Consider the following 107,219-nt stretch of genomic DNA (forward strand, 5'->3'; position numbering starts at 1 on the left):
GACATTTTTTCAACCGCATAGACGATTCCAAATTTGAGGAATTTTATTCGTAAAAATTCTATGGACAGAATCATTGTTTCGATAAACAGGAGATATAGTTAAAATGGGCATTTTTTCGACCACGTAGACGATTTCGAATTTGATACATGGCACTAAGGCCTTGCATTTGGACGTAAACAAACGAACGTAAACACTAGGAATTCTCATTTGTGCAACTTCTCAAAACTTAACGCGCAAAATAAAAGGATAATTTATACAAAATGTATAAAAGTGTACAAAGGGGTTCTCTAACTGGAGCTACACGTAAGATTTTATTATAAAGAATAGAAGTTTGTGGTACAGAAGGTGGAATGCAGTTCGAACATTTAATTTAATTACCAATTACATGCACCTTTCTAGCATGCGTGTTTTCAGTCCGGTTTTGTCAAAACTTTTCTTTTATTTTGTGTGTTGAGTACTGAAGTTGAATAAATGTTATGCTAATAATAAATCATTCGTAATGTTTTATAATTTCAAATATTGTAGCAATCGATTCATGGCAATTATTCTTTCAATGTCATCTGAATTCGTCTCGACGTCGCCCACAATACTATGAAGTCAAAAGTACCTCCATTTAAAAATGTAACAGTAACCTTAATCTTTCATCGAAAATCAATTTGTTTACAAATTTAAGCAACTGTAATTTCTTGTCGGTTAAATACTGAATAAAAACAAAAAATTGAAATCTACATGAGTATAGCTATAGAAATACGTAGGGGATCTTCGATAAGTTACTTCTAACATTATTTATTGACAAATGATTGCTCCTTTTATTGTACAAAATTGAACTTTCTACTTCAAATGCTCGCCAATCACACAAAAATTAATGTTTCAAGAATCCCCTATGTATTTCTCTAGCTATAGTCATGTAGATTAAGGGAAAATTTTTCCTTTTTTTCCAGATACAAAGTCAGTTACACTGTGTGTCGCAGAGCGCATCAAATTCAAATCAAGCCTCGCGAGAATGGCTCCAGCGCCGTCATTTTGCACTATTTTTGAATAAATATGTTTTTTGTAACACTTAACGACATGGTTAATAACATTCTTGAATATTACATCCATCCAAAAAGAAAAAGAAACGCTTTATCTCAGATTTTTACAGTGGTCTTACCCCTTAACACGTTAACTGCCAGACCAAATCCCTCAAAATGTCTACGAAAAGGATACTCATTTTTGGATAATTGGAAACTAGCATATCCACAATTTGTCATAGAACTTATTTTTACAGCCTCGTTAAAATTTAAGTGTCCTGTCAAGATTTATTTCCATTAACATGTAATCTTGAGAAATCAGTTTTTTAGCTGATCGATGAAAACTCATGTTACCCATGTATGGGTAACGTGGCAGTCAATGTTTTAAACAAACACGTTCCATAGTACGAAACGAACCAAGTGTTGAACGAACTTTATAGTTTGTCGCGCTTTCTATAAGCTTGCAAGAACCAAATTACACGATGGACGCGAGGCAACTGTCCAAATTTCTTGCACCGGTCTCGACGTCTCGCGATTAAATAAACGAACGAGAGAAGGGGGTACAGGTGGACGCGTTTACGGAATAAGAAGGGAAGCGTGAAAAAGTGAAAATCCTAGCAAGAAAAGAAATACGAAGGGAAACGCGAGACGTAAGGGGTAGGGAATGTAAAAATCGTTCGGCGTAGGGTAAATAAAGTTTTAAATTTCCGCAGTTCCTTTCGCGTTTCTCTCCGGTTGGCGCCTCCGCTATCTGCATAATATATCTCTAATGTGACGGAGGGAAAAGAGGGTAGCAAAAGTTGCCTCCGCCCGGTATAATGTAAGAAGAAAGGAGAGAAACGGGCGGTTTCTGGTGGCACCCGGCGGTGGCTGAGGCACCAGGCTACGCGGAGATCCAGCGAGGAATACCGGGTCCTCGCGGGAGACACGGTGCTTAAATAACGCGAGTTTGGATTTATAGTAATACTTTTATGAAATAATGTTAGTGGCGGATATTAAGGCAGACACTGGGAGCGTCGCTGGCTGAGCGCCATCCCGCTCCCGTTGCTCCCTTCCTCGGCGCTCGACTCGCTCCCGATTTTCCTTATTTTCCTTCTGGCGCGCTCGTGAAAAACTTCCGGGCGATCTTTCCGCTTCTATCGGCAACTCCGCCCGCGAATCTGTTCGTTACGACTCGGAGAAACACGCGTCCATGAAAAATACGGGCCCTTCGTATCGAAACTGGAAACGGAAATGAAACGGCAGGGGAGTTTGAAATTAGGGAAAATATTTGGAAGATTACGCGTAGACCTGGCCGATATTTATTTCGAATTGTAATTTTTAAATAATCGGCTCGAACAATGCGAAGTTGACTCTAGAACTGTCGACAATTGTGGCGTATTTATTTATATCGATAAAGTTAAAATGATAGATCTTGTAGAATGGGGCATTTTCACCATTTTGGTAGTTCTAGTGTTAATAGTGTATTTCCATTGATCTTAGGTTCTTTGTTTGGTCAATTAATACTTTGACTGTCACGTTACTCATATATGGGTGACAAGACTATCCCACTATGGAACTAAAACAATTCATTCTGAAATTGAAGTTGAAATCTTAAATAAATTTGAATAGGACGAGGCAAGTTTTAAGTTACGCAGTTTACAATTGTCTAAAATCGAAGTATGGGCTCGTGAAAAATTGTACGGTTCTGGTGTAGCAATCAACGTGTTAATAGCGAATTTAGAAACTCGTTATTTGAAAAGATAACATTACTCAACTTCAACCTATCATTGATATCGACAGACTATAATATTATTTATCGTAAGAGACTAAAACTTCATATTATTTTTAAATAGATTCTTCGAACCACCCAAGTCGAATTTGTAGTACTTAATTGGCGCCATTTATAATGTTTCCACATTCACGAACGAACCGATTTATTTAATAAGAATTTTATGTTTCTGTTAGAACAGGTAGGATTTAATAGACCATTGTTCCACTGTATCGGAGTTAATAACAATCGATAGAGTAGAATGTCGATTATCCGGGCAAGTGATTGGCTCAGACTGAGAAATCGGTAATAGTAATAGTATATTCGATTACTCGAGCAAAATCTGTTTCTCTGTTGCCGCTGCAAGAGTTTCTGATCACTTGTCCGGCTAATCGACAGCCAGGGAAGCGACTTCCAAACAATGGGAGTCCAAATAATCGGTATCCGGCTAACCGTAGATCTGCTACTCGAGGAAGTGTCTGCCAAACGCGAGAAAGAGTCAGAAAATCTCCGTTATCAAAAAAATATGTACTGAATTATTGATCGAACAATTATTCATTAATTTGTTCAATATTCGTTGATTTATAACTATGATATAAATATAAGTATGATTTCGGTCATCACCGCATCATATATGATTGAACTTATAGTTCTTACAATTAATTAATATCATACGAACTAATTTTAAATTCGATGTCACAATATTGTATTTACTGACGCGTGATTGGGAATCCTTCCGCGAGGGGACAAAGTCACGAAGGGAACTCTGATGTCAGCCTTGGCGACAGCCCGACTCACAATCAGAGAAATAACTACATCCAAAGCAACTCTAATAAAATTAAGACAATTTTAGAGCGTTGTGTGCAAGTACGATGGTCCATTCGTAACACAAAACGATTTTTCACTAACGCTATAAAAGAGTTTCACGGAATGAAATCGCCCTTAGAAGAAACGCAGATTCTACATTTTTGAAGTTCTGAAACAAATTTAAATAAAAATTGAATTTTTTCCCATATCTACGAAATTGTTAACGAAGAATTGTCGAAAAATCAATGCTTCTTTAAGTTTATATAAAATTTCAGTCGTTTGGGTCTTTTTAAGAACGGAGTTACGACTTGGACATCGGCGCAAGTAGAAATATCGAGCAATGGTCAGATGCGCCAGACAAATCGTACTTAATTCCACGCGTGTCCGAGAAATATTCAAATTCAATGAATCTAGTATAGTAGTACGTATAACTAGCACAAAAATTCGAAAAACAAAACTTTATTTAACGAGAATCGACCCCACATCAAGAAGTGTGCAAATTAATATTATACTGTTCGTATCTTTAAAACTTGTAAGATTTTAATTGCAGCCAGTGGATGTTGCTTGTGACTTTTGTTATTTAGATTTCAATAAAAAAGATACTTTGACGACTAAACGAAACTTCCAGGTCAAGTGATTAACATAAAAAAGAAATACAATAAATATTGACTAAATATCGATTGCACATCGTCTGCTACGTTAATCAATTATACATGACTATAGATTTATAGTTAAATTTTTCTAAAAAAACTATCAAACAACTGAGCTTAACGTTTCACACGTATCACTAGGAGACTACAAGCTATCAATTTACGTAATCTCAATGAAATCAAAGTCGAACAGTGAGTGTGTATTTTCAGCTTTCGCCTATGCCAATGATGGCAAACTTTTTTAGGAAATGAATCAATTTTTTTTAGTACAAGCTGGTGGATTACTAAATTAGTGGTGTCACTTGGAAAGGGGGAGGGTGGACGGTTAAAAACTACTTTTTTTTGCTTCTCACTTTTAAAATCCTCTAAAAAGTTTACGTTTCCTTTTTGTTTTACAACTTTGTTTCACAACTCTAACCGGACTGATACTCATAGCCAGAGCCTCGTCAGCCGGCAAAACCGTTGCCCAGCGTCCACCGCGTGGAGGTGAGGTTGGCTCATGCTGTGGGGGCCGGTGGTTGGTGCAAACACCTCCCCCACAGCTTTGGACACCATCAGAGTCGAACAGTTATAACAATTATAACTTTTCTTGTAAGGAGGAATCTGGCACGTGCCAGTCGCTATACTGATCAAAATGTCTACCAATACGCGATATCTCGATTATATCACACGATCTATGGGAAAGGTCAAGTCACCATAGATTGTACAAGACTCGACACGATGTGTGATTCGATTGATCTAAGTGCTTATACTTGTAATAGATCGAGTCATACATTACATCGAACACCTGAAGAACACTATCATCTTACTGCTGAGCTTCTCCTCTTGTGGATATAAAAATAGACTAACTACATACGTAAATCAAGATTTACTTAGATTTACTTACTCACTATTTACTTATGTAAACACCATCTACCCACAATTGGGCAAAATTCGAGATTCAGATTGGGACAATTCGCGAACCAAGGGTGGGTTTATATTCTGTCAGATAGGTAACATTTTCGTGCAAAAATTTTGATTGCAAGTGACTTTTCGAGTTATTGTACACCAAAGTCAAAGTGTTACCATTGACCCTGGGGTCTCCCTTACTCGGGCAGCTCTTAACAAGAATTTCACGAGTCCACGTCGAAGCTAAAAACGGTTTCGTCCCATCGGCTGTTGGGAGTCGACGGAGGAGCCACGAAAAAGACGGTCGCGTCGCGGGCAAATGAAATCAACGACGTTCTCCATCGATTTCGCAGCCCGGTGAGGTACGATCGCAAAAAGGAGGGAGGCTGGGTGGTGGATCGGAAGGGAGGCAAACGTCGATGAAGGGTATCGAATGTAATAGAAAGAGCAAGCGTTACGGATAGATGTATATTCGTATATTCGATGCCCGGGGGGCGTTTGCATGTTCCTGGCTCCATGTCCGAGAGAGCATGCTTCCGCCTGATCGCCCGCATACATTTTCGTTAAAACGCGTGTTCCGTTCGTTTCATTAATTTTAATGCCCGCCGAGCATTCTGTTCATTTCTGCGCAACATATGAATATATAGGATTCGCCCGGTGTCCCGTGCGCTCTCTGTCTCCGTCTGTCTCTCGTTCGGCGTGCACGCGCAAAATCTGCGGGATTAGCGTGTCTGCGTGGGCCACGCGTACACAGAGCACACCGGGATATAGGTACAGAGGGGTGGTTGCTGATAGGAGGGGGTGGGGGTTTACGCGTATATCGGCGCGGCTACGTATGAGAGCGGCAACGAGAGAGCTCGCTCATGCGAACACGGCCTCGGGTTGGTTGATATTAATTAATAATCAGAAACAGATGCGGCCTCAACCCGCTACGTTCCCGCGCGAGGCGGCTTCGAAACGATAATTATTTAAGTCTCTCCGCGCTTCCATCGCCCCCGTACACCAACCCCCGCGCGACCCCTTCGCGCCAAATCCCGGCTCCGCGCCCACCCACTGCCGCCCGGCGCGCGCGTCTTCTTCCTTTTCCTTCTCCCTCAACCCCAACAACTTCCATCCCGGTCCCGGGGTTCCACGGCGGCGCCCATTGCGGCGTGCTAATTAAAGAGCATTCGGCTACGAATTTTACGTGGCTCTCGCTTCGTTATGCACGGCCCGTTACCCCCGGCACCCTTTTCCCCAGAACCTGTAAACCCCGCAAGAAAATACCCCGGAGACCTTGTGCCACATTTTATTTTTCGATTTCGCTTCCACCCGTCGCTCGCGGAATCGGTGAGAACGCCGAGCACGGTGACTCTCCCAAGACGCGCGATCCGTTGTCAGGGATTCGACGAACAGGGGTAAACTGTATCCGGTGATTGGCCCTTTAAGGAACAGTTCGCGCTTAAATCGAGATATATTAATTTTAACTTGATCAATTTCTCGTAATAAAATCGACGTGAAAATAAATGTATGACTTTTAAGAAACGGTTCACGCTTAAATCACGAAACATTAATTTCAACTTGGTTTTCTCGTGATAAAATCGACGTGAAATTTAAAAATATATGACAGATTAAAAATTAGAGCCCTTTAAAATCGCGATATATTTGTGGAGTCCTGTGAAAGAGATGGAAAAGGAAAGAAGAAAGGAACGTTTCGTCCCGGGTTTGCTAGTGAACTCGTCGGTAAGGCAACCCTTGCAGGACCTGTTTTAGATGCCAGGACATTGAAAGTCAGTCGAGGAGTGCATGTGTATATGTAGACGGAAGGTCGAGCACTTGTGAGAGGAACGGTCCTCTAGCGGTGAGTATGGGAGGCAATGGACCCCACATATTAATTTTAGCTTAGTAAATTTCGTAATAAGATCAACGTGAAATTTATGAATGTGTGATAGACTAAAAATTGACCCTTTAAGGAACAGTTCATCATGCATAAATCGCGATATATTAATTTTAACTTGATCAATTTCTCGTAATAAAATCGACGTGTATAAATGTATGACGGATTAAAAAGTGGCCCTTTAAGGAACGGTTCACGCTTAAATCACGAAACATTAATTTTAACTTGGTTTTCTCGTAATGAAATAGACGTGAAATTTAAAAATATATGACAGATTAAAAATTAGAGCCCTTTACAGGGAACAGTTCTCTCGCTTAAAATCGCGAGATATTTGTCCTGTGAAAGAGATGGAAAAGGAAAGAAGAGAGGAACGTTTAGGCAACCCTTGCAGGACCTGTTTTAGACGCCAGGCCATAAATCGCGATATATTAATTTTAATTTGGTAAATTTCTCGTAATAAAATCGATGTGAAATTTAGCAATGTATAAGACACTGAAAATTAATAAAATTTGTATATGAAAATAGTAATTTACAATAAAAACAATGAAGTAGTCCTACTGCTTTTGGTCAGATCAATTTTTTATACGATCGTTCTGTTACCATTATGTCACTTGAAAAAAATAAATTTCCCTAGCAATAAAGATACAATTAAAATTATTGAAAAAACTAAGCACGTTTTATGTGTATCTATTCGAATATAATTATTAGACTGCGGATCTTTATGCAAATTCATATCTTTATTAATAGAATTAATAAAATGGGAGCTTTGTAGATGATTGTCTCAACCCTTAAATATAATAATTCGTATCCTACTATAAGTATTTCTTATATTTTTACATATTAAGTGCATTCTGTAGTTTCTTGAGAATTAAAGTTCCCCATAAATGCATAAACATCCGCAGTCTAATAATTATAAAAGATGTTATGGAGTAAGTTGTTTCTCAATATTCTTTCGATTTTAAAGTGGAGCCAAAAAGTGTACCTTCCGGCCCGATAAGGTGAAAAATACTGCCAGCTTAAGGGGCAACCTATCGCTCCGTTTGCGTTCGTTATGAATTACAAGGATTTCAGGTAGAACGTATGCGGGAGCGTTTGAAGCACTTCGAACTGTATCAGAATGGACGCGCGGCAATCATTCGTTACGTCAGATTGATCGAATCGATCCCGTTCGCTGTGGTTTCCGAAACCTAAATTGGTTTTAGGTAGAGTCAACGCTAACGGGAACGTTGGCTACGAGATGAGCTTAATAGTCGATGGGTATTAGCGTCCATTTATTTTTCGATTCTAAGAGTAATATGTATTATTGATCCACCCCCTACACATGCTCAGCTTCAAAATTTATAAATATTTCACGACAGTTCTATTTTCGATCAATGTATAGTTTCTAATCCTCTTTGAATACAAATTTCTTAGAACAGTTAATATTTGGGCAACGCTATTTGAATTGTTTCTTTACGTTTCCCTGTGATGATGAACGTGTTTTTACATAACCCGGTAAAAGAAAGAATCGATAGTTTTAACTACGAATAATAAAATTCGTTTTTAAAAATATAGTCCATGGCCATATCACAGCTCATCGGGGCCATCTTGGAAAATGGTGGGTAAATTGTTTCATTGACTGAACTAAAACGTGGTAATATTAACTAGTAACTTTATTAAGTTACTTGACTAAGTCGCCTTCAGTTTTCCTGATGTAAAAAGATGACTCTGCTTATAACGAGAAAAGGGTAAAATGTAATTTGAGTTGTTAATAATAAATACAACAGCATTTGTTTATCCCTTGCTCGTTGTTTGAAATTTGTATTTAGATAGGGTATTTAGATTTCGTTACAGCTAAATGAAATATCTCTCGAATTATGTCAGCCCATGACTTCAAAATGCCATTTTGCGTTAGGGAGTTCTTAGTGTTACGGATGAAGCAAACGCTGGTAAACTTAACGGGGCTAAAGAATCGGAAGGTTCCTTAATGAAGAAACTTCAAATTGACCAGGGATGAGAATACGGAAAGATCGAAGTACCTACATATATAACTATACACGGGATGACATTTTATCGGTAGAAGGGGGTCGACGGGTATGGCGAACGAATATAAATTTGTCCATTATCCGGTGATTAGTTTACGCAGGGTTGCTTTCGGAGGCATCCGAACCCTTCAAAATATTATTCAGCTGGAATGTAAAATTCATTTGATTATGAAATACTTCTCTGCGTGGATATTTAACATAACTCATCGTGAACAATTTTGCAAACGTTAAAAATTTAGGCAACTACACTTAATGAAATAATATAATATATTATATTATATTATGACTCTAATAAATAGGCCAGACTACTATGCAAAAATAGAAAAAAATTTTGTGTGATTCAATGATCTCTATTATCCTATTACACGACTTTTTTATTCTATGTTTTTCGAACATTTTCAAACAAAAGATAGAACTTCCAGAGAGACTAAACATTAAATAGGAATTGTAAATGATTATTTTGGATGAACTAGAAATGGATGGTCCAACTTATAGGAATTGTTCCTAGCATTAATATAGCATTTGATGTCATGGTTGAGTTTATTTATTTTATGCATAACATCAAACGGAGATTTGAGTCGCATAATTCTAGAGTTCACGAGCACTATTGCCATTATCGATTCCGAATGGAATAAGATTTGAGCGCTATTATCGGCAAGAGTTACAATTATGACCTTTGTCGTACAATCTAAAAATTAAACAGCAGCTTTTATTCAGAAACAGCGGAAATAATAGGAGTTTAACTTCATCGTACTTAGATAACTATTCGTGAATTATGGAAAATTGTACTTTATTTTAATATCTTTTATCGATATACCAACGGCAGATATATTATCGAGACACAGTCGAGGCATAGACGAGGTATACGAGTAGAGCTTTCTCCTTATGAATTTTCGCAGCCAAATCTGACTGCCATACCGACCTGAAAATTTGAAGCTGATGGCGGTCAGTTGAGAAACTATTCACTGAATTAGGATTGATAGGCAAACAGTGTAGTGTTGCGTAAATACATGTGAGTTGACTATGGAAGAGATTAAAATTCATTTCTGAATCTGTTGGTAACGTTGCGAATGACACGAAAATGGTAATGGGGTTTCGAGACCCCTTAAAAATAGGCCGCAAAAATACATTGGATGAAGGATCTAGTTCTGTACCTCATCTGTGACAATACTCTAGAATCTTTGATGAATTAATGAGAATCAAAACTAACCTAGTGAAGAAGCTCTATATTTATGATGACCTATGCAAGGCGGATCGCAGCCAATTTGCTAATATTATTTAGTTTTTAATTAATAATTGCATTACCCTGCTAAAAGTGACACGATTATTAATTAAACGCTAAATAATATTACCCAGGTCTCACCACGTGGAGGTTGCTGCGAATGGAGACCCGCCCTAACCGATTCCCAACCACCCTCCATTAATAAAGATCTCTGACCAACAATCGTTGGTCGAAGAAAAAACAAACGAAAGTGCAACCAACGAAGGAAACAACCAACGAAAGTGTTTTTTAAGAAAGAATTTGCCTCTAAATTCTCATCGACAAAACAGAGAAATAGACCAAAATATCGCCTGCCTGATATAAACATTAATATAGAGAACGAAACTCCTGCCTAACTATAAATCTAAATTTATTTACATCCTACCAATCTAATCATCTAGCAAAATACATAGAAAATATATTCTTCCTTGGTGATCCTTCGACGAAGATTTCCTGAAACATACTGTTACATTCTACCTAACTATAAATCTAAATTATTAAAACATAAACTAAGCAATCTGAAAGAAAATACATGAAATACATTCTTCTTTCTTCTATCTTCTATTTATCCCACGATGATTTCCTGAAACACAAACAAAGCAATATCAAACAAAATTGTAACAATTCTTAATTCTTACTTCTATGATCCTAAAACTTCCATAGGAATATGCTCTGTAACAGAAATTTGTTTAATAGATTAGTAAGAGAATCTGTACAACACTGAATCTGTAAAACTACAAATACTACAACTACAGGCAAGTGCAGTGAGAAAGTAAAAATAGTACATACTATACGAGGTTACTTTGACTCTAAAATGTATTTGTCGCGAAATATCTTCTTGCACGTAAATCTAATCATATATTTTAATAAGTAAAGAAAGACTTTGGGTATCTTTGATATCGAAGATACCCAAAGTCGTCAACTCGATTATGAAACTGAATTTAATTATTGGAGAATGTAAAGAACAATCGGAAGCTACTAATTTGACACTCATTCTAAAATGAATATAATTATAAGTATTATAAAAGATATTAAAATCATGACTCTACTTTCGATCGATATTACGATATTTGTCATATTAAAAATTGCGGCGTGTAAAAACATCGCACGCTTAAATAAAACGCGACGCGACACGTGCTCATAAGCGTGCAGTGAGTGTGGGTATCAGATTGATCCCCCCCGGCCTTGATTATCAGAAAAGCAAGTCGCGCCCCTGACCCACGTCTATCGGGCCTCTCTACGTACAACCGCCGGGTCCTGGAGGACACATGATCACAACAGGACCCGCTTAGTACTCGAGAACGGATATGGGTCAAGAACTCTCACCGGAGGTCATTCTCTTTTCCGTATAAAGAGGAGAATATATGCGCTCGGTGAGGCCCCACTTAAGCTGAACCAAGCTGCACCGGGGTTGAAGCGGTAAGAGCTATCACACCTAATACACAGGTGTCACATGTTTCATTCTATCAAACAGAGGTGATCGAGCAAAAATCTCCGATCCTTTCGGTCGAGACATAATCTCGGAAAGCGAGAACCAGAGAACAAGCGGACGAAAGAAAGTGAACTACTCATATATGTATATGTACTCATTATATATTCATTTTAAAATAAGTGTCAAATTAAAAATGAATCTACTATGACATTTGTCATCTTAAAAATCGCGATGTGCAAGAAGATTATAATTTTAAGCAAAGGATACTAACTACACTTGCCGAAGAAAGCACGTATACAACCAGTTGTTTTACCCCTTTGCCTTACGATTTAATTTCCAACTGTGCGTGCCAAAAGCGTCATCAAGGTTTGGCCCGGTAGACTTATCACTTCTCCGAGACGTCTTGTTCATGTTTGGCCCAGTAGACTCATCATGTTTCTGTAACATCATTAAGCTAAGGGGTTAAAAAGGAGGTTCTTAAACACTTAAAAATGACCTATCACCTAGCTTAAAAATAAAAATTCATGATATTGTATAGAATCAAATATAGTATACGATTGAAAACAATGTTACATTAATATATCCTGCAATATTATACATATCGAAGCAATCACATAAATTCGAAGAACAATATAAAAGTGGAAACACAGAAAAGGAACATTCATAGTAACCAAATAAAATCAGATAGATAAATGAAGTTGAATTCACATCAAACAAACAAATAAAAATAATAAAATATAAATAAGTGGAGTGGACTTACTACTTGTTGTCAGTACATAGGGTAGTTACCACTGGGACAGCTGTAAAGTAAGAAAATATTCATATTATAGCACCATCAGTTAGACAAGCAAGGCAAAATCAGTTCATTGAAACAAAATTAGCATCAAACGATAGAATAGAAGAGGGGAGAGAATTTTTAAACAGTTCTTACCGTTGGTCATCACCGTCCGGCACTGGTCAGTAGTGGTAGGAGCACTAGTCAGAACTGGTCAGTAGTGGTCAGTAGTGGTCAGTACTGGTCAGCCATGGTCAGCCGTGGTCAGCGCTGGCCAGTAGTGGTCAGCAGCGGCCAGCAGAGGTCAGCAGCGGTCCCCGGTTCTCTTCTGGCCATTTGTACACTCCCGAATTCGCGACGCGACTGAAGAATTCTTCGCAGTGACCCTGCTTATCTGTCTAAGGTGATGAACGGGTGGGGAGACCAATCAGAGCCAAAGTTAAAGTTAACAGGTAAGACTGTCTTGTCTAGAAAGAAACTATTTCGATTGGTCCCACCTCTTGACCATTTCTGGATCTTCACTGGACCGCTGACCTTGATGTCAACCTCACTGTTGACCACCAGTGACCATAAGCTAGTCATTGTTGATCATCGACCCATTAAAACCATTACGAAGATTAAAGCCTTCTTACGAGGATCCCTTTACAATTTGGTGCATGATCTTTTTAACATTGTATTCCACTTTGGAAGAGTGTATCTCGTTAATTTTTGTCTTTTTGTACGTCAGTTCGAACAATTGCCATACTGAGCGAAAAATTCGGAGGTGATTTTAGCGTCCGCTTCTCATGGATGGCGGTCAGTTGAGAAACTATTCACTGAATTAGTATTGATAGGCAAACAGCTGTAATTTTGCATAAATCCATGTGAGTTGATTATGGAAGGGATTAAAATTCATTTCTGAATCTGTTGGTAACGTTGCGAGTGACACGAAAATGCTAATGGATCCCGGGACCCCAGAAAAACGGGCCATAAAAATACATTAGGTGAAAGGTCTACTCGTATACCTCGTCTGTGGTGAAAGGTCTACTCGTTTACCTCGTCTATGTATTCACCTTATGGACTTTCGTGGCCCAATCTGGCTGCCATACCGACCTGAATATTCGGAGGTGATTTTAGCGACATCTTCTGATGGATGGCGGTCAGTTGAGAAACTATTCACTGAATTAGATTTATACGGATTAAAAAACGCAATTTTCAAACGACCATAACACCTACAATAGTGAATATATTTCAATAAAACTTTTTTTCTGAAATGGAGCTCATAGGTACCTACAAAGAAGTATTAGACAACTTTTCTGTAGGACGTCAAACAAAACTACTAAAAATCAAAAACGAATTTTTAAGGAAAATCAACAGGAAGTAGGTACCTAAATTTTTCAGCGAAATTGAAAAGTTTTAAATCACTCTGGAACAATTATTTTCGATGACCATCAACCTGTTAACACACAAAAAACAAACAATCAGATTCATACTTCATCGAATGCAGAAACTGGAAGACATTTATTGCTTAACATCGTTGCAAACTGTTACAAGAAATAAGTAACACTTTTTGTTATGCGTATGAATCCATATTGTAACATGTTAAATTAAATATTATCAGTATTGGTTCACAATTATGGTGAAACACAAACACAGATTAACCTACTTTGCAAACCACTACTTCCAAAAATTCATATTCTACTTATTCCAAAAGTACAATATATTTCGATCTATTCATAATATTAATTAACCCGACGTATGTACATAAAACTGTATTTAAGCTAATATTATTACAAACAAAATTATTGTTAAATGTATAACAAAAAAACTCAATAAAAAACTTTTTAGGAAGAAAAAATAGAAAATTACTGTGCATTAACTATTCATTAAATAATATATCGATGTCTGTTTTCAGGGTATAAATAGGTTAGTGAAAAATTAATGACATCAGTTAAAGAATGCACAAAAGAATAAGTGATATATTATATGTTAAATAAACATAAATGTTTATTTATATAATATAAAATAATTGAAATATTTTTACTAAAAAATGAAATTACTTCGTATGACCTTCAATAGCCGTGATCGTCTAGTGGTTAGGACCCTACGTTGTGGCCGTAGTAACCCAGGTTCGAATCCTGGTCACGGCAATGTGAAAACATTGTCACGGGGAAGGTTCATTTTTTTGCATTCTTTTTCAAATTACATAATTATCAATTTATAACATACCATATATTATTTAATACATATATAAATTGCGACTATTTTATGATTAACTTTATGTTCGTTTACTATTTGCTTGGATACTTTTTTAATACGTATATCATAAGACAACGATTTTTAAGAAAACTAACTGTTATTTCAAAAATTATACATTTTATATTTATTCAGCACATATGCATACACATGACCACAATATCTTCTTGCATCAGTTATTTGAGTTCTGATGCAATTCGATGTAGTCGTGCATATCGAAGCAAGCTTTTATATTATGATAAATAAAAACAATGTGGTCATAAATTGTCAGCAAATTTTCGGTCGCAAAGTCCATATATTTCAGCTAAAAATATGTACGACTCCAGTGTCGAATTAATCTTTCAAAGGATTTTAATTGCTCTTGTTTGATTTCTTAAATATTGATCGTTTGATGCAAGCATGAGGCAGAGTAGATTACCCTTTTTAATTTTTATTTTATATTGTATCGAACAGTACAATTGTGGAGTTTCTTGTGCTAAACTAAATAGTGTGAAGTTACCTGCTACAATTAAAAATGGGAATTCTGATACACACAATGAACACAAAGGTAAAAGAACTACATTTCACATTCCATACATTATGGTATGCTCACACTACAAGAAAAGAAAACGTTTCATTCGCCTTAAAAGGTATTCTACGATCTATATAAACTTTCAGGATTAATCTCGATCTTTTACAGATTCTGAATATAAAATACGTTTTGAGAGAGGATTACAAAATACCGATTTTAATACCGACACTAATGACCTAATAAATCATGATCGAACTTCGCGTGGCGTATTAGGATCCAGACGACACCTAAGACTGAGTAAAGAAAATAAAGATGTTAATACAAAATTACATTAATTAACGTACTCCTCTATATTGTTCTGATAATTTTCAGGCGATGCAAATCAAATATCAAATTATTTCCTAACTGGAGGTCTAGAAAAAGGACATGCTCATTTCGTAGGAGCATCAAATTGTGATTCAAACAATGATGAAACTAACATAGTTGGAATGAGTGATCCTACAAATGAAAATGATACAGATACATCTGCAAATGAAGAAAATTTAACAGATACAAATTCGTCTGAACCCATAGTCGGAATTCCACATATTCGCCCATTATTGCCACTGCCAAGAGTTAGTCCTATAGTCAGACCTATTACTGGCGGACTGCGATCTCTTATACGTCCGCCATTGCATACTCTACCTGCCTTACCGCAAATGCCTATGTCGAACATATTACGTTCAGTTCTTCATCCTAATCTCCACTCATATATTGATAAATTACATAGCATGCCTCATACTTTAGCTAAAGCCGCAAGTTTGCCGCTGCAAAATTTACTTCGGGCGCAGTTACAACTTCATCAAATATTGCTACCAACTTTATCTCCAACAGTGAGTACTCTAATATAACATAGTGCATACAGTGATCCCTTGTAAATTGGTCAGAATTTTTCTATGCAAATTGACCGACTGCAACTTTGATTAGTTTGAGTCTCAAACACTGGCCAATATCCAAGGCATTACTATATCCCCATTATTTTTAACATACAATTTCTGTTTCTGTTTTGTTTTCTTAGTCACTGAATAATGCTAAACCAGGCACCATTCCTACAACTGATTTAACACATTTAGTTGGTCACTATTCGCCTGTGGTTGGAGCACCTCCTACTAGCTTCAAAAGTACAGTACGTATTAAATTATTATAAAACCTTAAACCCATACGAATAATATCATATATTAAATTTACAGCCAACAGTTGTTGATTCACCACAGCAAAAAGATCCCACTTCTATGGATAATAATTCAAACACAGAAGAAAACATAGTAGGTTCTGCTAAGGATGAAGAAAAAGATGCAAATAAAAATGAGAAAGACGGAGTACAGAATGAAGAAAATAATTCCAATTAAGTTACAAAAAAAGGAAAGACAGGCTTTGAGAACAACATTTTGAACACGATAAAGTGCTATTAAATATGGTACCAATAAAAAATTAAAGATTCATATTCGCTCCTCCAAGATAAACAGAAACACTGCTTGATTATTTTAAAACAAAATAGTGGTCATGTGTTTACAAAAGGACATATTTGAAGCTTCGAAAGGACAAGTAGCACATTCTGGTGTTAAACATTTAAGAACTGTATTAAATAATAGTGTGGATATACAGTATTGTATACGATTATACAATATTCAGTTTAAAACTGTTAGTTACTTTATACAAAGTGTAATACAATTACTTTTTGTACATGAGAATAATTCTCGTTTCAATATTAAAATATATACGTAAGGAAAAAATATTTGTATACTCTATTGCATTCTCATTTCATTTTATTACCTCCTTCCTTTTCCCTTTCCCTTCTTTGATGAGGAACTTGAAGACTGGGAGGATTGCTCACCCATCGATTGTTTTCCCTGGCGAGTTTTTAATTTGGGAATAGTGGTGCCTAAGTAAACCAAAACAGAATCTCTAGTAGGGAATTCGGATTTCACGGGAGTACCATCGTCGTTCTTTAATTGTACACGAATACGTCCGCGATATAACAGTTCTTTGCTACGTTCCCTTGGATGAAGCTTATTCTCCACACCAACATTGAAACCAGCTGCCACCAAAACGTCACGGATCTCTTGATGTGTAGGGTTTTCCACACATTTATCTTTCGCAAGTTTACGCCCTCCCGCTAACGTTCTTTTACTGTTTATGTAAACTGGATAAATGCAAATCCACCTGTAAAGATGAATATTGCACATCTGTCAGTTTCACGTCAGAGAGGTTATGTGGCAAATGATAATGACGTAAAACATATCTTCAATCAATCTGATCGCGCAAACATTCTTCTTAAGTTAATTTTATAAAAATGTACACAAAAAACGTTAGAGTAAACGTATTTTAATAAACACACCTTTCACGATCGCTGTGTTTCTTTGATGATTTCCACGCGAGCGCCATGTTTGATACCTATATTCGATAGCTCTACGAACTAGTCATTAATTTCAACTTCAACATTTACGTTATAAAATAAAAATATTGCGTTCACTCGTGAATAACAAACGAATTAATAATACTAATAAATAGTAAATAAATAATATTAATGAATGAATTAAATAATAATTTTAAAAATATAAAAGAGAAACAAAAATAATGAAACTTGGGCTCGTCCGGGATTTGAACCCGGGACCTCTCGCACCCGAAGCGAGAATCATACCCCTAGACCAACGAGCCATGTAACAATCATTTTTCAACAGTACTATAATAACGTAACAATATTTAACATTATAACTGAAAAGAAATTGATTCTTCGTAGAAAAATAAATAAAAAATGTAAAATGAATTTTTTTAATGAAATATTTGCTTTTCAAGTTGCATTGAAAAATGAATGTCCATCTAATGAACATAAACACAATCAATTTACACATTCTATGTACCATGATTTCTTGCTTCGATCCTGCCTTGAACTTTGACCTGATCGATTGATTTTCCGGTCTCGATGACGTGTATATAACATGCCAGTTAATCATTCACCTTTTATAAAAGCGATCATACATCTTTGTTCAATATTTGCTAGACATTATTTGTACACATACACATTTGTTGCATATTTACAGGCGTACGGAGCAAATTCCAATTCACTATCTAATGCTGTTAACGTTTCTTTTCTAACGATACGTAAAGGAAGAGCAGCTCATTAAGACCGGTTTGCGTAAGGTGAATAAAAAATTATGGCAGCGAATGGGAATAAATAACATCATATAAGAACATAACAAAACTAATGATTTTTATAGTTCAACTTTAACATACGTATGGAATTTAATTAGAAAGACATACGAAAACTGAAATATTAAAGAACTTGAAATGAAAAAAGTGTGTTTCGTAAACCTGTTTTAACTTTCACTGTAGGAGCTCATTGCGTGGTTAATGAACAATTATCGATATAGAGGTGAAAGTAAACGTGTTGCGTATTTTACTTTCGCTTACTTAGATCGTAACTGTAATAAGATCATGGTGTGCAAAATTTACTAATTAATATGGTTTAACATTTAATATCTCGATAATAACCATAAAAAAAATTTTAATTAAAATCGCATTTTCTGTTTCACGAAATAAATGAATAAATTTTTTATTTTCACAAATTCAGTGTAGATGAACATCGCTGTACCAAATCGATAAACAAAACAGAAATGTCATTCGATGACGAATGTCACATTTGAGGTATTTACGTGTTGCGTGGAACTATGTGAAAATGGAATGTTTTAAGTAAGTTAATTAATTATATTGAAGTCAATTAAACGTTAATCGACCGAATTTTCAGCAGGCTTGGCAATCTAGAGTGTATGAGTTGCCCGAACAATGGCGTGTATCCTAATAAAGAGTGAGTACACGTTCAGAATCTGATTACTCTAATTTCTTCAGACCTGATGTACATTGCAATGTATACAGATTTATAAATAAGGCTTGAGATATCTTTTAAATAAAATTGATCTCTGTTTAAGCAAAAGGATATTGAAAATAGTTTAGTATTAATGCAACATAGGGCTAAAAACATTAAAAATATTAATTTTGTTGCGAAGTATATCATGCTGTACGCGAAAAATACTTATTTTATCAGAAAGAAAAGAGTTACATGTCTCCTCCATTAAAAAAAATAAAATGAAAATGACAATGATAAGAAACGAGTCATTTTTATAATTATTGCAAAATTGAATAAATTTTAATATGTTCCATAGAAGCTTGATAACGAGTAAAAAAAACACAAAATTGTTGCTATGCAAGAGCAACTGCCGACATCCGTTCACTGATCTAAAAATAAATACGCGTATTCAATAATAGTATCGAGTCCAGTTTTATTTTTATCTAACAAGATGAACGTCATTAGTAAGAAGCGCCAATTTCAATGAAAATGATCTAGAAATCCGTAAATACAATGATAGCTAAATGTTTCCACAGAATTTTTTAGAAAAGGAGGGTCAAAATTTGGAAAATTTTACTTGATCGCTGGCGATATTGCGTTGGTTAGTTTAATGAACCGTGAAGTTTGTCATCAAAATATCTCGCAGCAGGTTTATATCTGAGTTTGATATTTAAATTTTTTGGGTTTGGTATAAATGAAAGTGTTTCCAGTTTCTTAAGGTTCCTCCATTCGCCCATTTAAGTGTTGCCATTCAATTTTCCATGCTTTATAGAATTGTTATTTCATTAATATTGTTAATTACTTACACTAACTATGATCAGGCTTTAAATGACACTAAGAATGGAATACCACTACTAGGAAACATAAAAGTCTCTAAAGATTCAAAAAAAGACAAATTTTGTATAATATTTCGATTGGTATCGTAAATATGGTGCCACCTTGTGATAAAATAAGTCTTGAAATTTAATTCATGTATACCTATCTAATCTAATTAATGTTTATTACCTATCATTAATGTTTATTAAATGTTTATTTTAGATACTTCGTATCAACTGATAGTATAAATAGTAAACACTTTAATATCGCGGTAAAACTTCATCTGTATCGCGTGATGTAGAGCATAGTCACTATCATGGGTTGTTTTCTTTTTCCTATTTTTAATCTTAATTGCGTGATCTAGAAATTCGGTACTGCGACTGATGTAACACTACAGATAACATAACGCAAATATGTATCATTGCAAAAACGTTACGATCCCTGAAAATAATGTTTAGTACAGTTATACAACATTTACGAACCACTTGAATCTCTTTGTACGTCGAGCTGATAATTTTTTTAATTTATCACTTTTCAAATATATGGAACAATTCTTTCTTCGCTGTTAATTACTGTTATACATTCAGTTTTACGTATTCGAATTCGAGTAACGAATTTAATTAATCGATTGCTTAATCTTTCTCATGATAATCTCGCACGTTATGTGTTTATTGGTTCGAGCAAACGTTTCTACCGGCGTAATATTCATGTGAAAAGGAATGACTGGACACTTCTAGTAAAAAGAAAGCGAGTGAAAATGACCCTTTAAATTGAAACACTGCCACGTAACGTATGCTTCTAGGAAAACGATTTTTTCAGTTAAGTGTTCAATTTTGAACTGAAAGGAATGTACAGTATGACGACTTGCAATAATATATAGTATTGATTCGGAACGTCAGGTTTTTATAGCGCATACTGAAGTATTGCGCAATTCTGTTAGTTTTCCTTGAGACTGCATTCGCCTTTCTGTCCCAAAAACTTCGATCTTAAGGCCGATTTCTACTACTACGTCGAGGTTGCAAACAAATGGACAGCAGGCATTCACGTTCTTTATCGTACGCACGTCAGTTACGTTTGCGATCTGGTCGAGATCGGAAGGATCGATTTCACTGAACGAAAGCAGTTCCGATAGAAAACGTTCTTGTTTTTATTATTCGCGCAGAAATAACACGGTGTACTTAATCGCCAGATCGAACTTCAACCTACGACGAAATTATGAACAGTTATTTTAATTGAATCGTATCGTTGAATTATAGATTTAGTATAATCATAGTTTTCAATGGGTAGCCCGCAATCGAAGGATACTCGGAACGCACAACGAGCCCACAAAGCGTAAGTCGCGAAATTTTTAAATTGTATTGGCTTTATACTAAAAAGTATTGCGCATTTCAAAACCTCGTTTTGTTTAAATCGAAAAAAAAACTTCGTTTCAAGCGTAATAGTGATCTACGGTCTACCGTCATCGTTCTAAAAATGATCGAAAATACTGGCAGTTTGCTGAATAATATTGCTGAATCTATCATTTTTTTACATGACGTCGCAGTACTTTAATGGCCGTAGAATGTAATCTGATAGTCACGAACAAAATTGATAAGCTAATGTATAATACGTTGTTCCATGCAATCTACGCGACGTAGTTCATTTTATTCGCAACTGAATTCATTTTTCGAGTAAATATCTTCATGAAGGTTTTGTTCTTTTTTTATATCTACGTCCTTTAAAAATAAAAAAGAAATCCAAAGCGGGTTTTAGGAGTTGTGGGGCCCAATTGACACGTTGTTATCGGGCCCGTCAGGTTCACAGTCAAGGTCTGCTTTGACGAAATGATTTATGAAGAATATTACTCTAATAGATACTAAATGACTGTACGTTACCAAACTGTCAGACTACTAAACTTGGATTATGTTTTTTATTTTCAAATCAATATTTGTAAACATTTGTTTCGAAGAAGAAAATTAGATGTCAGAGGTTAAAAAAAAAATCGTCAAAACGATTGATAACCCGACACATTTAATTCCTGTTTTTTTACGCAATTAAAAGTTATTAACTGCGTTCGATGTCTGAATAATTAAGTGAAAGATAACATGATACTGTCTTGAAAATATTAATTTCTATCAATGATTTATCGAAACATAACTCACAGAACAAATTAAAAAGCAACATAATCGCCGATCACGCATGCTTTTAGTTTGATTTGTGCCATTTTTACGTTTATCAGACGACTCGTTTGATTCCCGTACATTAAAACGTACGAACAATCGGGGCCAATTTTAGTAATAAACCAAGGAAGTGAAAATAGGCAAATGCTGATCTATTTACATTTTTGAAATTAAAATAACTAAATTATTACAAAAATTTCAATTCAACTCGAAAAAATAAAAGTAAGCTTAGGAAGAAGTGTCATTATTCAGTGATTCTTAAGGCGTCGTATGCTTTTCAGCCCGCCCCGCGAGCAATTGTATAACTTTTGAAAAAACAAAGGTTCTTTAACGTTGATCAAACAATATCAATAATTTTCTAGACGTTTATCAAGTAACGATTTGCTTGTATCAGTGTTATATCTTTGTTGGGTAATATAATGTATTAGACAGATGACTCATATCAAGTATCATGAGATATTTTTGTGTCTGCAGATTGTTATTGCTTGACAACTTTCAATTTTGCATCGTAGACTGAATATACAAATGTATATTATAATTACATACCGCTATGTAAACATTTATCTAATTATGATTGTTTACATCCTGAATTGTTTATTTACTTGCAATATACTTCAAAGCTTTTTATATTTGACAAGTGAAACGAAAGCCAACATATTTTTGATAGCAGTAAAATTAAGAATTGTATAATACAATTCTTAATTTTAAAACAGAATATTTCCCATTTCATATTGGCAGTAAAGGCTTATTCGAATATACAGCCCTGGGAAAAATTTTAACGGGAGATTTTGGAGGCCAAAATAAGACGAAGATCAACAATATCAATTTGTTCATTGAGGCTTCGTTAAAAAATTATTAAAAAATTACATTAAAAAATTTCGAATCCTTCTGGGAAAATTATTTTCGGTTGCGGAGGTCAATTACAATCATTTTTGGTGAATAGACACACCCCCGAAATCCTACGCACTTCCGAGAAAAAAATTCGAGTAGGTGCTGAAATTTTTTGACAAAATTAAAAAATTTCAAATTGTTCTAAAAAAATTATTTTTGATTGCAGGGGTGAATTACAATCATTTTTGGTGAATAGATATACCCTTGAAATCCTAACCATTTTCGAGAAAAAAATTCAGGAAGGTGGACAACTTTTTCGAGAAAATTAAAAACTTTCAAATCGTTCTGGAAAAATTATTTTTGCCAAAAAATTTTTCCCCGGGGATGGCCGAACACCCTGTATAGAAATTTATCTAAATATTATATGCAGCGTGATTTTAGTTATTTTAACTTTGTACGCCTGATGTCACGTGTACATGTGCGCTGATTATTTACTATGCTGGCTATACTTATCGCCATGACGTGACATAGTCATCCGAGAGTAGCTTAACCCCCATCATAGTTATTGATACTACAGTTTATCGAGAGATGTCATCGAATAAGTGTGGTCGTTTACGGAAATCGCGAATATGACTTCGAAGCGTTTTCTAAAACGGCTAGAGTGTCATTTTACTAGCTTTTTCCATCGGTCGAACCGTTTACATTATGTTGCTAATGATCTTAAGTCTAGCACATGGCAGCACGATCCATGCCATGACAGGTAAAGTAATTGTGTTTTCAAATTATAATTGCCTCTTAATATTGTGCTACCAATATTTCTTCAATAAATAAAAAATAGGTCAGTTTTCTATTCAATCATTAAAACCATAATATTTACGAAGAACATTAAGTTCGTCAATATAATAAATAAAGAACGATAATCGATTTTGACCAAATTCCTTATAACGATTCAACCTTTGAGTTTTGCGTCATCTTCAGAAAATCGACAATAATAATATCTTATGTACAAAACAATGAAATTATAAGTTGAGAAGTCTACTTTTTATAACTCTGGAATAATTGTGGAAGATCGCGCATTCATGACCCATAGTAAACAAAACCATCACGCAATAGTAGCAAACTATTATGCTATAAAAATAAGTCGAACGAATTCATTAAGATTCTGATCCTTTATAAATATTCCTGTCGTTACTTCCATTTAAAAAGAACGTAATTATCTGAATGGTATTGTTAACATCAGTAATGAATTCTTTATTGCATTACTTTAAATTCAGTAGAATATAAAATATCGTTCATGTCTTTTTAAACGACCTATTGTAATTACTGAATATAGATTAATAAAAGCAATTCTGTAAAAAATTATTTTACTCACTACGTACGACATTATTCATGGTCAAACTATAAAATAGAATGATCCCCACTTAATGGGCGAACACATGCGACTGCGCTGTTATATGCTTAGTAACGTAATAAGTTCGCTATGTACCCTCCGCTTTCGTCGCTATCGCTTTCGTGCAAATTCCAACGAAAGTTAACATTTTCATCTACGTATAGGCTGTAAGTTTTTAACTAGTGAGTATTAACACGTAGACTGATATGTTAGCTTTCTTTTATACTTGACATAGTACAAAAAATGCAAATATTAATGTTTCAGCCACCTACTTGTTATTTTATAAAATTCCCAATAACAGTAACACTGTTTAGAGCTTTACAAATATTAGAACTCGTTCACTCTAAGTATTTTAAGGAATCGTAATAACTTCGTAGCTCTAGTCATCAGTGCCTCGAATCGATCGAGTATTCGTCTCTCCATTAAATTGTTTTATCAAAGAATTATTTCTCATTGGCTGCAAAGATTACTCTTTAAATGTAAATGAAACCGCGGTTCCAATCTCGTAGAAAATAAAAAAATGTGACAGAGCGATAGTGCGTCGTATATAATTGATACGTTACCGAAACTTAACCCCACGCCTAACCTCACCTTTGCTCGACATTAGTGCGTCCTACCGTACCGACGTTACGTCTCATCAGCCTTAAAAAGTTTGCTGTTCGTTTCAGGATCCAAATCCGAAGCAGTAGTCAGTCAGTCTGCGACGACAAACCTTCGAGCATGTCGAGTCTCGAGAGAGATCAGCTGGGTAGCCGGGGAAATGGAGATGCTTTGTGTGCCGGCATGTTACGTGGTCTCGACCATCTAAAGAATCCACAGTTAAATAAGGTACGCCCACGTTACGTGTTTCAATATGAAGTACAATTACCATTGTTCGTGACATCGGGAATTGTTCTGACAGTTCGTGGTTTAATATTGTCGTGCTTCGTGCTCGGTAAATTTCGCGTTTTTGAAAATCGTTAACCGTATATTAGTGTATGAACAATGTTCGAACGATATACACGAGAAATGTTATAGCTGGTACTTATTCATTACTCATTATTGTGTTTACTGTCACTGTTTCCATGGTCCGTTCATAAATATCGAGCCGGACGCTTCTATTGAAATCGATAAAAATACTTGGCAAATAAATTGTTTGCATTTTACGAATCAGATGTAAACGACGATTTGGAGAATTGATAGATTAAAACAGATGCTTTGCTAAAATATTTTTGGATGAATTTAATATGGGATAAAGAAACGTGATGGGAAAGTAATATTTAAAATTACTTGAAATCGCGAATATGTTAATAAAACATGTTCATTGATATGCGGTGAAAACGTAGGAGAAATATTTTAAAACAGGATATTCATTGCGTTGCGTTCAATCGGTCACGTAGTTACCGCGTTTCCGAGAAATTCACTTTCACGGAACACAAATTTACGGAATAAAAAGTGGTGGCATGACACCTCGATGATGAAACACGTAGACAATTGATTCGTCTTAAATATGCACTCGACGATCGTTATGTCATGTCTCTCTCACTGTTGAAAGGTCTATGCAAAATCGATCGCCTGACTATCAATTGAAACGCATTACCTGCTATTGAATCGTCACTTTTACTAAAAGTCACGGCAAACTGAATGATATTTTTTTTTGATTCATCCACTTATTTTTGTCATCTGTAAAGATAGCTAGGAATTTTTCCGGAATTTTGGAATTAACGAATGTCCTTTGGATAATTTCTAACATTCCTTTGTGGTTTCTATGAATCAAACATTCCATTGTTCTTAACAAGTACATTGACAGATCCCAACTTGGAAGATCTTATATTCTGTTGAAAACGTGTAAAAATGTATTTTGTGTCGCACAATATTGCACAGCGTTTATTCATCGTTTCTAAAAAATTTTTACCATACACGAGCATCGTTAATGACGGACGGTATAGACAATTTTATGCAACATCGATGTTTAAGTGGATTTTTCATGACTCACTCGCTCCAACGCATACGTTTATGCTTATTCAAGGTGTTGGAACATTCCGCTATTTTTAAAATGTTATATTACTACTTTATTAATCATATCAGGGATAAAAAGAAGTCTTTTGATAGTCCGTTATTATACTTATGAAAAAAGTGAAATTACAGTAAGATAGACCTTGTTACATCATTCAACTGTTTTTTCAAACAATTTATTTCTATCTTTAACCTAGCAGAAGATAGAAACACTTAATTGGGTGACGTACCGTGTATACTATATGATGAAAAGTTTTCCTCTCGAGAGCTATCTGGAATAACAGAAGCTCCAGTCGAACAGGGCTTCTCAAATTGAGGTCTGCAAACTCCCAAGGAAGAACTAAAAAAATAAATAAGAGATAAAATTGATATTAAACAATTAATATCAATATTTATGTCCTAAGTATTGAGTTATCTACGATCTTACATTGTACCATTTATGCACAGAATGACTCAGGAAATTCTATAAAAAAATCAGCAAATTCTATTTAAAATAAAAATAGTGCACTTGCACTTTGCAACTGTCCCCGGATCATCATTGTTTGGGCTATAGTTATAGCTTCCCTCGGCTACTAGATACATACAACCTGTATAAATCTTATCCTTTTGTCGGAAGAATGCAACGGCGTAACAATGTTGTTCTCCAGCTTCACTTCCTGTTACACAATATCTTACGACGCCGCGACAAACCTACGCTATCGCATTCACGAACCCAAGGTTCGTGAAAGAGACGACGAAAATAAACCAAAGCATTCTTCTCTCTCACTCTCTCTTACTTTCGCGTTCCCAAGGACTCAGTCAGATCACGAGCGATACGCAAAGTAACGTTACGGTGCAATGCACTCACGGTTCTCTCGCAGTAGGCCGCGGCTTACTTTGCGCTCAAGAACTCCTAGGGCTTACGTATTGATCGTGGCGAGCGAAGGGTTCCGTTGCTGGAAGTCGAGAACCCTGACAACCGTTTCCAAGGACGATTGTTTGACATGAGGCACAGGATCAGGAGTTGAAAGGAATGATGGACACGGACTGGTGGGACCTTGTACCGGATTTCCACAGAACGCAACGTATCCCCGAGCCTCTGCTCGCTTTGGACGGAAGGGTATTCTTGCTACATTTTCAAACCCACTCTTCTTTTTTATTTCACTCGTTGCACCGCGAGCACCGCTCACCGGTGTTTAGTAAAACCAACTTCGTTGCGTATCGCTGCTCGATATTTAATATTTTTTTAACGGAATGAACTTTTGAATTTTTCTTCTCACGGTTCGTTGTCCTGTAGCAAATTTAAAATGGCGGATCGTTCGTTCCGACGCTTGATAAATTCAGTGGCTGACCATGGCGCACAGGATCTGAAATTAAATCATACGGCAAGGGGTTAAAAAGTATCGACGGAAGTGCTTTGGTATTTTGTTTTGATGAATAATGACCGTGCAGGAAAAAAGGTTTAAGATGTTTCTAGCATAATCATTGATTATTTTTCTGATTACACTTCGCCCAACTCTGCCGTCGAGGGTTTGGAAAAGTCTCGAGACTAGATCGACCTGACAGTAGCGCGTGCATGGTAATTCAATTCGGGCGATAAGTTTCAAGGACGGAGGCTATGCGACTACATCATAAACAGATCACGTTTGCCTTTGAACCGTCTTCTGATGTGTCTGCTTGTTCTTTAACCGCAGAAGTATTGCGGTTATCTGCTTCACGTCGCGACATTAGTCGAATGACATTGGTAATTAACGGTTAATCTCTCTTCTCGAATATTAGGAGCATTTTTTGGACCTCTTCGAAGGACAATTTCTCATTGATCTCTGTGTACTGTCAAAGTAAAACTTCGATAATTGCAAGACAAAAGGGTGTAAAAGTTAAAAAACTAATCCATTAAGGAGGCGTTTTACGTATAAAATATAGCCCCACTATCTGTGACTTGTACTTAACCTTTCGCGTAATCGCGTCTCTTATCAACGAACCACTTTTGTCTCATACAGAAGACTTCCATTGATAATTTCACTTGTTGCTAACTGTCCATCCCTTCCACGTGTTAGCACAATGCAACAAATGAGGCTCGCGTGCAAGTATAGGGGTACAACTGTACTGAGATTTTAACCATTTTAGGGATCCAATCTTTTGCTTGAAATAAATAAAACTGATTTAATTAAAGCATATTTCTGAACCACCTTTTGCACGTTGTAAAATTCATTTATAATTTATTTCTTAGTAATCTTTATTAAATTATTATTGTGGATGATTTCAGATCAGTTATTATCAATATCAGGACACATTGTATTTACTATGAAACTTTATTTGTTCGTAGCCGGCACGATGTGTGTAAAGAAATATTTCGTATAAACCAACTCAATGATATTTGTTATTACGTGATATGATAATGCATAGTCTTTCATTAACCAACTTACGCGATCGACGAAAACCACTTTCTATGCTAGTAGTAGCAAAAAAATATAATAATAACCATGTGTTATTAATATTTATTCCGACAGTATTCAACTGCTCGTAACGTGAATAATTTTAATTTATAATTTCTAAATTTCTTTGAAGGTTATTACGCAAATAAATATTAATAAGAGGCAAGTATAATTAATATTTGTCCCGACAATATTCAACAGCCTATAAAATGGGGAATTTAAATTATTCTCGTGCAAAGAAATATTATTAACATCGTGGTGTTATTCATATTTATTCCAATAAGATTCATCCGTCTACAAAATGAGAAATCGAAATGTTTAATTTTTAGCAATTTTTGATAAGGCTTATTGCGCGAAGAAATATCAATAACGGTAAAATTCCATTGACTTTGTCTTCGTTGAATCATGGCCGCCAAATTTCGAGTTAGAAAACCGTTAGGCGCCCGAAAAACTTGTCTACCCTTGCCCCTATTAGAATTTGTAAAAGTCAATTGCTGTCGACGACGATTGGTCTAGCTGCAGCGTTTGAAGCATTGTCAACGACCCCGGTGGAAAAATACTACTTTCGCTGAGTGCTTTGACCCTTCCACGTAGTTAAATTCAGTTATAAAGGAACACGTTGCCCAATGGAGTCGTTTGTAAAAAGCGCGGCTACTGAAATGGACGCTTTATTATAGAAAATTATTATTAAACTTAATTTACTGAAACGTTTGGACAGTTCAGTTGCATTCAAGCTACCTAATTTCCAATCTCTCTGTGAATTTTGACTATGCTAAACGCTTTAAATACTTTTATTGCTCTCTAAATATCGCTGTGCTTAAATCATATTAATGTCTCGGAGGTCAGACGAAAGTACTGACCGCATGTAAATCGACGCTAAAGAGATTTACATGTTGCAAAAATACCAGGCGCAAAGTCTTCTTGCGGAATGACGTAACTATAATACATTCACGTAGTTCGAATTATAGTTACTTTCACGTTAACTTTGCAGAATCAGAAACGTAAGCAGTCGACTAGAACAGAAATCGTAAATGAATTTGAAGCTATGTCAGATATGTATAATGGCGGTTCAAATCTAGCTGGAAGCATGCTGCAGTAGTACAGAAAAAGCCTTACAATTTTGTATGTTTTTATAGGACGTCCATAGTACTCAAAAGATATAATCTACTTATATTTAATCTAATCAACTGTTATCACTTTCCCAATTTTTATTTTCAAAATTTCTAAAATAATCGATCATGAGCGATTCATTCCACGAAAGGAGGAAAATTTCCATCGCAATAGGAAACGATGCGGACAATTTGAAAATATGTTATTGGACAATTTAATTAATAAATGCACATTCTGTTGCACTTTGAATGCATAATGGTTAAATTCTTTTCATTGCATCGTAGTACGGTTCGTTGACCGTGAATCGATACAGTTCACAGAATAATTGACGCTGCTCGAATAATTGTTTCATTGTATTCTATGGCATATGAATCGTCTGTTTTGTTCGAGCAGAGGGAGTTATCGTGTCTGGATTGATACACGTTAACGACTTGTTTATTCAGCAAATGAAGAATGGCCACAGTTGGCAGTGACAATGCATTCATTGTAGATCTTCAACTGGAAATCATTTTAAACTAATTACTTTCGTATTGCGTTCTTCGATGGATAGTCTGGACTGAACTGTAGGATTTCGACTGTTTAAATTTAAATGATCCATACCCATCCCTCGATGTCTCTTAACGAAACCTAATCTCAGCTGACAAGGAAAGAGTAGATGTGATGGCACACAGTACGTCGAAATTTGGTATTAGAAAGGGCTGCAATGAGAGAAAAAATACTTATGCAGTAAAGAAAATTTCGCAATCGGTAATTTTCATGTTACCTTTATGAAAATAGTATCAGTGGATTGTTGTGGTTCTTTCGATTAAGGCTGCACTGTTTTTCACTTAAGACCAACGAAGAAAAATGTACAATTCTGCAGCAAAAAGTTCCATCTGCATTGGACCTAAAAAAAATACAGATTCAAATGAAAGATATTAATGTTATTTTATTTCATTGTATGTGTATGTTTTATACTCAAAAATATATGTTTTTTATTTTAAAACATAATACTGTATTTTATTTTGAAAAAATTCTCAAAAATGTACACCTTCATCAACCGTACTATCAGGATATCTAATGATGATTGAATTAAAGTTTTCCAGATTCACAGAATTTTTTTTTTTAAATAGATGTTAAATTATTTGTTGAGAAGTTCAATTCTAACGTATAATAGATATATTCTGATTGTAATGTTAAAACGGCTCTGCCTTAGCAAATCAATAACTTCATCGTAATTTCATAAAAATTAATTCTTTTCATTTATTCGTGTCATGTTTACGTCAATACTTTTCTATTACGTTAATAAGAAATTTTAACTTTCAAATCAAGGTTTTACAAATCTTATCTGACCAATATATAAATTATAAACGAGTAATGTTTTTTATACATCGGCGTCATAGCTACATAATCAGACTATGTATTTCAATTTAAATTGAATAAATAATTCAATCTATTTTCGTTAAAATTCTATCTATTTTAACTAATAAACTTTGAGTTTTATTAAATGGAAATTACATAATCTCTGTATAACGACGTAAGCAGAACAAAAATACATACTGTCTTTATTACGAAAGCGATAAAATGGCGACTATATCTATATATTCTGAATATCATTTAGCAGATCAATAGAAGTACTTCTGTTAAATTCACACAACATAACACTGCAAAATAATAAGAACCATATACCTACGTATACATTTGTTTGTTGAACGTTTAATAAAATCTTAATCTGATATATTATCGCGCCGAATGTAACAAACATAAGATAAAAGAAATTTGAGATTGATCAAGTGGCCTTATCTCCAACATATTAAAGTATTACAGAAAGTTAAAAAATATATGAAATGTATATTCAATTAGATACATGTACTATTTTTAATTCATTCGTTAATTTATTCCTTTATACTAATTATAATTTGTAGACGGACTTTCTGGTGACTAGATCAAGCAAACTGATTTATTAAGGACATTGATAGGCATTCGAAAGGTTCTCTTCTTTTTTAATCAAGGTCCCTACATTGTTTTAAGTGCCCCAAGCATCTTGCTCATAAGTAAATTGGTCCTTGAATAAATTGCATGTCGATCATGGAAACTTATTCTCTGGGGGCATTCGTTAATTCGTATGAACGTCGTCATGATGTCTGATCACCATCCCCCAAGCATTAAGAAATTAAAAAAAAAATAGCTATAAACTTGTACAAATAAGTAACTAATATAAACTTGATTATTTAGCTTACTATCACAAATATATTTTTACATATTTCACCCTACATAGAACACATATAAAAAATAAATATGTGCTCTATATAAAGTACTTTTTTAAAATAAATTTAGACATAAGTAAAGAATGCCTCATATTCTTCATGTTGCATTTATGACTCCACCGACACTGAAAAAATGTATTAATTATAATCAAACGTATTGAAAGGTCTGTTCTCTTTATTTTAGGGGATGGCATTTACCATTCAGGAAAGACAAACTCTGGGTATACATGGACTTTTACCAGCAGTTGTGAAAACGCAAGATGAGCAATTAGAACTCTGCCGCTTGAATTTAGATCGTTACCCTGATGATCTCTCAAAATACATCTACCTTATAGGCCTACTTGTACGTATTATATACAAATTATTAAATATTTTTATTCGATACATTTATACTAGAAATATCTTTTTACATTGCGTGGTTTTCACATTTAACGCAAGGTCCTTTTTCTCACTTACGGTGGGAACGCTGCACCTAGAAAAATATAAAATAAATTAGTGTTGGTAAATATAAATTATAAATATTTCATGTTACAGGATAGAAATGAAAAGCTTTTTTACCGCTTACTGGCGGGTGACGTGGGTAAAATGATGCCTCTGGTGTATACACCCACAGTAGGTCTAGCTTGTCAGAAGTTTGGCCTGATATATCGTCGACCACGCGGTATGTTTATAAGTATATACGACAAAGGCCATGTATACGACATTTTGAAAAACTGGCCCGAACACGATGTACGAGCTATCGTGGTCACGGATGGCGAAAGGATACTTGGACTGGGTGATTTGGGCGCCTATGGAATGGGAATACCCGTTGGAAAATTATCTTTGTACACTGCTTTGGCCAGCATTAAGCCTAACCAATGCTTGCCTATTACTTTGGACGTTGGCACAAATACTCAGGTATGATAAATATATTCCAAACTATTGGTAATACTTCCTTGTATGAACAGTTTAAAATATTCTTAACATGCCTCGAAAATTAAATATTATTTTTTGCTTCAGATTTTGTTAGACGATCCTCTGTACATTGGTCACAGACATAAACGCGTCATCGGTGAAGAGTACGATGAATTTTTGGACGAATTTATGACTGCTGTTGTTAAACGATACGGACAGAATACTTTAATTCAGTTCGAGGACTTCGGGAACGCTAATGCGTTCAGATTGTTGAACAGATATCGCGATCATTACTGTACCTTTAACGATGATATCCAAGGAACCGCTGCTGTTGCCGTGGCTGGATTATTGGCATCACTTCGCGTCACAAATACGAAACTCTCTGAAAATAGAATTGTTTTCCAGGGCGCTGGGGAGGTAAGTAATTCTTTGAATGAAGTGTCCAAACAATTTAAAAAATACAATCAGAGTATTATTAACACAAGCTACATTTTCTAGGCTTCGTTAGGTATTGCATGGTTATGCGCAATGGCGATGCAAAAAGAAGGTGTCAGTTTAGAAGAAGCAAAGAGCAAGATCTGGATGGTTGACTCAAGAGGGTTGATAGTGAAAAATCGCCCGTCGGGTGGACTGACAGAGCATAAGATGAAGTTCGCTCGTAATGACCAACCAATAGATACTTTATTGGAAGTGGTGAAGACGGCTAAACCTACTGTCCTCATTGGTGCTGCTGCTGTTGGCGGTGCATTCACGACTGAAATATTGGAAGAAATGGGAAACAATAACGACAGGCCTGTAATCTTTGCTCTTAGCAATCCAACCAGCAAAGCAGAGTGCACAGCTGAGGAAGCATATATTGCTACAAAGGTACAAATAACATTTTTTATATTATCAAAGACCAAGGTCTTGCAAATAGTTGTATTATTTCAGGAAATTAATTTTAAGGTTTAAAGTAGGATTGAGACTATAATATTTGGATATCATTACTATCATATTTATGACTTACACTCCGGATATCTAAAAATTCCCTTGCTCGATTTATTGTTCGTAGGGAAAATGTATATTCGCCAGTGGATCGCCCTTCCCACCAGTGACGTACAACGGTAAAACTTACTATCCTGGCCAAGGAAATAACAGTTACATTTTCCCGGGAGTCGCTTTAGGTGTTATATGCGTTGGTATGCGTACTATTCCTGAAGAAACATTCCTCGTTTCTGCTAAAACATTAGCCGAAATGGTCTCGCAAGAAGACTTGGACCATGGAAACTTGTATCCGCCGTTGCAGGATATTCAAAAGTGTTCGTTGACGATAGCCTGTGAGGTTATGAATTACGCGTATGAAAATAGTAAGAAAATGTGATCTTTATTACCCGATTGACACACGTTGATTATTATTTTACCAACTAAAATTTCTTTTTGCGTAGAGCTTGCATCGGTTCACCCGGAGCCCAAAGACTACAAGGAGTTCATCAAGGCGCAACTATACGATACAAGTTACAAACCATCAATACCTCCAGTATATTGCTGGCCTGAAGTATAAATTTTACTATTACCATTACATACGAAAAACTTCGATAAAATTTAAGTATGTTGGGTACTCACATGTGTCAAACATGTATTTAATGATGTTTTTTTTTTTTGCCTTTATGCTGCCTGTTGAGCAGGCATAAGATGTTCTGTGCAGATGTGTATGAGCATGTATGTGTGTGTGTTTATGTGTAGAAAGCATCTTCTTTTCAGAGGAAAAATGTATTTCAAGATTGTATGAATCACCGTTCACTTTAAATTATTGGGATGAAGTTTAATTTACTGCTTGTAATAATAAATTTGCAACGATTATTTGAAAGAAATGTGTTTTATTGCTACTCGAAACAGCATTTTCTCAGTGCTCAGGCATATTTTCTTCTTTGTACGAGCAGCACGATCGTTTAAATTTCCTTCGTGTCGTATTTATAAGAGTTAAAAAGCAAACAAGACGTACATGAGTGGTAGAGCTTCGTAATTTGAAGATTTCATTCCCTATTAAACAAAATAAAAGCAGATGCACGATCCGTACGTAATTATGTACGTAAGCATACGACTTTTAGAAAGATACGCGATACACGCAGCATACAGTTAATCCGTCGTATATTTGGAAACAAAATAAAGTCGCCTCGCACTTCTACTGATTTTGTAAGGGCTGGTGAAACGGAAAACACACATGATTGTCTGCAACAACACGAGACAATACAACAAAATTTAGGTATACGCCGAACGAAAAACTAATTCACTTCAGCTCCATCCAAATGTCGACAAAGTACATTTGCGTTTCCTAAAATAATCACGTATCCTCTTATGGTTTCTGAGAACATTAACAAGTGTATATTTACGACGATGAATTGGCGTTCCTAGTTTTTCTCACACACTCCCTCTCTTTCTCGCTCTCACTTTCTCCCTTTAGTTATCTTAATTATCTCAACACGTACTCATATATTTACTGTCTTATCACTAATCTGATTCTTACTACTAGACATGTTGTGGTCATCAATCTATAACAAACAAGAGTATAAACTGCGACCATTCTTTCCTCCAAACTTTGTTGCATAGTAACATCCGTAATAAAATTAAAGAATAAAATGTACAGAAGAGCATTTAGAAAATGTATACATTAATTGGGACTCTGTTACGCTACACTGAGCAGACACACTGGCCATATCGCGCCAGTAACAAGGGATCTCGTCAATAATTTAGCTATCTACCAAATTTTGACGTGCGTAAACGGAGATAAGAATATGCCGATGATATACCTTGACACGAAGATCTTAACGATCTCGTCGTATAACATACTCGATTGAGTCCGAGTTCCACAGCACCAATTGCACTACTGCTTTTATTTCACGTTGTGGTAAACAATACGATTATTTGATATTTTAGGTGACATTATTAACATCGAATTTGATCATATTATCTATCCCACAAAAATTTTGAGCATCTTCTTTTATTAGCTCAACATTATTTCATAAGCCTCGACTGACGTCATCGAATCTTGTTTTCGTAGACAAGACACAGTCTTGCGAGACTCAAGTATGCAAGAATAGTGACGTAGAGCAGTAGTGTCGTCGTCGACAGTGGAGTGTCTGTCCAGCACGGAAGTCGGTCCCTTTCCTAGCTTCATCGAGAGAGAGAGTGTGATCGCTCATGAGATTGTTGAGAGTCACCAGCTGCTCGAAGGTCTGGTAATCTTTGATTTACTGGTAACGCGTCAAAGAAAGGATGTACAAGTGCGTCCTTTAGTACTATCCTCTGGGCTGGTTCGTATTCTAACATTTTCTGAATGAGATCAAACAACTGTCGGTGTTCTTCGTCGTCCGTGAGCATACAACGCTGTTGAACACGAAAGAACGAACGCGTTACTTATTACTCTTTCCTACGTTGCAATTAGTAATGCGTAAAGCTTAAGAAAACTTCGAAACTGAACTCGTAAAACATAACAAATATTTCTTTAATCTATAATAAGAGAACTATGTGCCTCTCAATTTTCATTTTAATAGTTATTTCTTCTTATAAAAAAATATATATATATAGAGAGAGAGAGAAATCAGTTTTCGGGCCAAAGTACTAGACTGCCTCCTAAAAGCTGCGTTTTCAACAATTGTATGTAAAAAGATTCGAACCTTGACCCATCTCAATAATATTAATTATAATCATGAAATATCAAAAGGATCACTCACGTGTAAAGGTTTACAATTGTCTCGAACGAATCTGCCGGCTGAGCTCTTCTCATCCCAGTCCAATTTACCGTGATAGAAGTACTTGGTCTTAGTTTTGCGAGCCATACGATGTGGAATCGTGCCAAGTATACGCTCCATCATCGCTAAGTGCTCGCGGTTGTCGTGTGTTTGGAATAAAGTAATACCCAGGTACAGTTCGAAAAGGATGCAGCCAATCGACCAAACGTCGCAAGGCTGGGACCAACCTAATTCTACAAAAATAAAAGCGCCGTGTCAGTGTGCGCTGTGTTGCAACGAACAGACGCGACTCCACACGGTTTCACTTACCTAAAATTACTTCAGGCGCTCTATAATGTCTTGTGCTAACGATCGTGCTATGGTGTTCGTGATCGAACGTGGCACTGCCGAAATCGATCAGCCTTATGTCTGTTCGTTTTATACGCTTGATTTCCTTCCGCTTAAAAAGAAGAAACTTCTTTTGAACACTTAGACCATGATGCCCCACCGTTTGTGTTACTCGAACCCGTTAAATATATATCGCTCTACGTTCAGCTCAGGAACGGGCAAAACGAATTTCAAAAAGTATTCCAAGAATACTGTCGCTTGTTTTAAACATACGATTGATATGTATTCAGCATTTTAAACGTACTTCGGTTATAAAGTTATTCGAGTGTGCCCATCCCTGTGTACAACCAATAAACAGATTCCTCACCTTTTTGTTATTATATACTTTCTCGTAATCAGAGTCTACGAACAATATATTCTCCGGTTTCAAATCGGTGTGCGTGAGTTTGTTATCGTGCAGAAATTTTACGGCGTAGCAAAGCTGATATCCGATGTGTCTAACGTGCTCCAACGGATAGGGCTGATAATGGTTGTCCCTCTGCGAACACGAAACGGTAACGTTACTGACCGACGTCATCCCATCTCGCGTGTGAAGTATACGCACCAGGAAATCGAATACGCTAAGTCCAAGCATTTCGAAGGCGATGCACATGTGCCCGTGATAATTGAACCAGTCAAGCATCTTTACGCACAAGCTGCAATACAAGGGAAACCAACGTTTTAACGATAAAGAACAACAGAAAATTCACCAGCCGTCGAGAATAAAATCAGCCTTGCGTATACTAACTGTTGGCCTTCCGGATCCTTGGTCGCAATTTTCTCTAAGGCGTTTATTTCGAGCTTCGCGGCTTCCCTATACTTCTCTACGTTCTTGATAATTTTCAGAGCCATCACGTGATCCCTGCAAACGTCATTGTACTTTTATTAGACAATCTGCTCTCTTTGCGCCCGCCGAATCGTCGTCCGATATACCACATCGTGGGAAGCGCATCAAGACTCAGAATTGCGTCTGATCGGTCATAAACGAAGGGGAAAATTCTCGGGTCCCTGGGGGTCCATGTTGCCAACTGGGCCGGGTTTTCTCGTGCATGCGTGTTGGAAACAGCATCGATAAAGTATCATGATTTAGTGAAAAATATGGCTGGCTCGGATGTTCAATATTTCTGTAATTAAATATTCGAATATTTTGTGAATATTCGTAGCATTTGAATAGTGCCATCTGGACTATAAAGGATGTTTTTTGAGCACATCCATTCTTGACGAACAAAAGCTAGTTAACGTTCTTCAATTGTGAACAGCTTCTGTTTGCAGCCATTACATTCCCCGCTTCAGAAAAGACTCAGCGGGAGTACATACTGGGGATATGTGAAAAACATTTCCCTAATTTTATCATTGAAGGAAACTTATTAATTCTGTTTCGCTTAAAAAATTATCTAAAAGTTTTATAATTTATTACAGGAATTTTATATTTTATTTCTTTGTAAACTTCCTATTTATAATTCGTTTTATATGATTATGATCGTAGCTCGTTTATATAAAACTGTTACCATTCATTGTTTTCATAAGACATGAATTAATGTAGAAGTAGTCAGCTAGGGTTAGCCATCTTGGAGAACCCACCAAATATATCTGTACAACGTTTCAATTTTTATTTTTCTTATCTTTTCGTTTCAGGTTTTCTACCATATTCTCAATACTCATGCTCCTATAGCCATTACTCTCTTAATTTCATGACTTTATTTGTTTTCTTAACATTGTTATCCGTGTGTCCATGTAATAAACAGTATACGGATTTTAACACGGGTATGTATCTTAACTTTTAGATAACTTTTCACAAATAACAGGGGGTCGTACGACACACCTTCGCACTCGATCGGAGTACTTGAACGACGCCATTATTTTGGAGAGCGCGTGCGTGGAGAACCCGGCCCGTCTTAACAACGCCTAACCCGACGCGAATTTCGCGAGATTTCGAGTCTCTCGCTCGCGTCGGTCGTCGAGGATGCCTGGTCCGTAAAACAAAGTGCAAGGCCATCCTATTATTGCGACTACTCGCGCGTCATTTTGTGACAGTGCGGCCACGGCTATTTCTGACACCGTGCTATGACTCGAGCCGCGCCACGCACCTTTAGGATTTTCCTCGACGCGTGCGTCGGTCATGGAAAAAAAGAAAGAAAAAAAAAAGAAGGGAGAATAAGGCACAGGAGAAAGAAAACGCAGACCCGAGATTGTAGAGTTTACCTACGTAGTAGTTACGTGAGCTGCCACTTACATTTGCAAGTCCTTAACCTTGACAACTTTTCCAAAAGTACCCGCTCCTAGGGTGGCCAGTACTTTATCTGCAATGTAAAAAGGGAGATAAGTGCCCGGTTAGATCGAAGACCTCGCGTCCACGGAAGGTCGTCAGCGTTGCTCCTCGCAGGCAATATACCGACGGGGTGAAACGATGTTTTCCCTCGTCGTTGACGTCGTACTCTCTCCGTACGTCGGTGCATTGTTACCCAAGAACGAAAAAACTTTTGACGGAGGAGCAATGCAGACGTGTTTCCGGGGTATGGACGTTCGGCCGATCGTTCTTGTACGCCATAACGTCGTGAACGGATGTATGATAAAGTGAAAAAAAACGGTATCATAGAGCTTGTTATCGATCGGAACTGCTGCTCTCCTAAAGGCTGAGGTACACCTAACCGTAAAACGGCGGCCGAGGAACACGACATTGACTATCAGTCCCGATGGCGCCCCGATCGGTTTTGGTCAGCCATTTTGGTTCTTTCGCGGAACGAGACGAAAACAAGGATGGACTCGAGCGCAAGAACATCGTCGAGCCTGGCGTCTAGCTATGTTGTGCGGAAAAATCATCGGGATAATGAGAGCGAATGTCGAATGTCCTCGCGCGGCCTATTTAAAGAGAGAGGAGCACGTCATCTCGGAGAAGACGCATCGAGGAGATAGCGCAAGCGTAGTTTCTCTTTATCTCTCCTCCTTCCATCGCCTCTCTGTCTCTCTGGTCCAGCTTCACCTTCGACGATCACGTGTGGCACCGAATACCATGAAGTACGAAGAATAAATTATGTCAACTTCCCTGACCGTAATCGAATTAATGCCCTTGAGTGTCGTGTGTCTAACCTATCGTGTTCTCTCTGTTACTGGAACGAACGACTGTTTTGAGCTTAGAATCCACTGTTGGAGTTCGAACAGGCGCCGAGTACGTTTCCGAGAAACTGACGATATTTTACCTTGTACACGTTTCGCGACAAATGTCCGGACTGTCTGGAGTTTGTGCTACTATTGGTCGCCATTTTTTCTTTGTGAACAAAGAACGCGCGAAAAGATAATAAGAGGGCAAGTATCGTTATCTTTCTTTTTACATGGAATATAATTTTAGGGGAATTCTCGATCAACTTGAAGAGTAAATATACGTGACTTTAGTTTTGTTTTTAATGGAAAGCTATTGGGGGAAGCAGTTTGCCTTAAATTTCAAAGTAAAATGTTTGAAAATCAATTTCCAACTCGATTGCACAAATTCGTTTGTAAATCTTGTAACGAAAGTCATGTTTACAACTTACATCGCGTCCCTATATGATCTCGAAACATTGTTATGCCTCGATAATTACTTCCATGAAGTACACTCTTCAACTTTCCATTAGAAAGGAGGTCGCCTTTGAATTTCAAAATTAATTGCATCTTTTTACGTCCGTATTCCATATAAAAAAAAAAAACTTTTCCCTCTTTCATCTATTTTGCAGCATTCAATTACGAGAAAAATACTGGGTAATAACGATGTGAACACCGTGTGTGTGCGTGCGTGGTCTAGACAATAATGTTTAGTTTGTGTGAGACGCAGAGCACGTTGTTTTTCACGACAAAAAGTCTACGGAATCGAGTAAAAACGAAAAGAACTTTAGCGGAGAGAAATAGTTGGACATGACCGGTTTCGAGGTAGATAGAAAGTGAATTACCAACGTCACTAACTGATCAAAGGGAAGTCTTTATCGATCACCAAAATTAAGTTACCGTTGTACACGTTTAATGCTTGCATATACGACCCTCTGGGATACGTGTGCGCAGCAACTGGAGCCCAACTAAAACAGTAGGTCCGAGGCTAATGAGAAAGTACGAGGACAGAGATTCGCGCCTATCGAATACCGCTGAACTTAAGGTGTATCGTAAAAAAAAAAAAATGTACAAACAACTGAACATAGAAAGCACTGGTTCTCGTCCAGATTACCGAACTGAAATTACGCGGTTGGATAGGGATCGATGCTCTGTGTTCGGTGTGAACAGTCTAAAAAGCTGTCACGTGTCGTCGACGCCCTAGAAACCTGATGGATACTCGATCGTAACGGTAAATGCAAAGAAACAAAAAAACAAGTGCGTGCAGACTGAAAGACCTGAGCAAAAAGAAGGACGAAGGAGAACTAAATCTAGCGAGACAGAGAGAATAAATGATCCGTGGGAAGGAGAACAAGAAACAAAGAGAGACTATGGGCAGATACCGTAGGTAACCGTCCGATCGATCGACCGATCGATCGATCTGAGGCTTGCTTAAATCTACTACAATGAGTGTATTCACGTATTCACGAACATCTATTTTCCAGGATGTCGCCGGATTGGTAAACAAGGTGGCCCTCTTCGTCGTCCTCGACGGAGAGCGGTCGTGGGCTCTACGTATGGGCCGGCGGAATCGGTATCAGCGGCGCGTGCCAACAGAGGACCCAATCAGTGTGGAGAGCACCGTTTGGTGTCCGGTTCATTGCGTCGACGATCGGTCGTCCCACGTGTTTCGGTTTCGTGATGATCGCCGACCAGAGAACGGTTCCCCAACCGGTCGTTGTCGATTCATCGTGTCGTTGGTAGCCACCAGAGAAGGGTCGTCGGGTTGTGATCCATTGGTAGAGAGTTGGTCGGGGTCCGCCATCCAACGGGGTCGTCGCATCAACCGATTGCCACACACCGTCATCCACCACCACCACCACCACCACCGCGAGGGCGGAGACCCGTGTAACACGCGGTAGAGGACGTGTGTAAGCACGGACGAACGTACGAGTGTGTCGGTGGGGAGGAAGAAGGGGCATACATCATCATCGGTCATCATCGAACCACCCGATCCGAGCGCCCAGTCGACCATAGTGACCAATCCGTGTGCCATATCCATTTCCATTCCATTCCATTACAACGGAGATGGTAACCCAACAATCAGAGAGAAAGGGGAGAGGGCAAAATGGTTTGCCAAGTCAGAAAGTTGCGGTTACGAATTTACCATCGGCACAAAGCGAACTTTTTTTATTTTAACTTTTACTCTTTTTTTTTACCTCGTATTTACTTTTTTTTTTTTTAATCGTTCAGATTTCGTTTTTTTTCCTATACTCGTGTTAAAAGTTAGGTTCCGTAATCGCCTCGAAGGAGCCGTCCCGATGCATTTATCCGCGCGATGAATACCGAAGATCAATAATCGATATCTCTAGCGTACACTTAGGCAGGCAAAAGACCAGTAAGATTATGTTATACGTTCGTAAATCGCGAATGGAGCCAATGTACCATTGTAAATTTCATTTTCTTCCAGAAATCAACTAAAAACGGAAATCGTTTCATGTAATACCGTCGCGCGACAGAATACCAAAGTTCATCGTTGGAAAATGCAAACAAGGAAATAAACGTCGGACAGCTTCTTTCGAGTGCTCGTTATATTTGTTTCTAACACGCTCGGAGAGGTCTTTACTTTTTGTTAATTATCAATCGTTTACAGAAACTTCGAGTACTTACGTGATTGCGCCTGGTGGACGGCTCCACGATGATCGATCTGACGATCGATCCTCGTGACGCATCGTCACACCGTGGCAGTGCCGATCGATCGATCGACACTTTTCGAGTCTACCTTATCGATGGAAGGACAAAACGCGAACCGACTTGATATTTTCAATCGTTTATCGCGCAGACTTTTCATGTAATTGTTTTTGGTAGAAAAGGGTTAGGGTAGGACGACGGTACTCTTTCGGTTAGTTTCATCTTTTACCGTACACGACGTTCTTATCGTGTCTCGCCGAAGTAATGAATCGTTCGAACATGAGAAATCTAATAAATTCAATGTAAAAAAGAAATAGAACAAATCGATCGAGGTATTACGTACACGACCGGCACAAAATTTATCCTGACTTGTTACGACTACTAATTGGTAGAATGCCAATCATCGATGTCATTCTACCCACCGGAAGTCTTTGTACCTCCGTGGTGTCAGGATAAGTTTTGTCCACGTACGCATTCTGATTACATTTAATCTTTATATACTTCCATGTATGTATAATATATATATATACTTTCACGTATGCATAATAAAGACATTTAATAATAATAATAGTAATAACTGTCGTTTTACAGTTGATCCCACAATATGTCAATAAAACCAACGTACTACTTATTAAGATTACAACAATGAGCACTGGATTCTCGATAAGATAGCTCCAACGTGAAACATCTCCTGTGACCAAGACGAACTTTCACGACAAGGATGTTGAGGTTTTCAAGGGTACTTTAACATTAGTCGGAGATACGCAAGAGGGGCCACAGACGTAACAATTTATCGTACGATAAATACAACTGTAATACGACCGTTTGACCGAAAATTGTAGTATACTTGGGGTTGTCGTACAGTAGATTCAAATGATTTTCTATCCCTGGTATCACAAATACACCAGTTGAGTCAAGAATACGAAACTATCGTTGCACTTTGTGTAAACGCATCGTATGCTAAATCGTTGGGTCCGCGGCCTCTGCAAAACGGACTTCATAGGTATTGTAGGGAGAAAGAAAGATTAGTTCCGGATAAACACGTTCACTGTCCATGACCCGTATACGGGTCATAGCGCCACGCTTTTGGATACCCCGCTAAAAGACCGGACAGTGAACGCGTTAACAACGTAACCAGGTACCACGAGTGGAACAACTCTTTACCAAGTCTCGTTAAAACGACTTGCAATTTCTTCCACGATTGATCTTTCATTCTCCCTCCAAACGTGTCGTTAGTGAACCTCTTTCGTCGTGACAGCAAAACCACAAGCGTGGAGGCGCACGTGGCCGGGCCTGGGAGAGTAGGTTAAGGTTAACGCGTAAACGCAAAACAGCCACGCGTGAGTAGAAGGCGGGGAAACACAACAGCAACAACGGAAGACTGCTCAACGAAACAACACTGCCACGAATCGGCGGCCGCGGTTAGTCAACGCGCGGTTCGACAACTTACAATCGCGTCCTGGACCGTGTCCGCGTCGCTAACGACACTCGCGACCGAGGTCTGCGCCGCGTCTTTTCGCCCGTTTCGTTGGTAGCTTTTCCTATACTTGCTGGCGATAATGTCCGTGGTGCTTGGTCGCGTTCTACCCTGGCCGCTGGCGGCCAGCTGGCTGAACGTCTCCTCCATCGCGGCGTACTTCAAGATCAGACTCTGTATCTCTTTGCGTTTCGCCGCTCTCTCGGTGATCGTTGGATCGTTGGCGTCATCGTCCGCGGCCTGGAGAGCAGCGTCGACGGCGTTGTCGCTGCCCGTGGGCGTCTTGTCCGGGTCGACGGGGGTCTGCTTGACCGTCTCCATCTTCGTGGGTCGGGCCAGCCTCAACGCCGTCGACTTTGACTCCAGTTGCTCGCTCTTCCCGTTTCTATAAGGCCTCACTTTCAAGGTGCGAGTCTCCGCGTGACCCGACTTGTGCCTACCGTATCGTCGATAGGATTCCGAATTGAGCAAAGTCTGTTTGTCCGATCGATGGTAACCTGGGGTCTTCTCGCGCTTGAACTCCTTCACCGTGCCAGATTTCACGTAAGGGTAAGCTTTCTCGGACAGCACCACGTTGGTGGGACTCTTCACGATGCTGCGTGTCACGGACGGTTCCAAGGTTCTGTCGTCCCGCACGAACGGACTGTCTTCACGACGATAGTAGCTGTGGTCCCGTTCGTGGGTGCGTCTGCGATCCATGGAGTCGCGATCATGACGCTTCTTTCTCGAGTACTTGTCTAGGATCGTGGAGTACTTGTCCTCCAGCCGGGTCCTGGTGCTGTTCAGCTGACTGGCGTTCGGTGAACGCCTCGCGGCGGCCGTCTTGTTGGCCACGTTGTTGTCGCTCAACGCTGACGTTCCGCGTACACGGGTGGTAAGTCGCTGCAGGAGGCTCGAGCAGGAGTCGGTGAGCATCTGCGTCACGCTGGTGGTCGTCGAGGACCGCGCGTAACGACTTCGCCGGCTCGTCGAGCCCTGACGAGACGTCGACATGTTGTCGCGTGGCGCGAATATGAACATCGAGACGGACGCGAAATCTTCCAACTGGCAGGAGCGTTAAGATCGCTCCAACTTTCGGTGACTTTTAAGGGAAGAACGAGGATCGAACGCTTACGATAATCAGAAGTCGCGCACTACGTTCCGAAGGATCGAAAGACTGGCAACTGGCGAACCGAAGTATTGAGATTCGGAGGATCCAGAGATGGTTTCGAAGGTCGAGGAATAATTCCACGGAATCGAAAGCGCTTGATTTTGATCCCGTTTGTTTTCGCTGGTGAGTCAGCCGCTTCCTGGAATTGATTTGGAGCAAGTTATCCGCTCAAGGTCGTCCCGCCAGACCTTGCCTCGCGGTCCGATCGTGACGCATCCGTGTCGTTTCAAACGGAATCGACGATCGGGGGAATCCCGTCGCACCGATTTTTATCCACCGTGTCCACCGGTCGCGAGGAACAACCGTGTTCGCAGGTGCATCACCGCGGAGGCACGTACATGTCGATCGCACGCAATAGGGACGATGCCGCCGAAGGCACTAAACTACACGACCACGACGGCGGTCACGGAGACGACGGCCGACGTCGACCGTTCACGAAGAGGCAAATCGGTGCGCCCCGCCAAATACTCTCGTCGCACTAAAAATACCGAGGAGCGGTGGTGAGCTCCGACGATTCTCGGTCCTCTCTCGAAATGAACACTTCGCGATCGGATGCGAACCGACGGAGACGGAGAAGAGCCACGCGAATAAAGAGCAACGGAGAGAGACGAACGGATAGACGGATAGATAGAAAAAGAAACGACAACGGAGGAGAAAAAAGAGAGGAGGAGAGGACCGATTACGTAAACTTGTCCCTCGTTGGAACGATGAAGTTCGGCACGCTCTAAGGGATCGGGGCTTGGCAACGTTGCGCTTCCTAGTGCACGGAACCCGCCATCCGGGAAGCGTTTTCGCGAACAGTTCGCGCTGTGCACGCGTTAAGAGGAAGATGCCTGGTGCGTTTTCACGAGCCGTATCTCTCCGCACCTTGACACATATAGAAATTACGAAATCGTCGGTGAGCCAGGCGGTTCGAACGAGAGCAAGTTTGGCGGTCCGCGTCCCGCGATGAAATTCCGATCTAACATTGTCGGAGACGCGTCGCATAATTAGAACGGGCCGATATCGAAACCGTACCCCGAATCTAATACACGTGGGCCACCAATGCTGCACATTGTGGCGCGAAACGGGGATACGTCGGTCCAATCGCCGTCGACCTTCGCGCGATTCGAATTTTGTGCGTTTAAAAACGGAATGCCTCTGCGGTTTTTTTATCGTACCAATATTTATGAAACCTTTTAATCTATCTAAAAATAGGCGATCCCGTAAGCAAATTCTCACGTTTTCTAAAAAAAACGAGTGTACATGTAAGTAAAGAAGAAATTTAAGACGGTCGAAAATAACACTTGCCACTGTCGCGTAGATTAATCGTACGAGATTAACTATCTGGTGTCGCCCGAAAGAAATCGCTACAATTATTCATTTTATCTTCTTAGCCTCTTTAGAGATACACTGGACACTACCGTTCAAAAGTATTTCATCGTGCGTGCTGGCGTAATGAAGATTGATTTGTTTTTACTAGATAAATATAGACACTGGTGAAAAATAATTATTAAACTTTCTAGTACGTATACGCGTAGATATTATACAATGAATCGCTAAAACTGTGAGTAAGTATTCATAAATAATCCTTTTTAGGGCCGTTTTATTTCAAAGTCAAGAAACATTGTTCTTTTTAAATGGGCCTAGAAAAAACTTAATAATGTAAACGCATCGTAAAAATCCGTTCTAAAGCTTGCTTCCGGAATACGTACAGAAATAATTTTATTATGGATTAGATTTGAACGGGAGTCCAATGTCGCGCAGTGCGTAGATTGAGAGCATCGCAAGTTGATAGATGTCACGGGTCAATGTTGCTTTGAATTTTTCTTCGTTTAAAACAAAATGATTCGACCCTGAAATTAATTGCCAATGTGCATACAACATCATTGAAAAATAAATGTACTTCCGAACGTTTGCGACTAAAAATAGTAAAACTGATTCACCTTTTTATCAATTATACATTTTACTCGTGCCTGCACCGCGTCATTTCCCATCGAAAACTATAAAAAAGTTGCGTGCAACGCTTGCTTCTAACCACGCTAGTTACCGAGATAGAATCCGAGGGACCAAGTTTTGAAAGTTAATTTCACTCATTAACACGTCGACTGCCACGAAAGTTCGTTTCTATAGACGTCCTCAAGCTTAAACTCCATCAACTAAATTCTTCAAAACCTCGTATCTACAAATCATATTAAGCTCGTATAGATGATTTTTAAGACAGTATACTCGATACCTTTGAATTTCCCGCAATCTCCAGTGTTATGAAATATGAATTATTCTGAGTTAGTCAACTAAACTAGACCAAATGTCCAGCACGAAACTTTTTGAACTATCTTTGTACTGTTCTACCGCTCACAGCGATATCGTAGCAAAACTTTCTTGTTGTTTGCGGAAATAGAAAACCATAACTGCTTCGAAGTACATTTTCAGACCAAGGTCCACATAAAACTAAAATTAACAAACGCGACGATTCCTTAATAATAACGCCAACTAAATATTTTCGATCGCTTCGAATGACATCCGTACGAACCGTCATCGATTCTAAATTTTAAACGGAAGCTCGCTTAGAATATGGTCCGATACCACCGAGTGGTTTCGAATACTCCGTTACTATTAATAAAGCCAAGTCGTCAAGGTCGCGGAGATTCGGCAATATCGACGATTTTCCACAAATTCATGTATCAAGTATAAATACACGGCGTCGAGAAAACAGCGACGCAGTTAGCGCGTCGCTCGCCCACGAAAATACGAAATTTTCTTGGCGTGACAAATTCGTTCCTATCCATCCGTCTGCATCCAAACGTCTATGACCTGCAAGGTTAGCAAGAATATTCTCGCGTAAAAGTCATTCATACGACAGGTCATCGAACAAGATGGTCGCTACATCGCTGATAAGCATGAAGATCGAATATTTTCCCCATCGTTAACGCGTGAACAAAGGAATTAACGAATCTAACGTAGGAGAAAATGCGAAATGACATAACGAATATCGTGACATAATTGAAAACAGTGCGATTTTGGTGAAGAAACATGCCAGAAGATATGGACAAGTATCAGTGATTTCGTGGTAGTAACAAAACAAATAGAAACTATTTGAAGAACTTATGTCACGCTTGATCGTTATATGCCAAATTTTTCTATCCTCTTTTTTCTGTTCTCTCTTTTTGTATACATATAGTCAATTATATAGTTCAATCCTCAATTGCTTCGCCAAAAATAACGGAACAATCTTTTCTCTTTGACGCGAGAACCGTGTCGCGACGCTTCGTTCCGCTTTCGTCGACGCTAGAACCAGCATTGGGAAAGGTTAGTCAATGTGTCGTGTTTCATCGAATGTATTTCGTCCTTCGTTTAACGTGTTTCCAACATTTTTCAAAATCTGACCAAGAATGGATTCGGTGCGTGTCTTGTAAGAAACGTGCTCAATTAAAATGCGGTAACGATACGAATTATATGTGTATTAACTGTTGTTTACATTTAAAGATAATAATAATAATACGTGTTCATTGCACTCAAATTGTATAAATTGAAAAATGCAGTATTTAGTGAAAAAAAGATGAAAGCAAAAAATGAAAATTAATGTACAGAAGTAGACGTTAGTTATATATGTTGTTATGTAAATATAAATATAAGAGAATAAAAATAAACAATGTCTTTTACTTGTCATTTGGTTACTCTATACAGTAGGTAGTATTGGATTAGTTATAGCGAACCTTATGTGTGGATACAAAAAAATTACTCACTGGTTGATAGGATAATTGAGTGTTTTGTATGTAACACTTGCGTGGAATGAAACAAGTGTCGTAAAAACTGATTTATGTAACTCTATATGGCTGGTTATGTCTTTCTAGCGAATTAAGCAGGGACGTCTTACTGGAGAGTAAATCAATAACTTAGGACAAGACCCCAATTTGTAAGCTACGTATTATTCTTTTGCATAATATACCAGACGTGGGTAGGTATAACACAATCTTTTGTTTAACACGCTTCTTTTTATATAATCTGTCAAGTTTTAGAAAAAGTTACTTCCTATTCATAATTTAATTATAAGAAACGTAGTTGAAACGAACACACAGTTATTAACTGAATTCAACAAGTATTAATATCAATTTTTTTGTTCGATAAAAAAGTGTCGATAAAAAACAGGAAAACACGAAAAAATGTATCGTACGTACGTAAATTTTGTTGGTGCAATAATCGATTTTCTGTTCCATTAACACGAGCAACGTTATACTTACTAATATTAGCGTTTAATCATCAGATGTTAGTCTGGCCTCAATGAGACAGTGTCTGTTATATAAAATTCTCTTATTTTCCTCGCTTCCATTTTTGCAATTGTTTTCATATAATTTACTGTCGACGTACGATCGCGCAGCAATTATAAATGCTTAGTCACCGATGACCTTTGCTTGCGCGTAACATTTGACGAATGAAAAGAAGAATATGAAATGTCACGTCTAAAGATTTTCTGGTAATTAGTGGATCGACTAATTGGTTATTTTCACGTAAGAATTATCGCATCTTACGATGAATCTGTAATTTACCGACGTGGTAAACTCTGGGGAAAATTAAATAATGATACTCGAAAGCTAACGGAAGCATAGATGTAAAACGTAGAATGCACGGGAATTCGGTCATCGCGACATCTGTGAACGGAAACTGGACGTTTGCACTCGTTGAATTATGATGCATATGATAACATCATCAAAATAGAATCTTTGTTGGACTTATTTAACCGATCAAATTCTAGTTTTAAGACAGAAATCAACAACGGCAAGCATACGTAACACGTTTGATTTGTTGAATGCAATAAAAAATAAATTTTTCATCTCGGAACAATTCCGAACGTCGAATCGAACAAACAGTCGTTTAAGAAAGCGACTAAACTGATTACAACGGTCAACGATTAAAATTTTGGTACGTTTACAACTATTTGAAGATTATTAACTTAAATCGTACTTAAAATCGTTTTTGAGAGAATTAAAGTTCGAGACAGAATCCAACGAAGAAAAAAGATGGCGAGATATGAGATCAGCGTGTCCATCGGATTCTCCCGACATGCTCCTCACGTGTGTTTATCGTGGTCGCGTACGAGCCTGCCAAATATAACCAAGAAGCGTGAAACGCGTGCGTTCGTAAGACGGAGCGAGCGGGTCGCCATGAGTCGGTTCTGTCGTGTTTAAATGTTAAGGCGAGCACCTAGCTAACTAGCGCTCGCTAGCTGGTGGCTTGCTACTCGCTGGTTTCGCGTCACCATTGCTGCTGTGTGGCAAAGGGCCAACAAAAACAGGTACATGCGTAGGCGAGTTGCGTGTTAAGGTAAGTTCAGGCTTAGGTACATTCTAACCCGGTATTTTGTCAACGGTGTCATCCCTTCTTCGATTGATATACGATCGTTCATTAATTTCAGCTATTGGAACAACCGTGTCTATTGATAAACCTCGACCTTGCAGGCCACTGCTGCTATCTTGCAATTACGATACATGGAAGACTAATCGCGAGTGTATCCAAGACTGGGATTACATAAACGTGATTGGAGCTGAACGTGGAATTATCGGTACACAGAAAGCATAATTGCCGCGGTGTGCATACAGTTGAAGGATTCGCAAGAATTTCTGGTGGTATATCATCGTATGACATTGATTACTGCCGTTTGTGGGGATCTTCTAATGGTCACGCGACTGAAACGCTAGATGGTACTGCGCTCATCGCGCAGTGGCGCGCATCTTACGCTTTCAAATATCTAAATTTCTTTTAATATAATTTATCAAATGACGAGAACGTGAAGCTCAGAATGAAACGTACTCGATCCACGCGACATCAAAAATGGTAAATGACATGTATGCGAATATATCGCACGCGTTTGATCCGCCGGAATATACAACGATAAGTGTTGAACAAATAATTGAACTGATAATTCGTATAAATATTAACTATAAATTTTGTATCGTGGACTCTTGTGTCAGGCATATGTATCATTATTATCGAGATAATCGCGTCGAGATCACGTGTTTTGGAAAGTTTTCAGGATACGTCATCGTATCGATGTAGTATGCCATCTAGCGTTTCAGCCGACAACTAGACGTACCACGCAGAAGGGAGGGTAACTAGATTTGGTGACTTTCCCCTCACGCGGCACGGATCACTGTCACTTGGCGTATTACTTGCTTTTACGGCACCGTTATTGTAACAATAATAATAAGCTTTTAGTCGTCGCGTGACTAAAATGATACGTGGCATATAGTTATAATATTTAAACTCATTTGATAAATTCTATTATAAAAGTTGAATAACGCCATCTACGAGTTTCAATCGCGCGACAACTACAAACTTATGGCTAAGGACAAGGGGGTGGTCAGACTAGGTGACTTTCCCCTAACGCGCCACGGAGCCATCGTCGCCGAGCTAATAAAGACATTCTGTTTCGTTCATGCTACCTCGGAGGCCGATGTGTCGTTAGACTCCGGCGTCACGTCGAGCTTCGCGACGAACTCTCTGGTCGGTTCAGCCGCATTGCGCTGCTGTAGCCAGGGTTCCAAGCCGTGCCGCGGCCACCAGGTGATGCTCCCTGGCATCAGCAAGGCGTTCAGTTCCTGCCCGGCCGACGACGACGTAGCCGAAGGTGGTCCACCGTCGGCCAAGCCGCCGCCGCCGCGCACGCACCAGCCTCCAGGATCCAGGGCGACCGTGCCTGCGTCCACTCCGTGAAGCGATTTCGAGCTCTAGGATACGATTTATCGCAGCCGCATCTCGCCAAGCTCGGCCAGTACGTGTATTTCTAAATCCAGGCTGATCGATTCTGGGTCACCAGATGCACGAAGCTGGGACGCAACACGCGCTATAATTTTCAGCGGAACAACGGCGTCTCGAGAGTTGCCTCGAGCGAACACTTGAAACGAAAACGTTCTCTTCCCCGATCTTCCCGATCCTTACATTCTATTCTTGCGCACTTTATCCGTGAAGAGAGTCGATTCGTGGATCCTGGACGCGGCAAGTCCATCGGTTTCGAATCGTTCGTGACCCCTGCGAGGTGAACGTCACACGGTCGCGATCTTTGACGTGGATCGCAGACTCCTGGGTACTCGAGTGCACTGTTCGCGCGCGCGTCTCAGCTTCCGGCGGACCGGCTTCCCTGCCGGCGCGTTTCCCGACGACGATGCCGGACGGTGTTGCGCTGGCCATCTGGCGCGAACTCGCACTAAAACCGCGGCGAAACCGCGTGACGAGTCCCCCTCGAAAATAGTCGTCGGTCGAAAATAGCCGACGCTGGGTAAGAAAGAAGAATCATCGGCATTTGCTCCGGGGCACGTCGCGCTAGTTGCGTCGAGGTCTTCTCCAGAGACTGATCTTCCCGCGTACCGATCCTCCGCTCTTTCTCTTCGTACCGTTTTTCTTCTTTCCTCTTCTTTCTATCCTCGCTCCTCGATCCGTCTCTGCTTCGTTCCTCGGTCCAACCGCGTATTTATATCGCGACGCGATCCACGGCTCGACAGATAACGGGACGACGGTATTATCAAGGCAAAGTATCCTCGAATTCGTTCATCACGTTGATCGACTTGCTAAATCTGATTTACAGAGTCGTATTCTTCTTGCTTCTGACCTTGATCTTCATCGTCGCTGTTGATGATTCTCGACGCAAAAAATTAATACGTACATTTATTCAAAACTATGACCTTTCACCATCTATCGATTAACTTTTTTGATTCCATGCTCAGAAAGAACTTCAACCCCCTATCGCAAGAATTTGATTTTATGGGGTTAAATCGCCAAGGCTATTGAATGTCCCTAGAGGACATATCATTCACCAATTTCATGAAACTTGCGCAGCAAACTTTACAGAGACTCTCCAAGTGTTCCGCCACGGCCCTTAGGGAGGAAAGGTAGCAGAAATTTGATCACTTCGCGTATTCGTAGAGGACAGTTTTAACCAATGACAGCACCCCATTAACGAGACTTTATCCGAAAATTTACCTTTGTTCTAATATAACATATTTTCATTCCTCGTACAGTCGAAAATTTGAACAGCTAAAATTCAATTCTGGCCCATCGTGCATTCCCGAGAAATCTCGACATCGTCAAGTGGCAAGATGCTTCAGAGATCCCCGGACCCGATCTCAAAAAAAAGTCGTCGGCTTCTCGCGCGCCTCTGGTTAATATACTCGAAAAGTAAATTCCTTGGTTGCAAGGTAAAAATATTGGGGCGTTTCGTCCTCGATCCATAAGAGGACTCTTTAGTAAAGCTTTCCTAGCGGATTCTACCTTAGACCTGACTAAACGTTTGAACGATTTCCTATTTGTAGAAAATTCGGATCAAACGTAGCAGCTATACTTAAAGAACGAGACGTGGAAGTATTTTTACTTTCGTAACCAAAGAATTTATTTCTCATGGATGATTTCAAGAAGATTTTGTTCACGATAGATCAAGTGCTAACTTGTTGCAGATGGAAACGCGTTATAATTTCCATAATTACCGCCACGTTACGTATCGCGGTTTGATAAAAATACATATTAATATCCTGACGGAATAAACACGTCGCTCGAACTCGAGTGACACGGCAGTTAACGCGTTACAGGAGATGATTCACTCGTTCTATATCGGAACCCAGTTTCTCTTTTTTTTTTACCATGAAGCAATAACAGGAACGCGAGAGAAAAAGTATACAACGCTTTCGAACAGCTCGCGAAACGTCTAAAATTATCGGACGAGATGCAACCTGCAAAAAGAGGATCGTCTCTCTGCTTGGCTTCGATCGTCGAGCACCGAAACGATCCTAACCGATAGAGTACCGCTGGCACCTGCCAGTGTGTATGATTATTGCTGGAAACGGGGATTCGGGGGTTAGTGCGAGGGGATAATCCTTCTTATGTTACTCGAGAGTATCGTATAGTCCGAAGCCGTGTAAAAGACGGGTACGGTCGGGTATGCAAACAATTTTAACAAGTCGTCGACACCTTTGGACTCACCTGACTTTTGGAGGACGGCGAACGGTGTCGGTGGCGTTCCTGGCTTGTCGACGACGAGGCATGGTGTCGGTAGATCCTCGGACGCCAGGAGGTCGGATGAGCTACGCGATCGCGGTCGCGATCACGATCACGATGCCCGTGCTGTCGGCCGCTGCTCGGTGATCGTCGGTGGCTTCGCTTGTATCGTCGCTCCTGGCTCGTTCCTCGGTCGTGTTGACGCGACCTCAGCACACGTTCTCCGCTAAAATTCAAAAACAGATTCGACCGTTAACCAGGAAATCCGTAAGAGTTTGGTCACCGTATCGTCGCTGAAAAATAAGCTACCGTGCGTGTTAACGTCAGTGTCCTTTGACCCATTCGTCCTCAAATTATCAACCTTTAGAGGGTCGGTCTTATCTTCCGGAAAATTTACAAATTTCGTACCAGAAACTTCTGTACTGTAAAATCTCAAATACCTACAATTTTAACTCGTTTTAGCCTGTTAAAACGAGGGATGCGTACTCGCGTACGAAACAATGTGTTGTTTTTGAAGTTGAACGAGCACACGTACCAGCTGTCGGGATATCGTTGCTCGTTATTACGATACGACGATCATTTTATCCTCGCATATTGCAGGATAAAGCTAAATGCGCCGTTTGTCGAGTACTGTAAAGGGAATAGCTGAATTTTAATATTTAACTCGTTGTGTCTCAGATTAGTTTTTCTAAAATCGAAGGTGGTGTTCAATTAAATTTTAATAACAGTTGAGCAGATCTCGTTTGCGTACACTTAATGGTTCGCCTATTCAAGCATAGAAAGATCGTTAAATTAAACGCGAGAGTTACGAGTGTACTGATATTTATTATTCGGTTTCTTCTTAAACCCGAGCAGAACTTTCTGGCATATCTAATAGAGAAACTGATTGTAGAAATTCTGCTACGATTGTTAGAAACGATCGTACTTTCACCCTGTTATTTCAATGACTTGGCGATAAAAAGGGAGAAAGGAGATCGTACGATTTTCTAACACATTTGTAAAGTAACTGGTAGATCATGTTCTTGGATAATTTACGACTAGTACATCAGAAATGAAAGTGCTACAAAGTAGTTAATGCAGCAACGCCTGTACGAAATGCTCAATTTGTATGTTAAATTATTTCTAATCCTGGCGAAGACACATAACAGTCGTATTAGCGAAGATTTGCCAGATAATTTACTGGAAATAAATTCTGCGCATATTTTAATTACGTGTAGTATACATAATAATAAAAAACCTTACAAAAATATGACCTTGAAAGAAATATGTTATGTACCATTGCATTTAGTGGTTTGTTTATATCGCCAAAAGTAGGCAAGTTATTAAAACTACACACGAATGTTGTATTATTCCAGTGGAAATAATTATGCCGTGTACGCAACGCACGAAGAAATGTACAAGGCGAAACAGGACTAATCGCGAAGATTATGGTCGCTCGATATAGCGAATTCGATGTAATGCGGAGCTGACTGAGAATTAAGCTTAGGCTGAATATGCTGCACAAAATGTACGTGTATTTCCGAGCAACAGTGAGTTGACCTACTTAAGCTGTCTGGCTTCAAATAGACCATTTCACTTAAGAGTATTCGCTGACGTATTCTCTAACGTCTTGATCGGGCAGACCGTGTCAGAAGTCCTAAATTTCAAGGTTAAACGCTCCACAGCTGTTACTTTGTCGCGTATTTAGATTTAGAGGTCTCTCGGAAAAATTTTATATTTCGTATACAGGGTGTTCGGTCAAAAATTTTAATGGGGGATACTAGAGGTCAAAATAAGACGAATATCAAGAATACCAATTTGTTGATCGAGGCTTCGTTAAAAAGTTATTAACGTTTAAAGTAGCGCCTGTAGATAGGCAACCTTCGTACTGCTGCGTACGCACGATAGTGGTTCTCCCTCGGCATATGAAACTCTACTTAGTGACGTATCGACAGCCTTACAGTTTTCTGAGTGAGAATCACTGTCACGCGTACGCAGCTGTTCTACAGGCGGAACTTTAAACGTTAATAACTTTTTAACGAAGCCTCAATCAACAAATCGGTATGCTTGATTTTCGTCTTATTTTGGCCTCTAGAATCTCCCATTAAAATTTTTCCCAGGAATGGCCGAACACTCTGTATAGTACTAATTAGGTAAAATACTCCATTACTTTTACTGGAAGGTCACTTATACGATATAAATGGGCAAAACTGCATAGACATTTATTCCATCGAACAAGTAAATCTTTATCTTCACTAAATAATAAACAAACTATCGAAATAAGTAAGGAAAACTATCTAATTCGAACCTAATAAACAATTTTTATCTTTAAAATTCTCAATCGAAGCTAACGATACACTGGATACAAACCACAAGCAAATCTTGATTCCCGTCGACGCAGCCGATCAACATTTATATTCCTCGTAGAAATATGGAATTAGCGCCGGAGTCGCGATTACCGAGATCGACTTCTCGATACCGATCGCGCACTCCGGACGAAAGTCTATCGAAACGCGCGAGATCCCACACTTAGTTGCGTTGAATGTGAATCACTTTGTGCGACAAACGTGCGCAACTCGCCGGAGCGGAAGGACGACGTTACGCTAGCAAGGATTGACGAAAAGTGGCCCGATCACGCTCCAGCTTCTCCTGCTGGCTCGTGTCTTGGATCACGTCCAAAATCCCACCGAAACTCCGGCGAGAACGTGGAATTGATAGCGCAACGTGCATCCTTTCCGAAGAATCCTCGAGCTAAAGAGGTCATAGGATTATGCGCAAAAGACCGCCCTTTAGCCGCAACGCTGCCCCACCTTCGCTCGTGCTTGCTCGTGCTTGCTGGTGCCAAGAGAAAAAAAATAAAATAATCGTCGCAGGAAACAAACAACCTTCAACGAATTCTTCCAGTCATTTAACTGGCTACTTTGAATGAAACGGAATGAAAAGCGTAACGGTTCGAACGGTTGTTCGCGTCTGCTCCATTCAATGCTTGGATGCAATACACGGGATGCGTGAGATTTGTTTTCCAAGGTCGTCTCAAGGTCATTATTTTCTAATGGTACGTTATATTTTCGCTCCTATATCGTTCATCTTTCTGTATAGGTAGGAAAATGAGTTACTGACACGGTTGGAAATTAGAATACGTTGTTTAACACTTTATGCATAAAATATAATTTAAGAGGACTGAAAAATTAATTTGAAGTTTTTGGTACGTAGAAACGGTAACGGGAGTGTTACTTTTCGTTTATATTTGTATAGAAAACACGTCCACTAAAGATTGTTACTAATTGACAGATAAGAATATATAACAGTGTTCATTCACGGATCGATAATAGAAAGAATCGCGTCATAATTGGTACAAAATCAATTGGCCGGTCAAGGCCATCGAGGAAGCTCCCGCCATATACAGTTTGGCTACACCGACGCTCTATCTCTCGTCTCATCGTGTTAACCTCCAGACAGTTGCTCTCTGGCTCACAAATAGAAAATTTACTTTCTAAGCTGGCGTATCATGAAAGTACAAGTCGAAGTTGGCATGAGTCACGGGCGAAAAACTGACCTTAAAAGCATGAATCGCCTTGAGTTGATTGTATTCAAACTACAAAAATTATTTTCGGTTGCGTGGGTCGATCGCAATCATTTTTGGTGACTAGACACGTCCTTGAAATCCCACGCATTTTCAAGACAAAAATTCAATAGATGGAGAAATTTTTCGACGACAAAAAAGATTTCAAATCGTTCTAAAAAATTATTTTTACTTGCGGGGGTCAATTGCAATAATTTTTGGTGAATAGACATACCCTCGTAATCCTAACCACTTTCGAGAAAAAAATTCGAGCAGGTGTGAAATTTTTCGACAAAATTAAAAAATTTCAAATCGTTCTAAAAAAATTATTTTTAGTTGCAGAGGTCTATTACAATAATTTTTGGTGAATAGACATACCTCCAAATTCCTACGCGCTTTCGAGAAAAAAATTCATTACCGAAAATATAACGTGTGACCAGGAATGTTTCTGTAATTTCATTTTTTCTCTCACTTCCTCGTGTGTCGTATTTGATTTTACTGTGTTGTATTCGATAAAAGAACAATTTTAATGAACTCTGATAAAGTGACTCTCAAGTGACTTCAACAAGTCACAAGAAACGATAAATACAAACAGTTAACCATCACTGGTACTTCAAATTATAATTGTTATGTAAGTACAGGGGCATATAACATGTGTTCTGAGTGTGAAGGTCACTTCAAGCTGATTATTACAAGTCATGGAATTCGTTTTTTATTAGCTCCAATGTAGCAATAAAGAAAAATAAGCGTTGGCATTTAAAAAATTCAAAATGATCTTGACATTTTATAAACTACAAGATACGAAGAAAGTGAAATACTTCTATTCCTGGAGCTCCATCAAATACAATATATTTCATATAGAAATTTTTCCATGAATTGATGATTTTCTTATAATATATTGTACTTTGCTTATAATATAATTTAAACCATAAACGTTAATACACCCACGAAACGGAATTTTGCAACTGTTTTTAGTAGAAAACGTTCCAAGCGTGCAGTTCTTCAGTCTACATCCAAACCTTTAGTTTTAAAAAGCATCTGTTTACCTTTACAAAAACCTGTCTGATATTCGAGTGTAAACCGTGTAATAGAGTAGGGAAATTGTATTGTAGGAAGAGACAGGAATTAATATTTTATAATCCTATTCCCGTTATTGTTATACTGTTAATTTATTGTTCGCCTTAAATCTCAGAATTTAATTATTTATATTAAACCAGACTTTCTCTTCGTTCTTTTGCTCACACGAGCATAGAAGATAAAATTGACAAGGGAAGTGTAAATTATTTAGTTGTATCGAACAAATACTAAAATTAATTTAATTCTTTGCTCACAATGTTTCGACCAGATTTGCACAACATTTTATTCAAATAATAAGTAATCTATACAACTATATTTTATTCATATACAGGGTGTTCGGCCACTCCTGGGAAAAATTTCACTGGAAGATTCTAGAGGCCAAAATAAAACGAAAATCAAGAATACCAATTTGTTGATGGAGGCTTTATTAAAAAGTTATTAACGTTTAAAGTTCTGCTGGTACTGAATTTTTTTCTCGAAAGTGAGTAGGATTTCGGGGATAGGTCTATTCGCCAAAAATGATTGTAATTGACCCCTGCAACCAAAAATAATTTTTTTAGAACGATTTGAAATTTTTTTTTGTCGAAAAATTTCAAACCTACTCGAATTTTTTTCTCGAAAGTGGGTAGGATTTCGGGGGTATGTCTATTGACCAAAAATGATTGTAATTGACCACCGCAATCGTAAATAATTTTTTCAAAATAATTTGAAATTTTTTAATAACTTTTTATTAAGCCTCAGTCAAAAAATTGATATTCTTGATTTTCGTTTTATTTTGGCCTCTAGAATAATTTTGTAAATGTCGACAACGTCATGAATAAAGAATTAAATTCTAGCAGTCGCTCCATAGAACAAGATAAATTTGCAATTCCCCTGCAAAATTTCTTTGTTCTCTTCAAGATCCCAATACTCCACGAATGAATCGTTGCCTTACGTTCTGTATTATTATTTCTCTTTTCGTAGGGGAGTTTCAAATGTACTGTACCTTGGTATCCAGGAAGCGAGGGCGACGTAGAGGACTGGCATCCTTTAACTTCCGTCCGTCTTGTGACCTGAATTACAATTGAACAGTATATCGTAATCGCTGCAACGTATCGATGTATCATCGTTTTCCCTCCGATGTATCAAAGATTATTGCAAATACGATCGAATACTCGCGCGGTTATCGCGGTTGTTCGTTCTCGCTGGTGGGCAAGGAGGAAGCTCGAACGTAACCGTGTAAACACTGTAAAACGTTCTTCGAGATTCGATTTATCGACACTTCTCGGTCCACGCACTAGAAAACGCCATCGTCGAGGCATTTTATACGCGCGTCTTTACCCCAGGAGAGAACGTTTTCAGTTACATCTATATTTAACTCCCCCGAGTCCTCATTTTACTGACACATAATCGAAGAGGACGATGCTCCATTTATTTTTAATCCATTCAGTACCATATTACTGTTGTTTCAAAATTGAAGATTCGAAATGATAAGAAAATATAATATATCGATCATCGATTTGAACAAAATATAATAAATATTTGTCGAATCTCCTCTAAGTAGAACGCCGCATTCTCACTGGGGGAAAGTAAATTCGTTCGTAGCTTTGTTACGCTTACAATGAACGTCTACTGTACGATCGAAACGCCAGGTGGAAACGATTATAACGATATTTACACACGATTATAAATTAAGATCGAACTGGATTATTTCGAGTCTCGTTTCTCGTATCTGATAACTAAATTGCTAGGCGAAATTACACGCAACCAGAAACTCTATTCGCGGAGAAAACATCGCGGAACACTTTCGCCGCTCGATGAACGAAACCATGAAATCACGTTATATGTTACAAAACAACGTTCGAGAAACCGTAGAATTTTCTGACGAACGTTTTCACTGCACGAAAGGAAACAAAGCGAAATGGGAAACGTCGAACGGAACTGATGGATGCTCGAAGGCCAAACATCTCGAAGAAACTTTCTCCCAACTATTTTCGTTCGTCTTTGCAAAATATAACTTCGAAAAGATGGGATACACCAATCTCTGTGATATTACCATGATCATTAGCAATGAGGAACGATAGAAATGTCGAGTAGAAATTTATTGACACAGTACTGTACTACAATGACGTCAGTCGTGTATGATACAGCTGTACATTGTACGAGCAGCTCATATAAAATCGATTTGTTTGAATCGTTCTAGTCTATAGAGCTTTGTTTCGTATTTATCGCTTATGATTCATACGTGTCGCTTAAAATTCTTTTGCAAGCACGCAGTAAGCCGAACACGAACACAATACATACGGCAACACTGATGAATTGTGAAAACAATCTTGATATAATTTTGTACAAACAAGTATCGATATTTTCTCTTTGACCAATCAATTCTCAAAATCTTGAGAATTAATATCAGGAATATAATTTTTTTTAAATATTCTATTCTAATAATTATTTTTAAAACTGAATATATTTCTTATTAAATGGTTGTTAATTTCAGAATTGAATTTCTGTTGCGTGCAATTTATTCGTATATTTACGTGTGTCCTTCGTGAGAAATTTTGCTCTCATAGCACGGTTCATAGGAACTATTACGAACCCTCGAGGTGGATGCGCAAATAACACGATGGCGCGAGAAAATAAACGACCACAGGACCTACATACCTAGATTCTAAGCTTAATCAGTTTTCTCCGAGCTAAATCCGTTGTTGATTCTCCCTGTAAATTGCAATCACACCGAAGAAATAACGAGATGAAACTTTTCGAGCACGTTTCAAATTTAATCGAATGGAAAGTAAATCGGTCATACGAGCGCGCAAGGACGTAAACAATTAATGAGCCTGAGAAACTTGAAATAGAAGGCGATCTATTATACAGAATGAGTCAATAACAATTGCCATTTAAAGTAATTGGTTGTTTATTGATTTTAGAGAAAAAAAAGAACAGAAACACGTTGTTTTCGCGTCTTGTATTTTTCTTCGTTGAACTATATTAAAGGAACGAATTGAATAAATTATAACGAAGTGACGAAGTTAATCTTCTTTCTCAATTCTGACACGGATATATCATTACGTGCTTGGATAGAACGCTTTTCCGTGATGAAATCAAGGCCATTGACAATGACATTAAACGATAAAGTATTAATCGTTTCGTCGACCAGTTTACGGCGCACAAATTAATTCGCCAACCATGTTATTTATTATCAGCGATCGCTAAACGCGTAATGGTTTAATTAATTAGACGATGATAAAGGCAATTAACTCGCACGCGTTTCGAAAAGTCGAAGTTAATTAAAGAATTCCCGTGGATCTTTCGTGTACGAATCGAATATTGCGTTTCGTATTCTCGGAGAACATTCGCGGCATGTAATCGCAGAAAATGTAATTACATCTGCAGTTTTACACACCGTCGAGAATTTGCAGAAGCAACATGCGATTTTCGAGCGTTAAATGCTTCTTCGAAATCATCGATCTCAAAGAACGAATACTGTTTGAAATACATTTCTACCGCGGAATGTTTTTATGATATATAAAGTACCGAACAAGAACATTTAATTATTTCCTTTGACGTTAAAGATACAAAAAGAAGTATTCCAATAAAAAAATAATTCATTTACACTTCTACGTGGTAATCGAGAATATTAATATTTACGTAATAATGTTTCAAAAGAAACATAATAATCTAGGGACAAAAAGTTTGTGCCATACGCAAAGTCCTATGATTGGCAGAATACTTCGTCAATCGTGTAGCCATTATTTAATTACTAATATATGCAGGGTGTTCGGCCATCCCTGGGAAAAATTTTAATGGAAGATTCAAGAGGTCAAAACAAGACGAAAATCAAGAATACTAATTTGTTGATGGAGGCTTCGTTAAAAAGTTATTAACGTTTAAAGTTCCGCCGGTAGTGAATTTTTTTCTAGAAAATGGGTAGGATTTCGGCGGTAGGTCTATTCACCAAAAATTATTGTAATTGACCCCCGAACCCTAAAATAATTTTTCCAGAACGATTTGAAATTTTTTAATTTTGTCGAAAAATTTCACACCTCGAATTTTTTTTCTCGAAAGTGAATAGGATTTCGAGGGTATGTCTATTCACCAAAAATGATTGTAATTGAGCCCCACAACCAATAATAATTTTTTCAGAATAATTTGAAATTTTTTAATTTAATTTTTTAATAACTTTTTAATGAAGTCTCAGTCAAGAAATTGATATTCTTGATTTTGGTCTTATTTTCGCCTCTAGAATCTACCATTAAGATTTTTCCCAAGGGTGGCCGAGCACCCTGTATACTCAAAACATTTATATATTTATTCGTTTTCAATGTTATCCTGTATATACCGAACACCCATTGGATTTTAGCATCATTGATATTTAAATATCATATTAAATGTATATATTCTTCTGTGATTGACAGTACGTCTGTAAAAAATGTTTCCATCAACTGAATTAGCAGAACACTATGATAATGGATGGCCAAACGTTTCAAGAATACGCAACGCGCATTTAAATCAGACATGCCATAGTATGTACTAACAGGAAGTAAATATAAATGGATTGAAAGGCTCAGTCAAAAGCTAGCCAATGTCCAAATCAATGATAAATTCCTCCCATTGTCAAACTCGTGGCCACGTATGTACGTCATAGTGCCTTTCTTTATCTTTTTTTATCCATGATCGCGAAACCCTGAGAAAACCAGGAAATGAACTTAAATATTTACTAATCAAAATACGCGAAGAAAACATTTTTTGATATATTTTTGTCAATTCTAAAATACCGGAATGCCTATGTAAATGAATCATTTCTATATTACTCTCACAATCGATAAAGAAATCTACATTAATTACATTCTAAATCATGACGATCTTATATGCAATTATACTTCTATTAAAGAAACCTATATATTAAAATATATGATCGTTATGCTTCCTTATTAAAATTCTTGTTTAATTTAAATTCTAAATGAAGGTAAATAATTCGATAATATATTTCTCTACGCGAAGGAAACAATCAAGATTAAGGAAATTAATATTGCATATTGTTCGTAATTGAAATCGGGCATCGACCTACTAGAGTAGGAAGTAAATTCAAGGAGAAATTACCACCAGTCATTAGCACAACTTTAAAAGCAGCAGAGGAAAGGTTTAAATATTTAATTGATCGCCAAAGCAAATCCGCGCTCTTTCTAAGTTTCACAGTCTCTTGATCGCATAAATTGCACAATTAATCAAACGCAAAATGAAATCCGCGTTTTTCAATTGGTGTATTCTTTTAATTGCTCAAATACACAAATGTTTGCTACATAAACGTATCCAAAAGAAGTTTCAATTTTCTTGGCTGTGCAAACATAGAATTTTGAAAGTTAGGTATTAGGAATTATAATCGCCATATTGGGAAAAAACCATTGTAGCAAGTTCTTGCCTTTGTTTGTTGAATTCTATCGTGAGAAACGATGCGTTTACGTTTCTCGAATTATTAATTCATTTATCGCGATGCTATGAAGTCCAATTTATAACCTCGTAAATTCCCTAGAGTCGAGATAACTCGTGCACGTGGAAAAATATTTTTCCGCTCCGCAGTGTACGGCGAGTCCAATGCAACGGAACTTGTGATTTGTAAATTATGTAAAGCGGAATTAAACGCTTCTGTAATAATTATAGAGTTTGCTGAAGTTACCAAACCATTTTCTTCGGAATTATTAGGGATAACAGCATGAAACGTAATGGACGTTATGAGCGTTTAGAACTTTTCCAACTTGTTGATTTAGATCTACGCGAATACGATTACATTAATTTACAATTAAGAAGAAGTTAAATTAACATAAATACTCCGTTATTTGAGGTTCTAAACAACTTTCCAACGAATACTTCACAAGAATAATGGCAATTGCCTACTGAGGGCATTTTAATTAAGCGGTCTAAGCGTACTACGACTTCTGCGAAACACCTTCAATCCTCGCGCCATTGCATCGTGGAGCATTTATAGAAGAATCCTTCCGCGTTGCTGACGAGCCAGCGCAACTAAATCAACACCAACATCGAGATTCAATCACGAGCTTGTTCCTTTCTCGAGTCTACTTTGTAATAGCTACCCAAGATAATTGGAGGCGCGCTATAGAAAACCAGAAGCGATATGCGTGCTCCTCAGCTACTTCGAATTAACATATTTCAATTAATAAAATTACAGGAAATTTAATAAACCCCCTTTCTACGGCTATTTCAAATTATGATCGATCTACACAATAACTAGATATAAATCAGTTAGAAAGTATACTTATGAATCTCTTGAAAGTTATATTTGAATGTACACGATGATCGATACCACCTCTTTCATTCTCAGCCCTGAATTAGAGGCAGAAAGTAATGTAATTGTTATATAATGTCAAACAACGGTCTATGAAGGATCGTACAGTAGTTTAAATATGTCTAAACGTTTGCGAATTTGGGATATGAAAAATGGACAACCAATCTCAGCAAACATGTGAAACTATAGAATACTTCTACCAAAGCTGATCCTTTATTATTTTAGTGTATAAATTAAACATAAATGAAACGTTACTTAGTTTCTTAATCCCTAATATTTGATCCTCCAAAATCTAACATACTATTAAAAATGAGTGGATAATCACCTACTCGTCCAAAATAACCAAGCATTTCGAAAGTTAGAATTACTAGAAAACTCTGTGACACTGACACGTTCGTTACCATACGCCACGCAAACATGACGCATCGTTTCTTGTGAGAGACCAACATCACATGTGCGTGCAGCAATAATTTTCTACTTTATGTCTGTATAAACACAAGTATTAACCAGAGACCAGTATCACATTACGTGCGACATATTCTTCGGAATATTCAGTTGACCGCGAATAAATGTTTTACATTCAAACAGTCTGAAACACACAAGGAACTTCTACAGATTAGCAAGAACACAATTACGAAGAACAAACAGAACGTCGTTTGTACGCAATTCGTTATGCTTGATAAATCGCAATGTTTCAACGTCTAGAAAGTAATAATACGCCAGTCTGTTCTCCCCTACGGAACAATAACGATCCGTTATCGGTAGCAGTGATAGAAACTGTTCTACACGTAGCATGGGAAATATTAGGTCAGCTACAAAAAGTAACGTTAATGAAAATATATTGCAGGCCCGCAGCTATTAATTTTACTATCCAATTCGTTCAGTAAAAAATTACATTCCGAAAAAGTTTATCTCAATAACTGTTTAACTCGAACAAAATGTTGCCTATCTCTGTTTTCAAGCAACGAAACGAGTGTTTGAACTACGCGTGACATTACTAACATTCAGTCCTCCCACGTGCGAATGCATTGTAAAAACCGTTTCTCCGGAAAGACTTGCTTTTCTTTCGTATACAATCGTTTGTATCTTTTTCACATTTGCAATTCTCTCGCATCGAAATCATTTTGGATAAGATCCACGTCGACACTCACGTATCTTCTCTGAACAGCTTAACAATAGCCAACGATAAACTCGTGTACTCGAGTACCGTGCACGTAAGTCTCGAAGATCCCGTAAAACTTTCCAGTGGAAATGTGGAAGCTCGAACGCACGGGCCACGACTGACAGCCATAAAGATCTCATGGAGAACTTCTATTGCTTGTTCATACTAAGCGTCTTCGGAGTGGGAGACCGTTCGCGCCATTGGTCTTGTGTGTAGCTCTACTTATTCCCCACCCCTTGTTTCTCAATCTTTTTTGCGCAAGTCTTACAAAAACTACGCGACGATTTTACTCTCTTTGCAAGGCACATTGACTAAATTCAATCCTAACTAGCATTAGTAAATTATGCTCTGCTCCAATTTTCTGCTTCCAGACATAACATCGATTAACATTTTCTCACATAAACATTGTAATGTGCACGTTTGTCGATCGATTTCAGCATACATCATGTACAAGTGTATGCCAGATACAATTTACTATTATTTTCATGATGATCAACATTAAATATTCTCAGTCAGAATCACATTACAAGAAATATTACAATATAAATGCCGCCTTTTGTTGTTAAACTTACCTATACGTTCCTTTGCTCTGTGGACTATCATAGTCAATGCGTCGTTTTTTGTGCTCGTACTGAAGAGACCCAGCAGAATGTGAACGAGCCCTCGAATGGCTGCGAGTACGGTGATGTCTCCTGCTTCGTGGCATCTGAAACAAACATAAATTAATTTAACATTAATATGTAACTTTTAGAATCGTTTGCCATACAATGAAATAATTTGGGGCTGAAAATATTTTAATTAGTAACAATACAATTCTATGTAAATTATCTGACAAGACTATCAGAGCTTTACTAACATTAAAACATGTACTTCAGATCATAATGATGAAACTGTTCATACATTGTTATACCATATACAAACACATACTAGCGTGCCCAACGATCATTACCTTCCACCTATTATTAAACATTCAAATATATTTAATATTTACTTTTTGTACAAGTTTCATAAAACGATAAAAACAATTTGTTAGTACACAAATATATACTATCTTAGATAAATTATTTTTATCCAAAATTTTTCGAAATAGCAAACATAGTAATACTGAATTCTTTAAACAATGGACATCAGATGCATTGAATAATATTACCATAATGTAGCTATGCAAGGCATATTAACAATGAAACAACTAAGGATTATACCATACATGCATAAGAAAACACAATGTTTTATATGCTAGAAAACACACAAATAAATTAACTAACTATATCTAATTATTTAACTTTGATCAATTCTTTAACACTTTACCTATTAAATTTAATAATCATACAAATGAATGCAAATACCATTCACATATGCAAAATATAATAGTTGCAAATATTTATAAAAATTACAGTTCAATTCTTTATAAACCATTTTGTCATGATTAAATTAAAGAAAGAACAGAAACCAATGATAAAATATAAATGATCAATAGATATTAGATTATTAGATTGGGGGACAATTTTCAACAGTGACAGACATGAAATTATTAGCAACACTGACGTCAAAAATCGAAGAATCCAAGATTATAGACGTACACAATGTATCTGCGATGATGTTGTATGACTTTCCTGAACGAATTAGGACCAGAGCCTTTCTACAGAAGCTAGACAGCATGTACTTACATTGGGAAGGCGAAACAGGCTCACTTGATCCCGAATGAAATCGAAGATGGATGATATCCAGGAACGTGAAGATGATGCTTGCGGTATGACACTGTTTTTGGACAACGACGTGGACATCAGCTCAAAAAATTCTGCAAAATTTGGGCAGCTGCATCGTAAAAGCGTACTAAGCACTACGAAAGGAAACGGCCCACTCCGTTAGGATAAATAAAAATACCTATTATTTGTAAGAATCATCGAGGTGTAATGTAACCCTATGTAATCGAGAGGACTTATTATAAAAACGGAAATACAAATCCCGCCAAAATCTCTTTATCATAGATTTCACAAGAAATGTGAAAAGAGAAATCGACTAGAATGACAGCATGATGTACACAATGTAGACACAGTAGAAAAAAGGGAGATGAAATGGAAATGAGGTAACGGGTACGCGTGGGCACGCTCGCTAGCAAAATCAATGTTAACGAGATGCTTGCCTTTTAACACGAGGTGTCGAGTTTAAACATTAACATTTTCGAAGAATAGATCGTGCATTGTGATCAGATACAATGCACACACATTCAATGATTGTGGTAGTTGTGAAAGCGATGAAATATACAAGTAGAGAGACATATCGCAATGCATACGCCATAAGGAACTTTCATGAAACGGCGGCCATCTTGGAGGTAAAGAAGCATCAAGTACCAGTGAACGTAACACATGCACAATTTCTGTCCAACATTTGATAATACTCCAAAATTTAACTCATTACGATCAATTGTGAGAATATAACTTACATTGAGAGATGAATCAGGCTCGATTGGTCCCAAAGTATACTTGCAAACACAAAATATCCAAAGAGCGCAACGATGTCCTACGTATAACACTGTTGTGTGACAACGACGTGGAAATCGGATCGATGCGATTGGCGAACGATACTCGGCTATGTTCGTACAACATCGTTCACGAACGAACCCGAGTATGCACGAATTTTGCCGATTAACCTCACCGTACGTACTTCCGGCAGATACAAAAACGATGTAACATATGTGAGTTGTGCCGGCTACCATGTTATAGATAATACTATTTTCAGAATTATCTACATAATTTTTCAATGTAATAAAATATTTTCAAATTTAAAAATAACTATAATTAAGTTAAATAATGACGTATTTAATAATTGCATACCCAATGTTAAGATATTGATATTATTTCGAAATTATAATCCATATAATTATAGGCTAATGTTATAATTGAATCATGAAATTATTTAAGCAATATTTATAATATTATCGAATTTTTGAATAGTATGATCAATTTTAATCAATATCAATCTTAAAGCCTTAAATGTTTGAACATAAACAATAAAATGTTCTATGGATATATATGTATATAATATAGAAATTAAATATAATGAATGTTATTGACGATACCCGTGTAAGAGAAAAATATCTTAATTAAGTTATACAATATTTGAAATATGTATAATGTGTTTGATAACCTCGCATATCCATGACGTAAAAAAGAAATACAATATACGTGAAAAACATGGAAATCATATTGTATCGTGCTAAATAGCCATGTGCATTATCCCATTGTACAATGAAAGTAATATTTCTATCTAAAATTGACGAAAACAATCTAGTGTTTAATTTGGAGCGACAACTACATTGTACTTAATTTGTCACAGAAACCTTACGTACCTGTCCCCAAATCAAATTAGCAATAACACGCACAACGCCACATTGGATTAAAGTTATTAAATTCCAAAACATGCTTGAATTTTAACTAAGAACAAGACTAATCATGATGTTCACGAGGTCTCTAGATAAAAGATGTAAATTCCGAGTGACTAGTTGATGACCTCTGTATATTATTCTAGATGGCACCACACTGCAAGTATATTAGAGAGGGTAACTACATCGTTATCGATTTTTTTGAAGACTACGAGACATGACACGCGTGCATGTATTTTTCGGTTTCATTTATATTTAGTATTTAAATTTTCTTTTTATGATTATTTTATTCTTTAGTTTGTATATAGTTTTGTTTTTCGTGTATAGTTTTAGACATAACAACGTTCCTCTCATGATTTCTTCACGATTTGTCTTATTCTATGTAATCAAGTGAGGTTAGGTATTGGACACTGCTGGCCGTGGAGGCCGAGTCACGACTCTAGATCCTTATGGGGTTTGAGGGCTTAAATCTATTATAAAATCAATTTGTACCCTGAAATTAAGGGCTCACTCCTTTCCTTCTAGAAAACCAGAAAGAGTAGAAATCCACTTTAACTTAAAACCACAAAAATCAAGTACTTTAACCTATGTTCCACCAAAAGCACCAGATGGTTCCACCATCTATCTCTGCCCAGAAATACTATTGTCTAAATCTCTGTAGCTAAAGCCAATTATTACTGAATGAATGAATCGCTATTTAAAATCAACACAGTCTCCAAGCCCACTCTGTCAATGTGGGATAGAGGCACATAACCTTAATTATGTGCTTTGGCAGTGTCTTATGGTGGAATTGTACCAGCATACTTTTCTAAAGGACCTTAAGAGGCAGGACTATTGATTCTTTTCTTACCAAACTATTTTAAAACTTTCAAGTCACTCAGCAAACTTCTACATCTCTATAGAAATGTAGAAGATCCTGACTGATTAATTATATTTGAATTGTTAAATAGTTTAAAGAATCTACTGAATATATAAAATTGCCGCGAAAATTAAAAAAACAATCGAATTTAGCTTACCTCTGTTGTCGAATTGAACGCCATGTGCTTACAATTAGACTGAGTCCCGTTGCAATATTTCGTTGCCGCGGAAGAAACCAAATCTGCTATGAACGTCCATAATTCTTTGTACGATTGCTGCAACTAATTCAATTATCGATTTATGTTGTGGTTGATTTAAAATTTCTATTTTTGTTTATAAATTCAATATTTAAGAAAGGACAATATGAAGACTTTTACTGTCGCCCCTAATTCAATTATTGTCACCTGATCAAATACTAACTAGATAAAAGACTCGATTACCTATCCTTCGATCGAAAATCGAATTTCAGTATTTATAGACAATATTTGACAATACAAATACATAACGTGAAGGATCTTTATATAGCATAGAAATCATACAGCTCACAAATAAATACATAATATCCCATACGTGTACGTATACTATAAATAGTTTTACCATTTATGTAACAAATTTTCGTTATGCTAATATCAAATAAAAAAATCTTAAAAATGTCTAATTCTGTTAAACAGACCGAGTCTCAAGCTTTCAGTGCTCAAACTACAGATCGAGTTTCGTGCTTTACAATCTTTTAAGCTCAAATTTCAAGATTTATACATAAACTTTGAAAATTCAGTCTTCAAGATCGAGCCTGAAAGCTTCGAGGACTCAACATTTCCATGGAAGTTTTAAGGATTCAGCCTTCATAGAAAACGATTACAATCTGGTCGAGGTCACGTCGATAATTCAACACGAGTAAAATTGTCCTAGCTCAAAGATACACGATAAAACTAGAATTACTTCAATAGCGTTGCGGGGGCAGAAAAATCCCGATCGTTGGATTGATAAGAATAATATAATCGCAATTAAATGTGGTCACTTCACTTTCACGTTATTTTCACTCCACGTACCTGTCGCCCACGATAAAGATAATTGTCCTGACCCTTTAACACGCTACTTATAGATGCGGTTCTGTTGGTAAAATGGTAGAACAGACACTGTACGAAACCTGCACCCATCGTATCCGGATAGTTGCAGCTTACCGCAAGGGCTCCGTGCAGATAACGTGTTTTATTGTGCAGCGCTTGCGCTGTTTCGCGAACAACTAACCCCAGATGCGAAACGACTTTGTCCGAGCACGTTTCATCGTAATTAAATAACAAAGGGCATTTTCTCTATACAGCGTAACGCGTATTCGTAGATCATGTTGCTCACTCGAATGTAAATAACGGAATAAATGTTGTCACGTATCGAAGGTGATTCATGAATTAATTATGTAAGCTTACAAGTTGGAAATCGTCCATTGATTGAAGTCGAACGCCTGTCCTTATTTCTAACGGCTGCGGCCGCAGGAGGCACGTCACGTGAAATTCGCGACTGCCGTTTAGGTCTTGCTTCCTGTTTCCTATAAAAGACAATGAATGATGTTAGTCGTGAAAAGGCAATTGCTCCGCGAACAATCTAGGAGTCGTTGAATATCGTACGGTGGTTTTCGATTTACGTGGCATCCAGGTCGCGTTTAATGTTGGCCCCAAACCAAGACTCGAAACTCATCTAAAGCCTGATTTAATCTGCAAGCCAAGAATAATATCAGTCATTCACACTTCGCAAATTCGAATTTTATGGTAAATGTTAATTTAACGGGGCGGGCAACGTTACGCCGTAAACGCGTAAAGTATCGTATCGCAAATGTTTCGGAACTTTCTCCAAATAAAGTGACACTTAGTAATAAATAATTCGGCGTGAATCATTAAATTACAGTGTTCGTCCAATCGTACGCGGTGGGTGGAACTAGTTGCTAATGCATCAATTCGATAATTCTTTATGAATCATATATGAATAGAATACATACGACATTGGTAAAATGGATGTCAAGATTGTGACAAAACCGAAGGTTAGGGAGTCAATCAATAAAGTAATGCAGAAACAGTTCGTCCTTTTAATTAAACTTCCCTATAAATATCAAGGTTCATGCATTTTCTAAATAACCTGGCCGTGGCTATAAATGGCGCTCAAGTGGAGTACTCAAGTATAAAAGAAAGATACAACGAAAAATACTGTGAAACTGGAGGTCTAGGTACACGATTTTCACTAAGTTTGTGAAACGAAGTTGTGAATAAAAATGTTTATTTAAAAAAGCAACAATGAATTTAATATCTCAGAGCATATGAATCTTGTTATTCCTTCCCTTCGACATCTTGCAAATTCATGTTTTCAAAGGGGTGTTCCCATTCGTGGAAAAAAAATATTCCTTATAATTGTAACAGTAAGCAACAATGTATCTATGACAATATTGCGAAGGTCAATAGTTAGAGAAGCAGCAGATAAGATTAAGGGATCTTAATCTAGCACTTCTTGATATCTGGAAAAACTAAGAAAACTCAGTAAATTAAGTGTACGAGTTCTGCACAATTTAACGGAGAAAAAAAAGATGGAGAATATTACACGAAAGGGACAGTATGTAAATGAAAATCAACAACCTCAGCCAGAACCCAAAACCACCCTTCATGGTAAGAAGATTCTTTTTTACGTGTAATGGTATCGAAGAGGAATAATTCATTATGAACTATTAAAACATAATAAGAGAGTCGCGCTTGGGGTCGAACACCCAAGAAAAAATTTGGAATTTAGGTTGGTCCGTGTTACGTCACCCACCTTATAATTTATTTGGAACCCTACAAAACTCTTTAAACGGATAAAAATTCAATAACGACAATTACGGAGTTCGTTCAAATGTTCTTTTTCATCCAAAGAAGCTCATTTTTAGCATCAGGAATCGACAAGCTACCGCGTTTAAAAAAGAAGTAAAGCTAGTACGAAATAACGGCAATTACTTGTGTCTCGATCCAATATAAACGTTCAAAATGAAGGTCCATTTTTTGAGAAAATGTTATTAAATTCCACGATCTAGCCCACTGCGCGTTCTCCTAAACGTCGCGACGCGAGATTGTAAAAATGGCATCGTCCAACGAATTGGGCAAGTGCAGGCCGTCGAAGGGGGGTTGCGCTTCTAGCATATCTAAGGGAGGTGGGAGGGGAGGTACGTGTAGATAGCCGACTGGGTTCGCAGAGACTGGCAGTATATTCGTGGTGCCGCGTTCTCTCAGGTAATGAAAAGGATCGATGCGGTTTCCGTGGTAACGGCACCGTCAGAGGAATCGCGGATGGTGGCGAACGGAGCATCGAGTACGGAACTGATGCAGTAACGACGTCGCCGTCGCCGTCGCCGTCACCGAGGGCTGGGACGCTGTTCTCGGACGCGTCGTTCCACCACGCGCGTGTACCCGTGCTTCGAATACCCCTTACGAACTGTTCAGACCGCACGACGTCGCTACGAAACGACGAGCATCATGCGGAGGCGTCAAACCCTCCGCTCCTGGACTCTGGCAACAGGGGCACGTTCGATCGTCGGGACGCCAAGAACGGCAGGATGCACGAGCAACCGTTACAGCAGGAGAAACCTAGATTTCGCCTGCTGCGACGATGGAGCGACATGCCACAGCACCTTCAGTTCAACCCTCACATCCGTACCGGATACAGGCCGCTCATGACCGTCCGCCAATGCCTCGGTAGTCTCTTTTACATCCACAATGAGACCGTCAATATCATGACGCACGGTGAGTTTCAGAGCACGAACGGAGACCCTAGTTCAGTGATTCCCCCAACACTATGCCAGCCGTACAACTTTCGTGAACGGCTATACGAGGGTCGATTGACAACTAAGGTCTCCAATCCTGTAAAATATGTTTCAGATAAGAGGAATTAATGAAACTGATCACAAAATAAAGTAAATATATTGTACTTCAAACGCACGTACATGTTTATTTTTCTACATAATCACCATTCAGCACATGCTCTATCAGTTCTCCCATTCCATTCGTGAAGAAACAGTCTGATTTATTCTTGATCCAGGAACTTGAACTTTGATATTTGATGGGAAATGTTGACTTTCCGATACCTCCTTCGACCCAATTCTAAAATAAAAATTGTATACCCATTGTTTACACAATTTTTGGAGACTCTAGTTATTAATTAACTCTCGTAATATTTAAATTTGTACGACACCCGCAATGTAGAGGTTCACGCGTAACTTACTACTGAAAAATCAGTGATAAAGATTTGATAAGATTCATATAGTATAGATAAGTGAAAATAGTGTAATTCTTTAACTAACATCATTAATTAATTTCTGTAGCTTAGATATACTTATTTGTTTTATTGAATTGTTCCTAATTTTAGATTTTAAGTTAACTTTTTCTAAAGAGAACCCAACAAGAAAGCTCGTTAAAGGCTATTGAAATATCTATTAATTTTAGTAACAATTTTAAAAACAATGAAAAATAAAAAATCCACAAACATTTACAATACACTTCAAACAAAACAGCTTCACGGTATGATGATGTGCCGTCGTATAACGGTTAAGAATAACTGCTGTCATCGGATCGAAATCAATTTACCGTTCAAGGTCACTGAAAGGTCATTCTCGTCATAACGATTGACCATCGAAAAGATGACATGGCGTGGAAATAGGGGAGGTGACCTTGAGTCGTGGACTGAATTTGATCCGAATAAGTTGAGAAAACGAGAGTGGTCTGCTCTGATTGAATTAAATAGAAAAATGGATTACCCTTGAGTTACGCGATTTCAAGGTAAACTGACGTGGAAGATCCTCACATTCGGATCAGCGCATTGCGGGATAACTAAAAATCGATCGTCGAAGCCGTACGTTATCCTTCCTGGATTTACTCTTGACACCGATGCATGACAATGGCAATAGTGCTACGTATTAATAGAATCGATAAATTCATTCGTAGAAAAAGAAAACACCTTACAAGAGCAATTTGCGTACATGCCATGCAGAAAATTTCTAACACGAAAATATCATAGTATATCGATCGCAACGAAGAACTATTAATAAACAAAGACAAAAGCGTGATCGCAGAGCTGAACGTAATGTCGGAAGATCATGTTTTGCTTTTATTCGATGAATTATTTATTTAACGCGACACTGTTGATTTATGCATGCCGGTATTCTATGCAATACGACGCGATAACATTCTGCAACTATGATCGGAGGAGAGATGTGAAATACTGTTTATCGATCTCTACGCATTGCATTGTATAAAATGTTATTTGATTACAGGTCCGCGCTTGTATTGAAATAATGAAACCAACAAGCAAAATTCACCGCCAGAACTATTTTGTAATCTTTTCATTATTCGCACGTAAGATGAAAAAAAAGACAAACACTTGTTGCACTGAGAAAGTTTACACCTTTGCTGTACATATAATGTTTGTATACGCTAGAAGCAAAAAAGTACGCACACTATCGTTTTATCGATCTTTTTTTAAGTTTGTTATTTACTGCTAGTCTTTGATAACACTGTCCAGCAGACAGTAGAAAATGGCCGAAATCAAACGTTATTTTATTGCTAATAATCAATATTTATCAATATTCGTACATGGAAATCAGGTGATTGCTTTAACTAATAAGATCCAGACGTGTACGGTCTAAGATCACAGATAGTTAGTTTTGGAAAATTGTTTGTTATCGTTCAAAGCGGAAGAGAATTTATTACGTAACACATTAAACAAGTTCTACTTCCTTGTTGCGTAAGTCGTAAGACTTAATTCTTTGAATACATACATTGTTATCATTGTTACAAAATTGTGTTTTACAATATCTTAGAACATGTAGAATTATACTAAATATTTTAGGTACCTGGCGAACCCAGAGTTTGGCCATTTTCTACCATTGTCCTTTATTGGATAGTGTAACTATGCTTTCCCAGGGCAAACAATGGTATTAAATCAATTTACAACACGGGTAATTCGTTCCAGGATTCGCTATCTTGTACATGCTACTGACGATACCACAACTTCTTCCATGGAGTGCTCAAGATACTTTCACAGGGATTTTATCATGGTGTCACTTGATCGGCGCCGTTAGTCCGTGGATTGGATCTTTCGTCTATCATCTCTTCATGAACTTAAATTACGACGATGTATTCTATAAGAAGCTGCTGAAATTAGACATGATCGGGATATGGCTGTGTCAAAGTTTCGGTAACGTATCGTGATTAAAAATCGTACAACCCCGTCCGATTTGATCTTGACGAACTTAAATTCATCTTGACGTCCTCTACAATATAATAAAATAAAAAAATATGTTGAGAATAACTAAAAAATTGCTGCTAAGCAGTCACTTTATAATACTTATTGTAACAAATGTAATTAAAACATTGTAGCTATATTTCTGCAATATTTCAAGCTGTGTGGGTGGTAAGATATTTATGGTTGATATAAAATCGATAATTCTACTGTGTATAATCCATATGCATACATGTTTGATGAAACTATGCAATCTATTACATTTTATATTGAATATTTAATATTGATCGGAAACTGCATCTAGAAGTGATAAATGATATAAGAGTCAAATGATTATCAACATAATTGTGAAATTATCGCTTATTATTTTAGGAGCAATACCAATGATAACATCGTTCGTTCACTGCTTACCTACCACCTACTGGTATTGCTGTATTTTTATCTACTGTTTTCTTAGCATTTGGGGACTCCTTATGGTATACCATTTTCTTATTATACAGACTTTCTAGATTCTAATTTCCGATCCTCGTAATCTATGAATGCCACTTATTCCATAGGCAATGCACGCCTATTCTCCGTGGGAAAGAAGATTATGTTTCGCACCTCCTTTCCTTATGAGGATGCTAGTAATGACTCTACGATGTTTTGGAATTGGCGGTGGATCTCCGGATGCTTTGCACCATATTGTGCTACAAGTAAGATATCAAATATTGAGATGACAAGACTGCGTATCGAACAAACGTGGCAATACAAAATGCCCACAGACGTGGTTAAAATAATACAAGTGGCTAAAGCAAAATCATATTCTTTCCATAAAACAATTTATTTCATAAACATACATTATAGTAAATGCAAATAAAATATAGTTCGAGCAGTGGTTCTTAACTTGTGTCCGCGAACTCCAAGGGGGCCGTAGATAAATATTTGAGGGCCCGCAAATTTACATATTTATCTTCTATTCGAATGTCCTAAATTTATCATTCTATTTTGTACAGAGAAATTGTAAGCTTTCTTAATTAAACTGCCGATAAAAATATAGTACTAAGACGGAATTGAAATACGAAATTTTTTAACGATAATCTGCGATATATCGCAACAAGCCAGAATTGTCAACACTGGTTGGAGAACATTAATTTAACTAATAATTGAGAACGTTAAACTGAAGAACATGGCATATAAAGGGATCATGAACTCCATCAGGCTGTCAAAAGGGGTCCGTAGATATAAAAAAAAGTTAAGAACCACCCGAGTTAGAGAATTACATAATGCTGAGAGAATTATTTTTCAGGACCTGATAGCTGTTGTGGGAGCAACCATCGGTGCTTTGCGTATACCTGAAAAGTGGATTCCAGGCAAATTGGACTTTATACTAAATTCTCATAATTTGATGCACGTGCTAGTTGTTCTGGCGGTGTGCTCGATGCATGCCGCCACTTTGCTGGATCTAGCTTGGATGTCCGATCCGTCTACGTGCAATGGAACGTCCTTCGTTCCGTCGATGCACGACGAACTGTGATTGAAACGTGAAAACCTTTCACTGTAGTCTGTGATAAATTTGAGCCTACGACAGCCGGCGATTATTCGTGTAGATGCTTAGCAATCAATGACCAGAACGCCTTTCGCTCGCAGAGCGGAGAAATCTTTTTAAAAAAAAAAAACAGTTGTATCAGAAACGAATGATATAATAGATTATATCAAAGTTTCATAGCGATAACGCGTACGCTGTGAGCGTGTTTTACAATGCATGGAAGAGTTTTAAGTGCAATCATGAGTACAAAAGCGAATCTGTCATATCGAGATTAATGATATAATGTAACAAGTTGTCCAATGTAATTCAAACATTAATAAGGGACAAAAGAATGATATTGATGAAGGTAACGCGACGAAAGAGATCTCTCGAGTGAAATAAGTAAGGCGGAATAAGCACATCAAAAATACGTTTATTATCGTAATTGTAATAATAAACATCCACAGAGCAATGTACAAGATGTGTTCCATGACATTCGTCTATCACTTGAAAGCATAAAACGATTCCAAAATATCGATAGCAATTCACTTAATTTCACCACTGTTTGATTATTCATACATAAATCAATTGCCTATACGACGATATCAAGAAATTATATTATATTAGAAGAAGATCGACTTATCCACGATTCAATCTCATTATTACAAAATAGTATACAATTGGTTAATCGTATTTTCGTTTCTTCCATATACTTTGACTGAGTGTATAGGTTCTTAAGTAAAGTTCTATGTAAAATTAATAACGTACAGAACCGCGAGAAATACAGTTTAATTAACATCCTGTTGCAATAAAAATTATTGACAGGCAATGTAAAATACTCTTGCGGTTCGAATTATTCATATAAATTTGCATGCTCCAGTAGGTTATAGTTTGACCAAAATTAATGATTAATAATCAACCTACTGTGTCAAAGTGATTAATCTTCAATCTTATTTCTATGAAAAATGTGATAGATAACAAATACGAATAAAATATAAAAATAATTTTGGAAATATGAGCACCTATTTTGAAAGCACATAAGGCACTATTAAAGTGCATAATGTAATAATAAATTATATATATATAAATTATTTATCTATACTATCTATTTAAAAATTAACGTAGGGGATAGAACATAAGAGGAAACTGTAATATGAGAATTGTATAGCAGGCAAATAAAAATTATTTAAGAAACAATAAAATAACAAATGAAGAATAAAGAATTTTCTTATTACGACCGTATGTATCATACATGATTATAAGCCAAAGATTACGTTGAAGTACGTATTCACAATGTACAGTGATGCCTCGGAAATTGGCTGATTGCCATTCCTACTAGTTCGTGGAACTGGTTTCCCCGCTTGTCCCGGCGGCCAAATATGGCGGCCAGGGATTTCCTGTAAGATCTACCTCCCTTCAATTTTGGTCAGTTTCGGTACCAAACGTTGGCCAATAACCAAGGCATTACTGTAATTTGTATAAATAACGCTGGCCCGCAGAATTTACTCTTCTTTTAAATATTTGTTTGATTATTGTACTTTTACGTACTTCGAACGATTAATAATTGTATAATCTCTTACAATTGCAGAGGAGCTTCACTTTCATGGGTGTAACTTTTAACCCTACTAAATTTGAAGGGCGGATATTGCCTGTCGATACCCGATACCCTCCATTCCTTTCCAGGCGGTTTTTTCAAATACGATTTTTCTACATGTCCGTCCCTATATTTCGTAAACATAGTATAACTCAACCATTTCAATTGCGAATTCATCCGTCCGAGGTGATTTTGAATGTTAAATTCCTATAAAAACATCGTCCTACAATATCTACTTTATTTTCGTTTAATAGTATGACTATGAATACATACAATGCGAAACGTTTGTTCCCCCAAATCGTGTACAGGTTCTCTTTTCTTTCTACTGTAGTCATTAAATTCTTTTGCTTTTTGTTGCTTGAACACCAGAATGACACAATTGCCATGTAATCTGTATTGGCCAATGATAACCGACGGATTCCGTGGTGTACAAGTTTTTAAGGAATTTACGCAATTTTGCGGTTCGTCGGTTGAAGTTAACATTAAGACTTTTCCTTCAGGAAAAAATCTGTTTATTGAAAAAACATTATAGGCACTGGAAATTTGTGGTAAGCCGTTTATACCAAATTACGCTGTTTCATACCTCAGGTACCTAAAGTATTCCAAGAGATACCAAGGTCTATAAAATCGATCTTGGAAACTATTTTCACCTTCGCGAATATAACTGATTTTACATATATAACATCCATCGTATCTTAGCCTAGGCCGTTGTAAATACATTTCCCTCCATGATTGGTATTTTGGAGTATAGGTTCCACAATTTACACCCCATACTCTACATAATTCATTAATTTCATGGTTGTTCCATTATTATCTAGAAAAATTTAATCAATTGTGCCTATGGCTTACCTAATACAGGCAAGTCTCCAAATCTCTGTATCTCTTGCAGATATGTAAAATCCGCGGCATACGCTAGAGAACATTTCAAGAGACCTCAAGTCAAGTTCTGACGATACTACCCACCTTAAGATATAAAGCACTATTTCTATTGGCAAGGCAGAAATATGTGTTGTCTGTAAAAACAATATGTTTAAATATGCTTTGACATAATTTAAAAAAATTGTCTTTTACTCCTAAATAATAAGAACTCACATTTTGTTCAAATTTAGGCAAACAAACACATTTATTATCGTTTATAATTTTGCATAGTTTGATAAATAAATCACTTTCTTCTTCATCTTCATCATTGCAATTTTCATTGTTATCATCAACATTGTTCACAATATTATTTAAATCTTCTAAACTATCGTCATTAGACTTTAGTTTGCTTGAATCATACAAACGAAATTCAATGTCAGGAACTAATTGCACAGCACGTTTGTAGGACTGAATTGCTTCATAAAACTTTCTACTTCGCTCATATTCAATTCCTTTCAAAAAGAAATGTTTTGCCTAAAATCAGAATTTCTTATAATATATCTGTCTAATGCCGTTTTCTATGAACTGTTGTACCATGTTTTCGATGGAATCCTCATCGCAAGCAACATCAATCTTAACCGTTTTCGAGGAATGAGCCTTGGGAATATCGCGTTTTGGCGATAAATTCAATTCGCGCTGCCATTGCTCTCTAAAAGATGTTAAGGCATCCTCGACGTTGGTATCAGAAAAAGAAGACCCTTCTTGATCATCTCCACCATCATCAGACTCACCAGATTCACTGGAGTGACTCTATTAATGTACATCGAATGAATTGTATAAAACAAAATATATTAAAAGAATTGATACAGTTGGAATGTACAAACTATTAAATGTTTCGTTGAAAAATCATACAGGGAATGACATCTGCTTCGTTTCAGGTTATGTTGATGTAATGAACTTTTTATACAATAACAATGGAAGAACAGTCATTGTTTCCAACTCCTTACGTACCATTTCTTTTCCCGACTCAATTTACACGATGATATATCTTCAACGCTTGTACATTCGGTCGGTAAAACGTAAAACACATTGAAAATACAAATTCCCCACTGGCACCGCCGTTTTAGTTTTCGCCTTCTGTATTGCGACTCAATTCACTCAATTAAAGGTCATAATGTACTATAGATTATTTCCCTGTACTTTTGGCTGGCGCAATTTACATAAAATCTGTATCATTTACAAATAAATGGTTTCTGAGGAACCACAGACGTCTTAAAAATATATTATAATACGTACAGTATGAACAAATTCCTTTCCATACGTATTTAGATAAAAGATATTTTATTACAGCAGAGAGTGTTAACCACGTGTACCGATAGCGTGCAATTTTAAATTTAAATAATTGGTACGTGTTAGTTCGGATAAATATATTAAATATTTATTGAGATTCCTATTAATATTATCTTTAGAGTAAAATAAGTGAAATAAAAGTTGTGCGATTCAAATTTAAAATTTATGAGGTAAACGCAATGTGAACATTTATCAGCGAATAGTGTTGAATATGACAAGAGTTGCGATTTGAGAAACGATTAAAATGTTGGTCCGTTTGAATTTAGAGAAGAAGCTATCTGCATATGTACATTTAAAAGGAGAATCGTAGTCGATTTACTTACATTACTGCTATAATTTTGTAATTGGAGCCATTTGTAGACAAGTAGTAGCGCCTATTGTCGACGGTGAACAGATTCGGTTTTAAGTAGGCTCTATACGATGCGATCAGCAATGGGTTCAAGTTATAATACAACAATCCCGTTGCACTTTACACGAATTTCACTTTCACTGCGATATCAACCACTCAACATTCGACAGATTCGATAATCATCATCAACGGTACGGACGCTGTGCACGAATCAAGTTTAAAAGAACAAAATGGCGCTCTAGAATTTGGGTTGTCGCGTTGCAACTTGGACCCATCGCTAATTGCGCGGTCAGCCGCATCATATAGGGCCACCTTCACACGATAATCGCGAAGATAGTTCTATGTGACATCTAAACAAGTCAGACGCTTATGAAAACGATTACTTAAGGGTTAGAGTAGTAATTAAAGTCTCTCTGATTCATAATTAACATACAAAAATACAAAATTCTTTGGCACGTACTCGGATAATAAACGTTATTAATAACACGTACATTATTTAAAGATAAAGATATGTAGTAATCGTCACATTTAAGAAAAATTTTAACCAAATGACGCACAAAGCAATCGAACGTTCCAGAACAGTGGTGCACAACCGAGTAAAATTTCGAGAAAGGACAGGAATTATTTAAAACGATGTACAAGTTAAACCCGAAATTTTTGAATTTCCACGCGAGGGATCACTCGTAAACAAAGTGTAAATTACTTTTAGTAATATTTGTTGTATTATATTATGTACACTTCCTATCGTCATGCAATGGCGAGCCATAGTTAAATAAGGTAAATCATTGATATATCGATTATGAAACTTCTGTATTCAACCGAACACCCCTAATACATATGCCAAGCCATTATGTTAGAAAAAATCATTAATCTATATTCGATTGTGTTCTGTTTTGATGAGCTCTTATCAGATACGTTCTTCTAAAATTTTTGTCTTCGAACATACATCTAAGCACGATCGTTTCTCACAAAAATTTACGTTCAAATGGAGGGTGGCTGGGTTCGGTTAGAGCGAGTTTCCATTCGCAGTGACCTTGAAGTTGGTGAGATCTGGTCAATTAATATCATTTAGTATGTAATTAATAATCGTATCACTTTTAGTCGAGTAATACAATTATTAATTGCGTGAGAGATTATTTGGCGAATAGTGAAAGAAACGATTCGCTTGCTTGTCTTTTTTTCCACCGTAGGTACGTCCCATACACGTGTATCGACATCGTGGACCCCTCCTCTTCTACAAAGCTATCACTACCTGAATATCATCTTCCCGAGTAAAAGCCGCGTGCTAACCGAATGTGGGCACAGACAGCATCATGAGCTTGGTGAGTACGAAACTGCTCATTCACTGTACATTTTCTACGATAAGTTTCTCTATTTTCACTATCGTCCTCGTCTCCGGTATCTCGCATTTCATATTCGTGCATGTTTTCCAACAGCGATGGGATACATTTCGTGCAGCGTGACAGTGAATCGCGCCCATTAACGACAAGTGAAAAGTGTCGATAGTTTCTTGAAGGAGCAAGTGTAAAAATACGTCAATGGAATTCTATCTGATCGTGTAAAAATTTATATTCCCGACATTAAGTCGGTATTCGATCGAACATATTTTAAATTAACTAGAATTCGTTACACGAGGGCATTCAGGTAGAAGTGAAATTTCATTCATGAGCAAAAGTATTATTTAAATTTCGTAGTTATTTATCAAAATGATGTCGCCTTATTTAAAAAGACGTATGTAAATTACGTCAACGAGGCGGCGATCGAAAGTTAGTTGCGGCGTGTGACTCGTTGCTGGAAAAATTCAGATTTCTACTCAAGAAGAAGTTCCCGATGAGCATTCTGTGCAGTCGACTTTCTTCTCCCGTATTTGTGTGTTTCACGATTCAGATATCTCCAGGTGTATATATACTCGGCGCCTCTTTCAGTGTTTCAATTCATAGTATGTTTATTCAGTCTCGCTGTTCAAAATTAATTAAGTATCATTTAAGACTTACTACAGACACGTACCGATGGCCTCTATAGATAAAGTAAATACGTGTATTCGTTTGCGATAGAGCACAGAGGATTCTGGTACGTTCAATTAGAAAATTAATTTGTACACCGTTGAACAACGTCGATCAATCTTTCTTCGAGCATTTTGCGCGTATGAACGTTTTATGCAAAGTATCCTCTGATTCCTTATTGCTTATAGTTTCACTGCTAGACGACGTTCATTCTTTTATCATTAAAAACTTTCTTTCGGCCATCACACTGTGTTCCTGTAACGTGTTCCTTCCGTCCTCGTCGTGCTATTTTCTTAACTACGCGCATACTTTTCGTTTTGGCATTCCACTTGTATGTAGAGCATCGTACATATTTCGTTCCTTAATTGCCCGACGAAGAAATCGTTAATAAAGTGTACCAGTCTCGAGAAGTGTCTCGAATTCCTCGGACGCAACGCGCGTGTTTCGTTAATATGCGATGTTAACAACTCGTTTCTTATTTGGTACGAGTGCATGCATCGCAATTAGCCCGTAGACATTAATTGAAATTCGAATTAGTTTCACGCAAGAGCTGCTGACCGTCGTAAAACACGCAAGCCGGTCGGATCTGAAACGATCTTCGTTCTTCGGGAGACATTAGCGAATTTCGTGCAACGATAGCTTTCGCGGAGTTAATGAACCGACATGCGGGGATACAGATACTATTAATTTATACGTGTAATGCATACACGCATGGAAACTTAATACTGCGGTTATGGCTGAGGCTTTTCATCTATCGCTTACCACAGTTGGTTGCGTTTGTCGTTTTGCGGACGTATAGGGAAAAGTGTTCCATTACCCGCGAAGTTCTTGATCTCTACCTTGAAGGCAGAATTATAAAATGAGAACGGAAACGACTCGTTCCCTTATCAAAAGGACAAATTATGTTATTCAACCTGAAGAATACAAATTGTCAATTCGATGATGTATGTAGTTTAAAAATCATTTTTTAACTATCTAATAGTTTCTCATAACTCTTGACGAATCGAAAATCTTTAAAATTATTAATTGTTCAAAGCGTAACTGTTCGTTTGTACCGTTGGTTTATATCGTTGATAAATGTTATAGGTCGTTTGAGAAATAGACATCTTTCCGATTCGTTTCGTTTTTAATACGCAGTTAGAGGGACGAATATCAATGCCCCTCGTGTGACCATCGTCTGAGAGAAAGTAATTACCAAATAATTTATGACGAGCCTCGAATTGGGTGTGGATACTCTATGCGTCTCTTCGGTGATAGGTTCGTTGAACCTTAAGCAGGTGGCATCTTTTCGGTACCTGGAGAAGAAAGTTTTTTCCGTGTTCGACGATGACGTACGAAACAATCTTAAAGGAATATCAGCCGCCATCGATCGGTATTAATACATGTTAAATGTCGGTGTTCGGCCACTCCTGGGAAAAATTTTAATGAGAGATTCTAGAGGCAAAAATGAGACGAAAATCAAGAATACCAATTTGTTGATGGAGGCTTCGTTAAAAAGTTATTAACGTTTAAAGTTCCGCCCGTACTGAATTTTTTTCTCGAAAACGTGCAGGATTTCTAAGGTATGTCTATTCACCAAAAATGATTGTAATTGACTCCCGCAATTAAAAATAATTTTTTCAGAATGATTCGAAATTTTTGAATTTAATTTTTTAATAACTTTTTATTAAATAACTAGGACATAACTAGGAAAATCGAAAATGGATAAATAAACTAAATTGTCACACGGTTTAACGATTTATATTACCGATTATAATTAACGAATGTTTAATAGTTATTCGTTGAATTGGAATTGTACGCAAATGTTGTACTCGATCTATTTTTGGCTGGCCCTTTCTCATGACCAATTTTCTTCGATCACTTTCCATCGATCTTTCGACGGGCCAAATCGATCACGATATCTCCTTCGGTTATACGCCTTATCCAATAAATTGTTCCGAATGGGGACGTTCCTTTGATGTTGTTACGAACCTGTCATCCTCGACTTTCACTCCTCGCCCGCGATACGACGCGTAGCAATGCACGCTGCAATTAAATTGCATCTGCTCGTCTTTTTGCTGGCCCTGCCGGACCTATCCATTATTCAACGCCAAGGACTCGTTGTATAATCGTCGTGTACTTGGCGACACTGTCAAAACGCACTTTCTCGCGCCGAGATTTCCGCGTTTCTGTCTAAACCTGTTCGCAATACAAAATACTTCTCTGTTATGTCGGAGGAGGATCGGCCTTCTTCTGTTTCAGATATCTCAAATTACTGTAAACCTTTCAAAAAATTTCAGAAACCTTCGTTCAACCACCCCGTAAGCGAGTTGTCGATTACCATATTTTCTCAATTGTTAAAATACTTGGTCCTGTAGTGTCGCAATCATTACCCCTCCATCATAAGCAAATCTATCATGGAAAAGAAACGCATTATCGTTATTCGAAAATCTGATCGAAGTCTGAAATCTAGATGAGTCCTCGGATCATCTCGGTCTGGTTTAGTGGCGTTAATTACGGTTGTTGCGTCGCGATGTTGTCATTCGCAAAGTGTCTCGCTATCTGGCGAACAATCGTAGGAAAAACGCGGCCGAGCAGTTACATCGAATCGACTCCGGGGTTTGCACGTGACAAAACTCGAACCCCGAGGCTCGTAATATCGAGCTTAAACGCTCGTCACATCAACGGGGACGCTGGCAAGTTCATGAGCGCGGGCATCCTCGACACACTACCGAGTGAAAGTATCCACATTCTGCCCGCGGCAACTTCTCTTCCACGTTCTCCACCTCCTGGCCCCCGTTTTGCGAAGATGTAGACGGTCTCACGGTATTTTGTTTCCGATCGTGCGATGTTAACTACTTATAACTCGCCTTTTAATTTTATGAACTGACCCCGAAAGTTGCTCGTTGCTCGTTCAATAAGTCCAATTATCGTATCTGCTCGAAACATGGTCATACGTGCTTGTAAACATTGAATTCCATGGAAGTTTCAATAGTTGACACCTGTGGTAACCGGTAGACATCTGTAACGTACGGATACCGTTTCTTTCGTGACCTGTACGCACCCCGAAGGGCCAAATATTCCAAATGTTGTAACATCGTTTAGATAATACTTTGGATTGATTGTAACTTTACAACAATGATGGAGAAAAAGGTCTTACTAAATAGCGTTGTCAAAAGTCAACCAGAATACTGTGCTACCCGGTTATATGAAATTGAGTCAGATCGATTTGAATTCACATAACCGGGTGAGGTAGCGTTTCTATTCCACGAATTGATCATTTTCATCTGGAGTACAACCGAGCCTTGCACGTGTTGCCCGACGAAAGTGAATTACGTTCACCGAGAGAGAGAGAGAGAGAGAGAGAGAGAGAGAGAGAGAGAGAGAGAGAGAGTGCGAGATATAGTAATATGTAGCGTGTGAATCTTACATTAGGCACGTGCGTGGGACGAGTCATCCACTAATTGTAAATTAAGTGTCTTAATTATCGATATATTTACAACATTCCAAGTCCATTTTTACAAGCTTGCTTAGTACTGATATCGTTATTGTTATTCATTAAAAACCGAAACTTCACGGCTTTGAAATAAGTGGTTTACAAGGGGAACGTCACCCTGTACTTTCACTGATTTTAATATAAATTGAAAAGTTTTGAAAGTGTAAGTAATGGATCGATGAAATTCTCTCGATGCAAATAAGTCTAAACTCTACATTGTTTGAACTGCTTTCGATTGCATGTTACGCGAATCTATGATTAAGAGCTTTTAAACGTATTACGAGCGCGTAATTAAAAATCGTTAGATGAAAGTCGCGTTTAGACTTATCTTCATCGAGAAAACTTCACTAGTTCATTGATAACAGTCTCATATTGTAATGCACTGTTTCAGCCGATGTAAATTTTCACATTTGAAAGTGCCCTCGAATAATTTTCTATTATGTACATTTAAATATTAAGGTATGCAAATAGTTGTAGGAGGGGAACAGTTTTCGATATGCTGACGATTCGAGATACATATGAAACGTTCTATTTACAGTATGCGTTATTGGTTTACAATTCGTAGTACTGAATACAAATAATAAATTTATTTTACCATTTGAAACTTTCATTCTAAAATAAATAAATTTATTATAACTATATATCTCGTACGAAAAATATATGTATATGATCTTTGCTTTCCCTTTCGAGATGTTTGTTATCCTACGAATTTTTGGGCCAGCTTTCTCGATGTGCCAGCTGTGATTGCAAAATTCAATGAAAAATGTTCCAACTAGATTCAAAAACCTGTTTCCTCTTTCACAAATTTCTCGAGAACAAAAGCATCTAAGACTCTTAGATATACACGCTATGTGTATACTACAAATTATACCCGGTGTTATCCTAAAAGCAATTTCCACAGCTGTGGGCTCTCAATTAATGTAAGCTATACATTATCAAAACATTTTAGATAAACATCCTCGTTGACAAAACGCATCTAGAAGGATATAAGAGACGTACTTCGCACTGAAAAGTATTCGAACACTCAGTTTCAATGAACTTTCTTCCTTGGATTTGTTTCATTTTACATCGTTAGTAAAATCATCGTTGCTTCACTTTTTCTTTGGCCCCGGCATTTACAGATATTTCTGTCCTCGCTTTTCTCTTTGTCTTCGCGTAGCAAAGTTTTCTGCAAGATATAAATTGATATAGTGTATTCCTGCCGCTTTCTTCTTTTATTTGTTTGCAATCTAGATCCTGCTTTTGAGAATGATCTCGCTAATTTTAGTGAGAATTGAATTGTACTGGCAGAAGTTGAATTACGCGGGGGACTAACTATGGTAGTTAATTGACACGAGATGTCACCGCGAAAGGAACTGTTTCGTGTACCTTAAGAGCATAATTTTGTCCAAAAGTACAGCGTTAGAAGTAGATTTTTATACTAGATGGATTTTCACTACTACGAAACACGTTCATCTTCTTACAAGGTATGCAAAACTGTGTTCTTTATCGAACTTGCAAACGCACGTTAGCAAATTTCTTTTCTTCGAGAAAACCGCTCTCTGTAATTTTCGTGGTGAAATCGACTAAGTAACGACACGAATTGATATCACCATGAAAACACAAACTTCGAAAGTTTAGACGTTCGTTCTCGGCATCGTACGTTTAGAAATTTGGAAACAGCAATAGTTGCAAACTATCTCTGTTGCTTTTAGCCCCGATCTTCCCTGCTACGAAATTAATAAACGTAACGATACGTTCTATAATTTTTCTTCTTTTTTTTTTTATAAATAAAACATACGTAAGTAGATCGTGGGAAGCAGATGCAGTGAAATGGTCTTTAAAGAAATCCAAGCGCGACCGCAACAATAAGAAACTGAACGTGGGATATCATCGCGCGACATAAAGTATCACACGAAACCTATAGCAAAATTATTACCGTAATTGGAGCTTGACTGGCTTACACTGATTGCTATTGCGTGATAATTAATCCAATCGGTCAGCGAATCGCTCGATGCTTAATTGCTACAGATTGCTCGCTAATGATACGTCAACAATGAACTCGTCGCACTCTGATGCAACGGAACAATATTTTTTGAAAAGTTGATCAGTGTTCAGGCTTCAAAATTCAAATTGTTATTATTTAATACGACGTATATAGCTAATCGACATAAACAAATTTTTTAATATTTGTTTAAAGAAATTCAACCGTTTAAATAGAACGTATTGAATAAATTCCAGAACCGTTTCAACTGTTTCAATCCTTAAAAAAATGTATATCGAAGAACAGGAAGCTTAGAATTTTCTATATCCGTTTACTTCGATTCAAATTGAATCAATATCTTATTTTTATTATCGGTAACGTCCATGTTTCTTTTTTTTTATGATGCACTTTCGAATAATGACGAACTATTAACCTTTTTGCGTGTCGTTGTTATTTTCTAATAGGCGAGCCGTTTGCTTGCCGCGGAGAAATTCACGCTGGATCCGTTCACATGTTGGAAAATGACGAGTCGGTGGAATTGTCTTCTGGAAAATCGACCCGTAGAAAGCCGATTGTCGATGAAGACGTCGCTCGCACATTCCGCCATACAAATACCTCTACAATTTCACATCGAGACTTTTCGAATCGTAAACTACTTCTCGATTTTGCAGTTATTCCTCAACTGTTAAGAATCAAGGACAAATTGTCTTTATCAGACAGATATAAGTTTGATTTAAGTCGTAACACATTTCACACACGAAACATTGCACCCACTTTTCTCCTCTTTTGTCGTCGTTGTAATTCATATTACAAAATTTATACGAAACCATCAAATTACCAAAAATCATTGTCCTAATTAGAGATCAGATTTTACGCGGCTTTGTTCCTGTGGCCGCATTGCGCGATTTCGTTTCGACTCTGACGTTTACAAATCTACAAGGATGACACGTGTCGAACGATCAGTCAACGAACACGATTTTCGAAAGTGAAACTCACACCGAAAGTGCGGACGAGCCAATTCGTAACACATAGTCTCGTTCTCCCAGCGTCCCCTGAAATCGTTAATGAGATGCTGGACCAAAAGAGATTGAGACGTTCGTACGATTATTCGGCGGTTTAGAAAGTTTCTATAGATAGTCCATTACTTTTAATGGTTGTCTGCCCTCTTCCTTTTCGTATACAACCTAAAAACGTAGAATTGGAGACTCATTGAGACCCGTTTTCTAATCATTAACCATTTGATATTCACTTTTCGATGACTAAAAATACTTCAAACTACAATCAAAATGTAGTCTTTAGCTTTTAACTTTGTTATAGCGTTATGTTATCATCTAATTTTCACGTAAGCTTAGTTTCTCAAGTTTTCATCGTAATATCTTGAAGATGATACCAGGCATAAGTTCACGTTTTCAAAACTTTCTCTCGCCGCCAGAAAGAATCTTCGGGATTTTAAAATAGAAACGGACCAACGCGAAGCTTGAAACGACATTCGAGTCGTAAACCGAGCATCAGGTTTCTCCTTTCGACAAAAGCAATAATTGTCACGGCAATTTTTCGTTGTCCCTGATCGTTCCAACATTTATACCCGAGTCGCTTTGTTAAACGTCTCGGTTGTACGTTTGTGCAAACTCCTCGACGCGCAACTTTCTTTGCAAATGTCACAGGCACCCCGTTCGCGCGGCCATATTCTTCTCTCGCCGAGGGCCGGGCACTTAACTTTAGTCAAGTACACGGAACACCGATGTTTTCTCTTTGGCATCGCGACGACGTTACGTCGACGCGTCGAACAGAAGCGTTTCAAACCCGTCGGCATACCTCCACCGGGGACGATGAAAATCGCTTTTCCTTTTCGGTCGCGGAGACTTTAACGACCGGTGTGAAAGTTCGCCGCTGAGGTAATATCTGCTTTAACGGAAGGGAGCTCACGACCTCACGAGGCGCGGTCGCCGCCGCGAATGATCTGTTTCTCAGCCCCGACGATATTTTCTCCTCGTTCCAGACACGCTGCATTTACAGCGGCAAACAATAATTACAGTAATTATCTGCGATAAAACGCCGCGTCGAACTATTTCTTATAGAGCCGCGTGCTAAGAAATTGGAGTGTTATACCGTCGACATAATTAATATAACATAACCGGTTTTGAATTTAAGGGGGCATTCCCATTTGGGGATACACATAAAATTTTTAATGCCAGAAACCGTTTCGTTTTATCCATATCTCCTTGTTCTCTCTGACCTCGACAACTGTAACAGTTCATCGCATTTTAGTGTGTTCCTTTTTGTGTGAAAAAGTTATACGGTATATTTACCCCCACTATTCTTCGGTAAATGTTACTATATTTCACACAAACAAAGAAGTCACAGTTGAAGCGTAGGAATTTTATATATTTTATTTTTTATTAATAAATTGTATTACTACAATACCCATGACTGTGTTTGTTAAAAATGAAAAATGAATTTTTAAGAGAAATCGACAGGGGGGTAGGTGCCTAAAGGCGAAAAAAAAATTTCAAATCGTTCTAAAAAAATTATTTCTAGTTGCAGGGATCAATTACAATCATTTTTGGTGAATAGACATACCCTCGAATTCCTATGCACTTTCGAGAAAAAAATTCTTTACCGAAAATATAATGTGTGGCCAAAAATGCCCCAGTCCCGAGTATGCCAGTTAATTTTAATTAATTATGTTACGTGCAACATTATGCGACAGACTTCGACTTTTAATACAGACGTCTACGTATCGTTTCTTTTTCTGCTCGTAACGTTCGCGATTAATTTAAGAATTATCGAGGAAACGAGTCTTGAACGTCTACGAATTTTAACGACGAATATTTTACTCAGGTGGACAACTTTCACTGTGAGTAATTTATGCAAGTTTGTTGTACATCTTATAAAACGGTATTCGCGTTATTTTGGACGTGGAGATATTAAACGAACCGTCATTTTATTACTATTCGATCACAGTATTCAAGTTGAAAATAATAGTAAAACTATCAAAAAAAGAATAAATCGAACGATAATTAAAAGCCGTACATTAACGACATTTTTAATCGCGCGGAAAGTTAAAGATCTGCGGAGATTTTGATAATATTTATGTACGATATCGTTGTAAATCTATATAAATTTATGCTTTTTAAATTGAATAGTAAAAGTTAGGAACGCATGTAATAAATTTACATTTCTTTTCATACATATGCATACGCGTATGCATAGTAACTTTCAAAACGCCATCGCTATCGAGTTTGAATAACGAGAATGAATGTAATATGCATTCATTAACTGGGACCATTCATTTATAGCCACGCATATAAAGCAGTCCACTAAATTGCTTCTCTTGCTTGAACTAATGAAGTGCCATGTTCTGCACATATTTAATAGTTACTCGAGTAGATCTACATCGATGAATACAATAGATAAATTGTAATTATCTCGTTGTAACTTTTCAGGTAACGCTAGTGCTTCTATTGGCCACCGCATCGGTCACCCTGACGAGATCTCAAGAGACAGAGATCTCCGCCAAGGGTTTAGACGCGACGCAACCGCCAATAAAATTGGACAAGAATCTTCGCCAGGCCCTCTTGAAGGCATTGTCCGACTTAGAAGCCGAATCTGCCGAACAACACAAAAACGAGAAAGAAGCCATCGTCCAGAGAGATATTGCTAACATCGCAGGTGTATCGAAGAAGAACCTCAACAATGAGCTTGGCGTGCAAAAATCCATGTACTCTTTCCACGGGTTCCCCACGGACGAAGAGTTACCTTCCGAAGACAAGCTTCAGAACTCCAGTTTCATCGATGCTGTTCATTACGTAACGCTGAAGACACCTGCGATGAACATCGAGAAGGCTACGCGCGACGATGCCAGAAGCTTTCACGTTCAGAACGTGATATTGCCTGAGAAAAGTTCCATGACTTTTGGTGCCAAAACTGAGCCCAAACTGGAACAGAAAGCGACGAAAGTTCCACAAACGTCCAATACTTTCTCCGTGAGCAAGGTGGAGAGCCTGACTCTGAAACCAACCAAGGAAATCTCTGAGAGCCTCGCTGGTAGCGCGACCACAGGCATCGCGTCGGCCAACGCGCTGGTTACTAAAAAATTGGTCGAATCAGTTCCTACGATCGCAACTAATAGCAACGTAACCGTTTCCAGCGAGTCGAAAGATAAAACGGAGGAGGTGAAAATCTTCCAAGCGCCTCTAGTAGCCGCGTTCACCGTCCAACAGGACGAACTCGGGGTGCCCAAGAGCGTCGTGCCTATCTTCAGATCGCCTAACGACGGACAAGCCTTAACTCTCCAGGAGCAATTGGAATTTAAACAGCAACTGTTGGAGAAGCAACTGGCGGAGCTTCAACAACAACAACTCCAGCAGACGCAGTTTCTAGTGAGACAACAACACATCTACGAGCAACAAATCAGACAAAAACAGCATCAGCAGTACTACCTTCAAGAACAAGCCAGAATCAAACAACAAGAGGAGCAGGCTAAACTGAAACGACTCGAGGAGCAGAGGTTCAAGCAACTGGAAGAGCAACGTTTCAAACAATTGGAAGAACAGAGGCTGCATCGGTTTCAGCCGCAACGCCCGCTTCCGCAGAAACAGTATTTCTTCGAACAGAACAATCTATTGTCGTTTCAATCGCCCGTCGACGCAAACGTGCATCTTCAGCCTAGCGTGGCTTTGGAAGTCCCTAACGTCGCTGCGCCTCCGCCGTTCCAACCAGTGTTTCAAGAACAATTGCGCCTGCAACCGTTCCGTCAACAACAACCGCAGCACTATCAACAGCAGCAGCTGCAACAACCGCAACAGCAGTTACAACAGTTGCAACAACCGCAACAGCAGCTACAACAGTTGCAACAGCCGCAGCAGCAACAACTGCAGCCGTTGAAACAGCCACAGCAGCCACAGCAGCTGCAACAGTTGCAGCAACCGCAACAGCAACAGCTACAGCAGTTACAACAACCCCAACAGCTTCGTCAGCCTCAGCAGCAACATCATCATCAAAGGCTGCAACAAAGCTTCGCTGCTTTTCCTACCGATTTTCAGCCTTCGTTGCCGTCGACAACGAGGTTCAACAGACAGGAGGCCTTCAACGCGGTTGGTAATTTTGGATTCAACGTGGACAAAGCGCCCAGCAGAAACAACTTTGGATTCAACGTGCCGCAACGAAGTACCTCGAATTATTATAACCCTTACACGCAGTACAGGCAGACGAAGCCAGCTACGCCTGCCAAGCAGATTCAGCATCTTCTGTACCAGTCTGGCATCGCTGGAGATCTGAACAACGTGCCGGGCACCGGCAACCACGAGGATCTGAACATCGTCTCCAAAGTCCTGGCCCTGAACGTGGGCCATGTGCCCAACAAGGGCTTTCAATACAAGACGAACCAAGGGCCCATCTCGTTTGGGAAAGCATCGGCGTGAAGAAAGAAGTGGAACCAGAGGTAGACGAGTCATGTAAATGCAGGACGATATTAGTCAGGTGAAATCGAGCTCTCACTTTTTCCTCCTTCGCTTCTCCGTTCGTATTCCTCGTCTTGGATTTGACGAGTCCCTCGCGTAGGTACCCTTGCAAAATTGTAATTTTTTAACTGACAACAGGCTTCTATTAGATGCAAAAATAGCCTAATATTTCTATGAAACTTCAATGATAAAAAAAACTGGTAAACTACTTTGAAAATATTTCGAATTGACTTTTCCGCAGATATGGATTACGATACAGTGGATTACTTATTTGTGAACCTAATATAATCTCGACAATCGATGTTACTTGTATTCGTATAGCTGCATTTAGCAGTAACTACTGAATGGGGACTACAGAAGAGATGTTTAATCTCTTCTAATTAGTAATTCAATTACTGGCTCGGATCCATTATCGCGATTGTGGAAGTCTAAACGGCAGTTTGCTGCTCGCAGTCAGACAACACGTTGGTATTGTAATCAATGGATACGGTAATCTTGAACAATTCCGAGCGAAATCGAACCGAAATCTTCGCGTAACTCGTTAAAATTTGCGTTCCATCGTGCGTGGGATTGTTACGATTCCCGAAGAAAAACACAACTTTCCACGCAGCGGTCTTCGTAATGAGGAACTCCTTAAGAGGTCGTAATGATATTAATTACGATTCAGAACATTTGAAACTGGGGTTCACCGTATGCACCAGCCTGTGTCTTCGAATTACGTAACGCTGAACCCTATTGCAGCACAGATTCTGTATATAATCGCACGATTCTTGCTTCCTATCTTCAATTGCGCTTTCATTTTTCCTTTACTTTCTGTGTTATCCGTATTGCCAGTTTGGTCAGTTACTCGTGAAACGTGCTCAATCACCGTGAAGTTTCTTTGTGGTATGTTGCTGGTCTCTAAACCAATCTGCAATCGATGCGATTCAAACCAATTTTTACTGACAATTTTTATACACAGCCAGTGGAAGACGGCTAACAGGGATACTATAAGTAGGTTTCACGGTATCTATAAAGTGTTATAACGATTTTCGTAACTGTAAGACATACACAGGGTGTTGGATGAAGTTGGGGCTAAATTGAGAACGTGTACAGTTTTATATTGCCAACTGTTCGAATTTTAACCTCGACATTACACGATACTAGTGTTTCCGATTTAATCATTTCTCCTCGATTTACTCTTTGACTTTAGAAAAATATTTTCTTTTAACAATTATTTTCATAATCATTTGCATTCAAGATGTGAAGAGACACGTTTTTGTCGAAATAGGTATGCATAAAATCACGGTAGAAATAGCGTTAAAGTCGGGTCCCAATTTTTTCTCAGCATCCCGTAGTGAAGACGATGATGGCGAGTGTTTGGGCGAACCATAGTATCGGAGCCAAAGTCAGAATTTCTGCCCAAGTTCAAACAAACCTGTTTAGAGTATGGCGTTGAAGCCTCGCCTGTTTCGCGTCCCCGACAATAGTCGGATCGAAACGCACTTGCATCGGAAGACAACGGTTACGGACGATTGCACCATGGTATTCCTGGTGCTTTGGGCCAGCCTTGCCGCTGACTATTAATTATTTATCTAGATGTACGCGTAGAACGAGCTAGCTACGGGACGTTGCGCTACCAGGAATTCAACTCTCCTGAGATCAAGGGTCTCGCAAAATCGTGTATCCGGCCACGCTTTGGGATTGAAAATACCTCGTCGACTGTAAATAAACTTTCGCCACGAGGATACCTCACAATGCCACCGAGGAAGGCCTCGCGCATGTGTACGTGCATGTCCTCAATTTCACAAACGTTTGGCATAGATTCCAGATTTCTCTCGGCGGACGAATCTCGTCGAAGGGTAGCCGTGAATCGATATCGATAAAACAATAACTTAACGTCGATGAAAATATCTATTAATTTGGACACGATCGAGCCCCGAGGTCGTATTCCTCTCGGTAGCACCATGAAAATCTCGAGGATTTTTCGTAAGTGCATAAACGAATGCGAAACGTGCGTGGGATGCACTTTAAGCGAGAGGACCCGGGAAAGTTGTAATACAATAGCCACACACGCCGGCGATTTCTAAATGTGTGTTAAGACTTAAATTTACGTTACAAATTAATATAACATTAGGGTACGTAGATGATATGTTAGACGTAATCGACAAGTTTTGCTTGTAATTTATCTGACGCCAAACTGTACGAACCTTTGTAAAAATGTTAATAAACTAATTCGTTGTAAAAAAAAATAATAGGTACTCCGTTTTTTGATAGTATTAAACGGTTCCAACTATACTATCAATTAATAACAAAACACTTTGACAAAATTGTTTTGTGTATAGTGTACCTTTAACGATAGAAATCAATGTGTCCGTGATAATCAATCTAGAATGTACAACTCAGCAAGTTTAATAATATCATTGAATTGAACATGGTAGGGATGAGACCAGGTAATTAAACTATCGTAAATGTACGCACCCTAGCCAGCGAGTATCATCCGATTCGTTGATGTCAAATTGAGTCCAGAAATTTCATTTAACTTTTTGAGGCGTATTTAATAAAGAATTTGCTTGAGATGTTCTTTATTACGGGTTTGCAGGACCACACATCCGGTTCTATAACACCAAAGAATTTGCTTCTGCTTGATAAGTTGGCGATCTGACTATACTGATATTCCTAGCATTTAAATATATTATTTCTTGTAATAATGATAGTTTTCGATAATAATATTCAAATTCAAACTTGCCATAAGCTTCGTACTACAATCAAAGAGTAGATATAGCTATACAATCTTCGTAGGAATGTGTAATAGTGTATATACAAAACAAATATGGCGGAGGACAACGTAGGTTCGTTGGAAGAAGAAGCTTTGAAAAGAAAAGAACGTTTGCAAGCTCTCAAAAGGAAAACTGAAGACAACAAGGAAAACAAGGCAGAAGGTGGTATTAAACTGCCAAAGTAAGTTTGTATTTCTTTTAGATAGTTTAAAATCTAACCTCAAAGAAGAGAACACTGTATCTACTGAATTTTAATAGACCAAAATTTCGAAGTTACAAACCACAAGATGAAAGCCTTAAAGGTAAGGTATTAGACGATGCGAAACCCGGAAATGTAGAAGCAGAAGTACATGATCAATTAAGTGCTGCAACTACCAAAGTTGTTATCGAAGAACTTGTAAGTAGATGTTTGTGGCATTGGAATATTGATTTTATCATTTTGTTCATTTATTATAATTTATCAGGATATTAGTAATCTTGCTCCTAGAAAACCAGATTGGGATTTAAAACGGGATGTTGCTAAAAAATTAGAAAAATTAGAAAGAAGGACTCAGAAAGCAATAGCAGAGCTTATACGAGAACGTCTTAAACAAGGACAGCATGACTTAGCTGTTGTAGTGAATATGGCAACTAAAGAACAGGAGGAATCACCTACCTGATTATATTAATCACTTTCATGCTGTAAGATTTAAATTATTTTGTATGTATAAAATAATAATGAAATATATTTTTAATAGTTTTATTTATTGTAATTTAAATCATGGTTTGTTTCAGTTTAATATATTTCATATATGTATACATATATATTTGTGAAGAAATCTTATTAGCTACGTGATTCAATATAATAATTCATTATGCCAGCCATAGGAATTGTTAGATAAACACATACAGATATCAAAGGCCCCATTTTGTAGATTAATTTTGTTTTCTTCATCTACCAAAAAAAAGTAGCTTAAATTTTTTTTAGTATTTTTTCTAATTCTATCGTGGCATATTGTAAAGAAGCAAAGACTGTAACCTGACAATCTTGTGTAATTGCACTTTATAATCAGTCTGTATAAGAATCAACTCTTTACTAATGTGTACATATATACAATGCCTAAAGTACTCTTATACTTAATTATTAGTAATACATAAATTACAGTCGAAAATAATAAAAATATTTTGTTTTGATTTTATGTGCTATAGTAAAAACTATACACACAATTTTTTTTACGCGTAACTGTAAATAAATTACTTGTAATCGACATTTTGAATACTATCAAATATTCCTCATGAATTAAATGTGCTTTGTAAAAATATGATTTCTTTTTTTTCGATCGTTTATATGATGCTATTAAGAAAATTGACCAATATAAAATGTTCGTAATCAAAATTTTCTGTGATAAAGACAGACAAATCTGGAATTGTGCGAATACATTATAAATGTAACTTTAATGTTTGATTTTTAAATTCTTTCTCAGATAACATGTTCCATCTGTATTTCAATATTTTAGAGACTTCCCTTTCAGTGCTCTCATAGCTGCAACTATTTGTTTTAATCCATTCATAATGCTCTGGCGACCAATTCATTATTTTTAACCAATCCCTATCGCATCTCTTTAAAACTGCATTTCGTCGGACGTATAAACAGCGTAAAGCCTTTGCGGTCGAAACGATTTCTAAAATCGTAGCTGTTGATATCTTATCTCGGATCATCTGTAGAAAAATATTCCTTGGGTGTAAAATTCTATCAAATTACTAGTCTAAAACTATTCAGATGTTTTTCAGAAATTCACCAGTTAGTTACTACTATCACAATTACATTAGCCGTAATACAAGAAACTAACAAAATACGAGGGAAACCAATCCGTGCGGATGCGTGTAACTTTTAATTGAAACGTTCAATTTTACTGGACTAATCATCGATCCAATCCATAGCCAACTTATCAAATGTGTCATGGTAAAATGTTTGCCTCCCACTGACTGGCTTCCAAGTCATTGATATAAAATTGATCTGTATCTAAGTCTGTTGCCTTGTGTACTATTCACAGACCATTGACATTGCCACACAACATATGTACATAAATAGAACTCTAAAAGGTTCAAGAGAAGTTTTCGACGTTTTTAACATATTTCTTACAGTTTATGTTATATATACTGAGTTAAAGCCTCATTAGATGAAACTTACAAGAATGGTAGTAAAGCCTTTTGTACAACAAGAATTTGAATGCATGCCATCACACCGTAAGAACTGTGTTAGAATCAGAATTTTAAAAAAGCTATCGGGTACAACATCAGAAATTTCGTTCAAACACAAAATGCTACCAGTGTATGAAGATTTGGACACATTCTGCAGAATTGCACTAATGCTTCATCCAATCTTTGTGCAAAATTTCTATGCAAGAAGTATCTTGTCAATCCTTTGAATGCATATACTTTCATTGTGGATGCAAAAAATGTTCCATGAGTAAGAATAGTAGAAGATGAAATCTGTAATGTTTATTTTAAATATGAAATTACAAAACGAGTTTGCTTATTTCATAGCATATACCAACCTGTGTATTCGGATTATCTACAACGATACTATGGCATGGAATAGCACCATGCTCTAATAGATCAATGGGCAAAAGTATATCTGTAGGTTTGTAACTTTCCACTTCAAAATGTACTTTAAGATAAGGATTATTTGCTTTCATTTTTACCCAAGAAATTCTTTTAGGCTGAATCAACATAGTTTTAAAAATAAGGTGACATGTTTAAAAACTTTAGTCTTAACTAATACTGATATTTATATTACCAATCTTATTGTAGTACCCTTTGGACTGTAGCGATTTTGAACAATATGAAGATGTTTCAATTTAGTATAGCCAATTAATTCTATTACATCTTCATGAAGATTTTGAGGACTAATAACCAACACCTTTGCGAATGAAAACAATAACTTTAAATCAACGAATTTATATCTGTTTAAAGTTTTTTATCAAATGAAACTTACATTTAGATTAATAAATACTCCAACATGTAAAAGGGAGCAATTATACATTGTGGTATTAATTAATACTAATTTTGACAATGTTTGTGTACAATTTGCACAAATATCATCCAGTAAATTTAAAGCTTCTTTACTATCCAGCATAAGATCTATCAATTCTAAGCATGTCATGTTATGCAAATTACGCATGAGTCTCTTCAATGCTTCTAGCAATTTTCCACCAGTACCAAAGAGCCTAATGCGGTCAGGATCATCTCTGTTTGCCATATTGCAAGGAAATGTAAATTTAAGATGCCTAATATAAGTACCAACTCCTGCCACTGATGTATTATCTGATCCTTGTTTCTCCGTGTACCAAGATATCATATTCATAAATTCATAAAGATTATAAAAATTTAACATAGGCTCGAAAACCAGTGATCGAAAATGCATTCCAACTTTATTCAAACATGCAGATGTTCTCATATGATCCAAAACATATTGCCAACCGCTATAATAATTGAATTTACCCCTAGTAAGCGTTGTATCTTCTAATATAAATCTTGACCATACCCTTTGGAATTTAAAAGCACGATACCACGATTTACACACCAAAGAAGCATAATAACGCTCACGAACAGTTAGGTATGTAAAAATTTCTTCTAGAAGTATGTCAGGTGTTTGATCCCAATGGCTATATATTTTATTTTTTTTATCCTCTTCTGTGTCTTCATCCTCAAGGTCTACGTACAACGCTATCAAATTTCATTAAAACGTACAACATAGGATAATTGTTCACGATTTTATACTACTCTGCAATACCGAATACGTATACAAGACGATTTCACTAAACATAGAAATTGTATACGCGACCAGTTAACAGTTCTAAAATCTTTTTGTACATTTTATCTTACAAGTTTTTAAATTTTATTCGCTTTCGTTAGTATTCTTTCTGACATTTATTGCTCTGTAACCTAGAATATTCCGATGCTCACCTTTGTTTTCTCCGTTAAATTTCCAACAACCTTGGCTCATTTTGGTCACAAATCAGTGTCAATATTCTGTTAAAGTACGATAATCGTGCGCTTGTAATAAAATATTTCTATGCAATATTTCTAAAAATACACTAAAATAGCAAGAGGACGTTGCAACCGACCGAACATCTCCATGATGTAGCTACGATAGAATATTCTTAGATTTTATACACCGTCGTGAACTCTATATTTTCGTACCACTAACATCTACGATGCTATTAAAATCAACCAATCAAATGTTATAATTTATAGTCATAGATAATGCAACTAATTAAGTGTGAACATTTAACAAATTATGAGATTGAAAATATATATGTTTAATTTCCAACGGTGATTTTGATCCTTTGATCCTAGACATTTTTATATTTCGTTTCAGCAAATTTCTACTTATGCTACTATCGTATATTCTATATGGTAGTAAGAAAAATCTAATTCAAAATAATACATTTAACATAAGTGAAGAAATAACATACAATATATATTTCATTATAATTTGTAATGTAAACATAGTCATCGAATGGTATTTTTTGAGTCACTCTCGTGCAGCTTAGACTTTCTTTCCAAATATGGAACAATTATAATCAATCTTTGCCTTAGTTTACGCATCGACTAACAGTGTAATATAAATGTGGCTCGACCTAATCATGTCTTAATCATATTAGATTGCAAATACTGATTGAATAATTATGAGATGCTTGCATCACAATATTATGAGAAGATACAATGATAGTCAACAAATTCTATGTCGAGGCAGAGATGCCAGATGCAGCACCGGGTGCACTATTCAAACTAACGCAGGCCCTCTTTCTCGATTCTCCGAAGCGGTCCGAAGTAATTTCGGACCGCCTCGTGGGAGTCGAGAGAGAAAGGCTCACATTTGCCTTCTCGCTCTTAACAAATAAAATCCGACCTCCCGTCAACGGCATACGATTTGGAATCTCGAGCCGAAATTCTCGACTGTCCAGGCATTTTCGTGTTACTCGCAAAGTTACCAACAGATTCAGAAATGAATTTTAATCCCTCCCATAGTCAACTCACATGGATTTACGCAAAACCACAGACGAGGTATATGAATAGACCTTTCACCTTATGGACTTTCGCGGCCGAATCTGACTGCCATACCGACCTGAAAATTCGGAGGTGATTTTAGCGGCCTCTTCTCATGGATGGCGGTCAGTTGAGAAACTAGGCACTGAATTAGTATTAATGGGCAGCCAGCTGAATGTGTGCGTAAATACATGTGAGTTGACTATGGGAGGGATTGAAAAAGTATAGCTTCGAGGATTCGAGAAAGGCGGCGAATGTGAGTCTATCCTTCTTGCTCTCAACACAGCTGAAATTCGAACTCGCATAATCTCGAGTGCCCAGACATTTTTTACTTTCCGACCTATGTAGGCATATATGTATATGTTCCTACGCTTGGGTACAAAAAATACCCGCGATCACTATATTCGCCAAAAATACTAAGTATACAACTGGTCACCCGTGTTGATTCGGATATTTCATCCTACAACATGGTTGGGGACCAGAGGAAACAAAATAGCATGCGACTCACCAACTGTAAAATTCAAGCACCCGGGCGACGATGTTGCCTAGTAGGAGTCATCAGCGAAGTCATCAGCGACGTTAGAAACGAAGTCAGCATCAAGGTCAGCAGCGAGATCATCGTCGAGTTTCCCTGGATCCACAAGTACGATGATGAGATGTCAGGATCCTTTAGAAGGAAAGAGTAAATGTTTTTACGAAAGATTTCTATCGTATTTGAAAACTTGATGGCAAATTTAAATCACACAATTTTTTTTAAGCGTACTCAGAACAAAATACAAAGGATACTTACATTTTTCGCACGTGGGCATCGCCAAATATTCTTTTTCGTATAGATACAGGTTTCCTGTCGAAACGTGTTCACAAACTCTCAAAGCATTATGGCGTCGCGACAATAGCGTGACCGTAGTTTGGCCGCAGTTGAGAGTCTCATGTGATTGAATTGTAATTACGAGCTGCCACAGAAATAAAACACAAATTTGTTAACAGACACTTATTAATATTGGATAAATGCATCGATGGATAATGACGAAAAGAAGAGAACCGGTTAAAAATGAAAAACACGTTTGACCGTAGTTGAGCGTCCCGTGTTTGAATTGTAATTACGGGCTCTTACAGAAATAAAACACAAATTTGTTAATATGCACTTATTAATATTGTATAATTGCATCGATGGAGCATGACGAGGAGAATAGAAATGGTCAAAAATAAAAAATACGTATCTAATTAGACGCGAAGCTGTCAACGCACTTCTCACACCACTTTCCAGACGAAGAATGACGAACAGGATCGGACACGATCTCGCGCGAGGAGTGGGGAGTGGGGTGAGGGAGTCACGTAGTCCGTCTCGACTCTTGATGTGTATTTTCGAAAGAAAGGTTAAACCTTATATCTCGAAGAACTGAAAATAAATAAAATTAAGACATGAAGAAAATAAAATTAATATAAAAAGATATGAAACAAACAATTAATTAATGATTTATAATCTTTATACTCCTGTGACGTCACAATGAGCAGTATCCGACTTTCGATTATTCGATAGATTCAATAGTGTCTCTTAAAGATAAAATATCGATATACATAGGGAACTCATTTTATCGAAATATGTACTAATTAATATGTAAATATATTCATTTTTAATTGAAATTTTAATAAATGCTTTTCATATAAATTGAGTGAACGCAACAACAATAAACAAATAATATGTATAAAATATACAAATATATTAATTTTTCACAATGTTTTTCTTTTGCGTCATAGGACTCCCACTGAATACTGTTCCTGTTTGTTACTCGTCTGTACCTATTTCTAGTGTATTCTATAATATTCTTTAAAAATAATTTTATTCTTACCATTGTTAGCATTCCTAAGCCAAGGATAATGATGCGATACGTTTCTTATCTTTTAAAAGCTCGGTCAGGTTGTGTTTACATTCTCGGACGCCGGCCTCTCGACCTCACCTTGGAGATGGACTCATGAATTCCTGATCTGCGTGACACTAACACTGTTGTTTTATGCGTCTATACTATGCATTGTCTGTGCCCTTAATCCCTGTGTTACGAAAAAATATCGCGTTCGGCGTCTACTTCACACTTCGTTTATGCCTGTAGAAGACTTCCCACCAAACTGCGTCAAGTTCAATGTTATCGACACCGCGTCACAGGAGGTTGGATATCTAGTGAAAATTAAAATAAATAGCTTTAGAAAATTTAGTAGAAACAAAAGAAACTTTTATATGAAAAACTGATTGAAATTTAGATTGAAAGTTAATACTTACGCATTATATGGTTATAATTAATATATTTTAATTGATCTAGTTATATATGCAACCAATAACAGATCGATATTAGATGAGCCAATGACAGCTTCTCATTGTGACGTCACAGGAGTATAAAGATTATAAATCATTAATTAATTGTTTGTTTCATATCTTTTTATATTAATTTTATTTTCTTCATGTCTTAATTTTATTTATTTTCAGTTCTTCGAGATATAAGGTTTAACCTTTCTTTCGAAAATACACATCAAGAGTCGAGACGGACTACGTGACTCCCTCACCCCACTCCCCACTCCTCGCGCGAGATCGTGTCCGATCCTGTTCGTCATTCTTCGTCTGGAAAGTGGTGTGAGAAGTGCGTTGACAGCTTCGCGTCTAATTAGGTACGTATTTTTTATTTTTGACCATTTCTATTCTCCTCGTCATGCTCCATCGATGCAATTATACAATATTAATAAGTGCATATTAACAAATTTGTGTTTTATTTCTGTAAGAGCCCGTAATTACAATTCAAACACGGGACGCTCAACTACGGTCAAACGTATTTTTCATTTTTAACCGGTTCTCTTCTTTTCGTCATTATCCATCGATGCATTTATCCAATATTAATAAGTGTCTGTTAACAAATTTGTGTTTTATTTCTGTGGCAGCTCGTAATTACAATTCAATCACATGAGACTCTCAACTGCGGCCAAACTACGGTCACGCTATTGTCGCGACGCCATAATGCTTTGAGAGTTTGTGAACACGTTTCGACAGGAAACCTGTATCTATACGAAAAGGAGTATTTGGCGATGCTCACGTGCGAAAAATGTAAGTATCCTTTGTATTTTGTTCCGAGTACGCTTAAAAAAAATTGTTTGATTTAAATTTGCCATCAAGTTTTCAAATACGGTAGAAACCTTTCGTAAAAACATTTACTCTTTCCTTCTAAAGGATCCTGACATCTCATCATCGTACTTGTGGATCCAGAGAAACTCGACGATGATCTCGCTGCTGACCTTGATGCTGACTTCGTTTCTAACGTCGGTGATGACTTCGCTGATGACTCCTACTAGGCAACATCGTCGCCCGGGTGCTTGAATTCTACAGTTGGTGAGTCGCATGCTATTTTGTTTCCTCTGGTCCCCAACCATGTTGTAGGATGAAATATCCGAATCAACACGGGTGACCAGTTGTATACTTAGTATTTTTGACGAGTTAAGTGACCGCGGGTATGAAAAATACCCATGAGTTATATTTTTTTAGTGCAGGCTAGGGTCTTCTTGCACTCGCGTTTTTTAATGTTATCAATAAATATTACACAATTTTGATAAAATATATGAAATATGTTTATTATCTTTATATGAATTAAATAATTGAGTAGAATATGAATTAATATAATGTGAAAACATTATATTAATCGTATGATTGAGTAAAATATCTTACATCATTAATATAATTATTAAATATTCGTTTTATTAATTAATACATCATATGATGTATTTTATGTGCAAGAAGGCGTTTCGCGACTGGTCGATTTTCAACTCAAAGGAACATGCATGTTAATTTTATTTTTTTTTTAATTTACTTTGACGACAGAATCGACCAAGGTTAATTGAATATTTTGAATAATAATTTAACAAATTTATTTCAATTTGCAAAGTAAATTATTTTA

General features: G+C 37.5%; 9 protein-coding genes and 2 non-coding genes across 19 annotated transcripts; 5 read left to right on the forward strand and 6 right to left on the reverse strand.

Annotated features, from left to right (window-relative positions):
• The first annotated feature begins 14,530 nt into the window (after positions 1 to 14,530).
• On the forward strand, positions 14,531 to 14,602 carry Trnah-gug. Its single transcript has one exon. It is a non-coding gene; the product is annotated as a tRNA-His (tRNA).
• Positions 14,603 to 17,006: 2,404 nt separating this feature from the next.
• On the reverse strand, positions 17,007 to 17,734 carry LOC122402348 (signal recognition particle 19 kDa protein). Its single transcript, XM_043405058.1, has 2 exons — positions 17,597 to 17,734; positions 17,007 to 17,421 (listed from the first exon to the last, which is right to left on the reverse strand). Exons 1-2 carry the CDS (start codon positions 17,641 to 17,643, stop codon positions 17,028 to 17,030), a joined length of 441 nt encoding a protein of 146 aa, XP_043260993.1. The 5' UTR covers positions 17,644 to 17,734; the 3' UTR covers positions 17,007 to 17,027.
• A 110-nt stretch (positions 17,735 to 17,844) lies between these two features.
• On the reverse strand, positions 17,845 to 17,916 carry Trnap-cgg. Its single transcript has one exon. It is a non-coding gene; the product is annotated as a tRNA-Pro (tRNA).
• A 3,052-nt stretch (positions 17,917 to 20,968) lies between these two features.
• LOC122402390 (NADP-dependent malic enzyme) lies at positions 20,969 to 34,799 on the forward strand. 3 transcript variants are annotated; one of them, XM_043405128.1, is made up of 8 exons: positions 20,969 to 21,250; positions 24,967 to 25,126; positions 32,248 to 32,406; positions 32,598 to 32,960; positions 33,063 to 33,374; positions 33,456 to 33,824; positions 34,009 to 34,303; positions 34,382 to 34,799. In XM_043405128.1, the coding sequence occupies exons 1-8, from the start codon at positions 21,198 to 21,200 to the stop codon at positions 34,495 to 34,497; spliced, it is 1,827 nt and encodes a 608-aa protein (XP_043261063.1). In that variant the 5' UTR covers positions 20,969 to 21,197; the 3' UTR covers positions 34,498 to 34,799. The 3 variants fall into 3 exon arrangements, with proteins under 3 accessions (XP_043261063.1, XP_043261061.1, XP_043261062.1); XM_043405126.1 differs by lacking the exon at positions 20,969 to 21,250 and adding an exon at positions 23,516 to 23,668; XM_043405127.1 differs by lacking the exon at positions 20,969 to 21,250 and adding an exon at positions 24,374 to 24,465.
• A 31-nt stretch (positions 34,800 to 34,830) lies between these two features.
• LOC122402389 (dual specificity protein kinase CLK2) lies at positions 34,831 to 49,494 on the reverse strand. 2 transcript variants are annotated; one of them, XM_043405125.1, is made up of 9 exons: positions 44,247 to 49,479; positions 41,598 to 41,676; positions 39,285 to 39,351; positions 37,800 to 37,913; positions 37,617 to 37,707; positions 37,380 to 37,550; positions 36,995 to 37,124; positions 36,668 to 36,918; positions 34,831 to 36,320 (listed from the first exon to the last, which is right to left on the reverse strand). In XM_043405125.1, exons 1-9 carry the CDS (start codon positions 45,291 to 45,293, stop codon positions 36,108 to 36,110), a joined length of 2,163 nt encoding a protein of 720 aa, XP_043261060.1. In that variant the 5' UTR covers positions 45,294 to 49,479; the 3' UTR covers positions 34,831 to 36,107. The 2 variants fall into 2 exon arrangements, with proteins under 2 accessions (XP_043261060.1, XP_043261059.1); XM_043405124.1 differs by having other exon boundaries at positions 34,918 to 36,320; positions 37,380 to 37,707; positions 44,247 to 49,494.
• Positions 49,495 to 67,012: 17,518 nt separating this feature from the next.
• LOC122402391 lies at positions 67,013 to 71,905 on the reverse strand. The gene is made up of 3 exons (XM_043405129.1): positions 71,734 to 71,905; positions 70,843 to 70,959; positions 67,013 to 67,150 (listed from the first exon to the last, which is right to left on the reverse strand). The coding sequence occupies exons 1-3, from the start codon at positions 71,839 to 71,841 to the stop codon at positions 67,013 to 67,015; spliced, it is 363 nt and encodes a 120-aa protein (XP_043261064.1). The 5' UTR covers positions 71,842 to 71,905.
• Positions 71,906 to 73,920: 2,015 nt separating this feature from the next.
• On the forward strand, positions 73,921 to 78,449 carry LOC122402337 (progestin and adipoQ receptor family member 4). Its single transcript, XM_043405039.1, has 5 exons — positions 73,921 to 74,439; positions 76,664 to 76,888; positions 77,306 to 77,409; positions 77,491 to 77,628; positions 78,222 to 78,449. Exons 1-5 carry the CDS (start codon positions 74,253 to 74,255, stop codon positions 78,447 to 78,449), a joined length of 882 nt encoding a protein of 293 aa, XP_043260974.1. The 5' UTR covers positions 73,921 to 74,252.
• Positions 78,395 to 82,163, reverse strand: LOC122402336 (F-box only protein 9). Of its 3 annotated transcripts, none has more exons than XM_043405036.1 (8): positions 81,904 to 82,163; positions 81,487 to 81,702; positions 81,127 to 81,426; positions 80,884 to 81,047; positions 80,618 to 80,809; positions 80,308 to 80,542; positions 80,021 to 80,241; positions 78,395 to 78,573 (listed from the first exon to the last, which is right to left on the reverse strand). In XM_043405036.1, the coding sequence occupies exons 1-8, from the start codon at positions 81,904 to 81,906 to the stop codon at positions 78,534 to 78,536; spliced, it is 1,371 nt and encodes a 456-aa protein (XP_043260971.1). In that variant the 5' UTR covers positions 81,907 to 82,163; the 3' UTR covers positions 78,395 to 78,533. The 3 variants fall into 3 exon arrangements, with proteins under 3 accessions (XP_043260971.1, XP_043260973.1, XP_043260972.1); XM_043405038.1 differs by having other exon boundaries at positions 81,777 to 81,909; XM_043405037.1 differs by lacking the exon at positions 78,395 to 78,573 and adding an exon at positions 78,580 to 79,032.
• An 8,810-nt stretch (positions 82,164 to 90,973) lies between these two features.
• Positions 90,974 to 97,545, forward strand: LOC122402333 (RNA polymerase II degradation factor 1-like). The gene is made up of 3 exons (XM_043405031.1): positions 90,974 to 90,982; positions 93,479 to 94,824; positions 94,990 to 97,545. Exons 1-3 carry the CDS (start codon positions 90,974 to 90,976, stop codon positions 95,453 to 95,455), a joined length of 1,821 nt encoding a protein of 606 aa, XP_043260966.1. The 3' UTR covers positions 95,456 to 97,545.
• Positions 97,546 to 98,300: 755 nt separating this feature from the next.
• LOC122402338 (coiled-coil domain-containing protein 12) lies at positions 98,301 to 98,927 on the forward strand. The gene is made up of 3 exons (XM_043405041.1): positions 98,301 to 98,434; positions 98,512 to 98,650; positions 98,718 to 98,927. Exons 1-3 carry the CDS (start codon positions 98,307 to 98,309, stop codon positions 98,910 to 98,912), a joined length of 462 nt encoding a protein of 153 aa, XP_043260976.1. The 5' UTR covers positions 98,301 to 98,306; the 3' UTR covers positions 98,913 to 98,927.
• Positions 98,928 to 99,510: 583 nt separating this feature from the next.
• Positions 99,511 to 102,399, reverse strand: LOC122402334. Of its 4 annotated transcripts, none has more exons than XM_043405035.1 (8): positions 102,202 to 102,399; positions 101,231 to 101,961; positions 101,033 to 101,155; positions 100,791 to 100,955; positions 100,561 to 100,725; positions 100,424 to 100,486; positions 100,032 to 100,328; positions 99,812 to 99,951 (listed from the first exon to the last, which is right to left on the reverse strand). In XM_043405035.1, the coding sequence occupies exons 1-7, from the start codon at positions 102,239 to 102,241 to the stop codon at positions 100,281 to 100,283; spliced, it is 1,335 nt and encodes a 444-aa protein (XP_043260970.1). In that variant the 5' UTR covers positions 102,242 to 102,399; the 3' UTR covers positions 99,812 to 99,951; positions 100,032 to 100,280. The 4 variants fall into 4 exon arrangements, with proteins under 4 accessions (XP_043260967.1, XP_043260968.1, XP_043260970.1 ...); XM_043405034.1 differs by having other exon boundaries at positions 99,814 to 99,951; positions 100,083 to 100,328; XM_043405032.1 differs by lacking the exon at positions 100,032 to 100,328 and having other exon boundaries at positions 99,511 to 99,951.
• Between the last annotated feature and the right edge of the window lie 4,820 nt (positions 102,400 to 107,219).

Source organism: Colletes gigas, unplaced genomic scaffold (assembly GCF_013123115.1).
Source record: "Colletes gigas isolate AHSC1104 unplaced genomic scaffold, ASM1312311v1 Colletes_gigas_Sc00035, whole genome shotgun sequence".
Lineage (NCBI taxonomy): Eukaryota > Metazoa > Arthropoda > Insecta > Hymenoptera > Colletidae > Colletes > Colletes gigas.

Coding starts and splice junctions, on each gene's coding strand:
- LOC122402348 (XM_043405058.1), bottom strand. CDS start 17,643: ATGGCGCTCGCGTGGAAATCATCAAAGAAACACAGCGATCGTGAAAG. Junction 17,422..17,596: donor AAACACAGCGATCGTGAAAG/GTGTGTTTATTA, acceptor TCATCTTTACAG/GTGGATTTGCATTTATCCAG.
- LOC122402390 (XM_043405126.1), top strand. CDS start 23,538: ATGACTTCGAAGCGTTTTCTAAAACGGCTAGAGTGTCATTTTACTAGC. Junction 32,407..32,597: donor TCTACCTTATAGGCCTACTT/GTACGTATTATA, acceptor TTCATGTTACAG/GATAGAAATGAAAAGCTTTT. Junction 32,961..33,062: donor ACGTTGGCACAAATACTCAG/GTATGATAAATA, acceptor TTTTTGCTTCAG/ATTTTGTTAGACGATCCTCT.
- LOC122402389 (XM_043405124.1), bottom strand. CDS start 45,293: ATGTTCATATTCGCGCCACGCGACAACATGTCGACGTCTCGTCAGGGC. Junction 37,125..37,379: donor AAGTATATAATAACAAAAAG/GTGAGGAATCTG, acceptor CTTCTTTTTAAG/CGGAAGGAAATCAAGCGTAT. Junction 36,321..36,667: donor ACAATTGTAAACCTTTACAC/GTGAGTGATCCT, acceptor CGTGTTCAACAG/CGTTGTATGCTCACGGACGA.
- LOC122402391 (XM_043405129.1), bottom strand. CDS start 71,841: ATGGGTGCAGGTTTCGTACAGTGTCTGTTCTACCATTTTACCAACAGA. Junction 70,960..71,733: donor ATCTTTATCGTGGGCGACAG/GTACGTGGAGTG, acceptor AATTAGTTGCAG/CAATCGTACAAAGAATTATG. Junction 67,151..70,842: donor CGTTCAATTCGACAACAGAG/GTAAGCTAAATT, acceptor TGTTTGTTTCAG/ATGCCACGAAGCAGGAGACA.
- LOC122402337 (XM_043405039.1), top strand. CDS start 74,253: ATGCACGAGCAACCGTTACAGCAGGAGAAACCTAGATTTCGCCTGCTG. Junction 74,440..76,663: donor CGTCAATATCATGACGCACG/GTGAGTTTCAGA, acceptor AATTCGTTCCAG/GATTCGCTATCTTGTACATG. Junction 76,889..77,305: donor ATGGCTGTGTCAAAGTTTCG/GTAACGTATCGT, acceptor TTATTATTTTAG/GAGCAATACCAATGATAACA.
- LOC122402336 (XM_043405036.1), bottom strand. Junction 81,427..81,486: donor AGGATTCCATCGAAAACATG/GTACAACAGTTC, acceptor TTCTGATTTTAG/GCAAAACATTTCTTTTTGAA. Junction 80,242..80,307: donor GGGAACAAACGTTTCGCATT/GTATGTATTCAT, acceptor ATGTTTTTATAG/GAATTTAACATTCAAAATCA.
- LOC122402333 (XM_043405031.1), top strand. Junction 94,825..94,989: donor CACTATCAACAGCAGCAGCT/GCAACAACCGCA, acceptor ACAGCAGTTACA/ACAACCCCAACAGCTTCGTC.
- LOC122402338 (XM_043405041.1), top strand. CDS start 98,307: ATGGCGGAGGACAACGTAGGTTCGTTGGAAGAAGAAGCTTTGAAAAGA. Junction 98,435..98,511: donor GGTGGTATTAAACTGCCAAA/GTAAGTTTGTAT, acceptor GAATTTTAATAG/ACCAAAATTTCGAAGTTACA. Junction 98,651..98,717: donor AAGTTGTTATCGAAGAACTT/GTAAGTAGATGT, acceptor ATAATTTATCAG/GATATTAGTAATCTTGCTCC.
- LOC122402334 (XM_043405032.1), bottom strand. CDS start 102,241: ATGAGCCAAGGTTGTTGGAAATTTAACGGAGAAAACAAAG. Junction 101,962..102,201: donor ATTTAACGGAGAAAACAAAG/GTGAGCATCGGA, acceptor GAAATTTGATAG/CGTTGTACGTAGACCTTGAG. Junction 100,726..100,790: donor TAGATAATCCGAATACACAG/GTTGGTATATGC, acceptor TAAACATTACAG/ATTTCATCTTCTACTATTCT.